Here is a 144,179-nt window from a genome sequence, read left to right as displayed (position 1 = left end):
CATGCAAAGGCTTGGGCTTCAGGGCCTCCTGACCCTTTGGGCCCCTGGGCCCGGTAGGCCCGTGCAGTGATCCATCCCTGGCGGAGAGGTCTCCCACTCCCAGCTCCTCCAGCACTGAAGACACTGTCTCCTACAGAACGCAACTTGCTCCTCTATGGAAAACGTGCCCATCTACAGGTGCTGCTTTGGAAAGCAGCAGACTGTCCTGATCCACCGGCTGTGGATATTACCGCGTTTGGATGGAGTAAGAAGACAGGTATGAAGAAAGGAGAGGAACTCGCCCACCCTAGATTCAAGTCATGTTGCTCCTCCTGATTTGTTAGATGTTATTAGCTGTAACTGCACAGCTGGGTTAAAACTGTGTATACATGTATCTGGAAAGTGCAGCTGCAGGCCTGGCCTGTACTAATTATTGTTTCTGCAAAGGCAGTGATGTTACATGTTGCAATATATTAACACAGCAAAAAGAGCAGAAGGACAGGGATGAAGAATCTGGAGAAGAATCTGGAGAGAGGCTAGTTCTTCCCTTTGTTATTCAATTGTGAGTCACAGCAGAGGGCCAGTGAATAGCTATTTTCAAAATCATTGTGGAATTCAGAAATAACTTGGGGATCCAAATTATTCCTGAACACTAAACTTTTTTATCCTCCAAAAATTCGTCTAAATTGCCCCCAAAAACTCAGCAATATCAGCTTAATGAGAGTAAGAACGTGACCAAACCATGTTTAAATAGTGATTTTGAGCATCAGCATCTCCAGTAACCCCTAAAAACATACTAACATTGTCCATTTTGCCCAAGCAGCTCCTATAATATGATCAATATAGGCAATTATGCTAATTTATGCTAATTAGCTGAATTACACAAATTGCCCAACATATAAAAATTAGCATCCGGCAGTTTCTGCATGCTGGGGACCCATACTATATATTTCTATCATAAAACTTTGGTGTACTCAACATTTCCGGGTTCACCTTTCTGTCAATTGGACTAACCCTCTGGGCACCCCAAACGTGATGGGCTGTCCAGGTGTTTCCCCAAGGATTTGGCCGTGGATAAATTGGGAGGTGTTACTAGACACCTATAGGAACACATAGTAAAAAAAGCTATTGGTAATAAAAAAAAAATTGCAGATTGGCAAAAAAAAAGCCTAACTTTCCCTAACTATAGGCCTACTAACTGCCTAAAATAACATTTCTCTCTGATCATAGGCTCAAAATCATATTTCTAATGAGGAGACACAGCACTCAAAAAACCCTCCATAGAAATGCATGGGGTTAGTTTGTAACGCCAATAGGCTATGGCAGTTGTCTCCACATATCCCACCCCTTCCGCGGCAAAACGTTGACATGAATACATTGTGCCAATCATGTGGTGTGTTAGTATCGTGCCAATCATGTGTTGTGATCTCACCTCTGGAACAAGGATGGTGTCGTGAAGCCTTGCACACGCCTTGCCCAAAAAGCGTTGCAATATGGCCACTGAGTGGAGGGACTTGCCTAAAAGAACTTTGATATAGGCCCTACCACTGCGAAACGCAATGTAGCCTATCAAATTTACCTTAAATTACTCCTGAGAACATACAAAAAACACATAATTTATATTAAGTGGTCCTTAATTTGTAAAACAGTGCTTTCATTTGATCTTAAATGGCATTTTAAGCTGCATGTGATCCCTTAATCTACATTTAAGGTGTCAAGTTATGAACGTGAACATGCACTGTTCTGTTATCCAAAGTCTTGTAACCGGAGGGTTGCCGGTTCGAACCCCAACCAGTAGGAATGGCTGAAGTGCCCTTGAGCAAGGCACTTAACCCCTCACTGCTCCCTGAGCACCGCTGTAGCAGCCAGCTCACTGCGTCAGGATGAGTGTGTGCTTCACTTCACTGTGTGCTGAGTGTGTTTCACTAATTCACGGATTGGGATAAATGCAGAGACCAAATCAGTGGCGATTCTGAACATTTTTAACAAGGGTGGCACTAGTGAGGCACTGATTAATTCAAGGGTGGCATGAGGCAAAACATCCAGATAAACAGAAACAGGCTCAAGATGTGAAATTAGCACAAATACATTAGGGAAACCAGACACAAACACCATACTTATAAATTGAAAGGACAAAAAAAACAAATACCTTACTCTTACATAAAATTTCTTTGTATTTGAATAAAATGTAATACAAACATATTAAAGTTAATTATCTAAGTTGTCTGTCACTGGGCTATGTTGTGCTAAAACAAATTCCATCATGGGGACATTCAAATATAATTCATGATGAAGATAAAAAAAAAATTAGCACAAATACATTAGGGAAACCAGACACAAACACCATACTTATAAATTGAAAGGACAAAAAAAACAAATACCTTACTCTTACATAAAATTTCTTTGTATTTGAATAAAATGTAATACAAACATATTAAAGTTAATTATCTAAGTTGTCTGTCACTGGGCTAACTTTAAAGTTCTCAAGAAACTTGAGGTTGGTATGAAGGAGTGTATTGTGGATGTGAGCAAACATTGTTCACGTTGCACATGGTGCAACTTCTTGCAGGGTAACCACATAACCGGTTCCATGGTTCCTTGAGGCTTGAGGGAGTGTATTGTGTGTGTGTGAGCAACCGACAAGTTACTCATTTTGCACTGGATCATCTTGCATTGAATCTCAATATTATGATTACAACAAGTCTGGGCAAATTATTAAAACCAGTTATGGAACAGTGTGCCTTCCACAGCACACCTACCCCCCTCCCCCACCACCCCCCAACATTCTAAATCAATTTTAAGCACCATATTGTTATGTATGATAAATATTATACACCATTTGAAAGCTTTGACTCTTGGGAATCCAAAAATGACAACTTTTTTCATGTACAATCTGTATAGTGCTTTACATTCTCAGATTAATCTTATTATGTCTCAATAAGACATAACCCCCCTCCGCTTTTGGTGTTACCCTGATCTCTGGCTGTAGTGTAGCTGCAGCACAATAAGTAGATGCAACATATTGGGTACTGAAATATTCACAAGAATCCATAGAAATTGAATCTTCATGTTGTATTATCCAATATTAGTTGTACATATGTCTATCTTATACACACTCATTGAACCAACAAAGTAAATGCAAAAATAGAGACTTTTTTGTAATTATTCCATATTTTGTGTAGTCAGTCTGTATGTCAGGTGTTCTGATATAATCTCAATACAGTAGTCATTTGAGACCAGGATTATGCTTCTACACCAAGAGGTTGCCACACAGTAATCCTTTTATTGTCAGTATGCATTTTGGGTACCCAAAAGTCCTATGGGGAGTTTCCAGGGCATTTTACAAAATGCATGAGCATACCTTGGCAAATAATGGTCCAAAGCAGTCATTTTTACAGTAAATGAAAATGCACTGTTCTGTTATCCGAAGTCTTCTTATTATTATTATTACAGTGCATGAAAATGCACTGTACTGTTATTCCAAGGCTTTTGAAAATGCACTCTACTGTTCTTCCTAGGCTTCTTCTTATTAGAGTGCATGAAAATGCACTCTACTGTTCTTCCTAGGCTTCTTCTTCTTATTACAGTGCATGAAAATGCACTGTACTGTTATTCCAAGGCATTTTATTATTATAGTGCATGAAAATGCACTATACTGTTCTTCCAAAATGTCTTATTATAGTGCATGAAAATGCACTGTACTGTTCTTCCTAGGCTTCTTATTACAGTGCATGAAAATGCACTGTACTGTTATTTCAAGGCATTGTATTATTATTACAGTGCATGAAAATGCACTGTACTGTTATTCCAAGGCATTTTATTATTATTACAGTGCATGAAAATGCACTGTACTGTTCTTCCTAGGCTTCTTATTCTTCTTCTTATTGTTACAGTGCATGAAAATGCACTGTACTGTTCTTCCTAGGCATTTTATTACAGTGCATGAAAATGCACTGTACTGTTCTTCCTGTACTGTTATGAAAATGGCTGTTTTTAGGCAGTGCATGAAAATGCACTGTACTGTTATTCCAAGGCATTTTATTATTACTGTTCTTCCTAGGCTTTATTCTTCTTCTTATTGTTACAGTGCATGAAAATGCACTGTACTGTTATTCCAAGGCATTTTATTATTACAGCGCATGAAAATGCACTGTACTGTTCTTCCAAGGCATTTTCTTCTTCTTCTTCTTCTTCTTCTTCTTCTAACGCAGTTAATGCAGCTTCAACCGTTTAACGTAGAAACTTCATTCAAACTATGTTACGTAGGTCTTACTTAGGACATGTGGGCTATGTATTTTTCATCTTTGTAACTTTTATACTTTTTAAACTATTAATTAAAAACTAGTCAAAATTTCCCCATAGACTTAACATGGGCTGATGACATCACAATAGAGCCGTTAAGCAATTAGAATCCTATGGCAGGTGTTCGGGCCACCTGCATCAACTGCCAGTCTCAGGCTTTAAGCATACAAACTGGCCCTATTAAGACTACACATCCTGTTCAACTACTTCCTCTGCCAAAAACTGTTTCAAAATAAAAGTCCTCACTACAATATTTCACTGTTAAACAATTTAACCCTTTAAACTACTGAACTTTTTAACTGTTTAGCCATTGTAACTGTTACTTGTCATCAACTATGACTCCTACCCACTGTAGCTAGTTAGCTAAGTTAGCTAAGTCACATGGTTAGCATGCTAGCATGTTAGCATGCTAGTTAGCATTTTTAGCAAAACTGCTTAAAATGATTAGCTAAGTTAGCTAAGTCACATGGTTAGCATAGTTAGCATGCTAGCAAGTTAACATGCTAGTTAGCATTTTAAGCAAAACTGCTTAAAATGATTAGCTAAGTTAGCTAAGTCACATGGTTAGCATAGTTAGCATGTTAGCATGCTAATTAGCATTTTTAGCAAAACTGCTTAAAATGATTAGCTAAGTCACTAAGTAACATGGTTAAGATAGTTAAGTTAGTGAAGCATAGTTAAGATAACTGCTAAAAATGATTAACTAAGTTAGCTAAGTAACATGGTTAGCATAGTTAGCATGTTAGTTAGCATAACTCCTAAAAATAATTAGCTAAGTCACATGGTTAGCATACTTCAAGCATTTTAACATTGTGCCAAGATGCTAGTTAGCATAGTAACTTGGTTAACATTATTATCTTTGTTAACATAGTTAGCATAACTACTAGCAAACATTAGAGCCATTTCAAGTGTCAGTTATCGTCAACTATCTACCTAAATAATTTAACCATTTAAACTATCCACTTTTTAACCGTTCAATCATTCCAACTATATTAAACCTTATCTACCAAGAAAATCATTTACCTATATAAACTATCCACCTATTTAACTGTTCAGTCATGACAACTATATTAAACCTCATCTACCTAGCAACCAATATAGTTTGTTTTTACTCTGTATGATATTTGACATCATATTTTTTGCATTTTCATGCACTATATTTCCTTCAGGAAATGCTTTTCTAGTTACAGTGCATGAAAATGCACTGTACTGTTCTTCCTAGGCTTCTTATTACAGTGCATGAAAATGCACTGTACTGTTATTCCAAGGCATTTTATTATTACAGTGCATGAAAATGCACTGTACTGTTATTCCAAGGCATTTTATTATTATTATTATTATTACAGTGCATGAAAATGCACTGTACTGTTATTCCAAGGCATTTTATTACAGTACATGAAAAGCATTTTATTACAGTGCATGAAAATGCACTGTACTGTTATTCCAAGGCATTTTATTATTATTATTACAGTGCATGAAAATGCACTGTACTGTTATTCCATAGCATTTTATTACAGTGCATGAAAATGCACTGTACTGTTATTCCAAGGCTTTTTCTTCTTCTTCTTATTCTTCTTCTTCTAACGCAGTTAATGCAGCTTAAAACCGCTTAACGAGAAACTTCATTCAAACTATGTTATGTAGGTCTTACTTAGACATGTGGGCTTTGTATTTTTTCAACTTTGTAACTTTCATACTTTTTAAACTATTAATTAAAAACTAGTCAAAATTTCCCCATAGACTTAACATGGGCTGATGACATCACAATAGAGCCAAGTTAAGCAATTAGAATCCTATGGCAGGTGTTCGGGCCACCTGGACCAACTGCCAGTCTCAGGCTTTAAGCATACAAACTGGCCCTATTAAGACTACACATCCTGTTCAACTGCTTCCTCTGCCAAAAACTGTTTCCAAAATAAAAGTCCTCACTACAATATTTCACTGTTAAACAATTTAACCCTTTAAACTACTGAACTTTTTAACTGTTCAGCCATTGTAACTGTTACTTGTCATCAACTATGACTCCTACCCACTGTAGCTAGTTAGCTAAGTTAGCTAAGTCACATGGTTAACATAGTTAGATGTTAAGATGCTAGTTAGCATTTTTAACAAAACTGCTAAAAATGATTAGCTAAGTTAGCTAAGTAACATGGTTAAGATAGTTAGATGCTAACATCTTTAGTTAAAGATTTTTAGCAAAACTGCTTAAAATGATTAGCTAAGTCACATGGTTAAGATAGTTAGCATGTTAACATGTTAACATGCTTAGTTAGCATTTTAGCAAAACTGCTTTAAAAATGATTAGCTAAGTAAGCTAAATAACATGGTTAAGATAGTTAAGATAATTAAGATGTTAACATGCTAGTTAGCATAACTGCTAAAAATAATTAGCTAAGTTACTAAGTCACATGGTTAAGATACTTAAGATTTTAACATTGTTAGCATGCTAGTTAGCATAGTAACTTGGTTAACATTATTATCTTTGTTAATATAGTTAGCATAACTGCTAGCAAACATTAGAGCCATTCCAAGTGTCAGTTATCGCCAACTATCTACCTAAATAATTTAACCATTTAAACTATCCACTTATTTAACCGCTCAATCATTCCAACTATATTAAACCTTATCTACCAAGTAAATTATTTTACCCATATAAACTATCCACCTATTTAACTGTTGAGTCATTCCAACTATATTAAACCTCATCTACCTAGCAACCAATATAGTTTGTTTTACTCTGTATGATATTTGACATCATATTTTTGCATTTTCATGCACTGTATTTCCTTCAGGAAATGCTTTTCTAGTTATTATTGTTATTATTCTAACGCAGCTAATGCAGCTTCAACCGCGTTTAACGTAGAAACGCCATTCAAACATTGACGCCGTAGGTCTTCCCATGTTGGCTTTGTATTTTTCATCTTTGTAACTTTTATACTTTTAAACTATTAATTAAAAACTATCAAAATTTCCCCATTGACTTAACATTGCCCTTGATGACATCACAGCAATTAGAATCCTATGGCAGGTGTTCAGGCCACCTGGACCAACTGCCAGTCTCAGGCTTTAAGCATACAAACTGGCCCTATTAAGACTACAAATCCTGTTCAACTGCTTCCTCTGCCAAAAACTGTTTCCAAAATAAAAGTCCTCACTATAATATTTTACTGTTAAACAATTTAACCCTTTAAACTACTGAACTTTTTAACTGTTCAGCCATTGTAACTGTTACTTGTCATCAACTATGACTCCTACCCACTGTAGCTAGTTAGCTGTTAGCTAAGTCACATGGTTAAGATAGTTAAGATGCTACCATGTTAAGATACTACAAGATTTTTAGCAAAACTGCTTAAAATATTTAGCTAAGTTAGCTAAGTCAATGGTTAAGATAGTTAGCATGCTAACATGCTAGTTAGCATTTTTAGAAAACTGCTAAAAATGATTAGCTAAGTTAGCTATAACATGGTTAAGATAGTTAAAATGCTAGACGTGAAGATGCTAAGATGTTAAGATGTTAGTTAAGATTTTAGCAAAACTACTAAAAAAATGATTAGCTAAGAACATGGTTAAGATAGTTAAGATGTTAAGCATCTTAGTTAGCATTTTTAGCAAAACTGCTAAAAAATGATTAGCTAAGTTAGCTAAAGTAACTTGGTTAAGATAGTTAGCATGCTAAGATGTTAGCATGCTAGTTAGCATTTTTAAGAAAACTATTTAAAATGATAAGCTAAGTTAGCTAAGTAACATGGTTAAGATAGATAGCATGCTAAAGACGTTAAGACGTTAGTTAGCATTTTTAGCAAAACTACTTAAAACGATAAGTTAAGTTAGCTAAGTCACATGGTTAAGATAGTTAACATGCTAACATGCTAGCCAAGATTTTTAGCAAAACTGCTTAAAATGATTAGCTAAGTCAGCTAAGTAACATGGTTATTATAGTTAGCATGTTATCATAGTTAAAGATGTACAAGATAGCATAAAGATAACTGCTCAAAATGATTAACTGTTAGCTAAGTAACATGGTTAAGATAGTTAACATGTTAGTTAGCATAACTGCTAAAAATGATTAGCTGTCACATGGTTAGCATACTTAACATTTTAACATTGTTAGCATGCTAGTTAGCATAGTAACTTGGTTAACATTATTATCTTTGTTAACATAGTTAGCATAACTGCTATTAAACATTAGAGCCATTCCAACTGTCAGTTATCACAACTATCTACCTAAATAATTTAACCATTTAAACTATCCACCTATTTAACTGTTCAGTCATTCCAACTATATTAAACCTCATCTACTTAGCAACCAATATAGTTTGTTTTACTCTATATGATATTTTACATCATATTTTTGCATTTTCATGCACTGTATTTCCTTCAGGGAAATGCTTTTCCTAGTTACAGTGCATGAAAATGCACTGTACTGTTCTTCCTAGGTTTCTATTACAGTGCATGAAAATGCACTGTACTGTTCTTCCTAGGCCCTACCACTGTAGCTAGTTAGCATGGTTAACATGGTTAGCATGCTAGCATGTTAAGATTCAGTTAGCATTTTTAGCAAAACTGCTAAAAATGATTAGCTAAGTTAGCTAGTAACGGTTAGCATTGCTCACAAGTGTTCAGATGCTAGTTAAGATTTCTAGAAAACTGCTAAAAATGATTTGCTAAGTTAGCTAAGTAATGGTTAGCACAGTTAGCATGCTAGCATGTTAGCATGCTAGTTAGCATTTTAAGCAAAACTGCTAAAAATGATTAGCTAAGTTAGCTAATCACATGGTTAGCCAAGATGTTAGCGTGTTAGCATGCTAATTAGCATTTTTAGCAAAACTGCTTAAAATGATTAAAGTCAGCTAAGTAACATGGTTAACATAGTTAGCATGTTAGTTCATAGTTGCATAACTGCTAAAAATGATTAACTAAGTTAGCATAACATGGTTAGCATAGTTAGCATGTTAGTTAGCATAACTCCTAAAAATAATTAGCTAAGTCACATGGTTAGCATACTTAGCATTTTAACATTGTTAGCATGCTAGTTAGCATAGTAACTTGGTTAACATTATTATCTTTGTTAACATAGTTAGCATAACTGCTAGCAAACATTAGAGCCATTTAAGTGTCCGTCAACTATCTACCTAAATAATTTAACCATTTAAACTATCCACTTTTTTTAACCGTTCAATCATTCCAACTATATTAAACCTTATCTACCAAGAAAATCATTTACCTATATAAACTATCCACCTATTTAACTGTTCAGTCATGACAACTATATTAAACCTCATCTACCTAGCAACCAATATAGTTTGTTTTTACTCTGTATGATATTTGACATCATATTTTTTGCATTTTCATGCACTATATTTCCTTCAGGAAATGCTTTTCTAGTTACAGTGCATGAAAATGCACTGTACTGTTCTTCCTAGGCTTCTTATTACAGTGCATGAAAATGCACTGTACTATTATTCAAGGCATTTTATTATTACAGTGCATGAAAATGCACTGTACTGTTATTCAAGGCATTTTATTATTATTATTATTATTACAGTGCATGAAAATGCACTGTACTGTTATTCCAAGGCATTTTATTACAGTACATGAAAAGCATTTTATTACAGTGCATGAAAATGCACTGTACTGTTATTCCAAGGCATTTTATTATTATTATTACAGTGCATGAAAATGCACTGTACTGTTATTCCATAGCATTTTATTACAGTGCATGAAAATGCACTGTACTGTTATTCCAAGGCTTTTTCTTCTTCTTCTTATTCTTCTTCTTCTAACGCAGTTAATGCAGCTTAAACCGTTTAACGTAGAAACTTCATTCAAACTATGTTACGTAGGTCTTACTTAGGACATGTGGGCTTTGTATTTTTCAACTTTGTAACTTTCATACTTTTTAAACTATTAATTAAAAACTAGTCAAAATTTCCCCATAGACTTAACATGGGCTGATGACATCACAATAGAGCCGTTAAGCAATTAGAATCCTATGGCAGGTGTTCGGGCCACCTGGACCAACTGCCAGTCTCAGGCTTTAAGCATACAAACTGGCCCTATTAAGACTACACATCCTGTTCAACTGCTTCCTCTGCCAAAAACTGTTTCAAAATAAAAGTCCTCACTACAATATTTCACTGTTAAACAATTTAACCCTTTAAACTACTGAACTTTTTAACTGTTCAGCCATTGTAACTGTTACTTGTCATCAACTATGACTCCTACCCACTGTAGCTAGTTAGCTAAGTTAGCTAAGTCACATGGTTAACATAGTTAGCATGTTAGCATGCTAGTTAGCATTTTTAACAAAACTGCTAAAAATGATTAGCTAAGTTAGCTAAGTAACATGGTTAGCATAGTTAGCATGCATGCTAGTTAGCATTTTTAGCAAAACTGCTTAAAATGATTAGCTAAGTCACATGGTTAGCATAGTTAGCATGTTAACATGTTAACATGCTAGTTAGCATTTTTAGCAAAACTGCTTAAAATGATTAGCTAAGTCAGCTAAGTAACATGGTTAGCATAGTTAGCATAATTAGCATGTTAACATGCTAGTTAGCATAACTGCTAAAAATAATTAGCTAAGTTAGCTAAGTCACATGGTTAAGATACTTAAGATTTTAACATTGTTAGCATGCTAGTTAGCATAGTAACTTGGTTAACATTATTATCTTTGTTAATATAGTTAGCATAACTGCTAGCAAACATTAGAGCCATTCCAAGTGTCAGTTATCGTCAACTATCTACCTAAATAATTTAACCATTTAAACTATCCACTTATTTAACCGTTCAATCATTCCAACTATATTAAACCTTATCTACCAAGTAAATTATTTACCTATATAAACTATCCACCTATTTAACTGTTGAGTCATTCCAACTATATTAAACCTCATCTACCTAGCAACCAATATAGTTTGTTTTTACTCTGTATGATATTTGACATCATATTTTTTGCATTTTCATGCACTGTATTTCCTTCAGGAAATGCTTTTCTAGTTATTATTGTTATTATTCTAACGCAGCTAATGCAGCTTCAACCGTTTAACGTAGAAACGTCATTCAAACATTGACGCGTAGGTCTTCCCATGTTGGCTTTGTATTTTTCATCTTTGTAACTTTTATACTTTTTAAACTATTAATTAAAAACTATCAAAATTTCCCCATTGACTTAACATTGCCCTTGATGACATCACAGCAATTAGAATCCTATGGCAGGTGTTCAGGCCACCTGGACCAACTGCCAGTCTCAGGCTTTAAGCATACAAACTGGCCCTATTAAGACTACAAATCCTGTTCAACTGCTTCCTCTGCCAAAAACTGTTTCAAAATAAAAGTCCTCACTATAATATTTTACTGTTAAACAATTTAACCCTTTAAACTACTGAACTTTTTAACTGTTCAGCCATTGTAACTGTTACTTGTCATCAACTATGACTCCTACCCACTGTAGCTAGTTAGCTAAGTTAGCTAAGTCACATGGTTAGCATAGTTAGCATGCTACCATGTTAGCATACTAGTTAGCATTTTTAGCAAAACTGCTTAAAATATTTAGCTAAGTTAGCTAAGTCACGTGGTTAGCATAGTTAGCATGCTAACATGCTAGTTAGCATTTTTAGCAAAACTGCTAAAAATGATTAGCTAAGTTAGCTAAGTAACATGGTTAGCATAGTTAAAATGCTAGCATGTAAGCATGCTAGCATGTTAGCATGCTAGTTAGCATTTTTAGCAAAACTACTAAAAATGATTAGCTAAGTAACATGGTTAGCATAGTTAGCATGTTAGCATGCTAGTTAGCATTTTTAGCAAAACTGCTAAAAATGATTAGCTAAGTTAGCTAAGTAACGTGGTTAGCATAGTTAGCATGCTAGTATGTTAGCATGCTAGTTAGCATTTTTAGCAAAACTATTTAAAATGATAAGCTAAGTTAGCTAAGTAACATGGTTAGCATAGATAGCATGCTAGCATGTTAGCATGTTAGTTAGCATTTTTAGCAAAACTACTTAAAATGATAAGCTAAGTTAGCTAAGTCACATGGTTAGCATAGTTAACATGCTAACATGCTAGTTAGCATTTTTAGCAAAACTGCTTAAAATGATTAGCTAAGTCAGCTAAGTAACATGGTTATTATAGTTAGCATGTTATCATAGTTAGCATGTTAGTTAGCATAGTTAGCATAACTGCTCAAAATGATTAACTAAGTTAGCTAAGTAACATGGTTAGCATAGTTAACATGTTAGTTAGCATAACTGCTAAAAATGATTAGCTAAGTCACATGGTTAGCATACTTAACATTTTAACATTGTTAGCATGCTAGTTAGCATAGTAACTTGGTTAACATTATTATCTTTGTTAACATAGTTAGCATAACTGCTATTAAACATTAGAGCCATTCCAACTGTCAGTTATCGTCAACTATCTACCTAAATAATTTAACCATTTAAACTATCCACCTATTTAACTGTTCAGTCATTCCAACTATATTAAACCTCATCTACTTAGCAACCAATATAGTTTGTTTTTACTCTATATGATATTTTACATCATATTTTTGCATTTTCATGCACTGTATTTCCTTCAGGAAATGCTTTTCTAGTTACAGTGCATGAAAATGCACTGTACTGTTCTTCCTAGGCTTCTTCTTATTACAGTGCATGAAAATGCACTGTACTGTTCTTCCTAGGCTCCTACCTACTGTAGCTAGTTAGCATGGTTAACATAGTTAGCATGCTAGCATGTTAGCATGCTAGTTAGCATTTTTTAGCAAAACTGCTAAAAATGATTAGCTAAGTTAGCTAAGTAACGTGGTTAGCATGCTAGCGTGTTTGCATGCTAGTTAGCATTTCTAGCAAAACTGCTAAAAATGATTTGCTAAGTTAGCTAAGTAACGTGGTTAGCACAGTTAGCATGCTAGCGTGTTAGCATGCTAGTTAGCATTTTTAGCAAAACTGCTAAAAATGATTAGCTAAGTTAGCTAAGTAACGTGGTTAGCACAGTTAGCATGCTAGCGTGTTAGCATGCTAATTAGCATTTTTAGCAAAAAAAACTTGGTTAACATTATTATCTTTGATAACATAGTAGCATAACTGCTAGCAAACATTAGGGCCATTCCAACTGTTAGTTATCGTCAATTATCTACCTAAATAATTTAACTATTTCAATTATCCACCTATTTAACCGTTCAATCATTCCAACTATATTAAACCTTATCTACCAAGCAAATCATTTAACTATATAAACTATCCACCTATTTAACTGTTCAGTCATTCCAACTATATTAAACCTCATCTACCTAGTTCAGTCATTCCAACTATATTAAACATCATCTACCTAGCAAATAGTTTAACCTTTTAAACTATCCACCTTTTTAACTGTTTTAACTATCTACATATAACTTTTAAACTTTCAACATTCATTAAACTATCTGTCTATTAAACTATCTGTCTATTAACAACTGTTAAACTATCTACATTCAACTTTTAAACTGTCTACGTCCAAACTATCAACTTTTTATTAAGCTATGCTATGTCTGTCCTAGCTTCATTTTCATGCACTTGTAATTCCCTGGAATTACATTCTCTAGTTACAGTGCATGAAAATGTTCTTCCTAGGCTTCTTCTTATTCTTCTTCTTCTAACGCGTTTAATGCAGCTTCAACCGTTTAACGTAGAAACTTCATTCAAACTATGTTACGTAGGTCTTACTTAGGACATGGGTGCTATGTATTTTTCAGCTTTGTAACTTTTATACTTTTTAAACTATTAATTAAAAACTGTTCAAAATTTCCCCATAGACTTAACATGGGCTGATGACATCACAATAGAGCCGTTAAGCAATTAGAATCCTATGGCAGGTGTTCAGGCCACCTGGACCAACTGCCAGTGTCAGGCTTTAAGCATACAAACTGGCCCTATTAAGACTACACATCCTGTTCAACTGCTTCCTCTGCCAAAAACTGTTTCAAAATAAAAGTCCTCACTACAATATTTCACTGTTAAACAATTTAACCCTTTAAACTACTGAACTCTTTAACTGTTCAGCCATTGTAACTGTTACTGGTCATCAACTATGACTCCTACCCACTGTAGCTAGTTAGCATGGTTAGCATAGTATGTTAGCATTGCTAACATTGTTAGCATTTTTAGCAAAACTGCTAAAAATGATTAGCTAAGTAACATGGTTAGCATAGTTAGCATGCTAGCATGCTAGTTAGCATTTTTAGCAAAACTGCCTAAACGATTAGCTAAGTTAGCTAAGTAACATGGTTAGCATAGTTAACATGTTATCATGCTAGTTAGCATTTTTAGCAAAACTGTTCAGTTATTTGAACTATATTAAACCTCATCATGTTGGTTGCCAATTAGCACATCATCTGTTTTAACAATATATTTCACACCATATGTTTTGCATTTTCATGCACTGGTAATTCCCTGGAATTGCGTTTTCTAGTTCTTCTTCTAACGCTTTTTGTGCGTTTAATACAGCTTCAACCGTTTATCTTAGAAACTTCATTCAAACTGTGTTGCGTAGGTCTTACTTATGTGACTTCAGCTATGTATTTTTCAACTTTGTAACTTTTATACTTTTTAAACTATTAATTAAAAACTACTAAAATTTCCCCATTGACTTAACATTAGATTATGACATCACAATAGAGCAATTAGAATCTTATGCCAGGTGTTCAGGCCACCTGGAGCCACTGGGTGTGTTCGAAACGGAAGACAGCTGCCTGCTACCTCCCTCCCTACATAGAGAGCTGTCGCACTAGACTTGACTTGTCAGATATCTTAACAGACAGTTGGTTTCGAACTCTCTATTTAGATAGCGACAATGTGTGGTGTCATCACGTCAACGTTGTCATGTGTGGTGTCATCACGTCAACGTTACGTCTGTACCTAAACATTCTATACTCCGCTCGAAGATCTTTGGGTCCCTACCGTCAGACGTCCCGTCATTTTCCGACTGTCACCACCACTTTTTGTGTACCGGTACCGTCAGTATGGAGACTACCGTGACTGCCTTGGTCCTTCACCAGCTAATGGAGTTGGAAGAAGAGGAAACCCTCTGCAGACGAGCCCACCAGAGACGTCTCAAGATGCTAGCTGCGTATTGGCATCTGGCGAATATCGAGGTGAGCCCAGCGGCAACTTAAGCCAGAACATTAATGTGAACTCCTGAGGTAAAATAGCAGCTAGGAACAGACCCAGTGGCTAACGTTACCTAGTAGGTCAAATATATAGGCTATAGTCCTATGTAATTATCGACATTAACAGTATATGAGCGTCTTTGCTAACGATACGCTAGATTTACGCCGTATGGCTATACTATAAACTGTTAATTGTGATGTTTCTGTAGGCTACTGCTTATTGAAGTCAATACTTGGTCGCTTTTAGCCAGAAAGCTCACTGATAAGTATACCACAAACATAGGCTACACTTAATCAGTAAAAAAAACGCAATAGAGGTATGTATAAAACACATTGGTGAAATGATGCAGTGATAGATAGTGATACAGTTACAGATTCAACTGAAGATAACAGACATGTTCACCATAATGGCTAGATACAGAAACAGATAGTAATGCACAAAGCACAACGTTGACTAAAGACATTTATTGACATCGATAAACATCGTTTACATCATTGATTTCATGCCATATTGTTTGCAGAGTCTCACGGTTTATGCCCAGATGAACCGGGCCGTGCCTATCCTCAGGCTCTTCTTTGATGAGGAGAAAGAAACCAGGCCAGACTTTAGGCTGAACAGGGCCTCCATCACAGGTCTGCTGGTGTTGCTGCAGCAGGAGCGTCATCATGGATGGGGTCCAGTGATTGAAGTCCTGGTGTTCTTGTTTTGGTTGGCCAGCGGGTCATACTATCGTATTGTATCCCGGGCATTCGATATACCTAAGTCTACGGTGCACAATGTTGTGCACCGTGTCTATGGACTATCGTGGCAGTGATGCCACGGGTTATCAGGGTGCCATCCACTGCAGAGGAGCTACAGGAAGTATCTAACGGCTTTGCTAGGTTGGCTGAGCATGTGGTGTTCCGTGAAGGCCATGGGAGCCATCGATGGCTGCCATATCCATTATCAAGGCCCCAGGAGAACCTCATGCACAGTGCTACAGAAACCGCAAGCTATTCACATCCTATCAGTTGCAGGCAGTTTGTGATCATGCCGGTCGCTTCATTGATGTTTTTATTGGTTTCCCAGGTTCTGTCCATGACGCCAGGGTCCTGAGGAACAGCCCTCTATACCGGGCCGGCGCCATATATCCACCCGGCGGTGCGTTCTTGTTGGGTGATGGAGGCTACCCTGTCTGGAGCAGCCCATTGGTCTCCTCACACCATACAAGAACCCTGTTAGGGGAGTGACAAGGCAGAGGTTGGTACTCCATAAAGTATGTGATTTCAATTGGAATGTCAAACATTGCAATTATTCAAACATCAATTTATTTTAACCACTTACCTACAGGTATAATAGGCATCACTCCAGTGGTCGTTCGATAATAGAGCGGGTATTTGGCATGATGAAGACTCGGTGGCGGGTCATCTTCTTGCATGCCTTGGAGGTGGATGTCTCATTTGACCCAGACGTCATTGTTGCATGCACAGTGCTGCACAACATATGTCTGCGCAATGATGATGTCTTGCCATTGGATGACCTGGACCCTGACGAGCCTGGATGTGAAGCTGAGACTGCCAGTGGGATGGCCCTGCGAAACAGAATAGCAGAGGAGTTGAACGTACACTAATTTATTTGTGTGGCTGTGTAGTCTTCTCCCTCTTGCAATAATTGCAGCTCATGTTGTGCCGTGAAGGTTGGCCTTTACGGATCCTTGGCACATACCTTATTACATTATATTTGTAATCACTGTTACTGAAATCAGTTTACACTGTTTAATAACCTGTTGTTCATGTTGTTACAGGAACATCGAAAGAAGCCTGGGTTACTTTCCAGTTATAGTTACTTGTTTAAGCAGATTACTATTCTACTGTTAATATTTTTTAATTAACTTCTTATCCAGTGAATAGTTGTAATCAGAAATCAGTTCTTGCTGTTGATGTTTGATGCTTTCATTAACACATTTACTCCAGTTATACTTCTAATCACTGTTAATGAAATCAGTTCACACTGTTGAATAACCTATTGTTCATGTTGTTACAGGAACATCGAGAGGGTTACTTTTAAATAGCATGACCAAGGAGGGTGGTCGCTGCCTAAGCCTGGGCCCTCCCGAGGTTTCTCCCTGTGTGGGAGTTTTCCCTCGCCACTGAAATTGGTGTAGAGATTTGGCTTTCTTAGGCAGCTTTAAAAAAAACTAGATTTTAGAATCTAGAAATAGATAGATAATAATCCAATAAAGGGTTTTAAACTTATATAAACTCTGTTGTTGTGTCATGTTATTTGTAAAAAATACACTTTACAGTAAATATCATGTTGAAATCCCTCTTGCCTAGCTTAACTTAATTCACTTGAAGATTGTTATACCTATAGCTCTCAAAAGTGACAAAATACAGTATGCCTAATAAAAAATTTTTTTTTATTTGTCTGCCATTCTCTCCAACACCGCTAACAGACGGGCAAAGCGCTCGTCGGCTGCCCTCTGCCTCTCCTTCTCCATTTGCTCCTCTCTCTCAAATTGCTCCCTCAAGAAAGCAGCAAAGCTGCTTCTTTTCTGGCCCCTGGCCTCTCCCTGCAGTTCTCTCTCTGCTGGGGGGGGCACAGCACCTGACGAGCATGGCTCTGCTTCCCTGGATGAGATCGGGGACATGGAGGCACGGATCACTGGTGGGGAGATAGAGTGCCTCTGCCCCAGAATCTCATCCATGGCACAGAACCATGGCCACGAGGCTGCTGTGTCCTCCCCAGCATCTGTCCCTGTTCCTGTTGGGGGGTTTTTCATTTCCTACAGATAAATGAGTATGTAATTAGCAATAGAAGAATGGACAACAGTTTTCTAACTACCAGTAACATAATTTACTGTAACCTGTAACAGAATCACAGATGGCCGTGTAGTAGTCTTAACTAATTTGAAATCATTTTATCCTACACTTTTATTTTACTTAATGATCTATTGGTTCATAAATTAGCCTACATTGAAACAAACATTTTACTGTTGGGACAATGGTCTGGTCATACCTTGTATTTTTTTTTAAGGTTGTCCCACTTTTTACGGGCCTGTTGTGGGGTCACCTTCTCCTCCAGGCCAACAGACCTGAGGACCTGTCTACACAAACAGTAAATTGAATCAGAGCTAAATACTATACTCACTTGTTTTTAAAGCATCCCTCTAACAGTTAACTAAAACTTACTTCCAGCCATCCATGGCACTGTTCCTCTGGCCTGTGAAGAGCCGATCTGCCTCCCCCCTTGCCTGGATGAACCTGGCAGTGTCATCGGATGTCCCTACGGGGAAATAACCGTCAAACACTTTAGTTAATTATTTTCTCACTACAAGATAGCTTGATGGTCTTAATCAGGTAACTATTTTGTTTGTCGAGCCTAGGCAGCGGTGGCAGCAACCTGTTGATGCTAACGTGATGTGAGAAATTATGTTAAAGTAAAGAGTGGTTTGCCTACTCTTATTATCGTAACGTTAATCAACAAGTTTACTGTTTACTACTAGATTGAGCTAGCAGCTTTGGATTCAGATTATCATATCTGGAAACGAGTTAGCTCAATTGTGAATTCAAACATTGGCATCGTGAAACTGCCAAAGATCAAACGTTAACGTTAACTCGAAGTTCTATTAATGTTACTGTGTTGCTTCCACGGACATTGTTACCGTTGCGGTTACGTTAATTCCTGTTATAATGTTAGCTAGCTGGCTAACAATTGTAAAATTCGCATGTATAACCAACTTTGCTGGATACAATAGCGATATTTTCTGATAGTATCTTGTGTATTTCTCGGTAACTTTATAGAGATAGAAGTGAAAACACACACACACACACACACACACACACACACACACATATCTGACTTTCTCCAACTTTTGCACACTTTTTATTTATTATTTTTGATTTCTCCTCCATCTACCCATGTCCTTGATTGCCTAGCCTTTCTGCCCCATCCCCAACACACACACTTACATCATCACTGTCATCACTTCACATACATACAGCACACTGCTTGCTACAGTAAGCTTCCTCTACATACTTGCTGCACACTGCCCCCCCCCACATACACAGCACATTGTCTTCAGGATCTTCTCCAACACACATCCTCTACATACTTACAGCACACTGCCCCCACCTACCCACACACACACTACACACACACACACAGTCACTGCTCCCTCCCCTCCTCCCCACACACACACATCTTCACTGTCATCACTCACATACATTACATACAGTACTCTGCTTGCAATAGTCCCTGCCCCCCTACATACACAACATGTCATCAGGAAGCTTCTCCAACACACATCCCCAACATACTTACAGCACACTGCCCCCAATACACAGCACATTGTCTCATGAGGAAGCTTCTCCAACACACATATTGCACACTGCCCTCTCCCCACATACACAGCACACTATCCCATCTCCCCTGTCATCCCCCAACACACACACCAAGACCCTGGCAGTTGGGTTAGCCCCTTGAGCCGTGGATCTGCCCAAGGTTTCTTCCTTGGTAAGGGAGTTTTTCCTTGCCCCTGTTGCTCTTGGGTGCTCCTTGTTGGTGCCCCCCACCCAATCCCAATCCTCCCCCACCTTTTTATGCAGCCCTTGCCACTTAATCTACTAAACCCCTCTTCTACTGCACTTTTTACCCCCCCCCCCCCCCTTGTATCCTTGTATCCTTGTGATAAAATGTAAGAAAAGTCCAAAAAAATACTTACATTTGTACACAAAGTCGGACTTCTCGACCTGGTCAGCCATCTTTATTCTTTTAATTTGACACAGCCGGCCGCGGAGGATTATGGGTAGTAGGGAGCATGAAGTGAGCATCGATGCTGACTTCAAAAATGACCGTTATTTATGAAATCTAAGATATCTTAGAAGGCAGCAAAATTATTTTTTTCGGTTTGGAACCGCACTCGCTGCCTCGCTCCCCAGTTAGATATCTTAAAAGGTAGCAGTTTTACCCGTTTCGAACGCACCCACTGTCTCAGGCTTTAAGCATACAATATGGCTGTATTAAGACTGCAGATCCTGTTTAACTGCTTCCTGTGCCCACAACTGTTTCAAAATAAAAGTCCCTTTAAACTATCCAACTTTTTAACTGTTATCAACTGTTCAACTGTTACTGTAACTGTTTGTCAACTATGACTCCCATCAACTGTATCCCCTGCCTTCAACTGTTTCAAAATAAAAGTCCTCACTAGCTAGTTAGTTAGTTAGCATCATTAAGATTTTAAGATAGTTAAGATTTTAGCAAAACTGCTAAAAATGATTAGCTAAGTTAGCTGAGTCACATGGTTAGCATAGTTAGTATGTTAACATTGTTAGCATAGTTAGCATTTTTAGTAAAACTGCTACAAATGATTAGCTAAGTTAGCTAAGTAATGTGATTAGCATAGTTAGCATTTTAGCATAACTGCTAAAAATGATTAGCCAAGTTAGCTAAGTCACATGGTTAGCATAGTAGCATGTTAGCATTTTTTTCAAAACTGCTAGAAAACATGAGCTAAGTTAACTAAGTAACTTGATCAAAATAATTAGTTTTGTTAACATAACTGCTAGCAAACATTAGAGCCATTCCAACTATGAGTTATCGTCAACTATCTATCTATATACAGCCTTTAAACTATTTGTCTACCAACACGCATTAAACTATCAGTATGTCAACAACCTTTAAACTATCTACATATAACTTTTAAACTTTCAACATTCATTAAACTATCTGTCTATTAAACTATCTGTCTATTAACAACTGTTAAACTATCTACATTCAACTTTTAAACTGTCTACGTCTAAACTATCAACTTTTTATTAAGCTATGCTATGTCTGTCCTAGCTTCATTTTCATGCACTCGTAATTCCCTGGAATTACATTTTCTAGTTATTATTATTCTTCCCATCAAATTTCTGCGTCTAATTCAGCTTCAACCGTTTAACGTAGAAACTTCGTTCAAACTTTGTAACGTAGGTCTTGAAAAGGACACTTGAGGAATGTATTTTTAACTTTTGTAAACTTTATACTTTTTGAGATATTAACAAAAACAGTTTATTTTTTCCCCATAGACTTTGCATTAGCACTATGACATCACAATGGACTAATTAACTTGATTTGCACCTGTATCAACTTCCAGCTGCTCAACTAGGACCCATCAAAGGGCCAGTTAAACTGATTGCACCTGTACTGTATCAACTGCTTTCTGCTTAACTAGGCCAACTCTCGCTGTGTCTCTCCATTCTACAAGGATATAAGGCACATTCCATCCAACTTTCTATCCATTCATCCTCTTCAAACCATTCACTCATCCACCCATTAAACTATCCATCAACATCCATTAAACAATCTGCCTATCAACATCCATTCAACTTTCTATCTATCAACATCCATTACACTATCTACATTCAACTTTTAAACTATATACTCTGTCTCAGGCTTTAAGCATACAATATGGCTCTCTTAAGACTACTATTTCCTCTGCCCACAACTGTTTAAAAATAAATGTCCTCACTACAATAATTCACTCTTAAATAATTTAACTGTTTAAACTACTCAACTATTTAACTGTTCAGCCATTTCAACTGTCAGTTCAGCCATGACCACTATCACCATTGCACTACCACCATGACACTCATTCACACAGAGCACCTTAGAGCACCTTACCATACCTTACTATGCACAGAGAATCACAGGCTCAGTCCCTGCCTCAGTCATTGCAAGCGCCTCTGATTTATTAATCACCACTATGTGGATACTGTTTTTAGAATTGATTTAGATTAAGTGTTAGTATAATATGTAATTATGTTATTGGTATTTTAGTATATTTTTATATATTGTATTAAGTCTTAGTATAATTTGTATTTTAGTATATTTAGCATATTCTTTATCTTCTACTGTCCTTACTGCTTAGTTGTGTTTTTATATTATATACTTTAATTACTCTTCTGCTGTTAAAGAATGTGTTTGTGTTGTATGTATGCTGCTGAGACCTTGAATTTCCCCTGGGGATCAATAAAGTATCTATCTATCTATCTATCTATTTCAGCTGTCAACTATGATAGGCTAGTGACAAATGGTCAGAAAGGGCTTTAGTTTTTGAGATACCCCTACCGGAGGTAGAACTAAACCCAACAATGTTTTTCCTCATCTCTAAGGTCTCCCATATATGAAATGGATTCTTAGCTAAAAATATTTTACTGCTAAGATTGTTAAATTAACAGATATTGTTATACACCCCAAAACCAAAAAAAGAACTAAAATATAGCCTGTCCGTATTGGAGTTAAGGCATATAAATTAGTGCAGATCAATCACACAAGCTCTGAGAGCTTTGAAACTTGGCATGTTCATAGTCAGGAAGTTGCTTTACCTACTAGAAAAGACTGGATGTGAATATCTTGATGTATGGAATGAATATAGACATGTAAAATAAGCGGAACACCTAAAATAAGCGGAAATGCAAAAAATGAATATCTATGCAGAATGTTTTCATTTACTTTGTAGCTGCTTTACCAGGGATTATCATAGCAACACATATGATGGCTTATGGGAAAGGTGGGGTTGTACTGAATCCAACAATACCAAATATGTAAATATAGTATGACGAATCAGGGTGTTCTGTCACTTAATGTATGAGGTGTCCAAAATGAAAGAAAACGGAACACTGGCAAAATACAGTCTCCAAGTCCAAATCACATTATCAGTGGTGAGAAGAATGTTGATAAATTCATTGTTACTGCAAGGCAAGTGCTGATCTATATTTACATTTAATAATGATACATTTCATATGTCCCAGTATTACACAATTCATATGAAACACAGATCCAATTGAATCAGGTTAACATTGGAATGGAACACCTTTATTAAAAGATTTATATTTACTTGAATTTTGTTTTGGTCAAGTCATTACTGAATAATGGAAAATAATATTGTTAGCTTTTGTCTGTCCAGACCAGCAGTGGACAGTAGAGCCTATAGTACACTGCTTACTTCACCCCTAAGTAGCTAAACAGTTAGTTGTAGAAACTACTTTCCCTAGCTTAGAAAGTACTTAGCCCTCTGACCAATGTTTCATGTGTAATTCAACTTGATTTGCATTTCGATGAAAATTCTGAAATGTATATAATTTTCCTTTTCACTAGTCTTTTGAATTGTGGAGAATGTCTTACAGGCATTGGATCCAAAGCTTTGTATCATTTGTGGGAAAAATTTTGAAAAGGGCAAGAAAAAAGATCCCTATGTCCAAAACCCCACAGTAGAAGGCCTCCAACGCATACTTACCCTTGCTCAGCAGAGAGAGAGATGGTGATGTCCATAAAACTCTGGCTCCATATACAGATGATATTTCCTCCAAAATCAAAGTTGCATGTCATGTATCATGTAGAGTGAACTACTGCAGTAAGACAAAAATCAGTGAGCAGCAGCAAGTTGCAAATGTTGAGAGTGAGAGCACATCTGCACCAAGAAGGCTGAGTATCAAATACTGAGAGATTGTTTCATTTGTGGGAAGGCCATCTCTTGATCAGAATCTCTGACAGCCGACTGGTACAGGGGCAATGTAAATTATAGGCCAAGTATACTTGTGTATACAAGGAATTTGGTCTCTGCATTTATCCCATCCATGAATTAGTGAACACACAGAGCACACAGTGAACACAATTAGGTGAAGCACACACTAACCCAGAGCAGTGAGCAGCCTTATTACAGTGGCGCTCGGGGAGCAGTGAGGGGTTAGGTGCCTTGCTCAAGGGCACCATGGATGTGGGTATGGGATAACAGTGCTCAACCACTTCCCCCGCCTTGTTCCCTTCTGGGTCGGGGATCGAACCGGTAACTCTTCGGTTACAAGCCCGAACCCCTAACCAGTAGGCCACGGCTGTCCCCAGTACCAGAGACAAGGTCCTTCGGGCAGCTTCTGAAAGGCTTGATGAAGATGTACATTCAAATTCTTTCATGCCCAGATCTCTTTGCATATGATGCCAAATACCATAAAATGTGCCTTGCAGACTACATCTCTAAACGAAATATAACAGCAGCCATAGAAAAGAATAAAAAAAGCAGACCAATGTCTATAACAAAGCGTTTATTAAGCTCACTGAAGACATTGATAAAACAGTATTGTCCAAAGATATAAAAGTGAGATCTCAATTCTTTGACTGATAGCTATGAAAACATACTAATGACCATTGCTGAGCAAGAAGGTGTGTCTATAGTTCAACACAAGAAATATAGATCCTGGAAACTAAAGGAAAAGCTGATACAGCATTACAAAGACAGGCTTGCATTTGTTCCCCATCCAAGACAGTCAGATCTGATCTGCTCAGATAGTATGACCATATTGTGCACTGAGGGAAGCTGCTAAACTCACAAAAATAACAGTAGACTGAGACTACGCTTCCACAGACAAGTCAGAGTCTTTCCGAAATCCAAATATTACACAGGGCTGCAGACATATTGAGGAAAAGCATGGATCAGGTAGAGCATGACAGTGAGTAACATGTCAGCAGTGACTGTCTATTACTGTATGTTTCCAATGCAGCAATTACAGTATGTACCCAACATCCTGTATGACTTTGTGAACTGGTGTGTTGATTAACATGCCCACAGAAATTACCAAACATGTGGTGATGACCCAGCTTCAAAGGAGAATCTGTGTGTTAATTTGTCATGATCTCATTGAACAGAGCTGTCACATCCATACGCCAATCACACTGGGACTTCCCATTTTGATACATCATGAGTTTGGTGGTAAGACATCAATGAGCTCAGTGCAATGGGACACTGTGTTTCCTATACAGAAGTTAGGCACTTTTCACATCTGTTGCAGCAGACCAGATATCAAGGACAGAGAGTGGTGTCTACATCCCAACTGGCCCCACTGGAGTTGCTGAACATGGAATTTGTGATGCAGCCATCAGCAACTTTGACCAAAATGAAGACACCCTGGATGTGAAGCGTAAAAGAATGTACCTGTAAATGTACCTGTAAAGTTTATCTCCATCCATTCATATCAATCGTGTTTAAGGTGGTGAGGGACCTCTGAACCTGAGGGAACCTGTGCTAGGCATTTATCTGCTGTGGAGACTTGGCCTCTTCGGAACACAACAGACGTCATAGCATGAGTTGTACTCTTCCCATCCAGGGTGTCTTCTTTTTGGTAAAAGTTGTCGATGGCTGCATCAACAATTCCATGTTCAGCAACTCAAGTGAGAACAGTTGGGATGTAGACACCACTGTCCTTGATCTATATTTCTGTTGACACACCTTGTTGCTCAGCAATGGTCTTTAGTATGTTCTCATAGCTATCAGTCAAGGAGTTGAGTCCTCACTTTCATACCTTTGGACAATGCTGTTTTATCAATGTCTTCAGTGAGCTTAATAAAGGCTTTGTTACAGACATTGGTCTGCTTTTTTCATTCTTTTCTATGGCTTCTGCTATATTTCATTTAGAGATGTAGTGTGCAAGGCATTTTATGGTATTTGGTATCATGCAAAAAGATCTGGGCATAAAAGAATTCGAAGATGTACATCTACAAGCCTTTCAGAAGCTGCACGAAGGACCTTGTCTCTGGTACGTGCGACTGTTCCAGTTGAAATTGCTGTCAGAGGTTCTGGTTTAGAGCTGGCCTTCCCACAAATGAAACAATCTCTCTGCATTTGAAATTATGTTGTATCAGCGCTACTCAGCCTTCTTGGTGCAGATGTGTTATCACTCTCAACATTTGCAACTTGCTGCTGCTCACTGATTTTTGTCTTACTGCAGTAGTTCGCTATACATGATACATGATATGAAACTTTGATTTTGGAGAAAATATCATCTGTATATGGAGCCAGAGTTTTATGGACATCACCATCTCTCTCTCTCTCTGCTGAGCAAGGGTAAGTATGCGTTGGAGGCCTTCTACTGTGGGGTTTTGGACATGGGGATCTTTTTTCTTGCCCTTTTAAAAATGTTTCCCACAAGCTTTGGATCCAATTCAAGAGACTAGTGAAAAGGAAAAATGTCAGAATTCTTATTGAAATGCAAATCAAGTTGAATTACACATGCAACATTAGTCAGAGGGCTAAGTACTTTCTTAGCTAGGGAAAGTAGTTTCTACAACTAACTGTTTAGCTACTTAGGGGTAAAGTAAGCAGTGTAGGCTCTACTGTCCACTGCTGGTCTGGACAGACAAAAGCTAACAATATTATTTTCCATTATTCAGTAATGACTTGACCAAAACAAAATTCAAGTGAATGTAAATATTTTAACCTGATTCAAGTGGATCTGTGTTTCTGTCATGAGCCCTCTCACTCCACCGGGTTACCACCTTAATTGGTTTCCACTATCTTCCACTCTGCTCACCACTCTCTCTACTCAGCCTAACTAGCTCCACCTGTCCCTGCTCTGCTCTGCTCTAATTACTCTGCCAGCTGCGCTGCATTACCCACTAACCTCTCCCAGTATTTAAAGCCCTGTCTTTCAGCTCTCCTTTGTCAGATCGTCTGCAAAGCTCACACCTGAACCTGTTTGCTCAAGGCTTCTGGCTCACTCTTGTTTTGTGACCCTGGACCTGCCTGAATCTTGGATACTCTTCTGCCCCAGAGAACCAGACCTGCTTTTTCTGCCGTAACGACTCCTGACTACTCTTCGATCCCCGCAACTCTGACCAGCCTTCTGCCTTGCTACTACGAATTTGGATCTCCCTTGAACTGTACTTCTGCCTTGTTTCATCCGCCCCTGTTGTGTCTGTGTTCCCCCCAGGACTTCGGACCACCCACCACCGTCGTCATAGGGACGACGCTGCCACTGGGGGCACACAGACCCAGCGCATTGGACGGAATCCCGGTTATTCCCAGTAACCCCTGGAGCCTTCACTCACTCCCTACTTCCCTTTTCCCTTAAGTTTAATAAACTTTCTGGTGTGACGCAATTGTGGTCCTCTGGTCGTCTGTCTGAACCGTGACAGTTTCAAATGAAATGTATCATTATTAAATGTAAATATAGATCAGCACTTGCCTTGCAGTAACAATGAATTTATCAACATTCTTCTCACTGTGATGAATAATGATAATGTGATTTGGACTTTAGACTGTATTTTGCTAGTGTTCTGTTTTCTTTCATTTTGGACACCTCATACATTGAATGACAGAACACCCTAACTTGTCATACTATATTTACATATTTGGTATTGTTGGATTCAGTACAACCCCACCTTTCCCATAAGCCATCATATGTGTTTCTATGATAATCCCTGGTAAAGCAGCTACAAAGTAAATGAAAACATTCTGCATAGATATCCATTTTTTGCATGTCCGCTTATTTTAGGTGTATGTTTACATGTCTCTATTCATTCCATACATCAAGATATTCACATCCAGTGTAGGTAAAGCAACTTCCTGACTATAAACATGCCAAGTTTCAAAGCTCTCAGAGCTTGTGTGATTGATCTGCACTAGTTTATATGCCTTAACTCCCATACGGACAGGCTATATTTTAGTCCTTTTTTGGTTTTGGGGTGTATAACAATATCTGTTAATTTAACAATCTTAGCAGTAAAATATTTTTAGCTGAGAATCCATTTCATATATGGGAGACCTTAGAGATAAGGAAAAACATTGTTGGGTCATTCCACGTCAGTTCAACCAGGGCCCACGCACTTCTGAAAAATTACCAGGTGTACCTATGTTACCCAGGAGACACACTGTAAAATTACTCTTATGTAAGATCAATACTTTCCAAGATACAGCCAGTTTTATGGGGGTGTCGATTTTGCTCGGCCTCTTTTTTTTGTCAAAGTTCACAAGCCCACAGCGCAAGAACTAAACCATGTAGGAGGCTCAAATTGTGCATGCTGGTACATAAATAGGAATAGTATGTAGCAAAATCGTCACGTTTGGTCTGTATAATCCTGCATGGTCATAGCGGTCCCTCAAAGTTGATACAAATTGTATTGGAGTTTTTGGCTGGGCTCTGTTTAAGCCTTCAGAAGACATATTTTTACTCAACATAGGCTCTTGATTTATTTTTCTTACTGAGATAAGTAGAAATACTCTCACAAAAAACAATGAACAGAAAATAAATCCCTTCAGGGTCTGAACAGCAGACCTCACAAGTCTGAAAAATCATTTTGGTTATCATTTTCAGAGCACCCAAACACCTTGTGGGAATATACAAAGACTTTTTAAATAGGTTTTTCTTTATTCTCCATGATCCCTTCTTTTTGAAAACACCAATTTGACTTGTCTTATGCAAATCTTTCTTTTTTATTTTCCACCCTGAACATGGGCAAAATGCCCCATTGACATCAATATGTTCTGAGCCAGCATGCCATCATTTCATGTAATAGTACTAGCATTGATTTTTAAAGAATTAAAATATAAAAAGTGGATTATAAAAATTTGTATATTTCGACATGTATCTCACCACAGCAAGCTCATAGCTCTACATGCATTTCATGTGTGTGTAGGGCAGACTGTCCTGAATCGGGCAATATAATTACCATGTTGGTGGGATACTCTGGGGCTGAGCAATTTACAGAAATATGTGGTGTGTGATTTACGGAAATAATATTTTTTTTATTTAGTGATGAAAAATGACCTTTCTGCGCCTATCTGTGACACGAACTGATCTGACTTGACCCAAGTTTGCGTGTTAGCATGTGTGGTGTATGCACTCATAATGATTCTCAACTTTTTACTGCATTGCCATGAACAAAGTAAAGGCAAAAAAGGTGTTTCTTTCTTGAACAAATTGGGATGCAATGTGAGCCTTGAATTGGATGCCATGCAGGAATTTGCTAGGATCTCAAAACCGGATTATGAACATGCTTTGCCATAGAGAAACACACGATAGCGTTGGATTATAAACATGCTTTGCCACAAAAACAGACAAAAACGTGGGCTAAGTCCAGCTACATTAAGTTATTATTTTGCTGTCACTTCGTCTGTTTTATAACCCAGAAGGATGTACTTGGTATCAAATGATAGCTCTGTGTCTCCTCTTTCATCTGATATGCTTGCCATATCTATGCGATTACGGGTTCACGAGTAATTCAAACGAGAGTAATGGGTGCGTGAGTGAATGCAGAGAAGTATACACTGTAAATATGATGCAATTTAATTTCATGATTTTTATAAATGTTCATACTTGATCGTACAGACAAGTGCGTAGTCTCTTTGGAAAGCCCCACTTCTTCTCTGTCATGCAATAAAAGTCATCTCGCTGCGATAAACAGTCGCGGAGCAATGTAACAGAGAAGAAAGGGTGTGTTTTTTGACGCACTTTACGTCAATCAGGTTCTAAGGGTTAATGACCTAGCAAATGTCGGCGACTTAAGTGTGGGATTAAATAAATAGGCACTGGCAGATGCAATAGGTAAATAGATATCTTTGCGTGTTAGCACAAGCAGTAGCCTGTAGGCCAATAAAGGCAAGCGTGTTTGCCACTTACATTTCTGACGTCTGACACTTCAAATTCAATTCAATCAAGAAAGGTCCCGCCTTAGACCATGTTAATGGCCAATCGTAGACTAGGATTTGGGGGTGGCACCTGGGGTGGCCAATCGAATCTCAATGGTGGCCTGTGCCACCCGGAGCCACCCCTCTGGCTCCACCCTGGACCAAATTTTCCTCACGGGAGCAAAAGAGTGTATATACTTTGTAACTTTGGTGGAGTGTATATAACTTTGTAACATAGGTCTTTTAAAGGACTCGTGTGCTATGTATATTCATCTTTGTAACTTTTATACTTTTTAAACTATTAATAATCTATCCCCATAGATTTAACATTGGTGATTATGACGTGGCGTATCACAATCGTATTTTTAGTATGACAATCGTATGACGTGGCGTATCACATTGTGGTGTATCACAATACGGCCATTAAGCAATTAGAATCCTGTGCCAGGTGGCCAGTCTCAGGCTTTAAGCATACAATATGGCTCTCTTAAGACTACATTGTCACGTTTTCAGAGATGGACTCAGGTTCAGATATGACAAACACCCAGAATTGACAGAGCTTCCACAGTCCTGAGAGTAATCCACAGGGAACACACTGGACCAATCTTCAACAAAAAGCAGTCTTCAGAAAAAGCACAAAAAACAGTTCAGAAAAAACTTGGCGGCAAAAGTATAAAATCTTCAGGCAGAGAACACAGTCGATGAAACATCAGGCAGAGGTCAAAACTAGGCAGGCAAAAACACAGTCAGGCAGGCAGGTCGCACTCGAGAACTGCTACGAGAAGACGGAACGTTCTGACAGGGAGGCAGACTGGTAATGGGGATTTTAAAGCCAGCTGAAATTGCAATCAGATGCAGGCTGATTGACGCTGACTGGTAGGCAGATCAGAGACACCAGTGGAAGCAGGTGAGAACCAGGAGCAAACAGAGGAAGGGCGGAGACTCAGACCGACAGCAGTGGTACACAACAGCTCCTGCAGAGGGGGACAAATAGACAAAAAACTAGGAGGACAAACCACAAACAGAGAGTCTGACAGTACCCCTCCCCTTACGAACGCCACCCGGCATTCCAGAAGGTGCCCCTAGGTGGTGTCGTCGGAAATCAGAAATGAGAGTAGGGATGTCCTTAGCAGCAACCCAGCATCTCTCCTCAGGACCATAACCCAGCCAGTCGACGAGGTATTGGAAACCCCTCCCGCGACGACGCGCCTTCAACATAGGGGGGGGTTGGTATCCAAAACAGCATTTAAAAGGAGACATGCCAATGGAAGAGACAGGCAAAGAGTTATGGGCATATTCAACCCAAGGGAGCAGTTGACACCAAGAGGAAGGGTTTTGAGACACCATGCAGCGAAAAGACGTCTCCAGAGACTGATTAGCACGCTCCGCTTTTCCATTTGCCTGAGGGTGGAACCCAGATGTTAAACAGACAGAGATACCAAGCAGTTTGCGAAAAGCCCTCCAGAACCTTGAGGTAAACTGAGGGCCTCGGTCAGACACAACACTGATTGGGAGACCATGCAGCCTGAAAACATGGGTTATAAAAAGCTGTGCGGTCTCAGAGGCAGAGGGTAGCTTGGGAAAGGGCACAAAATGAACTGACTTGGAGAACCTATCCACAATGGTGAGTATAACAGTGTTACCCTTGGAAACCGGCAGGCCGGTCACAAAATCCACACTAAGATGTGACCAGGGTCTCTGGGGAATGGGCAGGGACTGGAGCAACCTGGCAGGAGGCTTGTTGGACAACTTATTCTGAGCACAGGTGGGGCAAGCAGCCACAAACTTCTGAACGTCGACCCTCATAGTTGGCCACCAGAAGCATTGCCTTAAGTAGGTGAGTGTCCTCTGAACTCCTTGATGGCAGGTGAGCTTAGAAGTATGGCCCCATTGGAGGACCTGAGGACGAACCAGAGCAGGCACAAATAAACAGTCCTGAGGGACATTATTAGGGACAGGATGCCCGTCTTGGGCTTGCTGAACTATGGACTCTTATGTCCCACAAGGTGGCAGCAATCAAACACTCTCTGGGAAGGATTAGATTAGGTTCAGACTTAGCTTCAGGTGGTGAAAACTGCCTTAAAAGAGCATCCGGCTTGCCATTTCTTGACCCTGGGCGATAGGACAGAGTGAAATTAAAACGTGAAAAGAAAATAACCCAGCGTGCCTGGCGGGAGTTGAGCCTCCCTGCTGTGTGGAGATATTCCAAATTCTTATGATCCGTAAGAACCAAAAATGGAGCCTCTGTCCCCTCCAACCAATGCCTCCATTCCTCTAATGCCATCTTAACAGCGAGGAGCTCACGATTCCCGACATCGTAGTTCCGCTCTGTAGGAGAAAGGCGGTGAGGAAAAAAAAGCACAGGGATGGAGCTTGTTGTCTTTCTGAGAGCGTTGCGAGAGAATTGCCCCAACACCAGTTTCAGAGGCATCTACCTCAACCACAAACTGCCGACAAGGATCTGGAAGAACAAGGATGGGGAAGGATGTAAACCGGGCCTTGAGGTTCTGAAAGGCCTTTTCAGCTGCTGGAGTCCATCTGAAGGGAATCAAGGTTGAGGTCAAACTGGTAAGTGGGGCAGCCAGTGTGCTAAAGTCACGAATAAATCTGTGGTAAAAATTGGCAAAACCGATAAAACACTGAAGCTCTCGCCGGGAAGTAGGGGTAGTCCAATCTGCCACTGCTTTAACTTTTGCTGGATCCATCTCAATACGGCCTGCAGACAAAACAAAGCCTAAGAAAGAAACAGTGGAGAGGTGGAACTCACATTTCTCTGCTTTAACGAATAACTGGTTCTCCAGAAGGCGCTGTAGGACTCTGCGGACATGATGGGAATGCTCCTGGGCAGTCTTTGAAAAGATCAGAATGTCTTTCAGGTAAACAAAAACAAATTGATTGATTATATCTCTGAGTACATCGTTAACGAGGCATTGAAAAACAGCTGGAGCGTTAGTTAAATCGAAAGGAAGTATCAAATACTCATAGTGGCCACTAGGAGTATTAAATGCGGTCTTCCACGCGGTCCTCCACTCCCTTGATCCGGACCAGGTGGTAGGCATTCCGTAAATCCAGCTTGGAAAAAATCGTGGCTCCCTGCAACAGCTCAAATGCAGAAGACATTAGTGGAAGAGGATAATGATTCTTAACAGTAATGCTGTTCAGACCCCTGTAGTCAATGCATGGTCGAAGGGAACCATCCTTCTTGCCCACAAAGAAAAACCCTGCTCCTGCAGGTGAAGAAGAAGGGCGGATTATGCCATTAGCCAGGGACTCACTGATATACTTGTCCATGGCCTCCCTCTCTGGACCCGACAAAGAGTACAAACGTCCCCTGGGTGGTGCTGTTCCTGGCAACAATTCAATGGAACAATCATAAGGTCTGTGAGGAGGTAGGGAAATGGCACGGGACTTGCTAAACACAGTCTTCAAATCCATGTACTTAGGCGGAACAGCCGATAGATCAGGGAACTCCTCCATTACAGGGGGTGCTGCAGAAACCGGACAATGGGCAGAAGACAGACAATGTGCATGGCAAAAGGGGCTCCACCCCATAATAGCATTCAGGCTCCAGTCAATGTGAGGGTTGTGTTTGACCAACCATGGATGACCCAAAACAATAGGAATTTGAGGCGAACAGATTAAATGTAAGGCAATCTCTTCATGGTGGTTACCTGAGAGGCGTAGTCTGACAGGGGCTGTGAGGTGAATGACTCTGGTGATCACCTGGCCGTTGAGTGCATTGGCTTCAAGAGGTCTCTGGAGGGGAATGGTGGTTATTCCAATCTGATTAGCAAGAGACAGATCAATAAAACTTTCATCAGCCCCTGAGTCAATTAACACACTGACCGTGAATGATTTGCCCTTCCAAACCAGGGTGGCATGAAGGAGAGTGCGGAGGGTTGAAGCTTGCTGCTGTGAAGTGGTGCTCACCAGTACCCTCCGGACTACTGGTGAGCATTGCCTTTTACCGGACGGGAAGCGAGGTAATAGCCAACTTGGCCACAGTATAGGCAGGCGTTGGCGGAGATCCTGCGTTGTCTCTCCTCCTTTGACACCCGTGTTCGATCCACTTGCATGGGTTCTGGCAAAGGTAAAGCAGACACTGAAGACACGCCAGACGGAGGACTGGGACCGAAATTGAGTCGTCCGGATCTTCCCTGACCTCAGGGCGATTACCTTGGCAAAGATGGAGAATCTCCCTGGCCACTCCTCTACCAACAACAGACTGATCGAAGACACGCTTCATCTCTTCGGTAAAACGATCCACATTGAAGCAGACTGGAGACTGGGAATCCCACACAGCCGTTCCCCATTCACATGCTCTGCCCACTAGTAGGGTTATAATGTAGGCAATCCTAGAACGATCACTGGGAAAGGTTAGAGGTTGTAACTCAAAAATTTATCAGCATTGAGACAGGAAGGATCGGCATGTACCGGGCTCACCAGCATAATGTTCAGGAGGAGGAAGCCTGGGCTCCCGAGGAGCTGAGTGTGGAGAAGGAGTCACTGAATGGTCAGAAAGCTGGTTGTCAGGGGATTGCAGCTGTTGAAATTGCCTGCTAAGTCTATCCACGCTAGTAGTTAGCGTCTGGAGGGTTTGGCTTACCCATTGGATCTCTTGGTGGTGTTGACCGATCATGGACCCTTGCTTCTCAACAGCCAAGCGAATCAGAGTCATATCTGATGAGTCCATAGTGGTCAGAACGTTATGTCATGTTTTCAGAGATGGGACTCAGGGACTCAGGATGGGGTTCAGATATGACAAACACCCAGAATTGACTCCGAGGAGGTTTATTAACAGACAAAAAACAGAGCTTCCACAGTCCTGAGAGTAATCCACAGGGAACACACTGAACCAATCTTCAACAGAAAGCAGTCTTCAGAAAAAACACAAAAAACAGTTCAGAAAAAAACTTGGCGGCAAAAGTACAAAATCTTCAGGCAGAGAACACAGTCGATGAAACATCAGGCAGTGGTCAAAACCAGGCAGACAAAAACTCAGTCAGGCAGGCAGGTCGCACTCGAGAACTGCTACGAGAAGACGGAACGTTCTGACAGGGAGGCAGACTGGTAATGGGGATTTTAAAGCCAGCTGAAATCAATCACATGCAGGCTGATTGACGCTGATTGGTAGGCAGATCAGACACCAGTGGAAGCAGGTGAGAACCAGGAGCAGACAGAGGAAGGGCGGAGACTCAGACCGACAGCAGTGGTACACAACAGCTCCTGCAGAGGGGGACAAATAGACAAAACACTAGGAGGACAAACCACAAACAGAGAGTCTGACATACATATCCTGTTTAACTATTTCCTCTGCCCAAAAGTCCTCACTACAATAATTCACTGTTAAACAATTTAACCATTTAAACTTTAACTGTTCTTAACTGCAACTTTTTAACTTAATAAGAAGATAACAGTAGAGTGCATTTTCATGCACTCTAATAATCTGACCCCATCTAACATGGAATTTTAGAATATTGCATTGTTGAGGAACATTCTTTTACTTTCAAAGAGTTACTACATTTCTCAGGCTTATTTCAGACTGGTTTGTTGCAAAATTGGTGTTTTGGTTTGCATTTTTTTTGCCCTTTGAATTCATGGAAATGGTTGTTGAGTCTTTAAATAGAGCCAGTGTGTTTTTGCATGTAAGTGTTCCACAATGTTAAAGCTGTACAAACACAAGCATTATTAAGCCTAAAGTGTTTTTGGTGTTTAATCTGATTTAGAGGTCACTGAATCATATACAGCATATCACACTAAAGTATGTTTTTTTCCAAGACTTAATAATTGACCTCTTGCCCGGGGGTTGACTGAGAGACTGTCTGTCCAATCAGAGGGGCCTGTATGATGCCTCTTTACTTTGCACAATTTTGGCTAAAACAGTAATCAGACAGCACTGTATGTTTATATAAGTGAATGAAGGAAAATTGTAAAGGCAAAGTTGAAGATGGACATTATAATGTCCAAATTCGACAGAAGGGTGCAGATAACTGCAGCTAGCCTCCAAAGAGGTGATTCTATTGTTGTGACAACTGGCAACAATAGAATTAATATTTAACAATGCATGCCTAATAGTGCCAAAGTCATAAAATAGCAAAAACTACAGTATACATATTCTAAAAGCATATGCCCTGTACATGAAATATAGGGACAACTTATGTCCCATCTTCCTCCATACCAGGCATAATACATACTCCTCTATTCTGTATAGGTGAATCAAGTGAACAGCGGATACATTTTGGCCTGCACTATTAAGGGAAACAAATTAAACACCATAAATTATATATTTTCTAAAAGCATATAACCTTTAGATGTTATATAACACCAATTAGGACATGACCCATCTTCGTCCATGCAATGCACAATACATTGCCCTCTATTCTGTATAGGTGAATCTAGTGTAAAGTGGATACATTTTGACATGTACTGTCTATGGAAAACAGATTAAACACCCTATATGTTTTCTGAAAGCATATCACTTGTAGATGAGATATAACACCAGTTAAGACATGTCTTATCTTCCTCCATGGCATGGACAATACATTGCCATCTATTCTGTATAGAGGGTTGAACTGTGGTCAACTTGGTAGGTGGAGGTTTAATATAGTTGGAATGGCTGAACAGTTAAATAGGTTATAGTTTAAATGGTTTAACAGTGAATTATTGTAGTGAGGACTTTTATTTTGAAACAGTTGTGGGCAGAGGAAACAGTTGAACAGATTGTACAACACCTGGAACAACATTCTAATTGTATCAACCAACATAGCAACCAACCTGATTACCCTATCAACAGCCTCGCAAACATGTAAAATACCCAAGCAACAGCCTAGCAACTACTTCCACAGTTACAACCTAGCAACCAATATAGCAACCAATGAGAGTAACCTAGCAACAAGTATAGCAACCACCATAACTACCCTAGCAACATCCTAGCAACCATGTTAAATACCTTAGCAACAGCCTAGCAACCATGTCAAATACCCTAGCAACAGCCTAGCAACTAAGACTAGCTAAGACTAAGACTAGCTAAGACTAATTTACTAAGGTAAGGTTCTCGGCCCTACCAACATGCTGGTTTATTAGCTGACCCATCACTAGCCCGGCAGTCATCATTGCTACAATTAAAATTGCTGTAGATCATATCTATAAAAAGCTCCGAAAACTCAGAATCTGTAACCAAGACATACAATTCTGTAAACAAGAGCACTGTTACCTATGCTAAGATCTTATAAAAGTGTTTTACAAAGATCACATTTCAAATGTGTAAGCATTTAAAGGGAAACTTTGCAGGATTTCTCTCTCTGCTGGAGAAATTGTGCATTATGCTATTTCAAACTGTGGGAAAAGGTGACGATAAAGCACATGGATTTGTTTACAAGCTAGCGAACGGTTAGCATAAGTTTGGCAGAACTATGTGGATGTTACAAGGTAAGAAACACGATTTAAAACGAGTTTCTTGTTTCTCACTTCTCTTTCCGGGATGGTAGTCTCAATGTTGCAAGGTTGGTTTTCCGCCTGGGGACGCTAGGCGCAGCGGGGAAAGTCAGCATTTTTCACCGGAACAGGTCATTTAACCATCCAAATGATTTCTAAACGGGTTTATTACGTTGAAATAGTTGCCAAGTTCCTCTTTAACTTTGTATTTTACACAAGGTTCTTCTCATTTTTGATTCTCTCAGTTTCGATCTCAGCTCAAAGATTCTCAATTGAGTTTAGGCATGAATTTGACAGCAGAAGAGCAGAAGCACTAGTGTATGAGGCAGGCACGGCACCAGGATTCCAGTTTTAGATGGGCCAGGGCCCAGTTCCCCGAAAGCATCTTAAGCCTAAGAGCGTCGTAAAGTCCCTCTTTCGAACGTCTTAAGATTTGCCGACTGTTTCCCGAAACCATCGTAGCTTAAAGCTGCCGCGGAAAACACTCCAGATCACGAGTGCTCCAGAGTACTTCAATTACCGGCTAAGAGCGTCTTAACAGTACTTCTCACTGAGGTCACCAACAGGACATACAGAGGAATTACAACTTAGAATACATAATCCAACGTATACGTTCCCATTCTTTATTGTGTTTACCTGTGATGAATCAGATTTTAGCGTGCAAAATAGCCTACATTTAATGGTCATAATAATGTGATGAAAAGCGGACAAAAATGCAATCAAGTTATTAAACGAGACGTTGCCAGAATAGTTTGACATTATCTTTGCTAAGTGAAGGCTATATTTTATTAGGCCTATGAGGTAAAAAGCAGAGAAAGCAACATGTGGTTTAGTCTGTGCATCAAAATCTAAGCCTAGGCCTACACATTTCCTCACTTTCTTACTCGACTTCTTTCTTATCTTCAAACGTGTTCTTAAGTGACACCGCGAAAAATTATTGCATGGTGCAACAATCTAATCTTAAAATAATTAAAATGATTTATGTCTGTGTGTGGTATATAACCTACTTGGGATGCTTACATGCAGATGTCAAAGTATTTCCATTTTCGTATTGATGTGAATTAATGTGTAGATCCAAAGTTTAAATGGTAGGCCTATAGCTGTGACGTGCAGTCACCTGACATCACCGTCAAATTAGAGTACATTTCAGAACTATTAACGTGGACAGCTCCCCTTAAGAGCATCTTAGGAGCAGTGCACGCGCGTTCACACTAAGAGCATGTTCGGGAAACAGTCAGAAAAACCAAATGAACGATCGTAAGATGAATCGTAGAAAACCCTCTTAAGAGCGTGTCTCCGTCGTTATCGGGAAACTGGGCCCAGACCAATTGTGGGTGGGCCTTAAAAAAACTTTATCAAATCACTGTTTAACCTAATAAAAATGACAATGACTAAAAATATACTGTTATATTATTTGTTCTTACATAATAGAGATTTGAATAGCTTGATGCTCTTTAAATAGTTTGTTGCATCGTAAAAAGGACGGACGTACCTATCCTCGATCACTGTCCTTGGTTCTGACCAAATAAGAGCGCTTTGGAATCTCCATTACGCACCACACCTGCTGGCTGTGCTTTAGCGCATCTCTCGAATAGACCTAAGGCCTGTAGGCTGTAAAAGTGGGAATCTAATATTTCCCCCAAACATAGTTTAGTTCTGCTTGTATAACATGAGGTCGAATATTTCATTTGTTTTAGGTTTTCAACATTACAGATCAATCACACTGCCCGACAATTTCAATCAATATGCAGGGCAGTTGAAAACATTCGTTGCTTAGCCCATAGAGTCTAAACGGTTTTCATAATTCCCATTTTGCCCGACTTGCTGCTCACTTTTCATAAATTAATCCACTGACTCAAGCCTTATTTGCACCACATGTATTGAATATTATGGACAATAATATTTTGACAATTAGAGGATGTAATGACATTTAGCTATCTTGACATTTTCTGTTTGCTATTAGAAACGAACTGTGGCTAGCACTTTTAAGATGTGTAAGAAACAACACAACACGGAGCTATTAGCAATGGTGGCACATTTATTGTTTGTCTGAATTAGACACAAGTTTGAATGTTTGTCAACCGATAGCTACCGATTCGCGTTCATCTCGTCCTCTCGTTCCAGCTTCTGAAGGTCCGGTGGCAAAGGAGGGCCGACTGGATCGCATGGACTGTTTATTGTTTCCGGGCGGTATTGGACCGTTCCATTAGGTTAATTGATTGTGGGGGTATTTCGAGACGGAACTGATCAAGCCGCATCAACGATTAGTCTTTCCACATGTAACCAAGTTTATTATTTAACAATGTATTTAGCTCATTCTGCTAGTGACAAATGATATATTTATGCTTGTGGCCCAGGGTCTGTCTTGTCTATTGTGTGTTAATTGATTGTTTAGTGTTTACCTGTCTATGTTAAATGGTGCTGGCCACCAGGTATATGTTCCCCTCTGTCTTGTCTTATCTGGCATATGTGATGTGTAGGCTACTGTGAGTACGATGACTGTTACGATGCTGCTGTATTTTGATTAGAAGCTAAAGTAGATCTTTCATACTGGTTCAATCTCGCAAGATTAGATGCTAAAGCAGATTTTTCATACTGGTTCAATATCGCAATTTTGGAAGATTATTAACATTTTGCTGTGCATTTTTCTATGGACTCTTCTGCTTGGTTGTTCGAGCCAAGCCGAATAATAAATTACTGTCCATCTTCACTACTGTCTCTGCTTCTTTGGCCACACCCACATTTGTTAATGGTAACTTCCGCTCGGTTCCATTACAACTGGTGGCAGCGGTGGGATGGCCATTAGAGGACAGTAGATTATACCCCCCTGGTGGACATCGCTATGGCACCAAAGGAAAAGGGTACTCAGCACGAGGCGGGGGCTGCCGTAGGAGAAGAGACTAGTAGCGAGGAAACCGAATTGGCTAGTGTGGCCGAGGATGCCTCCCTGCGGGATCTGCAGGACCTCATCCGCACCCACCTGGCGCAGCAGCAGGCCCGGGAAGGATGTATGAAGGAGGCATCACAACAGTGGAGGGCGATACAGCATCAATTCAGTCTTCAGGGGAGGTGCATGAGAGGACCACCCCGGACCTTGGAGATGCCCAACCCAGCTCCGAGCAATGTCCCAGACGTCTTTGTGTCAGCTCGTTGCAACGCCCGGCCCTGGATGTATGCCAGATGGAAGAGGACCAGAGTCCAACAGACCCCACCATCAACCACGTTCCGGGGGAGAAGAACATCACTCCTCTCCCACCTGCCGATGTGAGACCAGAGGTGGGGGGGTGTGTGATGGTCTAGCTACGACCGCACATGACTGGTGAACTGTCAGCACTCGTCCTCTACACATCAGCTGATATTTGTACACACAACACGTACACTCGTACATGGGCCATTGCTATGTGGCTAGCACTTTTAAGATGTGTAAGAAACAACACAGAGCTATTAGCAATGGTGGCACATTTATTGTTTGTCTGAATTGGACACAAGTTTGAATGTTTGTCAACCGATAGCTACCGATTCGCGTTCATCGCGTCCTCTCGTTCCAGCTTCTGAAGGTCCGGTGGCAAAGGAGGGCTGACTGGATCGCATGGACTGTTTATTGTTTCCAGCCGGTATTGGACCGTTCCATTAGGTTAATTGATTGTGGGGGTATTTCGAGACAGAACTGATCAAGCCGCATCGACGATTAGTCTTTCCACATGTAACCAAGTTTATTATTTAACAATGTATTTAGCTCATTCTGCTAGTGACAAATGATATATTTATGCTTGTGGCCCAGGGTCTGTCTTGTCTATTGTGTGTTAATTGATTGTTTAGTGTTTACCTGTCTATGTTAAATGGTGCTGGCCACCAGGTATATGTTCCCCTCTGTCTAGTCTGATGTTAGTCTTGTCTTATCTAGCATATATGATGTGTAGGCTACTGTGAGTACGATAACTGTTACAATGCTGCTGTATTTTGATTAGAAGCTAAAGCAGATCTTTCATACTGGTTCAATCTCGCAAGATTAGATGCTAAAGCAGATTTTTCATACTGGTTCAATATCGCAATTTTGGAAGATTATTAACATTTTTCTGTGCATTTTTCTATGGACTCTTCTGCTTGGTTGTTCGAGCCAAGCCGAATAATAAATTACTGTACATCTTCACTACTGTCTCTGCTTCTTTGGCCACACCCACATTTGTTAATGGTAACTTCCGCTCGGTTCCATTACAGAAGGTAACCTTCATGTTAAACCTGCTGCATGAAGAAGAGTGACTTCACCCGTGTCCGCTTGTTTGTTAAATAGTCCATCTCATCTCAAAGTTTCAATGCGCGATCGGAATAATGGTTTCATATTTGTTAACTGTACAAAATACATTCGGGCTGAAGCCCTGGCAAAATCAGCTGGCGACTACCCCTCGGGCACAGAACTTGTTCATTGACAACGTCATCTGTCATGTAAAACATGCTCCAAGAGAGCTCATAAAGATCAATCACACCCATTAGGCCCTTTAATGCAAATCGGATCAATGATCACAATATCAACAACGTTTGCTGCATTGCAAAAAAAAGCATTTCAGAAGCTATTATTAAGCCATAGAGATGTGCTACATGTAGGTGTTATGGATCTCAGCTCTCCATCTCCTGGTTGCAGCGATACAACGAGACAGTTTGTGCACGTTTAAGGTACCTAAACAACGACTGTTGCAGCACTGTCCTTTACTGGAAATTATTTTCACACTTTCAGATCACTTGGAGCTAGCCTAGCATACCGACAAGCTAGATCCGATCCAGAACCTCACGTATCTGCTGAACTTGCACAGAAACATCAGCTTTTTAAAATAGTTTTGAAAATTAAACATTTAGACTATTTTAGCACAGATTATGAGATTATTTTAATTTAATAATTATTGACAAAATTAAAATATATTAAGTTTTTTTTATTTATTTTTTTTAAGAAAAGTTTTCTTAAAACCCGTAGCGCCGTGCCTGGTATGAGGCCTTCCAAGATGGGAAACGTATGGTAGAGGGTTGTATGATGGACAACTATGTCAAGGTCAAGGTCACAGTAGTCTTTATTATATTTGAGGGGCTATTGTTGTACAGCTATCACTACAACAATACTTTCACCAAAAACAAAGCTCACAGAACACCCAATCCACAGGCAACCCGGAAACATACAGAAACATATAAAAATACATAATTACACAAACGTTCTCATGAGGGGACATAGCAGTGGGAACAAATACATTTTTAAATCTATCTATACATCTGGCATCTATATATCTGTGCCCCAGGTTCTGTCATTGAGTTTTGTACTTGTTTGGGGCAGCTGTGGCCTACTGGTTAGCGCTTCGGACTTGTAACCGGAGGGTTGCCGGTTCGAACATGGCATGGCTGAAGTGCCCTTGAGCAAGGCACCTAACCCCTCACTGCTCCCCGAGTGCCGCTATTGCAGACAGCTCACTGCGCTGGGATTAGTGCGTGCTTCACCTCACTGTGTGTTCACTGTGTGCTGAGTGTGTTTCACTAATTCACGGATTGGGATAAATGCAGAGACCAAATTTCCCTCATGGGATCAAAAGAGTATATATACTTATACTTATACTGTTTTTACTGCACAATCTAACAACACCCTCCAGTCTGTTTCAGCTTTCTGCAGTAAGTGACCCAAACCAGTAAATTAAGGGTTAAAGGGCACTTTAAGCGTTGTAACACGGTATCTAAGCTAAAACTTTTTTGGCCCATACAGCAAACATCACCTCACCATCCGCTAGCTGCCTGTGCCCTGTATACATTGTAAAAAAACGCGGTCTCTGTTGACAGCCCAGGCTCAAAAAAATGCAACAAAACAACCTTGTCCAACCTGGACAATAAAAACATAACAAACTGTTCCAGCCAATCACCGACGAGATGCACGTTTAGGAGAGTTTCAATTGAGGGAGGGGCAGGGAGTAGCGAGCTAGCTCTATATTTTGTTTGAATATCAACAGAAAGTGACGTTTCCCAACATTGCTTAGAGCGCCTTTAAAACAGATATCCTGGCTGACACCAAACCTATTCTCAGTTGAGAATTGCATGGGACAATTTCAGTTCAGTTTTTCCCGGGTTTCTTCTGTATTACAAGGTCATCTCCCGGCGCCCTCCCGTTTTATTTCTCCTGGGAAAAATCCCGTGAGTTGCATGACCAAACTTAATTTTAAAATCACTGATCTATTCATCTAAATTAGAAAGCGGGTGCACACTGCACCGCCACAGAGTCTCACAAGCAAGCGGTCTAGTTGAATAACCTAATTCACAACTATCTGATTGTTAGAGAAGAAATTTGGTGATTAACACATCACATAATTATTGAGTGTTGTTGATACACAATAGGAAACTTGTGTCCTCGGAACATAATCTGCCGGCAGCTTTGGAGTTTTGGAGGTGGTGGATACATAACTGGCCTGCGTATCTGCATTTCGGTCGTTGCTTTTACCTTACCGAAACAGTGTTGTAAAGAGTGTATAAAACATGTGTAATAGGCAAACACTGATTCTGTGCAAACACTAAGACCCACTATCATCCTATTTTTAAAAAAGACCTACCAGTGGGCATTGAAAGAAAGTGGAATAGAGCATTACAGTATGTACAAAATTCCAATGTGGTTTGATTTTCTGCATTTCTCACTAGTGAGTCACTTGGACACTAAAAGTATGATTCTACGTAATGAGTCTGTATATCTGTATTGTCCCTGTGTATATCTGTGTGTGACTATTATTACTTTGCAGTGTTTCACTGTTCTGCATGGCTACGTTAGTAGCTATCTGCTCTGGATTGCCAGGTTGTCACTAATCAGAGTATGATTCAGTGTAGTCCACGTGAGATGGGATGACCAACGCCTCCTGTTGTGTTCGTGGTCAAATGTGACCGATTAACAATTCTTTTCGCTCAAAAATAATGTTAACTTATTCTGACTACCATGAGGCTCCTTTGCTTTGGGCATCTGAACACACAAAACAAATTTTGACAATTTTTATAACAATTTGAGTGTTTTATTTAACTTTAGAACACCCATGTGTATTTCCGGTCAAAAATGACAGGCCATTAGAAATGAATGGGTGAGAAAATAGTCAGTGTATAAAATTGGGTCCAGGCACAAATTTATTGATCAGATGGACTGTATATGTGCTTCTGTACATTAACACACACACCCTCACTCCCTCCTCTTTGCTTATATGCCAGCCCCCACTGGAACCTTTCCCCAAAATAATCTTCCCCTTTCTGACTTGCATGAGCTCAGATCAGTGAGGCCTGCAGGCCATAAATAGCAAATGGAAGTGCAAAACTGGTTATATCCAAGTTGATGCAAAGGTCTATCACAACATTAGATGATAATATGTGTGCTACTATGGATTTATAACAAGTTATAATGTAGCAGCCATTTTTGACTGGGAACACAAAACTAGTAAACATAAAACGAACACAACAGGAGGGCTAGTTTGAGCAGTTGATGGATTTTTAGGTGAAGTCATGCTGTCTCTCTCTTGATGTGCATCATTGTAAATAAAACCCTGTTCTTGATTTTTAATACCATTGGTCGGACTGGGTCTTCATTCATCTGTGGTATCAAAATTACCATCAGCATGCAATTTGGCAACAGGGTTTCTAAAGGAAAAGGCATGTTTTTTGTACAGCCACTGCACTAGTGCCTTATAATTACAGTACCTCTTCACCAATACATAAGATGTTAGGACTTATAAATGCCCATTCCTCCTCCTCCTCCTAGCAGCAATGTATTTATTCACTAATGTAGATCAACATGATGAAAGTGCTGCTGATAAACAAACTGTGAGGATATAGATAAGAGAAGAGATGCTAATATAATTCATACAAAAGGACCATAGTGTTACTTGCCCAAGTTCGATGGTGATAATAACACATGCCATGACCATCTGGGTCTGTATCCAGCTTAAACATCTGTATACCTTCCTTATCCATGGTGAGGTTAGCCTTGGACTCAAGTGATTATGAAGTTGATAATCAGCCTTCACACTGACTGCCCAGAAAAAAAAGCCTTTCACCTGACCTGGATGAAGACCATGCCAGAGGGCTGAAAAACCAAATGTTAATCCCAAGGGGAAAGTCTGGCATCTCTGGTAAATAAGCCTTCGCAACCATGCAGCAGTTGTGCCATTCCATCGGCGGGTAAACTCAGACAATCGGCATGATGTCTCTGTGGTCCATAGTTCCCCATCTGATAGACTATTCCAGCACTGGAAACCAGTCAGGTGGTTACCACAGAAACCAAGACCAATGGCATTATTCAGACATTCACTTAGGGCCCAGTGAGAATAGTAGGTTATCTTCAAAACCAATGACAGACTCCACATCCAAAGTAGACCACTAAAGAAATTCAGATTTACTGAACTAGCTTTGAGAAAAAATATTAGTACGTATTTAATGACTTCTAAGATGAAAACCCATAAAAGTCTCATAGAAACTCTGTGTAGAGGAGAGGGTGGAGGATTTTGTTGAATGTTCTGCACAAAAGACATAAAATGGCCATATGGACAGAGAGGACCACCAAGCAAACAAACAAATGAGAGAGTGTAGCACGTGTAAGGGAGGAGGTGAGAAGCGTAGATCCTTCCTTTGAATCTGGGGTAAAGAATCACTTTTCCCTCTTCAAGATCCATGGAAACAGAAGTCACTCGTTGGGTAAGCAGCATCAAGGAGGACAACATCAGTAGAAATCTAAAGTGAAAAAATATTATCAAGATCTAATGTCATGATGTTTTCCCATAATTAATAAGGCAGTGAATGCACACACTCAGTGAATGCTTCTTCATATTTATATTTTATATAGATTCATAATTTTGTCCCACCCCTGGTGAATAGTTAGCTACAGTACAGTAACATTGAGTAAAGATTCTGAACATACAGTATTGTGAATTGTCATACAGCAATACTGCTGATTTATTTCAAAACTTTGATCAAATCGCTTTCAGAAGGCTAGATGTCACAATAGTAACGCTATAATAAACCTTTGGTGAATGTAACATCACCCTCTAATAATTAGTAATAATCTAATAATTTCACTGCATTTATAGGCTACCTGTATAATGTATGTGACAAATAAACATTTGATTTGATTTGATTTGATTTAATATAGCCTTCATGGAAAATGTCAATTCAACTAGTGTAACATCAAGTTCGATGTGAGGTTGTTCAACAATCTTCTAGCAAGACCTGGAAAACATACTGACCAGTGATCATTTGAGCATACTGTTAAATAAATTTGACATATTTTCAGTGTGAAATGCCGAAGTTTGAACCGCTTTATTTACGCATTGGTTCTAAACTTCGGTTGGATACAGAAAGCAGCCACATAGCTTAATAGTTCACGCTGAAACCTAATAATTTAATTTAAATGTTACTAAAACGATTATTAAATGTGTAGGCAACTCCTTTGCCACTGGTGTTGACTGTCTTGCCATGTCTTGAATGAAACGTCATAAATGTATTGAATCTTCGGCAGTTGATTAGGCCACAAAGCTACACCTGATGTACACTCTATTTCGGGGGGAAAGAAGGGTGGGTTTGTCGTCAGAATTTGAATGAGCCCACCAAATGGGACAGCACTAGTCACACCACTATGATGCAACCTGTCTACAAATCTAGACTTATAGCCATGCAGCAGAGACTTTCTAATGAGGAGACACAGCACTGAAAAAATCCTCCATAGAAATGCATGGGGTTAGTTTGTAACGCCAATATGGCAGTTGTCTACACATATCCCACCCCTTCCACGGCAAAACGTCGACATGTGAATACATTGAGCCAATCATGTGGTGTGTTGTGAATACACTAAACCAATCATGTGTTGGGTTGTGAATACATTGAGCCAATCATGTGGTGTGAACTCGCCGCTAGAGCAAGGTTGGTGTCGTGAAGCCTTGTGCACGTTTATTTCTGCCAAAATAGATGCCCAATAAGTGTTGCAATATGGCCGCCGAGTAGAGGGACTTGCCTAAAAGAACTTCATGCAGTCCCTGAAACGGAACACAGTGACTGAGTGAGCTTGTAGAAACTGGTTGTCATTGCTGAAGTCTTTTATTTTCATTTTTGGTCAGCTGATAAAAAGGTTGATGTCACTATGAGATTTTCATCTTGTTTATGTTTGTCATTGTCAATTAATAATAAGTAATACTAATAATAAGTATTTCTGTATATTGGCACTAATATTATACACATCTTTAGTTTATTTTTACTTGATTTTAGTGTTTATTTCTGCACATCATTATGTTCACTGTATATGCACTGGAGGTATTTGATTATCTCTGCATCACATTGGCAATATGTTTTTCTGTTTTGCTTAAAACATATTTATGTGGGTGATATTGGAAGAGATTGTATATGTACTGAGAGGAATCCCCTTCGCCACTGATACCAATTTTAGAATTTAATTAAATATTGATCATACCTAGGATCTGCAGGTTCTTCTTGCCAGTGAAGCCTGAAAAGTAGGAGCATATGCCAAAAGGATTGCCATAACATTTGAACTATAAAAATCCTCCGGTGTATTTTTTGTGAGTCCACAGAATAAATCAGCAATGTAGACATTATCACAGAAACAAACAGGACAGCACTATACCAGCCCATGCTTATAACAGCAAGTGAAAAACCTCCAACACCCAGGTAGATGTACCTGAAAAGAGAGGTGATATAAAGTTTAACTATGGGAACATCATAGGAACAAGAACTCTTCTTTACCAAAAAGTGTATTAAAATATTATACGTGTTCAACAAGACCATAAGAAATTGTTTTGCCACATTGAGGACTATGAGGATCAATTTTCTGTATTTCAGAAAATATTTAAGGTTTAGACTAGCTAATTACTCCAGGGGGTGTGTTGCTTAACTTTCTATATCCCAAATGCACCCAACATAAGTATTTTTTGGAGGTTAAGAGGTTGAACAATTTTGTCACTTGAACTGGACACAATGTAAACAGAAAACAGCAGCAAAGTTTAACAATTTTTTTTTATCATTAATCAAACTGACACACCGGAGAAACACTGGTCATTAACAGAATGAAAATCAGCAGCAGACAGCAGAAACAACTTTGAGTCCAACCACAATGAAAGTGCTATTTCTGGAGGACACTCACAGGGGGATGTAATTTTACACTTTACTCCTTACGATACAAGTGTTCATAGGCGTAAAGGTGCTGTACTACTTAAGTTTTTAGCATCAAACATTTCAATTCCGGGTAGATTTATTAATTTTTACAATTGGTATACTAAAATTCTGAGGAACCCTGGAGGCTTCAACAAGGTTCATTTATGTGTATATTGATAGAATGTGCGCTCGTTTTACTAAATTGTGTGCTCATTTCACAAAATCGTGTGCTCATTTTACTAAATCATGCTCTCATTTTAGTAGATTGTGCACTCAATTTACTAGTACGCTCATTTGACAATTTAGTGAAATGAGCACACTATTTACTAAAATGATCGGACTATTTACTTAAATTAATGCCTCCCCACACACACACACACACCACACAAAGTAACGCGCTACTACTGAAAATTTGGTAACAAAACGTAGTTCCTTTTTCAATTCGGTGCAACGTTACTTTTCCCAGGGACAGATTTGACAGCGACACTGCTTTCTCAGCTGCGCGCTTGCGCAACGCTAACTTTTGAGGGATGGAGGTATTCCCATTACTTCAAACTCGTTGAGGAATTTGAATAATAATAATAATAATAATAAGCTTTATTTGTATAGCACCTTTCATACACAGCATGCAGCTTAAAGTGCTTTACATTTGGAGCATGTACTGTAACACAACAATAACAGAAAAGAGTCAGTCATTATCAGTCATTCCTCTTCGTTGCTGTGGTCGTTTATGATCCAATCAGCAATCAGAAATATAGATAAGAGATGAGAGAGATCATCTCCATCTCCATGAGAGATGAGGAAGATGGTGGACTTGAGATGAAGATGGCGGACTTGAGAGAGTAGCAGCGCACAGCTTACACCCCCAGCTTGCAGCTCTTTAAATGTTTGATCCATTTACTTCCGTTTATTTCCCGACAATTAAACAATGATGTCTGAACATATTTAGCCAATTAAGAAAAGTCTTTGAGATTTGAGACGCTCACCTGCACAAGATTTGAGACGCTCACCTGCATAATCAGATTCATCTGCAATGACCGCGTCTCAGTCAAAAGAAATGGGCAAATTACAATAATGCAAGAAGAATTGGACTCAAACAAAAAACTCTCAACAGAGGTAACTAACATATCTCGGCAAATTGAGAAAATCGACGTCCTTACGGGCAAAGTAGATCAGATGGCTCAAACAGTTGCCTCGTTTGACCAAAAATATGAGGTAAGCGTGCGCTTTATTTGAAATGCAGCATATGTGTGTTGTTTAATAACTTTCAAACAGTAGAGGCTGTTCCTAAAACATAGCCAAAGGACGTATTCTTGCTTTAGTATAGGCCTACATTTTAGGCTTATTCTCAAATTCAGATTGTGTTAGGGGACGAGATTATTAGCCAATTTCAATCGGACAATTTGACCGGAGAGATTTAATTTTGTCGGACATTTTATTTTTTTTCCGGCCAATGTTCTGGCAAGTACCGGGCAACGGATACCCTGATAGACATTATAATCATTATGATACATTTTACATTTACGTTGCGTTTACATCTTTTTAAGGTATGTTAAAGTGAGGAGACCTGCTTCTGGACATGGGGTTTTCCAGGCACCGATTATATATCATTTCGAATGAAAACAATTCATGAGGCAACATGAATTCATGTTTTGTTACCCTTGTCCTGATTAAGATTTTGAGTAGTTTTTTCAAATTAATATTGTGCATATTTTTACCCCAAAACCTTGTTTTAACTGGCGGACATGTTTTGTCCCAGATCTTAAGAATCACTGGCCTAACGTTACTGCAGTAAAAACCAAGCATATCAGATAAACATTCTAAGGTTTATTTCGGCTTTAAGAAGAAATTGGAATTATATTTAATGTGAAAATCATCTTATCATGATTACACAAACCACAAAGCTGAAACCATAAGCATTGTCGTTGTAAGAAGTGAAGGGAATCAAGTCAAGTAACGCATTTGTGTCTTGTAGCAAGACACTGCGCCATCTGGTGGACAAACTATGAAACGCCAATCCTGGAAATGCAGCCTAAATTAAGGATCAATATTCGATTTTCCTTGACTGAATGAAAAAATATTTATTGACCGTTATAAATGCCGAAACGGATAGTTTGGAAAATGCCTAACATCAGCCAATAATAGCGGCCCTCCGATAAATCAGTCGGGCTCTAGCATCCACCGACGGAAACATAAATTGGCGCCTATGGATGGAGAATAGAGTAGGATATAGAGACAAATTGACTAGCTTGATTTATTTTTGCTGAGAGAATGTGCAGGACTGAACGACGGCAATTTTGACATCATTAATTGATATCACATCGTTGTGCAGTCAGAGCATTATTTTGCTCCACCAACTCACCAGATATCGCATTATTTTGCTTTTCAGTGCATTATTTTGCTCGACCAACTCACCAGATCAGTTACAGTCTGAGTTGACTGCTTTTTCAGACAGCTGCAGGCAGAACTGCCTCGACCTAAACATCACCAAAACAAAAGAACTAATAATAGACTTCCGCAAAGCCCCCTCCACCATCCCTACTCTGACTGTCAATAACCAGCCCATAGAGAGGGTTGACTCATACAGATACCTCAGGACAATAATTGACCATAAACTCAACTTTAAAACAAATACTGAATTCATCCACTCCAAGTGCAACGTCTCTTCTTCCTCTGTAAACTCTGCAAACTCCAGGTCCACCAATGCGTTCTGACAGCATTCTACAAATGCTTCATTGAATCCACTATCACCTTCAATATCACTTCCTAGTTTGGAGAACTGTCCAACATCTACAGAAACCCACTAAACAGAATCATCAAACTGTGCAGCAAAATAATTGGACAACAGCAGGAAGTTGTATACAATAAAAGGACTGAACAAAAAGCAACACAAATCACCCTGGACATCACACACACTCTACACAGCCAGTACTGCCTCCTACCCTTAGACCCGTAGAGCTCCTACGTTTCAAACAGAGCCCTGTCAAGCTTTGTTCCCACATCCATACGACTTTTTTTTTTTTTTTTTTGGGGGCTTATTTAGTCATTTGTGATTGTGTTTTAGTAAATCATGCACATGTTTTATGTTTTACTAAATAGTGCACACATTTTACTAAATTGTGCTTTCATTTATGAGTGCACAATTTAGTAAAACAAGCACACAATTTCTTAAATTGAGCATGAGTAAAATGACACCACAATTTAGTACAATGAGCACACATTCTTCTTGCACCTTCTGGACTCCATATTACTTTTAAGCCCCGTCTTCCAAAGAAGCTTTAACCTTTGAGATTTAAACAATACATTTGTGCAAAACACATACAAAAATGCTTACTAAAAAATGTAAAAAAATATTATTACTGAATTGCAGATACATTAAATGCTATCTATTCTATCTAGTACAAACAAACTTGACTATTAGAATCGAAGCTACTTGTCCCTTTTGAGTATTTTGCTATAGAACTGGTGATGCTGAAGGCATGAGTTCAAAGAACGCTGCAGGTCATCACAGCTAATATTATCTGTGATAACCAATAGCTTGCATTGCTTTTATACCTAAACTACACAATGTACCCGACAACCAGCTATATAATGTATGTAGGTATAAGGCATGTGCCCCTAGAAGGGGAACTTAGATAGTGCTTTTAACTAAATATAACTGAACTGATCTTTGGACTTTGTGCCCTTGTATTCTGAAAGCACTGTAAAGAAGTTGTCTAACTTCACTTGATTAGGTAACATTGCATTGCCTGTGAATGCTTATGGGCTTGTTTCATTGTAAATAAAGAACATTTCTGAAGGTTTTTCCTCTTTTGTATATTTTTGTTGAATCACAACTGAATTCATGTGCATTTGTATACAATTCATGTGTTTGTAGGTTCCAAAAAAGATACACAAGTTGTGGTTTCCTAATAAAACCAAATACATTTATAGTTTAAAAAAGAAGTGAGCGAAATATTTATAGCTATTTGACCACATTAAAGAGAACTTACTTTTCACCGGTGACCGTTCACTCTGCTTCAATAACATTCAAGAAATAGAATATTTCATCCCTCTTTAGTGTCCTCCTGGAACAACACTTCTATTGTATTTTGAATACACTTAAAGTTTTAAACTTAAAGATTAAATTTGCTGACCGTTTGTTCAATTGGTTACATGTTATGAATTTACATGACATTTATAAATTTGAAGAATGCAGCGTCATTTTGATCTCACTCTATTGGAAAAATAGAGTCTTGTCCTCAAAACTCTGCACGTATTACCTCAGAAAATAGCAGACACAAACCTTTGAATCAAGGATAGGTATCCCTTTGTTGCCAAGCAATAAAATATTAAAGCAAAGGGAATTGAGATGATTTGGTATATCAACTGTGCACTTCCACTAAAATCCCAAATTGATACCATGATAGTCTTTGTGCCTTAACAAGACATACAAGCTTTTAAATGGTGAAAAATGAGGGAAACACATTTTTATAGGTCAAGCCCAGTATCTTCACAGCATTTTACATCCATCTGTCACCACAGAAAAACATCTGCCATCTGGTATCTACATTCATGATAGGAACCCATTAAGATACCTCAGGTGCTCAGAAAAAAAGATATGTGTTTGTGCATGTGTCCTTGTACTGTTAATGGTTTATTTTAAAAGGTTAGCATTATCTCATAGTGAAAATGTACCAAAAATGCAGTAAAAACATACTAAACCTACTTTATTGGCCCCTATCTTAACTGTTTCTTTATGGTGTGAAAACCTTTGTTTTTGTTTTCAGTGTAGGGCTACTAAACCTAAATCATTCCTTTCCTGATAAAACAAAATTGTGAAATGTCATCAAAATCACTGCTGACAATATTTTTCAACAAACTTTGTCCACAACCTTTTTGTTGATAATTTTGGGTCTTTCAAGAGGAAAGACGTATCTGTTTAGTTTACACTTAATTAATTAAGGTGTATGAGTTGGTTTGTATATGTATGGTATTGTTTATTTTCATTATTGATCGTTGATATTGCATTGACATTATTGTTATTATTGCTATATTCCTTCATGAAGTCATACCAACTTTTTAAAACTCTTTACGGTTAATTTTTAACTTAATTTTTAATTATATTGTTTTAGTCGCTTTGGATAAACTAAAAGCAAAGACATCTCCAGATGTAAACGTTGCCAATATGTTGCATAGCCTACTCAATTGTCAGTAAACACAAAGTGGGCCTACATGACTCAACTCAATGAGTCAATTGTCATTTGTCTGGATGCCTGGATGTTCAGGAAGAGGTTATAACAGCAGCATGGCAATACATGGTGTCACTCTATGACAGGGGTGACTTTGGTGGTACTCTGCATGCGAGCCCATCTCTTTGTGAGCATCAAAGGAGACATGCGTTGCCTTTCATCAACAGAAGATGCCTTCCTATTACACCTTCCCTGAGCCCTGTATCAGTTGGCTGTGTGTAAGCGGGCACACATGGTTCAGCCAACCTACCCAGCTGCCACTGATTTTGGGAGAAAACTTGTCAATGGCAAATTGGTGGCAACCATGATGCTGAAAGAGGCAAAACCTTCGGAAGTCAAACATAGCAAATACTGCTGCTGCAAGAAAAGCATGTGTTCCCAAGGATGCTCCTGTGCAAGAGCCAATGTGAAGTGTGGCATTGCATGCCTCTGCACCGGGGACCCCAACAGATGTTGACCTTGCGCTTTAAGACAGGGACACGTAAGTAGGCCTGTGTCTGTGTGTGTGTGTGTGTGTGTGTGTGTTTGTGTGTGTGTGTGTGTGTGTGTGTGTGTGTGTGTGTGTGTGTGTGTGTGTGTGTGTGTGTGTGTGTGTGTGTGTGTGTGTGTGTGTGTGTGTGTGTGTGTGTGTGTGTGTGTGTGTGTGTGTGTGTGTGTGTGTGTGTGTGTGTGTGTGTGTAAGGGTGAAGGTCTGTCCCTGTCCCCAGAGCAGTATCTGCAGTGTGCCACCCTCCTAATTATCCCACCTCACAGGGACCTGCACCTAGTTAATTAAGTTATGTTAAATATTGTTTTTCCGTAAAAGTTGTAATAGTCATCTGAGACAATAATGAAAGTCATTTTGCTGTATTATATTTCTTGTATGACACATTTCCATTGGGAGAACAAGGTTATGTTGAAATTAAAAGACGCTTATGACACTTAATAATGTGGACATTAAAACCATGTTAAATATCCAGCATGTCTTTCGGAATTTTGAGAGTAGCCTAAAATTCTATTGAGGTTCTGAGCCTGTTGATCGCCAACTAGCAGTGAAATCATCACAGATCCAATGATTTTAGTTGAATTTTTAGCTTTTTTTCAGTGGAACGAGTATACTGTTTGGTGAAAAGAATGGTAGGCCTATATTGACTGAAGTCATAACTTGGTGGAATAGTTGATTGCCAATGAAGTAAAGATGAAAATATTGGAAAAAAGTGAGAAAATGCCTACATTTTGGCATTAAATTAATGCAAAATCATGTAGAAATGTATTTTAAGAGTTATTTTTTTCAGTGGATGTTGTCAGCACATGTGTTCTGTGTATCTGAATGCTGTATTATGAATGCAGTGATTATGCAGGAGGTCGTGTTTGTTTATCTTTATGTTTATATTTAAATGTATTAGCAGACACATTGTCCAAAACTACGTACATTATATTTTAATCAAGGACCAAACAAAACACACCAGAAAGGTAGCTCACCCCTCCTGTCAGTACTGTACAGAGAAACCCCATACAGGGAATAGGGTTTGTTTGGGGGACATGCTGCCCCCAATTTGTTCCTTTCCAGTTTTCAGAGCCTTGACTGCCAACCAGGTTTTTTACACTGTATTCACGGAATGGCCAGCTACCGGTTGTGAGGAGATGATTGCTGAATGTGACAAAAAATTGTATGAGCTTAATTTGCATACAATCGCTGACTGCACTTTTAATAAATAGATGGCTTGGGGTTTGCACTAACGGAAGCCAGCTAGCTTAGCTGTGCTTGTGGAACGTTGGTAGACCTCACTCCCCGACGCCTCAAGAGTGCTGCTGGCATGCGAGCCAGTAGCCTGGGCTATTGGCTCAATTGTTAGCGCGCTCGCCTCCCGATCCGAGGTGCTGCTGTTCGCGGGTTCGAGTCCGGGCGTGTGCAGGGCTGAATTGTGCAGGTTCAACACAACGCAGGTTACATACACACTGATAGTCTTTACCATATACACCACATTGCTGGGCCCAAATATCCACTTACATGGCTTCTCATATCACTGTTACGCAGTGTGTGTGTGTGTGTGTCACAATGTGTATTATATTGATGTACAGGTTGTGATCTATCTTTTTGTTTTGTTGATGTTTTTACTGTTGGATTTGAATTGTGCCCTGCCTAGGGACTGTAGATGTAAATTAGCCTAAGGTTAACTCTGGTACATTGCATCAAATGGCAAAATGCATGTCAAAAATTGTACCTAACAAATAAAATGAATGAATGAATGAATGAATGAATGAATGAATGAATGAATGAATACATGAATGAATAAATAAATAAATAAATAAATAAATAAATACAACGAACTTCACACCACAACATCAACATCATAGGTGACTGCTTAACTCTTGCTCTCATCAGGGCTGCCAGAAACGGGTGTCATGATTGATGACCAGCAGCACATCTGGTTTTCAATCAACTAAAAAGGGCACTGTTACACCTGCCGTAGTTAAAAGTTTAGGGGACATACAGAGACACAACCCATCAACTCCTCTCCACCCACCTCCCCCACTCCTCCCTTTGTTATCCAGGAGGCAGAGGTGTGCAAACTTTTAAAAAAACAAGGCCAGGAAAGCAGCAGGACCAGATCAGCTTTCCCCAGCTGTTTTAAGAAACTGTGCAGATCAACTGGCACCTGTCTTCACTGACATTTTCAACACCTCTCTGCAGCAGTGTGTAGTTCCACAGTGTTTTAAAGCCTCTACCATCATTCTGGTCCCGAAGACAACAAAAACAACTGGGCTTTACGACTTCAGGCCTGTTGCCCTCACTTCAGTGGCTATGAAGGTGTTTGAACGTGTGATACTCTGCCATCTGCAAACCTCACTTCAGTGGCTATGAAGGTGTTTGAACGTGTGCCACTCTCCCATCTGCAAACCTCACTTCAGTGGCTATGAAGGTGTTTGAACGTGTGATACTCTGCCATCTGCAAACCTCACTTCAGTGGCTATGAAGGTGTTTGAACGTGTGCTACTCTCCCATCTGCAAACCTCACTTCAGTGGCTATGAAGGTGTTTGAACGTGTGCTACTCTCCCATCTGAACGTGTGATAGGCTACTCTCCCATCTGAACGTGTGATAGGCTACTCTCCCATCTGCAAACCTCACTTCAGTGGCTATGAAGGTGTTTGAACGTGTGCTACTCTCCCATCTGAACGTGTGATAGGCTAATCTCCCATCTGAACGTGTGATAGGCTGCTCTCCCATCTGAACGTGTGATAGGCTACTCTCCCATCTGAACGTGTGCTACTCTCCCATCTGCAAACCACAGCATCACCGCTGATGGATCCCTACCAGTTTGCTTACCAGTCTAACAGATCTGTGGAAGATGCAATCAACCTAGGAGTTCACTCTATACTGCAACACCTGGAGTCAAGCAACACCTATGCACGCATGATGTTCATTGACTCTGCCTTTAACACCATTGATCCACTCATCCTTTTCTCTAAGTTACAAGCCATGAACATCAACTCAGCTCTGTGTCACTGGATACTGGACTTCCTGAGGAATAGAATTCAATCAGTCAAGGTTAACAATACAACATCATGCCCTCTGACCCTCAACACTGGAGCGCCACAAGGCTGTGTGTTATCTCCTCTTCTGTTCTCCATCTACACTAATGACATGAGATCTCACCATCACTCTGTCAAAGTATTGAAGTATGCAGATATGACACCACCATCATAGGCCTCATTAGTGACAAGAATGAGTCCCAGTACCACAAGGAGGTGAAATGGGCTATGGACTGGTGTACTGAAAACAAGCTCCATCTTAACGCCTCAAAAACTAAAGAAATGGTCGTGGACATGAGAAGGTGGCCTTGTCTATTATATGTGAACGGCCTCTAACCTTGACTGACTCCATGGTACATTAACACCACCCACCTTATCAAAAAGGCAAATCAGAGACTTTATTTCCTAAGACAACTGAAAAAGTTTCATGTCAACAAAACCCCTTTGGTGCTCTTCTACAAAGCCATCATTGAAAGCATCATCTCATCTTCAATCACCGTCTGGTATGGGATCTCTGACAGTCGCACCAAGAGAAAATTAGAGAGAGATGTCACCAAAGCCTCCAACATCACTGGTTGTAACCTTCCATCAGTCCACTCTCTGTATAGTATGCTTAACACAGCTTGAACCGAACAACCAAGATCATCAGGGATGCCTCACATCCGAGCCATGATCTCTTCCAACTTCTAGATAGATAGATAGATAGATAGATACTTTATTGATTCCCAGGGGAAATTCAAGGTCTCAGCAGCATACATACAAGACAAACACATTCTTTAACAGCAGAAGACTAATTAAAGTATATAATATAAAAACACAACTAAGCAGTAAGGACAGTAGAAGATAAAGAATATGCTAAATATACTAAAATACAAATTATACTAACACTTAATACAATATATAAAAATATACTAAAATACAAATAACAAAATTACAAATTATACTAACACTTAATCTAAATCAATTCTAAAAACAGTATCCACATAGTGGTGATTAATAAATCAGAGGCGCTTGCAATGACTGAGGCAGGGACTGAGCCTGTGAATAGTAAGGTATCTCTGTGCATAGTAAGGTATGGTAAGGTGCTCTAAGGTGCTCTGTGTGAATGAGTGTCATGGTGGTAGTGCAATGGTGATAGTGGTCATGGTGATAGTGCAAATGAGTAAGTCAACAGTGCAACAATGCATAAATAAAGTAAAGGAAAGTCTATATATCTATATATTTAACTATTTAAGAAAATGTATAAGTGTGGCCACAGTTCGGCTGTGGCATGGAGGGGGGGGTTATGCATATGTGCTAATGTGCTAATATAGCATGCAAACAGTGAGGCATAAAGACAGTGGTACAAGTGGCTAGTGGACAGACAGTACCAAACATGGGAGGGATGAAGAGGCAGACAGACTATGCAGAGAAGTCTATCTCTCCTCTTCCCTTAAGTGAGGCATTGAACAGTTCAATGGCCCTGGGGACAAATGACTTTCTCAGTCTGTCAGTTGTGCAAGGCAGTGAACGAAGTCTCCAGCTGATCAGGCTCTTCTGTTTAACAATAGTGCTGTGGAGTGGGTGACACTCATTGTCCAAGATGTTGATCAGTTTGTTCAGGGTCCTTTTGTCAGATAGTGAAGTGATACACTCCAGTTCGGCTCCCACTACAGAGCCAGCTTTCCTTACCAGCCTGTCAATTCGCCCCACATCCTTCTTCCTTGTGCTTCCACCCCAGCATACTACTGCATAGAAGAGGGGCTGGCAACAACAGACTGGTAGAACATCCTGAGGAGCTTACTGCACACATTGAAGGACCGCAGCCTCCTCAGGAAGTACAGCCTGCTCTGCCCTTTCTTGTAGAGTGCATCAGTGTTGGCTGACCAGTCCAGTTTATTGTCCAGGTGGAGACCCAGATACTTGTAGGTGCTAACCACCTCCACATTGACCCCATCAATGTGAACTGGTAGCAGAGTGGGCTTAGACCTGCGGAAATCCACCACCATCTCCTTCGTCTTTGAAGTGTTAAGTTGAAGATGATTGAGTTTGCACCATTGCACAAAGTCCTCCACCAGGCTCCTGTACTCCTCCTCCTGCCCGTTCCTGATACACCCCACAATTGCAGTATCATCAGAAAACTTCTGCATGTGGCATGACTCGGTGTTGTAGCAGAAGTCAGATGTGTACAGGGTGAACAGGACTGGAGAGAGCACAGTTCCCTGTGGCGCTCCGGTGCTGCAGATCACAGTGTCAGAGAGACAGTTCTTCAGTCTGACGAACTGTGGTCGCTCGGTCAGGTAATCTGTAATCCAGGTTACCAGGTTACCCTCAATCAGGTTCTGCCCTCTGGAAGACGCTACTACCCTTTTGAGATTTGCAACTCTATTTATTACTCTATTTATTTTATTTTATCCCCTCCCACTATTAACCCCCCCACCCCCCACCAGACTGAGCTACAAAAAATACCACCAACATTGTTGTGTGGCAATTAAAGTTTCTATTCTATTCTATTCTATTAGTTAAAAAGGTAAACACTAAAACCAGGAAATGGTCAAACGACCCAGTGTTTTATTAGATTTCCAAAATAAAAGCTCTGGGAGTCCTCGAAACCCCACAGCAACACACTAACCAACAGATAGAAAAATAAACACCCACCAATCTCGGGCGCACATTAGCCAGGTGCCTGCAACTACTCACACAGATTTTTACAGTCCACAACTACACTTTTCAAGTCACACAACCAAATGACCGCCAGTCTGCTGCTCGGCCCAAAGAGGTCCTCTGTACCTAGCTGAGGGTTTATTTAAAGGTGGCCCAATTAACCCGGTCAGGAGCCCTCACCTCCAGGCAATCAGGAGTAGGCAGAACCTGGACACAAAAGAGAACAGAACAGCAGATCATCCAAACCCGCTACAGCTGTCACAGGCACACATTACCCCACTTTTCATTGAGCTTCACTGGCTTCAAATTCAAGTCATTCAATAGCCTACACAATGATTGCTGGGTCTGCTACCACTGATTATAAAGGCTTATGTTACCCTTCATCCACTTCGTTCCTCCACACATGGCAATCCAGACTATTTTCATTAGTTGGTGGAATAATCTACCAAGTGCTACCTGAGCAGGGGCATTCCTCTCTATCTTCAAGAAGCTCTTGAAGATCCGATTCTTCCAAGAGTAATAATAAAAATAATAATAAGTTATCATCCTTGTACTTCCTTACCTCCTACTTCTTCTACCACTACCTCCCTTGACTACACTTTGACTAGTACTGCACTATCATTCTTCTTATACAGTTGCCTGACGAGCCAGACCCACATCAAGATCTAGAGTCTGGTAACTTATCATTGGCAGTGCTCAATCCGAGGGACGGGATAAACGGTTGTCTTTCAAATTTCCTCTGCACGCAATAGGATAGCTACAACTCATGAGTCCCGTGCATTTTTCCACCAGCAGAGCTAGTTGGCTAGTTGATCAAACTTTTGGCAATTTAAAAAAAGCTTAACTCGAGTCGCTATTCAAAGATCGCTGTTCACCAGCAGCAGCATCGATCTTCTTTGTTTTCAAGTAGCAGGAAATTCACACTCTATACATGATGTGATTGGCCTGATAGAAGTTTCATTTTTCCAGCTCGCAAGCCAACGGAGAGTTGCTAGACTACCCACTAGGGTGCGTCTAGATTTCTAGGCTACTTATACAGTGCAACCGAAAAGTCCATTTTGTCAAAGTAGCTCTCGGAGGAAAAAAGGTTTGCACTATAGAAAGAACTATTTCTTAAGAATTAATTTCATTGCTCTAATGCAAAAATATTTTTGCTCAATGGAAAGACAAGCATGTGTCAATAACAGTTAATCAACATTGAGTTGACAATATAAGTAAATATAATAAGAAAGCCTAAAAACTGATGTCATGATATAGTGGCCTATCCATGACCACAAAGAAACATCCCAAAAATGCTTTTGTCCAGCCTGTCACCATCCAATCGAAATATGTGGATATAAACTAGCTGACTATATTGTCCTTGCCTCATTTCCAACAAAAGAGTGTCCTGACCTCTGTATCATACTACTCCCCACAGATTGCTCATTTGTAGGAACTGGGACACAATTTGTGTAGCCTACCACATGTAACCACCCCTAATTCAGCACCATATCTTAATCCTATTGTCAGATGTCACACAGTTGTACTGAAACACAAACACAAGTCAGACTCAAAAGTATCAGAATTTGATCAGTTGATCAATATTTTAGAGTGAGATAATATCTTAGCATTTGTATAAGTATATATACTTTTTTGATCCCGTGAGGGAAATTTGGTCTCTGCATTTAACCCAATCGGTGAATTAGTGAAACACAAACAGCACACAGTGAACACACAGTGAGGTGAAGCACACACTAATCCCGGTGCAGTGAGCTGCCTGCTTCAACGGCGGGGCTCGGGGAGCAGTGAGGGGTTAGGTGCCTTGCTCAAGGGCACTTCAGCCGCAGCCCACTGGTCGGGGCTCAAACCGGCAACCCTCCAGTTACAAGTCCAGAGTGCTAACCAGTGGGCCACGGCTGCATTTACAGCATTTGCTGCTGTTAGGCCTGAATCATGTCTGCCATCATATAATTTGTGCTTGTTGTGCATGATCAACATTGCCTATGTAGATAAATGAGACATTCAGAAGCTGAAGATGAACAACTGAACTTTACTTGATATAATAAAGAACAACGAGAATACGCCTAGCCTATATAAAGTTCATAGCAGGCCTAACTGTTTTTACCTAATTAAAATCCAAGATTATCACATTTTCTGATGTCTAACTTTTATTGTTATCTTTTCTCTTTATCCTCACGCTGAACAGTGGCAAAAATGCAAATGCCTCCAAATCATCCAGCCTAATGCCTGCCACAGTCGTGACTCCGCTCTCACTGGTGCCATATTGCTTGATCATGTCAGATGTCATAACATCATTTATAAATATATCTAGGCTAAATCTATTTTTTTTTTTTAAATAACGTGCACATGATTTTGGGCAGGATAGCTTCTAAGTCCCATAATAAGGAGGCTCGTGAGTTTCCTCACAAGACAGATGTAGGCTGGTGAGATAATTAAAGTCATGGCCTTTTGATAACGTTGCGAACTCAAGACCCATGACGCCGAAAGAATAAAACTGGTTGACGACTAGAATAGAGTCTTCTCCTGCAGATTGCCGAACAATACAGCTATCTTTCGGGACGTTGACAAACCGTGCACAAAGACCAAACGCAAAACCCGCGTGGATAGAATAGCCTAGTCTTCGCGTCATAGTGCTGTAACTTATCGATTGGTTCGCCATTGTGTAATGAGGAGGCGTATAAAGTGGAGTCACTTAGAAGAGTGCACAAGTTATCAGGAGTGCGGCTGTAGGATAGTTCGTCTGAACTCTACTTGAAACAACTTTTGGTAGACAGCAAATTGTTTCAAAATGCAGTGCTGTGCAAAATACTGGGGATTTCTCGTCTCCAGGTCAGTCAATCGCCTCGCGCGCTCAACAAATCGTCAACAGTTTGAAAGACTGCTTATTCGGAACCACCAAGTTTTTGAACCTATTTGCGGATTACGGACATCTGTGGTTTTCCAGTCGAGAAAAATTGAGAGAATTTTGCCAAGGCATGACGACTTTGCTGAGAGACATATAGGACCAGGTGAAAAGGGAAAAAAGGAGATGCTGAGTAGTATTGGGCTTGAGGTAGGCAAAATCTGACTGATTAAGCATACCTGTAAACTAAAACACATTTTAAATAGTTCATGTTGATGTGTTCTTTTGACGTTGTCTATTCTATTATTAGGTCTATTATTAGATTGGGGCCAAAATAATCTCCAAGCCTACACAATTGTCATCTGCAAGGTGCTCCAGGCTGGCTATAGGCTAACAGGGAAATTCATGTTTTGTAATGTTGTGATTGCAGTCCATTGAGGAGTTGATAGAAAAGACCCTTCCAGCGTCTATCCGCTTGCAGAGAGCTATGAAAATGGATGACCCCATCTGTAAGTTTGTCTATCTTTCTGCTGCAATAGGAGCACGTGTTAATGTTGTGCATTCCTTATTTGTGTAAGGTGTTCGGCATACATGAACGCTTGGCTCCTGAATGTGAAGCTAATGGTACACGATCCAGCTTTACGCACATGCAGATTCAATTTGAGAATGAAAAGTAGCCTAGGTTGCGTGATTGGTTGTTTCTTAAATATGGTAGGCTACACTATTTGTGTGAAATAGGTTTAACGTTCATCATATCAAGCTATTAATAATCAGCTGTATAATCCCTCAACAACTATGTGCACGATGGGTTATGTCAGAGATTCATTGTGCGAGGATTGCGCTGTAAATTTCCTTTGAACATATTTGGAGTTGTTTTTGAGAAAGTCCGCTTTCAGCACCAATCTCTTGCCGGGAACGGAACTTGCCAATAGGATGACTGAGAGTGTAAAGTTCAGCCTTGAGTTCCCGTCTCAAGGCCAGTTTAATCTGGTTGGGACATTGCCTACGCCTTTAGCATTAACAGTGCAACTTTGCATACTAAGATATTGGAGCTATTGTTCTTATGATTTAAGCGTAAATCGGAAGAGCCCCGATGTCACTTTTGGAACAATAAAATGCACTGCGTTGGCAATACTAATAATAAATCATCACTATAATCACCACCATCATCATCATCATCATCATCATAGCAATAGCCTAATAGAAACAACAATAATGGTTATAATAGCCTAACTTATGTCAGCTTGATAAATCTAATGGCGAAAACACTAGTTAATTTATCTTGGCAAGACTACTCATTCATTTGAATGTCCCAAATACTCTTATGGATCTTGCGACGATAATGATTTAAAACGCGCTTACTTGAAGCTGCCCACTTATTTAGCCATTCGCAACCATGCACTTAGCCTACTAGTGGAATGAAATTGAATTGTGTAGGCTATAGAATATTGTATGTTGTGATTAGTAGTTAGATAATCAGTGAGTTTATAGCATGCATATAGATAACCCTTAATTAAGCTCAAAGAGATGCGTAAGCAAGAGTTTATCTCTGTTGGTCTATCTGAACTAGATAGCGCTGCCTTTTCTGGCTGACTGTACAGCTCTGAATCGCTGATGTAGTCATGCAGAAAGCCAAACTGTGACTACAAATGGGAGGCCATGCTGAAATGTGCTTGCTTAGCCTTCTTGAGTGGAGCTGGCAAAGATGGCAGTTGTTCCGTGCTATAAAAAACACATTCGGCAGATTTTTCTGCCTAATAATCTAGCCCTTTTCACGCAGTCAGTACAAAATGCTTTACAAAAATGAAAAAGTGACCAATACAATATTTACATCAAAAAGACAATGTTAAACTATGTACACAAACAATATGGAATAAGAGTATGCTAAACCTTAATAGAATATATAGGCCTATGATGAATGAAACGGATAAAATGACATGAAGGAAAATAAATCAGGTAGGCTACAGGGGGAAATCCTTACCTAAAAAGCTTTTTTGTAAAAGTGTTTGAAAGCTAGATTTCAAAGCAGATATTGATGGAGATTATTTAATATAGGCTAATGTGGGGTGGGGTCCTTTGTAAGTTATTTATAGAATAATAACATTCTAAAACTCAGTGGCCAAAAATGGTGTAAAGTGTTCCTTTTCTCTGTGTCCTTTAATGTAACATTGATCTGATTTTGGAAATGTTCCTAAGTTGATTATAATTGTACTGGACAAGATTTTAAAGTCTGAGTCTAACATTATCTCTACATTACTGGAAGCAAGTTTGGTATTCGGGGCTAAATTACCAAGAAATGAACAAGAAAGTATAACAACTTTTTCAGGGTCAATGAAAAGGTCTTCTGTTTTGTCTTAATTTGTCTGAGTTGTATAGTCCATGGGCATTGTAATGATTAATATAAGAATTGCCCAGATGAGGACGTAATACCTGATGATTTGTAGGCTTTCAGACATTTAGAAGCCTGTTAAGTGGGTCATGTCAATCATAATCTTATTGTCTTATCTTATTCTACTTTAATAATGGTATATGACCTTTGTGGCTTTCTGTGCAGATTGCGTTCTCTAAAGTGATTTATTTTCTTCTAACACAAGTTCATACTGGTTCCTTTTCATTTTGTGTAACAGAATATTAGTTGCAACCTCCACTTTGAATTATGTAGGCAGGGTAGTAATTTCAATTAGGTCATTTGAAAGGTATTGTCAACATGATTTAAGATTTAGCCATATTTGTATTTTCTTTTTGTATTCTCAGAGTGAATAGTTTCCACTGTAAAATGAAATGTCCTTCAAGGGTATTTGCTCTAACAGCAATATTACAGGTGCATTTTTATGTTCCATGCAGAACTCCATTTGATGTAACTTTTATTACACTGTACTCGACAGGTGAAAATGAAATTCTTGAGTCTCTTCAGAAGATTGCATCCAAGAACAAGTTATGGAGGTCTTATATTGGCATGGGCTATTATAATTGCGCCGTACCACCAGTGATTCAGAGAAATCTGCTGGAAAACTCAGGATGGTTGGTGCCTAATAATTTATCATGTCATTTTCCTGTTATGATATTATGCTGTAGTTTACTGATGTGCATAGCAGACATATGGTTCATGTAGCTGAATATTGATTGTGAATGGAGGAAGAAATCATGGATGTATTAATAGACCTGAGCGCGTCAGGAAGTACCCCATTCCTTTCGATGGCTGATGCTGGGCTAGCCACTTAAGCCAAAACTCTACTGAATTGGCTGCAGACATATTTAAAAACGGCATCCCATGGGTGTTTAATTCTTGTTACATTTTCATTAATAAGCCAGTTAGGTGCTGCATTACAGTTAGCCACAAATGATGTCATCCATGTGGAGTGCCAGCTCATGAGAACAACCACCAATCCACTTAGACAACATACTTTTGTGTTTGCTAGCACTTTAAAGTTGTCTAATAATAAACTACTACAATGTTGCCTTGAAAGGGAAGAGACAATGGCATATTTATAGTTTGTCACACTAACGTGGTAATAACATTTAAGCTTTCCTTCCAATGAATAGACTTGCATAATAAAACGCTGTATCCTCCATTTTAATGAATTTTCATGAATCGCTTTTTAAAATGGGTTTCCAAGTGATTTCGGTGGAACTGTAATCGGGTTATTGTTATTTGAAAACAACAGGACTGCAACAAAATACAGAGATATAGCGTTTTCGAACCAAACTCTTCACATATAACATAGTTGGGTAATGTTAAAGCTGTCACCGCAGTAGGGCAGTGCAAACACCTACACCAGCCCTGTACAGCCAATGGCTGCTTCTATAGTTTTTTGTAGTTTAAGTTTCATTATTGATTTCAATGTTTACTTGACATTACCTGAAAATTATAACTTCACATTTTGTTGGTAGGTCATCTTTGCAATGTTTTATATCAAAACCCCTAAAAAAGCAAGGAACATCCGCACACTACCCCCCCCACACACACACACACACACACACACACACACACACACACACCATAGGCAACGCCTCGAGTCTCACGCTCCTCATCAGACCAAATCTTTTGCAGTGTTACTTTTTTATCCAGCATCTTTTGGATGTGCGCATGTTATATTGGTTTGGATTTATATCGAAACCCCTACTCATGGCACCTTTTAGACATTGCTGGTATTAAATATCAAGGTGTTATTACTTGTCTTTACTGTTATTGAGTCACATAATACACAACAGTATCAAAGGCCAGGATGTTCCTATGTAGTGTTGGAAAAAGAAATGTGAATTTTCATGAAAGTAGAGCTTTCCGTAGCCTAGTTGTCTTAACAATATTGTGTCTTTACACTTCTAGTATGACTAAGAGTTGTCCATGACCAGTTATCAAGTTTTTTTTTTAATCCTTCAACAGATGGATTAATTAAATTGATTAAGACTCCATATAATGTGTGCTGCTTGTTGCATATCTGTGGTCTTTATTTTTTTTTCATTTGGTAGTCTGGAACAGTGGTATACCACCATTAGCTTGCCATTCTGAGACTTCAAATCATGACCAACTCTCAGTGGACATTTTGGAGATTTCAGTTTTTGTCCTTTGTCTTGAAGGGTGACTCAGTACACACCCTACCAGCCAGAGGTTGCGCAAGGGCGCCTAGAAAGCTTACTGAACTACCAGACCATGGTGTGTGACCTAACTGGATTAGCGGTAGCTAATGCCTCTCTCCTAGATGAGGGTACAGCTGCTGCAGAGGCCATGCAGCTCTGTCACAGGTCAGTAGACAAAAGTGATATTTTCTGCAGTTGTGATTGGGCTCAAGTTTAATGCACAGGTCTGATATGCTATTGTGTCCGCCCACTAGACAAAATAAAAGGAGGACTTTCTATATTGACCCACGCTGCCACCCACAGACTATTGCAGTTGTTCAGACTCGAGCAAAGTAAGTTGTTGAGGGCTTCAAAGTTTCAGATTAAGGTCACTGTTATGTAACTGCTCTTCATTAACTTCAATTTTTCATATGGAACATACTAGTTACATAGGTGTGAATACTGTACTGAAACTACCCCATGAGATGGACTTCAGTGGGAAGGATGTGAGCGGTGTTCTCTTCCAGTACCCAGACACAGAGGGCCGTGTTGAAGACTTCACTGCTTTAGTTGATCGAGCGCATAAGGGTGGAGTAAGTGCGGCATGTTTAAAGAGTTTCTAAGCAAATGCTTTGATGCTGTACTTGTAGCCATTTTTCAGTTTTTGGACACTTACTATATAAAAAGTCTTGATAATGTTCTTCATATGTGACTCAATGTGCAGTATGAGTTGTACTGCTCAATTGTAAATATGTCATTTTTAAATCTCTTAAGGCCCTGGCATGTTGTGCCACAGATCTATTAGCCCTCTGTGTTCTGCGACCACCTGGGGAATTTGGGGTGGATGTGGCCCTGGGAAGTGCTCAGCGGTTTGGAGTCCCTCTTTGTTATGGTGGGCCTCATGCAGCCTTTTTCTCGGTCAAAGAAAACCTTGTTCGCATGATGCCTGGCAGGATGGTGGGCGTGACGAGGTGGGAACACTTCAAATTGTCTGTTGTAATCATCTATGGCAAATCACTGTCCAATATGTCAGTCAGTATTGTGATTCTGCATGAAACATGAAATTACTCTTAAAAATCGTTGTATTTTTCTACAAGATACAACATGATTGTATTTTGCCATCTAGCTATCTCTTGCACTCAAGCATATTTCACAGGAATAGATCAACTTTATTTACTCTAACATGCCTCAAATTCAGATCTGGAATTCAATGTCGAGTGCATTGTAGATTTAACGTTGCATGCTGGCATATAACTTTTTAGATGTTTTGTTGGTTGCTTTAAACAGAAGATGATTAAATAATTGTAATATAGTTTACCAGTTACAGTATGTTACAATACCCTATACTTCAATGGTTATTGAAAGTATATATGGATCCCCCATAGCCAATGGATCTAGGGATATGTAGTGAGTACAGCTCACTACCCAGCACCACCTCCTTGCTAGCATGTCCACTTCCTTTGTCCATGGTGGCAGATTCTGAGTCCAGTACAAGAATGTGCTTCTCAACAAGTTTCCTAGTGTGAATTTATTAATTATGTGAAACTAGTGTTTGATTGTGTTGAAACAGTCGAAAGCAGTGAATGGTGAAATGCTTTTTGGCGTACCTGACCAACCGAACAGTGTGCATTTTAATACATAGAAGAGGAGACATCCGAGCCTTGCAGACATAGATAGATACAGTAGATGGATAGATAGACACTTTTATTCATCCCCAGGGGAATTTCAGATGTCCAGCAGCAGTGTGTTGTCTACCAACAAGCATTCTTGGTGTAATACTCATAAAAACCCTGATGACAACAATAAAATAGTCACAAAACAAGCTACTATCATTAGTAGTAAATAATTAATGCTCTTCAAACAGGTCTGTTGTGTAGTCTTATGGCGGCCGGAACAAATGACGAACAGACACAGGATAAATATGTATTTAGTAAAATGGTATTGTCTGTTGGATTTTTGACAATTGATATTGAACCACAGGATATTGTGGGTTTAGTGAGAAATGCCCGCATGCACCATTTACAATACTGACCAAATTATTTCTAATTTTGATCCTTTTCAGAGATGCTGCTGGTAAGGAAGTCTATCGTTTGGCTCTGCAGACCAGAGAACAGCATATTCGGAGAGACAAGGCAACTAGTAACATCTGTACAGCTCAGGTGGGTCAATCAATAATGCAATTTACTGTTTCCAGTACAATGTTTTTATTTTTAATGAGATCCAATTTTATATATTCTCAGGCTCTTCTTGCTAACATGGCTGCTATGTTTGCTGTGTACCATGGACCGCAAGGTCTGCGGCACATTGCTGAGAGGACTCACAATGCTACCTTGATCCTGTCTGAAGGTATGCTGGCTATTAAATGATTAAATGATAAAAGCCGACTTGACTTAACTGGTATCTAATGGTACATTATGGTACAATTGACATTATTTTCACAGCTTACTTGTAAATTCTTTGTTGTTTAAGGGCTAAAGCGTGCAGGTCACAAACTACAGCATGAAATGTTCTTCGACACCTTAAAAATCCACTGTAGTGTGGCCGCCAAAGACATCTTGGAAAGAGCAGTTCAGCGCGAGATCAATTTACGAGTTTACAGTGAAGAAGTGGTGAGCCAGCATTTTCACCAAAAATGTTACATTAGCCGTTATTTGTGTTTTAAAGCAACACCAAAGTTTTTTTGTACCTTTAAAATAATGTTTCCAAAATCGTTTCAGTGGTTAATCAACTCGTAACAGGGTGAACGGCACTTCTGCATTCGCTTCGCGGCCCTCTATCGGCTATAACTGTACTATGTAAGTTTGCCAGATCAGGGAGCGGATCTGTAGTTCGATGGAATGAGACCTAAGAAACTACAAATTTGACTTGCATCTGATGTCGCAATACATCGTACTTTCATAAAATGCAACATATTCTGCCTTGTCTGACATCGTTATTTGCAAAGCCAGTGCTGGATAAACAAATAGAGTGCGTGCAACAGAGGAAAAGTTCTTTGGTGTTGCTTTAACATGTTTTATTGTAAGATTTCACTTCTTAGTCATTTTCTATACACCATAGCTTGGAGTTTCCCTGGATGAGACGGTGACTGAAAGGGATTTGGATGATCTTCTTTGGGTGTTTGGCTGTGAATCTTCAGCTGTATGTTTTAAATGCCTTAATTACACATTTTACAACAGACACAAATTACAACATAAATAAATTACAACAGAATTTAACACAGAGAATCATGGTTTAACTTTTCTTGCCCAAGGAACTCATTGCTGAGAAAATGAGTGGACTAATGAAGGGACTTCTGGGAAGTCCTTTCAAGAGGACCAGCAAGTACCTCAACCATCTTGTGTTTAACAGGTTTGAAAGAAATGTCATACAGTAAAAATGTCACAGCTACGAATTAAGTTTGTAGAGTGTTAAATTTAGACTGGATTGACCTTGAAAACATTATGATAAATTAAATGAAGACAAAAACAAAATTCATGTCAGTTCTAAATGAAATGAGTAGATAATAGTTTGTCATCCATGAACATGTACATTACACAAAGTGAAAGTGGCATAAAGACGAGATGGGGAATGTCTGCCTGTTGGCACCAGGGAACGCTGATTATAAACGGAATTGCTGATAAATGTGTTCTTTATTTTACAGTTACCACTCTGAGACCAATATTGTGAGATATATGAAGCGTCTAGAGAACAAAGACATTTCTCTTGTGCATAGTATGATTCCACTTGTGAGTGGGTACATAAATTATATTTATATGCATTTATTTTTAGGTTAACTGATTTTTGTCAATGAAAACATTTTTTCCATTCTATTTCATTATAGGGGTCTTGTACAATGAAATTGAACAGCTCATCAGAACTGATGGTGAGGAGTTTTTTTTTTTTTTTTTTTTCTTTCTACATCTTGTACATAATGATGTGATTTCAAAAACATTATTACATTACATTAAGTTTACCTCATGTTTATGTTTACCTCATTTATTGCCTAATATCAATAGCCAATCACTTGGAGAGAATTTGCAAATATCCACCCGTTTGTACCACTGAACCAAGCTGAAGGTTATCAACAGCTGTTCCGTCAGCTGGAGAAAGATCTTTGTGAGATTACTGGCTATGACAAGATCTCATTTCAACCCAACAGGCAAGGCCTTGATTTGTGCGATGATTAAGTATCGGCTGGCATTATATCATATTGCATAATTCTTTTAGTATGCCCTCACTAAGGGTGTGTTCGAAACGGGTAAAGTTGCTGCCTTTTAAGATATCTAACTGGGGAGCAAGGCAGCAAGTGCGGTTCGAAACCGAAAAAACAAATTCTGCTGCCTTTTAAGATATCTTAGAATTCCCAAATAACGGTCATTTTTGAAGGCAGCATCGATGCACACTTCATGCTGCCTCCTACCCATAATCCCTTGCGGCAACGTCTGAAACAGCTGTGAAAGGTAAACAAACATGGCGGATGACATCGGTAATGGCTGCTGAATCTGTTTAAAATGTCATTTGTGTGATCTTATTTTGCTTAGATTTGCAGATTACAGATTAGAAATAAACAATTCACTATCTGATTATGCCATTGTTGTAACCATTAATAGCGTCTGGTCTGATATATCTGCCGGCCGTAAAACTAATTTATACCGTTAGCCTGCTAGCTTACGTAAGCTAATTTAGTTTAACGTCAGGCCTTTGCTAACGTCATACCGTAGTGTTAACCAAAGATTCTAGAGTGCTACGCTCATTTTTAAAAGACGCATTTAATCCAAATTCATGTCTAGTGAGACAGCTCTCTATGTAGGGAGGGAGGCAGTAGGCAGCTGTCTCCCGTTTGGAACACACCCTAAATGTATAGAAACAGTGTGTCGATAGTTTCTTAACAACATTGGTGTACTTTTTCCTGACCTTTGTACTAATCTTTGTACTTAGGGATAGGCTGAGTCTTCATCCTGATTTCTATATGTACTGTTTTGTAGTGGTGCTCAAGGAGAATATGCTGGCCTTGCTGCCATCAAAGCCTATCTAAATTCCAAAGGGGAGTCACATAGGACGGTAAGTAGTCCATCAGTCCAGGCTGTTTTTCTACCCTTTGTCCAATGGTAAAAGCAACAACATGAATAGCCCAGGATATTGGCTATTTATTGGAAAATTTATATCTCAATTTCTGTAGGAGTAGAACTGCTAGATTTAAGGCTTTGGGCTACAGTATGCTCTCTGCTCCGTACCCACTGGCCACCATTATACTTTCAGATGGAGAACTACAGAACAGTAGCAGTAGTTGTAACAAAGCAAGGGAAAGTCACACCTTTGGCCATGGGACAACAAAGCAGCTCAAATCCATGGGTGCTAACATCTGTAAAGAGAATTCTGTCAATGCCCTATGAACTAATAACAGTGAGGGTGATTTAGCAACAATGTCAATGAAGTTTGAGTTTGGACCATACCAATACAAAATGTACAAAATCTTAATCATACTGGAGAAGAAATTTGTTTTAAAGTCAAAGTTCTTACACTTACCCTTATTCTATTAGTATTCTGTAAATTAAAAACTGTGTCTTGGCACTAAACTGATTGAAAATGTATTTGAAGTGCCCATATTGAGCAATACAGAGCTACCATGCATTAAATTAATTTGTTAGTGGAAATCAGGGATGTGCACAATTCAAAATTGAATTGAGAATGACTCACTTAAATTCTGTTCAATTCTCATGATTTGTATCAAAGGAAGTAGCTTGAACTACTTATACACATGAAATTCCATTAACAGGAAATGTTTTCACCTAGCAATGAATGTTAAAAGCTCTATTCATAGAACAAATAATTAAGTTTGATTTACTGTAACCTTCATTTTGTGGAACATGATTGAACAAGACTCCAGTTCCCAGAATGCTCTACTTCAACCAAGTGTACAAAATGGTTGCCAAACAATTTGAGGTGGACATTTGTTTGAAAGCTTATTTTCTACACAGTTTGGTGGTCTAAGCTGGACTTTGTTTATAGATTTAACACATTCTTTTGTGTGAGTGCAATTTCTTTGAATTGCCATGAAGTTAATTACTCTTCCTGTCATTCCAAATTCAACTTTATTCAGTTTTGACACACACACATAAATCCTTCAGCATCTTAACATGCTCATTCACTAGGTGCAACACCCAACCAGTTCCGTGTACACAGGTACACTACTAAAATGATAGCTGCTACAAATGAATGAGCTGGCTAAAGAGCCTTCTGTGCATAAATCGAATTCTGAGAATAAACAAAAAAATTATACAAGGACAAGACAGATTGACTTTGGAATCATAGACAAGCAGGTATTTCATAATAACACTGGTACTATGAACTGAAATGGTAATAAATGTATACATTCTTTTACAGTTACCAGTTACCACTTAGGCACCAATAATGTGCTCTAGACATACAGTTGTGTAGGAAAAAGTGAATGAAGTGCAAAATCTTTATAATAGTTTTTATAACCATGTTTTAATTTTAATGGAAACATTCCACATTCAATTCCTACGGAGCCCCTAAGGGGACATGAGCAGAATGAAAGTTTCATGTGCGCACGTGAAAGTTTTATGCGAAAAGGTTTTGCGTGCGCATGAAACTTTCATGTGCTCACCTAAAACTTTCATGTGCGCACATGAAAGTTTCACGTGAGCACATGAAACTAAACTTTCGATTTTTTTTTTTTTTGCTCATGTCCCCTTAGGGGCTCTGTAAATTCCAAATCAAGATATTAACAAATTATTTATCAAGTCCACATTTTTCTTTGCTTCCTGAAAGTTAATTTGTTAATCATTTGATTTTTAATTGAATGTGGAAGGTTTCCATTACATTTGAAATATTGAAATAATAACTAATTCTTAAGATGTTGCACTTTATTAACTTAAGGGGAACTATGCAGTTTTTTAGCTTAATTTACCTTAACTTAACAGCTTTGGAGTCATTGTAATGGCCATATTACTTTTTCTGGGTTGAATGGTATATAATCATATCATATAATTATATCTGGGTTATCTGCATAATTACTAGTAGCTAAACATATTTAGTCATTTGAATACTTCATATTGATTTTTAAACTATTACTTAGGCATATCTTTAATGTGATGTGTAGGTCTAATTTAGTGCACATTGGTTGGTGATGTGTATGTCGTCTATTCACAGCAGTAGACCTGCATCACTGTATAAAACATTACCAAAATATGTAACATGACCTATCTAGGCTAGGCCTATATTTAACAAATACAGTAAAACTTCAAATAATAGCCCATGCTTTTATTTACCAAAATTGCTGAACTGCACCAGCTTGTATTTGAGACGGGCTTCTATAATGAGAAAGAAATTGAATTCCTTTCACACACAACTTTTCCTCTGCTATTCATTATTTCAAACCCACTGAATGCTTTCCCATAACCTATTACTAGGCTATCCAGTGATGGGCTACAATTGCGGATCATTCATTTAGTGTTGATGTTCATTGAGTGTTAGAGATAACAGACATAACACGGAGAGCCAGGACTGATGAAAAAGAACGTGTGTGAACCTTTTTGTTTTGTTGCCAGCGTAATAAATCCGTAGCCTAGGGTATAGGCTTAGCATCGGCCTATCCTTGTCATAACAAGATGCAATATTTTGTTTAATATGCAAATTTGAAAACAAAATGGGATGAATTTAACGATGTAGGATAGCATAGGCCTAGTCCATATATAAAAAAAAAATTTTGAACAATTTGGACCTCTGGTAGTCTTAATGCCATCTAATCAGAACTTTAACATGCACGATCTGCACCATAGAACTGGTTTAAATAGACTATCTGGCTGGTTTTAGGAGATAAAGTATAACCTGAAAATAAAAACAGACCAGGCCTCTATTTTTTATTTATCCAAACCTGTAACCACACCAGGCATGTAGACAGGCTTCTATTTGGGACTCAGCTTTAATTTAAAGTTTTACGGTATGTAACAAACACAATGTAACAATACTTACAGATATCTGAACGCACACAATGGAAACATTGGAACGTTTATAACTTTGATAAAGTCGTTATAAATCAGAATATGCTGTGTGACATGTAAACGGTAATATGAACGTAGCAACATATATTATACTAACATATATTAATTCGTACATATATACATTTTTAAAAATACGTTGTCATATAAGATGAAGTAATTCAGTTTTGAAATCAACCTGCAAGTTGCTCTTCAAGAGGATAAGCGACAGATTAATCAACTATGAAAATGGATCATTAGTTGCGGCCCCAGTCCTTTTGGTCAGCTGATTTTTGATGTTGTTCTCAGGTATGCCTGATCCCTAAATCAGCCCATGGTACTAATCCTGCAAGTGCCCAGATGGCTGGTATGAAGGTTCAGGTGGTAGAGGTGGATAAAGATGGAAGCATTGATGTGGCTCACTTGAAGGCCATGGTAAGATATCCAAAGTTCCTTTTCAAATTGTGACTATAATGGAAATATGATATGAGTGTAAGTTATTGTACAATATAAAACACAAGTGTTTTAGTAGTAAAAGTTAGTATAACCACGCAACAGTGTTTTGATCAGACTTCAGTAGTGGTGAGTAGACAAGGCACCCTCATTCAAGTTGGATGAATGGCATCTACAGTGCCTATAAAAAGTATTCGGTTACACTTTACTTGACAGTAGCAACATAAGAGTGACATGACACTGTCATAAACATTAATGACATAACTCTTCTGTCATTAAGTGACATTTGTTTTTGTCGTAACAAGTTAGGGCTAGGATTAGGGTTAGGGTTCATGTGTCATGACAGTGTCATATGTTCATGACGGTGTCATGTCACTCTTATGTCGTTACTGTCAAGTAAAGTGTTACCAAATATCCATCCCTTGGATCTTCTCCCATTTTATTGCTTTTATAAATTAAATCATGGTCAATATAATTTGGATTTTGTTGACAAGAATTTACACAAAAAACTCAACTGTCAAAGTGAAAACATATCTACAAAGTAATGTTGATTAATAGAAGTGATTGCATAAATATTCATTCCCTTCAAGTCAGTATTTAGTAGATGCACCTTTGGCCACAATCACAGCACTGAGTCTGTCTGGATCTCAGTTAGGCTTGCACATCTGGATACTGCAATTTTACTCCATTTTTCTTTGCTGCTCCACCATGCGGGCATACTATTCAGATGTTTGGCCTGTGTTTTTGTAGTTAACTAGGTCAACGTCTAAGAAAACAGTGTTATTGCAAAAAGGGAAATGGTAACATAAAACCTTACCCAACATATCTTCAGTTTAGCTTTTATCAGATACAGTGAAAGCTTAGTACTCATCATAGGTGATAGAAGCCATTTATGTAACCATAGAATAGCGTAGATAATGGTACCTACATACTTCAGTGACTACATTAGCATCTAATAAAAACATTTTATTATGTAAAATTGATATCTACTATACAAATGTTCTGTCTTTTTTCTGAGCTGTACATATTTGACTTGATGGGCTATGAGTAAAGCAACAAACTTTTGTGTTATGGGTAGAGATTCTTGCGTTCTGTTTGTGTAAAACTTTGATTAGGTGAGGCTGTAGCCAACAATGATTAAACCTTGCTATAACCAACAACATTGCTTGCAGCTAGGGGAATGTCGGCCCTAATTTCCCCTCATCAATCCCCACAATACCCATAATGACAAGCAAGCAGAAATGCATTTCTTAGAAAAGGGAAAAACTGAAATCACAAGGATGTAAGAATTTACATTTACTTCGTACTTATAGTAAGAGTCAAGTCTATTTGGGTATGACTCAACAAGATTGACACACCTAGATTTGGGGAGCTTTGGACCATGTTTGCAATAATGAAAAAATCACTTACTGATTCATAAGCTTTGGCTTTGCATGACCTACGATTTACTCTTAATCTACAAGTTGGTATTTGACAAAAGCATTGCGAAAGTCGCATAGTGATTATGAGCAGTGAGCAGTTGCCTGGTCCCAACCGCTGAAAAACACCCCCACAGCATGATGCTGAGAGATATGCATAGGCATCTCTGCTACATTTCAAGTCTCAAAGCAAAGAGAATTCTCGTCAATGTCATTTTATTTACTATACATTAAAATGTACACTTTAATAATAATAATAATAATAATAATAATAATATGGAATCCACTATCTTGATTCTTCTTCGTCTTCTTGAGTTGGACAACAGTAAGTTTTTCAGATTTTCTTTCTCATTTTTCCCCCCCATAGACTTGAATGGCTGTGATGTCATAATGGCCTAAAGCCAGCTGCACTCGTTAAGCTCCCAGAGTAGTTCCCGGGCTAATTGGAACACTGGCACAGGTGTCACCTGTGAATCAAACTGTCTCGGCTTCTAATGCATACAATCTGGTGCGCTCTAAAACTACACATCCTGTTTAAAGGTGCCATGTGTAATGTCCGCCAAAAAATCAATTCATACTCCACATTCCATAAAAGATGGGGGCAGTATACCTCCAGAAAGCGAGTTGGTCTACCCTAGAGTAATAACCAAGACACGTGTATTGCATTTTGGCTGGCGGTTATGTTGCCCGCATACCGCCTCCCATGGCCGAAACTGGTATTATGACACCTGTCGGGCTGTGGCTAGTAATTTAGCATGCTAATTCAGGTTGATATCTCTGCAGCACTATACCTTGTCATTTTTTTAATGACATCATCGGCCTTATTTCTTATTCTTTTGATGCGTGTAGCTCATTTTTTTTGGATATTTTTACCTCAATTCTTACACATGGCACCTTTTAAGTGTTTCCCTTGTGTCAATAAAAGTCACAGCCATATCTCATGCTTTGTGCATTATATCTCCAGAACGGTTTGACGCATATGCTTAAAATTTGGTACAAGTGTTTGTATGGACTCAAAGATGAAGTGAGTTGATGTTGGAGGTCAAAGGTCAAGTCAATGAACACTCTAAGTGCGATATCTCAAGAATGCCTTGACATACATGCCTGAAATTTGGTATGAGTATTTGTATGGATTCAAAGATGAAGTGAATTGATGTTGGAGGTCAAATGGCAAGGTCAAAAACATCTTGAATGTTATATCTCAAGAACGCCTTGAGACACAAGGTCTTTTGGTACGAGGGTTTGTATGAACTCAAAGATTAAGTGATTTAATGTTTTTATTTTTCCAGGAATTTCCCCACCAACATTAAGCCAGCAGCTTTCCATCCACTATTGTAATTCCTCTGGCATTACATTCTAGTTAATATATTTATTTTCCCTTAGGTGGACAAACACAAGTCTAAATTAGCTGCCATGATGATCACATATCCTTCCACTAATGGTGTGTTTGAAGAGAATGTCAGGGAAGTGTGTGAGCTCATTCACCAGAATGGTGGCCAGGTGTATTTGGATGGTGCGAACATGAATGCTCAGGTAAGGTACTTTACTTCTAGTTTATCAGAAAAAAATATCCTTTAACTTGAAAACACTAAGCATTTTCTGAATATGTGAAAATATCTTGTACACTCTGTTGTTCAGGTAGGTTTATGCCGCCCTGGGGATTATGGATCCGATGTGTCTCATCTCAACCTTCATAAAACCTTCTGTATTCCTCACGGTGGTGGAGGCCCAGGAATGGGACCTATTGGAGTGTCAGTGAATTACCATTCTTCTTTCCGATGTTCAAGTCTAAGTTTTAAGTTTAAGTATTCCTTAAATATGGGCTTTGGTGTATATTGATTTCTTTAGTATGACTTCCACAGGAAGGAACATCTGGCACCTTTTCTACCCAGTCACCCTGTGGTGCCTATGACATCAGGTGATACTGTAAGCTCTTTGGGGACAATAAGTGCTGCTCCATGGGGTTCGAGTGCCATCTTGCCAATATCATGGGCATATATAAAGGTAAACATGTAGTAATTTTTTTTTTTTATTATATCACAATAATAACATTGTTACTAACAATGTAATTCTGAAACCCTTAATACATTTGTTTACACCTAGATGTAGCCAAAATGTGGTCATAGACTACAGAGAATGTACTGTTCTTTTCTATTAGATGATGGGTGCCAGAGGTCTGATGCATGCTACAGAGGTGGCCATTCTTAATGCTAACTACATGGCAAAGAGATTAGAAAGCCATTACAAGGTGCTGTTCAGAGGATTAAGAGGTAAACCAGATGCTCTACCGTAACCCATTTTATGAAGTGTGGAACAGAAAATGTTTTGTCCTGTTCGCAAAAATACTGACACTTTTCTTTTACGTTCTTCAACTTCTTTTAGGGTTTGTTGCTCATGAATTCATTTTGGATGTTCGACCATTCAAAAAGACTGCAAATATTGAGGCTGTGGATGTGGCGAAAAGACTGCAAGATTATGGTATGAACACTGCGTACCATGGTTTGCTGTTCAATTCTCAAGTTGCTGCCATGCATTTCTGCAGACATTGAAACATTCAGCCAACTGTCCTTCACTCCCAGTACACTGACTTTTGCCCTCTGAACAGTGATAAGATATAAAGTAGACTTTGATACAGTTTTTAACCCTGTGAGCTCTATGTAAAACCTAGAATCTGACAGAGAATAAGTGCTGTTTTTAAAATGGACTAGGCCAAGATGGGCAAGGAAATCAATAGATTCATCAATCAAGAATCAATAAATTGAAACTAGAAAATGTAATTCCGAGGAATTACCAGTGCATGAAAATGCAAGTCATAGTTGATGACTACTGACAGTTTGAATGGCTGACCAGTTAAACAGTTGGATAGTTTAAATTTGTAAATGATTTAATAGTGAATTAATAGATGTGCATCAGTAGACAATTTAATGGATGTTGATAGACAGATAGTTTAATGGGTGAAGTGAAGAAAAGAAGTGAGGAAGAGAAAAGTAAGCTATTTAGTTCAATGGAGAGAGAATAGGTTCCATTGAAGTTGCTGCAGTCAGTGAGATAGCACAGGTGCAGTTGATTGCATTCTATGTCGTTATAGCCCTTGGAATGTGCCTTATATCCTTGTAGAATGGAGAGACACAGGCTACGTTTACACGACATTTCACCCTCTCCGTTTTCAAAAATAACATTGTGCACACCTGTCAGTTTTCAGAAAAGTTTTCCTTTACACTAACCCGGGTATATGCCTTCAAGAGCATGCCAAACCTGTCGGTGGCAGTGTAAGGAGAAGCTCAATCCCACGTTAGCCAATCAGAATCCCGAAAATACCAACAACAGCAATGAATCACTTCCTCTTTCTGTTCTGAAATGACTAAAAATCTCCGCCTCGTCACATAAGTCTCTGTTTGTACCTCTTTAGACGCAAACGAACAAACAGAGTTTTTCCAAAAAAAAACGATCAGCTCGGAGTTTGCGGGGGGATAAAACCTCCGTTTGCGTCTAAATGACAGGGTCAAACGCAGAAAAACATCACCGGTTGCATCGTTTTCATTGTCGTCTAAACAGGGCCACAGAGGGAGTTGGCCTAGCTGAGCAGAAAGCAGTTGATACAGGTGTCAGTTTAATTGGCTCTGTGAGGGGGCCTAGTTGAGCAGCTGTCAGTTGGTACAGGTTTTAATCAGTTTGATAAGCCCATTGTGATGTCATAGTGCCAATGCGAAGTCTATGGGGAAAAATAAGCTTGATTTACGTTAATATCTCAAAGTATAAAGTTTGCATTTCTCGAGTGTCCTTTTCAAGACCTACGTTACAAGGTTTGAATGAAGTTTCTAAGTTAAACGGTTGAAGCTGAATTAGACGCAGAAATTTGGTGGGAAGAATAACTAGAAAATGTAATTTCGAGGAAATTACCTGTGCATGAAAATGCAAAACATATATAATGCAAACAAACTTTTGTTTGGTATGGGCAGAGGAAACGGTTAGCGAGGGGCAGAGGAAACAATTGGTGGGAGTCATAGTTGATGACAACTGACAGTTGAAATGGCTGAACAGTTAAATAGTTGAGTAGTTTAAATAGTTAAATTGGTTAATAGTGAATTATAGTAGTGAGGACTTTTATTTTGAAACCGTTGTGGGCAGAGAAAACAGTTGAAAAGGATCTGTAGTGTTAAGAGAGCCAGATTGTGTGAATGGTTTGAAGAAGATGGATGCATAGAAAGTTGGATGGAATGTGCCTTTATATCCTTGTAGAATGGAGAGGCACAGAGAGAGTTGGCCTAGTTGAGCATAACGTAGTTGATACAGGTGCAATCAGTTAAATTGGCTCTTTGAGGGGGCCTAGTTGAGCAGCTGGCAGTTGAGTGCAAATCAATTTAATTAGCCCTTTGTGATGTCATAGTGCCAATGCAAAGTCTATGGGGAAAAATAAGCTTGTTTTTTGTAAATATCTCAAAGTATAAAGTTTACAAAAGTGAAATACATTGCCCAAGTGTCCTTTTCAACACCTACGTTACAGAGTTTGAACGAAGTTTCTACGTTAAATGGTTAAAGCTGAATTCAATTGGTTAGAAGAAGAAGAAAAAGAAGACTTTGGATAACAGAACATTTTCATGCACTAATTAAATCACTACTAAGGCCAGCCTTAACCAATTTGACTCAAAGTACTAGTAATAACGTATAATAAGTACTAGTAATAACGTACTAGTAATAACGTATAATAAGTACTAGTAATAACGTATATTCGGGTGATTCCAGTTTTGCGGTGGCATTTTGGCTTCATAACTTCATAATTAAAAAATATTTTAATTAACAAACACTTATCAATAATATAGCCTAACAGGGTGGAACTTCCTCAAGCAGGCGTGATGCATAAAACACTAAAACTAAAGGTGAGAGTTGGAGCTTGCCCAGAGACTTTCTAATGAAGAGACACAGCACTTAAATAATCTCCCATAAATGTATGGGATTAGTTTGTAACGCAAACATGGCAGTCTACACATCGTCTTCACATATTTCGCCCCTTCTACCGCCAAAAGTTATGTGATGTGAATACATCGTGCCAATCATGTGTTGTAATCTCGCAGCTGGAGTGAGGTTGGTGTTGTGAAGCCTTCCACACACACACAGTTCTGCCAGAAATATATGCCCGATAAGTGCCTAAAATGCGTCGCAATATGGCCAATAGGGACTTGCCTTATAGGACTTTGGCTTACCTCAGTTTTCAAGCTGAATTTCAGTAGGTCATTTAAAGACCGTCAGACAAGTCCAGGAAGTGACATCAAATCCAGAAGTAATTACAAACTTGTTTTCTTTTACAGTTTATGGAAAAAGTAGTCACATTAGGTAGAAGCTTTTTATTATTATTCATAGTTCACAATTATTTATTAAATAATCAATTGCGCCTGACCACGTGATTTTCCAGTCAACTGGGAGTAGCTCGAAAAGACGTGACTCACACATAGGGACTTAAGGCAGATATTGCACAGAATTTTGGTTAATGGTTTAAATGTCTCTCCTATTCGTGAACATGATGACTGACGGAGTAAATTATTATGATGTTTTATAAACCATTGTGGCCATACATTTGACAATCCCTCATTATATCACATAAATTAAGTGTTTTCTGTAGGCTAGGCTACTGTGTGACATTGGTTTACACTAGGCTACAGCAAAAATTTAACAAGTAGACTATCAACACCGTTTTCAGTACCACTGTTGCAGAAATCACATACAAGACTGGAATCACTCATTCACATTGAAGTAGAATTTGTTTTCTCCACAAACCAAATCAACAACCAAATAATTTTAATTTTAGTATTAAAAGTGGCACCTAAGCCTGGGACTGCTTAGAGAGGTAGAATTCCTTTCAACAGCTTCTAAGACCTATTCACAAACAATTGGAAAAGCTGTTTCATCATGCCAGGTCACAATGTTTAAACCAAATTAAATTGATTTAGCCTGACTTAAAGCAACACATTTTTCTTTTTTTCCCCTCTACCATAACATTATCACCTTGCTTTGTTGTTTAATCTCAATAAATAGTGAGATTAGAATTCTGCTTAAACATACGATAATTAAATTATAGTGTCTTTGTTTGTCCACAGGTTTTCATGCTCCTACTATGTCATGGCCTGTAGCTGGCACTCTGATGATTGAACCCACAGAGTCTGAGGATAAGGCAGAGATGGACCGGTTCTGTGATGCCTTAATGGCCATAAGACAGGAAATAGCAGACATTGAAGAGGGCAGAATGGACTCTCGAATCAACCCACTCAAGGTCAAACCAGCCTAGCATTTTGTAACAATGTGGCACAAAGGGTTTACAGCATTTTTTTCATCCCTAGATTGTATACAAAGCTTTCTTTTTAGACAACTTCTAGATATTTCTGCTGCTCAAAACACTTCACAAACACATTTTCACATTTGAAATGTTCTTTTTGTAAACATCACACCTTATATCTACTATTCAGATGGCGCCACATTCCCTAGCATGTATAGCATCATCCACATGGGACAGACCCTATTCCAGAGAGTATGCTGCTTTCCCTATGGTAAGTCTTATCGTGGATCATGTTACCCCTCAGCTTATTCTATTGCTATTGCGATTAATATGCATTGTCTCAGTCACATGAAATCAGTCACCTCGACTGACAAACGCCTATATTTTTTTTTACAGCCATTTGTGAGACCTGAAACGAAATTTTGGCCAACAATTTCAAGGATTGATGACATCTATGGTGACCAGCATTTAGTCTGCACCTGCCCACCAATGGACACATATGAATCCCCTTATGAGGAAAGGGCTTCATCCTAGAGTCATTTGGGATCACACACCCACACATTCCTTTCAAATATATTTTTTATAAGTGTGTTGTGCAGTCTCCATGTTCTACTTTTGATAAAGAGAACTTGATTTAAAAAAATAACTTAACTTTTAAGTTTTACTCTGCATGTATATATGATGAATGGTTCTCAACCCTTCCCCTGAAGTCAAAAATGACTACCGTAAAACTTCAAATAAAAGCTGAGTTCCAAATAGACAGTCTCTTTTACACGCCTGGTGTGGCTACAGGTTTGGATAAATAAAGGCCAGTCTCAAATAAAATACAGTAAAGCGATTTTGGAATGTAAAATCCCAGGCTATTATTTGAAGTTATACGGGAATATACATTTCACATACTCATTCACATAGCTTATATCTTTTTATAAGTTTTTTTAGCCTAATCTCAAGTAATTTAGCTTCCTTCAAGTACAACCTGTAAAAATAAATAAGAAATCTGACAAAATGATGGAGAAATTGTCCTACCTCTGTCCTTTTGAGATTTATTCCTATAAAGAATCCCTCTCTATAAACGTAAGCTTATTTAAGCTACTTGAACATCTTTTCCCCACTTATTCCATTGAAGTTCCTGAAATTTATGGAATGTTTTTGTGACTAAATGAAATAAATAAATGAAATATGAAAAATACATAAAAGATTAAAATAAATACTATATATTGACATTGACATTCCATATCGGAGGCCGGAATTTCCAAATATCCGATGTGGCATGAAGGCCCTATTAGTCCAGTGTGGTTCACAGGTAGCCAGTCGACACTCATAGCTGTCAACATTGAGCATTGAAAATAAGGGAGATTTCCTGGGTTTCTAATCCAAAATTAGGGTTGGGCACCGAAACACGGTTCTAATATGGCACGCACACGGTAGTAACTGCATCGAATAACAACGTGGATTTCGGTGCCTCGTTTCAGTGCTTAAATAGCGTTTTTTTTTTTTTTTACGAGGCATCATTGCATGTCATGCGCCATCTCTAACATCTTGCTCTGACAGCAACACATCCAGATACAGTTAGCTAACATAAACACTGGATGTATAAACCAGAGGGGTGCACACATTGGCGAGTAGACAGTGTTTGACGGCTTGCGTGAGCCAAAGTAGCTTACTTTAAAGCGATATCGCGAGCTCCTGTCCAAATCTAGCAGTGGGCCTAACTACACACAAGCAAAAGGCTATGAAACAACATCAGCAGTAGCCTTTACGTTACACAATATCCTTGCTAATGCGCTAACTGACATTTTAAATGTTATCAGCAAAGTTGTAAGGGGAAAACTTTATTTCACGGTGTGTTCTAAACAACATAATGACATGATATTAATCTTTCATGTGCATGAGGCCCATATAGCATCACAATGAATATGAATATCATGTTAAAAGTTAGCTGGCAAAAACATAAATTTGTAGGTTACATACCTGATGTCACTGAGCTGTTAAAGAGGCTACGAAACCATCTCCGTACATTATCGCTAATTAAACTCAGCTGACTGGTGTTAGCGCATAGCCATAGTTGCTGTTAAAATGCCTACTAGGCTAGCGCTGGGAATCTAAACACTTCAACACCGACATGTAGCCGAACACACGGAATTAACTGGAAAGTGAGTCCCTGTTAGATTTAGCTTGCTTGCAAATGCTGTTGTCCATGACCTCGCAGTTCTATGGCAAGCGGTTTTTACATACCGCCTACACTGGGTAAACTTGAAAGCAGAGCTTACCATTGTGTGTGCATGCATGGCAAGCTGTTTTAACATTTCAATGTATTATTCGTAGGAGCGATGAGATATTGATAGTAAATTGAATATAACAGTTCAATTTCATGTTCAAATTTGTCTTATCAATAAAAAAAGCAATTCATGCTTTAGACCATTTTATTTAAAACATTTTTAAAACAAAGTTTTAAAGTGATTTAGCACTGGTATCAGATAAAACCCAAATGATGCCCAACCCTATCCAAAATAAGGGGAAAATGTCAACATTCGTCCCCCAACGTTGGAAGGGTTGCAGTACTAGTCTTTCACATTTGCAAGCTCGTGCATTGGTCAGCTAATAATGTAGCCAACAAAGTAGGCCTACTTTATTCACGCCTAACAACAGCCTATATTAATTTGGTTAACTTTATACAGCCCTAAAAAGGCTAACGTTCTGTAACCGATGCCCCTGTGCACTGTCATTCTCTCTCCTGCGTAAATAAAATTTGTGCGTTCCAAGTAGCCTAGTACGTAATTCTTCTTAATAAAGTTGAAGAAATGCATTTCATTATTTTAGAGAAAAATATAAATAGCCTGTCATGCAGTTTATGGATATAAATAGCCTGTCATGCAGTTTATGGGCTACAGTGCAGAGTTGGGAAGTCATGGTAGGCCAATTTGGAGTGAATATACAAACGGGGAATTTTTCTCTACTAGCCGAGTAGCCTGATGGTAGTACACACAGTGAGTACGACCGTACACTATGAAGGTGACACTGAATCGTGCACTCACGACAACCACGTCATCTTAAATAGGCTCACTCTAAGGTCGCCTTCAAGCAAGCAAAACGATGCTTTGAAAACATCTGTTTTGCTAGAAGGGCAAGGGGGCAACAGGACAATTGCGAGGCATAGTGAGGGTAAACACAAAACACAATAAGTTTTTCCCCTGAAGTATGACCCTTAAGGCTTAATTTCTCCTTAGGTAGGGGGTTTATTTAAGGGTGTTGCACAGAATACCTTAAATTGTTTCTTTAGATAAGAAAACATGTTAAGGGATACTGCATTGAAAGGGATTTACCGTCACGAAAATTCTATTGAGATTGTTTAACAGCTGTAACTAGCTGGCTAGTAGGTGATGTTAGTTAGCAACCCACCGAACACAGTTAAGTTTAATGTTCTTATCATTCATCTCACCTTAAGAATATTCGCTGAAATTATCCAGGTAGCAAGTAAAGCATGTTATAGACATGCACTGAGCAATACTAGCTGGCTAGTTAGAAATTATCCTGACTGTCATCAGTGAACCAAAACAAACTTTTGTGTTGATGTTTTGCCTAGCGAACCGAACCGAAGCTCATGGCAGGCTAACAAGACATCCACATCCACATGAAGTTAACGTTAGTTTTCTGGTTTCTGATAGGCCTATTTGACAGAGTAAGCATATTAGCAGGGAGGTTTTATTTTAAATTGTATAATTTTCAAAAAAGTATAATTATTGCAAGTTGCACTACTTTTTGTATTGGTTTCATACAAAATGTTTGCACAGTAAAAGTTCTGTATTTTGACTGCAATTGTCTTTGCATTCTGATTAGATTCTTCATTAGAATCATGAGTGGCTCTTTGTAAACAGCATCATTTTCTGGGGCCATGCAAAACTGCATTACCACTAGTCAGTGTGGAGTTATTCTACATCATGAGAGTAAAATAGGCCATCCTTACTCAATGTACTGCAGCAATTCCTCTCCCAACTTGTAGAAAATGCTGTGAACATCTGATTATTTATGGAAAAAAAATACCGTCATATATCGTGAAACCGTAAGAATTTTGAAAAATACCATGATATACATTTTTGGTCATACCGCCCAGCACTATTGTTATTCCACGGGCTTCTTCTGACTTATTTTTATTACAGTGCATGAAAATGCACTGTTCTGTTATCCGAAGTCTTCTTCTTCTTCTTCTTCTTCCCACCAAATTTCTGCGTCTAATTCAGCTTCAACCGTTTAACGTAGAAACTTCGTTCAAACTTTGTAACATAGGTCTTGAAAAGGAGACTTGAGGAATGTATTTTTCACTTTTGTAAACTTTATACTTTTTGAGATATTAATAAAAAACAAGCTTATTTTTCCCCATAGACTTTGTATGGGGACTATGACATCATAATGGGCTAATTAACTTGATTTGCACCTGTATCAACTTCCAGCTGCTCAACTAGGTCCCATCAAAAAGCTAGTTAACCCTTAAAGGTGTAGGTTTTTGAACATTCTAAGTTCCGCAACAATTGAAGGTTCTAAAATTCTATGTTGAATTCAATGAACCCAGATATTCTTTAGAATGTTAATTTCCCAACATTACGGTACTCCTTTAAGGGTTAAACTGATTGCACCTGTATCAACTGCTTTCTGCTCAATTAGGCCAACTCTCTCTGTGTATCTCCATTCTACAAGGATATAAGGCACATTCCATCCAACTTTCTATCCATTCATCCTCTTCAAACCATTCACTCTTCTACCCATTAGTAGATCCTGTTCAACTATTTCCTCTGCCCACAACTATTTCAAAATAAATGTCCTCACTATAATAATTCACTATTAAATAATTTAACTATTTAAACTACTCAACTATTTAACTGTTCAGCCATTTCAACTGTCAGTTGTTATCAACTATGACTTCTGCCAACTGTTATCAAATAAAAGTTTGTTTTGCATTTTGTTAATATACAGTATGTTTATATTTCCATGCACTGGTAATTTCCTCGAAATTACATTTTCTAGTTTAATTTTTTTTATTTATTTCACTTTTTATTTATTTATGGCAACTTTTATTTATTTATTTATTTAATTTTGTCCCAAAAAAACAACCCCGAAAAAATTCTCCTGCAATTTTAGAAAATGGTGAAAGTAGAACAAACTCCTATGGGGGCACTTCACCCAAATCTCAAGAAACTTGGTGTACATCCTTTCCAGACCATACGGACAAAAACTACTTGAGGCTGTGACCCATAATACCTCCACATCTTGTTGAAAATGTCCAAATGTATTTTTTTAATGCACATCATTTTTTTTGCAATTCTGTCCTCTGCTTGGACCCCAATGATTACCAAAATGATTTTCCAAATGGGTTATTTTTCTTTTGTTATCTTCACTGTTTAAAGTTTTGTAAGAGAAGTGTGTATTTTTACTAGGATTTTAACCTTTCACTTAAAACATGTCTACTATTATTCCTGCATAGTTGATCTCATATAGTCATCATTCTTGACAAGAATTATGCTGAAACCATAACTATAAGGGCCTGAATCCACCAAACACGTTTTTTGCGCTGACGGCGGCTATTTTCTATACAAATCCTATGAAGTTCAGCTTTCACAGCACTCAGCGCCCTTGGCGGAAAAAAGCCCTCGGCGCCGACAGTTTTTTTTTACGGCACTCTGAGTGCATTTAGAACGGCGCTGGGCTCGTCAATGTCACTTCTCTCTTGCTAGCCAATTGAAATCAAGGAAGGGGCGGGACCTACACTGTAAACAATGTTGGTGGCAGAGGAAAACTCAATCAGCCAAGTCCTGGGGCCTGTTGCACAAAAGCAGAATTAAGACATCCGGGATAAGTTACTAAGCTGCGCTCAATGAATCCAAAACAAGAGCGTATAGGCTTAACTGGTTGCACAACGAGCAAGCCAGGATGAGCAGACACGGATTCATCAAGCCAGGTGAAACCTATCCTGGATAAGTGCGCGCTCACGGCTCCCTCAAATAGACCCCGCCACTGATCACAGATTCACTGATTCACCATGGCAACTAGAGCGGCTTTATTGCTTCTTCTACGGTGTGAATTAGGTAGATAGCCTTCTCACAACAGCAACAACTCTGTTAAGGAGAATATTGCAACTAGTTCTGCGACCACCACGCGTGAAATGGTTAGGCACTCCCGTGACGTCACGTTGTCGCATGACAGGTCAGGAATGGCGAGTATGTGAGTTAATTAATGATCACAAACGTTTAAATAATGACAGTGGGTCTAGGTATATGTGATAACAATGTGTAGTGGGCAGTGGAATAACTATTGGTTTCCATTTGTGGTGACTGCTGACTGAGATAAGGGATGAGATTAAATAGATCCTGGAACTTAGCCTGGTCTGGAGCAGGCTAGCTCCACAGAATAAATTGCCATGGTGATTTATACCATAACATATCCTGCTGCCCCCTATCCCGCTTTTGTGCAGCTGGATCACGGATAAATTGAGCCAGGATAACCAAGATATCCCGGCTTAATCCCTTATCCTAATTTTGTGCAATAGGCCCCTATACCGCATTTCAGAATGTTTGTAAACAATCGGCTCCAAGATCCTTCCGGGTGGCAGAACGCAAGAGGCTTCCACTGACCTTACATAGTTAAAACATTGTTGTTGATCAAAGTTGAAACAATAACGAAAACGTGTTGTGTTTGGGGTTGTGCCGCCAGATATACAGCAAAAAGTGTAGGGTTTTTATCGAGGTCCTTCAGAAAGAAAAAAAAATATCCAGCGGAACCTGTGGGTGAAGTTTAAAGCTAGTGGACGAGTAGCCACTTCTTACATCTGTATCCGATCCAAGCAACAAAAACCCGATCATAGCCTTTTTATTTAGATAGCAGGGAAATACACCATCTAACAGATTGTGTCAAACAGCAACAGTCACTAAAATAACCACTTAATGGCAGGCTGAGGTTCATTCAACACGATAGTGCCCCTCACCTTGGTCACAAAGATGAAGGCCTTAGGACTGAACACCACCCTGTGTCACTGGATATTTGACTTCCTCACCAACCATTCACAAGTGGTTAGAGTGGGGGGTCTGACATCTGACTCATTAACCATCAGCACTGGTGCTCCCCAAGGCTGTGTTTTGAGTCCACTGCTGTACAACATCTACACACATGAATGCAAAGCCAACAGTAGTCATACCTCCATCATCAAGTTTGCAGATGACACAGTGATCTTGGGCCTGATTAGTAACAACAATGAACAGCTCTACTTGGATCAGGTTGATGAGATGGCACAGTGGTGTCAATCTAACAGCTTGACACTGAATATCAATAAAACCAAGGAAATGGTAGTGGATTACAGAAGGAAGCAGCAGAACTGCAGTTACACCCCACTAATGATCAGCGGGCAACCTGTAGAGAGAGTCACAAGTTTTAAATACCTTGGTGTTCACATTACTGAAGACTTAACATGGACTGTTAACACTCAATATGTTCTGAAGAAGTCCAGACAATGACTACTTCCTTCGTCAGCTAAGGAAATTCAAAGTTTCTACATCCATCATGAAGGCCTTCTACACTTCAGCGGTTGAGAGTGTTCTAACTGGTAGCATCATCACCTGGTATGGGAACTCCACAGTTAGAGATTGTAGTACTCTGCAGAGAGTAGTGCGCTCAGCTGAACATACTATAAGAACTCAACTCCCTGCTCTACAAGATATCTATTCCAGAAGAGTACTCCTAAGAGCCCAAAAGATTCTGAAGGACTCTTCTCATCCTAACAATGGATTATTCCTACCGCTGAAATCAAGAAGACGCCTGTGTAGTCACAAAGCCAGAACTGAGAGACTCAGGAGAAGTTTTTATCCCCAGGCCATCCGAACTCTGAACTCACACTATACTGACTTTGCACACATTCACTCCTCAGCACTCTCAAACATTTCCCAACTCTGAATTCACACTATACTGAATTTGCACTCATTCACTCCTCAGCACTCATGACCCCCCACACACACACACACACACACACACACACACACACCTACATGACTTTTAGCACTTTTACATTCCTCTCCCTATGCTACAGACCTTTTATTTATTTTCTTATTTCATCACACATACACACACACACATCTGACTTTCTCCAACTTTTGCACATCTCCATATAACTTTTTATTTATTATTTTTGATTTCTCCTCCATCTATCTACCCATGTCCTTGATTGCCTAGCCTTTTCTGCCCCCACACACACACACCCCCACACACACACACACACCTACATGACTTTTAGCACTTTTACATTCCTCTCCCTATGCTACAGACCTTTTATTTATTTTCTTATTTCATCACATACACACACACATCTGACTTTCTCCAACTTTTGCACATCTCCATATAACTTTTTATTTATTATTTTTGATTTCTCCTCCATCTATCTAACCATGTCCTTGATTGCCTAGCCTTTCTGCACACTGCCCTCTCCCCACATACACAGCACACTATCCCATCTCCCCTGTCATCCCCCCAACACACACACCAAGACCCCTGGCAGTTGGGTTAGCCCCTTGAGCCGTGGATCTGCCCAAGGTTTCTTCCTTGGTAAGGGAGTTTTTCCTTGCCCTTGTTGCTCCCCCCCCCCCCCCCCCCTTTCTTATGCAGCCCTTGCCACTTAATCTACTAAACCCCTCTTCTACTGCCCCATAAATGCTCAAATAGACATAATTTCACTTCATTTCTTACTTGTAACATTACTTGCATTACTTACTAGTAACTATATGCATGTAACAATAAACGTCCTTGTATCCTTGTATTTACACATTAGGCTATAGTAGGCTAGCCCTAGGCCTTGCCATCTCCTTAGGGCCGTTTGCACAAAGCACCTTAAATTTTGTCCCTTTAGTATCAACCACGGAGATTGTTTGTTTGCTAATTTGTGCTTGCTTTTCTGAGGATGCAGATGTTGGTCATACAGGACTGTCCAAAATAATAGCAGTGTGCACATATTGTTGATAAAATCAGATAGTGAATGACGCATTACAAATCTGAGTAGGCCTATAACTAACTTTGACAAGTTTGACGGATGACAGCCAAACATGGCAGTGACAATTAATTTCACGATGTTAGCTATAGTTATTAATGCACTACTGTAGGCCTATCAATAGTATGTTAGCAATGAATAACTCAACTGATAGGCTACGTTCAACGGACATAGTTGTTGCTTGCTGCCGTAGTCTGCAACCCAAGCTTATGATATATCTTACCTTAATAATTTTCGGTGACATTTATCCATTCATCAGTAAAGCCATATATAGACATGAATTGAACAATACTAGCTAGCTAGTTAGATATTATCCTGACTGTCATCAGGACACCAAAATAAACCTTTTTTTTTTACGTTTTGCCTGGCGAACCGAACCTCATGTGGTTAGCTGCTAAGGTCGTTTGTACAACGGAATTTCTTAGATAAGAAAAGGAGAAAACCTTAAATACTTGAGGGAAAATGATAAGAAAACCAAAGTAGAATACTTAAATGTGTTTGTGCAGCCGATTTTATTTTAAGGGGGCCTTAAATCAGATTTTACGGGAACCGGTCAGTTTTACGGCCAGTTCATTTTACGGCCAGTCTCTCATGTTAACTATGTCTAAATTTCCTCCATGTTTTTGAATTAACTTACCTGTTGAAATGTAGCCTATTAGGCCTAGGCCTAGGCCGACGGTGGGTCGGTGGGTTCCCCAAGCAATTTACCTCACGTAGCATTTTCATCATTCGCCTTTGATTTCGACTGACACTTCACTTCGTTCAAACTATGGTAGAGTGGACGCATGCATGGAGACACGTATGACTCATTGCATATTAATAAGACTTCCCATAACCGTATGAATATGAATGAGAAGTCCCGTAGCACCCCGCAAGACGAAAATCATTTATTCAAGCAATTTACTCTGTTTTCTTGATCGCTCTGCCCTGGTCAAATGACATGGAAGGGTTTGTTTACTAGTAGTGCCAATGGAGAATGCTTCAGCTTTTGCCACCCGGAAGAATGTATATTGTTATTGTGACGTCATGGTAAATTCTCGTATTGTGACTAATATTAAACCACTGCTGCAAACTGAACGCAAATTACAAAGCCTAGAAGGATGACCTATTCTATTCATATTTAGCGAGTTAAGTCCTAAACGATTGCTGCCATTTCAGTTAGCTAGTTAGTTAGCATTAGACAACGTTTCAAAAAGATGTGCTGGCAGAAGATTTTGGTAACATAGCAACAATAAACACTTGACCGAAGCGCTCTGAAAATGAGGTTGAGGGCGCTGTCGCCGGAAACAAAAAAAACGCGATTGGTGGACACAGGCCCCAAAGCTTTGAAATAAACAGTGGACACATTTTTGTTGAAACAGCTTTATCAGTGAATTCAGCTGAATGAATACCACTTTGATACACATCATGGCGATTCCTCCTTTTCCTTTTGTCTAAAATGTTAAATTGCTTTTGAGACTCTAAATGATACTCATACATCACATAAGCTTAATTGTATTTGTAATATTAATGGACAAGTTTAATTTTCTATTGATCCATTCTCTTGTTTCTTCATTAAATTGGAAAAAACTATTCCAAAAAACAAAATAAGCCCAATATTTCTATTAGAAGCAAATTTTTTCCAACAGTCTTCTGACTTATTAATGTCCAGTGAGGAGATCTGTGTGATGAAACAACACAATCAATTCAGAGACATTTCCCATGATGGAACAAGTAACTCAAAAAATAGAGCACAATCAGTCAGAAAAAGGACTAATGATTGAACAAATGATATCACTGCTAAGCAAAGCTTTGATTTCTTATATTTCATGACATGACCTCTACTAGACTTGTAAAGAGTAGAACTGTTGTCAGGTGGAAGTCACTGAATTGACTTTGTCGATTCTCAGCACTGTGTTCCTAGTTATATTTCCATTAGCCATTAAAAGCTTAAGCTACCTGTGACGACAATGGTTTACTTATTCAACTCACCTGATGGGTCAAATGAATGGCAGTGGTTGAGACTGCTGCATAATAAGGTAGAGTCTGCTGAGCATTAAGCCCAGCAAGAATGAGGCCTCCCAACATGGCCACAGAAAAGCCAGAAAGCCATGGTTTAGTCTGCTCTCCAAACCTCAGAGCTGTCGACTTGATACCCACTCTAACATCATCTTCTTTATCCTGATGAATACAACAAACATGTAAGTACCTTATTGCCTAGAGAATTTCTGAGCCCTTACGGAAAAATCTCAGTATTACCTGGTGAGCATAAATGGTGTCATAGATCAGTGTCCACATCACACCTGAAAAATAGAGCGGCAAACAGATGGACCAATCACATGATCCCATCACTGCTGACCATCCCAGCAATGCCCCCCAATTGAAGGTAAGACCTGAAAAAAAAAAACTTGGTGATGGATGAGTACCACACTTGTAATACATAATTTCTGGAATATAATTAGGATGATTTCCTACCCAGCATGAGTTGTGGCCAATATGTTATACGCTTCATGAAGGGGTATGTGACAACTAACATCAGTGAAGCAGCTCCAAGGATTACACTATAGAAAAAAATACACTTGATTTGTCTGAAATATCTGCAAGTAAGGTATATCAACAGTATTCTACTTTAAGATGGCACACAAGTCATGTGATATGTGATGTCACCTGTAATAGTTCAAGCACAGGAGGACACAGAGGGCTAGGCTGAGCTGAGCTCCCAAAAACCCCAGAGCCTGTAACCGTGAGATTTCACCTGAAGCAATGGGTCGGGTAGCAGTTCTAACTACCTACAAAAGAGTTTGTAATGAAACACAGATCATTCATCTACAAATACAAAATAACACATCTCTTTCTGTTATATGGTAACAGTGTGCCCCACACACACCCCTTCAGTCAGTGCACTTGGCTTTGTTGAACAACCAGGACATCCTTAACAAGAAAGATGTTTACAAAAAAGATCTGTTTGCTTTACTTCTGAAACAATTTGGTAAGAGTTTGCTCCAATTAAAGTTTAACTTCACTTCTGGTTATGTCCCTGGATTTCGTAAAACAGAAAGTTTGAATATGGGCATCAATGGAATCTTTTCCAGATGGACCTGCAGGGCAAATTCAAATGTGTTAACAGACTCATCTGGGTTTACCCAGGCTATAGGATGGCTACAACAGCTTCCACTCTCCTGGGAAGACTTTCCACAAGATTGGAGTGTACCTGGGATTTTTTGCCCACTCAAGAAGAGCATTTGAGAGGTAAGGTGCTAATGTCGGACTAGAAGGCCTAGCTCACAATCTCTGTTAGTTAATCCCAAAACTGTTTAATAGGGTTGAGGTCAGGGTTCTGTGTGAGTTAGTCAAGTTCTTCCACACCAAACTCACCCAATCATAGACCTTGTTTTGTGCACCCTATGTAATGGGTCTGAATGAAAGACATTAATGGTATACTATGAAGTTTAAGGTATTTTTGGTGACTCTAGAGCTCCCCCTAGAGTCGTGATATATTTATATTTTACTTTGCCGTTGTAAATAGCCAACATCTCATGGCTTGTTCCCCCTGTACACAATGAAAATGCTTTTGTTATGGAGGTGAAGGATTAACAACAGGCAAAAGCTCCAAAGAGTTATATTTACTGACAAGGTAATGTTTCACGATTCTTGCGAGATGTCTCCAGGTCGGCAATTCTTGAAGTTGCATTACTGGTTCTCTTGGTAGCGCCCCACTACAGCCCCACTAAGTTCATTTACCATCAAATTGGCCTTGTAGAGACATGCAGTAAATAGTTCCAATATGTGGAGTGGAGTAAAACTACTAGGCCTACTCTGTATGTCGCTGCTTGTTGACATCTTATCATGTATGATCACTAAACTTTAATTATTTTTAATGTCACAATCAGTTAACTCCATTCAACTGCACTTGTGGTTCAGCTGTGGGCATGCAATTTTGTTGTAGAGTGAGCAGGGACAGGCGGTGATGAGCGCTGTTTACGTAATGAAGTGACATCTTAGTAAATTCTTTTTCTTAGTGCTTTCTTTGTACATCCAGCCCGGAGTGTTGGCCTTTGCTAGCGTCTTCAAACTTCAAACTCAGCTGGGTGACGTTGTTTTTAGTGTGGCGCACGAGTCCATTTGACCAGCATAATCGGCATGTCTCAAACTGACCGGCCGGTCGCTGTTCATGGCCGATCACATGAAAATCGGCCAATTCTCGTCACCAGCCGATCAACTGGTGGATCCCTACAACGTACCTATCAGTAAAGGTCATTCATCTAGCCAGGCTTTTTTATCAAGGATTGTCCAACTCTATTACTATCAATGCCATAAGCTATAATATGTCTACATGTTTTGGGCATGATCAAAAGAGTAAAAGTCTGTAGTGAGAAGATGTTTACCTTTTTGTCATAGTCTTTATCCCACATATCGTTGATAGTGCAGCCAGCCCCTCTCATTAACAAGGACCCAGTTCCAAACAGGGCTAGCATGCTTATGTCTGGAAGGCAGCCTGGATCTGCAGCCAGCCCTATGCTCCATGTGCAGGGCAAGAAGAGTAACCACGTTCCTGTGGCACAACAGAAACAGCCAGTCATTAATAATGTAATTTCTATGTTACAGCATGCATTTCAAGGATTGTTCTCTATTCCTCTCTGCTCCTGGATGGATGGATGGATGGGTGGATGGATATATAGATACTTTATTGATCCCCAAAGGCATGAACATATAGCCAGTAAGAAAAAAGAAGTGTACAATGTCTTAGCTAAAAGGATCTGTGAAATCTGTGTTCTTGATTAAAAAACAAACAGCTAATCAATCAAAGCACATTTCTTCTTTATTGCTTATGTGCCTGATGATTAATTCACAATCTTGCACCGCCTACATCTCAGGTTTTGGAACAAGAACTTGGACCGGGCCAGTTTCCTGTGCATGGGTTAAGCCTAGTCCTAGATTAAACATGTTCCCCCCCACTCTAGGCCTATCTCTTTGAAGTATTTTCCATCCAGGACTAGGCTTAATCCATGTATCTTGGCTAAGGAAAAGTGCCTTCAGATAATCAACATTCTCAGTCAAGCAGCAGGTAAGTGAAACTCCCACCCAAATCACAGAATGCACAAGTTTGATTAGTTTAATAACAACACTTTTGGCTCCAGACAAATCAATTGTACGTTTCTAAATTGACGTCACAAAAATATGGTATGCTGGGATTGTTTCATGTGGAATGAAGGCAATACGAATGATGAACTCAGCATCACTATAAAAAGCTGACCTAGTGCAGCAATAGAGCGCCCCCAGTGCTCCTGCCATGCAAAGTCCCTCTCTGGACACATATCCAGCCACATCTGCTATGCAGTTTCACTCTCCTCCACCATATCAATACGGCGACTTTTCATTTTAAACTTCATGTTGGAAAAGAAGAAAAGATCGCAAGACTACTGGGAGCGATGTATAACTGCACAAGTTGAATAACTCACCTGACTTACCGCCTGACCGTGCATTAATTAATATTAAAGTTAGAAAACACAATACATAAATCAATAAAAGATACCAAATAAATATAATCAAGTAAGCATGTATATGTAATAAAAGTGTACACGTGTCTGGTTCACTCACCAATGGGTTTGTCAAGCCGCATTAAACGAAGGTATGGTTGTACAGATGCAGGAGCTGAGTTCACAATAGCCGCAGCAGACATACTGAACTGTCTTTTACCAAGAGTCCTCTGCTCTATTCCACACAGAGAACGAATACATGCACCGTGACCATGTATGTCATTCTGTTTATGACATGATACTCGTAGGGGAGGAATGAAAAGGCTTGTGTCCTTGTTTTTGTGATTTGAAGTTGGGTATATGCATGTGTAGAAGGCTCTGTAAGGCATCGTCCATCTGCAGTATGATAGGGGCTTTAGGATGGCCATCATACTATAAGTGTAGATCTTCTCATTCACATCTACAAATGGACAGAAACATTGAATAAGCATGTCCTTTAAAATGCAAATCAAGCATGTCAGCAATAGTTGAAAACAATTTGGTGCAAAGCCCCAAGCCTTGTAAGGGTCTTGAAGTGTGAGGCAAAATTCATAGTGCCACGTGGTGGTCTGTACCATCAGTATTGCATCGCAGTTTCATACCAGAAGCGTTACTGATGCTGCGACTGTTAAAACATCTTTTACTGTCTCTTTTGGCTGGAAACACTTCCAACATGCTTTCCTCTTGCATGTAAAATAGGCGCAATTCCTATTTCTAGCTGCCACACGGTTGCAGCACAGCTTGAGCAATGCGTGTGACGCAGGCAGTGTGGGCAGTGTACAAGCTCTGACCTGTTAACATGGGCGCCAAAATGAAAACAGGCAGTTAACACACCTCCCATGCACTCAGCTGAACGTGCTTCCAACACGCTTGCCTTGCCTCTTCTACAGTATTTCTAGTTGGCACGTGGCTGCAGCACAGCTCAAGCCACACCTGAGACGTGCGTGTCACGCAGGCAGTGTGCAAGGTCCAACGGCCGATCACGCCAATCACATTGGTGTATCTGATATAGGCGGGCCAAAGACGAGCTAAACAGATGACAGTCGTAGTGTTATCTAATTGCGTTAAAGTCCAGGGTCTGGAATCTCCAGGCTATCTGCAGGTAGGCCTACTTTAAAAATTCTTTCACACAAACTCGCGTCACAGACGTACGGCACAGGCTACTTGGAGGGGCAAACATTTTTTGCTTATTTGACCATAAGTTAACTTCGAAACAGGCATTTTACTTTGGATAGACAATAGCAATAGGCCTACATCATAGGAGTGATTAACGTCAAAAAATCTAGACTGGAGTACCTCAACATTTGACACCTCCGATATGTTTAGTGATCTAAAAACATATCAGCCCGTTATAGCCCGTTATGGTTACCAAATTGATATTAAGGAGCCAGAAGTGAACACGCATGGATGGCTATAAAAACTGTGCCTTCATTATAGAACTAAACACGAGAAAATACTTTTATAACCCTTGAGCCAGCTCCTTACTATGTGATTTCAATGGCAATGCAGCGTTTGTTTGCACCTCCAACAGCATGCCGTACCTGGGGCCTGTACTACGAAGTGGGGTTTCTGGCTTATCTGGGTAACTTGATCACGTGTGGCGTAACTTCCCGATTAACCCGTACTACGAAAGGTGGATAGGTTTTAACCGAGGTATGCTGCCATGGCAATTTACACTGCATCTCAAACCTGCTCCGACCAGGTTATGTTCTTGGTTAACCCGAGGTTTCCGTTAACCACACCCTTTATAAGTACCACCCCTCCACTAACAATTTCTCCCGAGACATGTCGGCGTACCTGGATGATCCATACGACATTGGGCGCCAAATCGTGAGGGACTCTCTCTTCGCAGGGCGAGGGGTTTTAGAGACCGCCAGATAATATATATAGCCTACCCGGACGATATTCTCTATGAAGATATAGATTGTCAGCCGAGGGAATTCGTTATCTTTGTCAGATGATCTAGGAAGACGTCTCATAGCAATGCCCGATGACGTGGACATTCATGTATTCAATCGGTGATGCAAAGAATACTGTATGTCCGAAAATAAATCGGACATAGGCCTACAGTATGCTGAACATCTGAGCAAGAATAGCCTAAAATAAATCGGACATAGCCTACAGTAGGCCTAATAAATAAAAATCACCATTTTAACAAACTTGTTGAATTGAATGTCATATTACTGTACCCTGCACATAAAAAGGCTACACATTTCCACAGCACCAGAATCCGACCGAATGCCTCCCTCAACCCCTCCATAATCGGCCTTCCACTATTATTTTGCGATGGCCAACTCCTCTGCTACTGTAAAACACTCTGGTGCCTTTCCTCCTACAGTAGTGTTCGAAGACACCTGTTTCTTGTTAGCTGTAAAACAGAGGCCAAGTGAAGGCTATAAGCTAGGCAGGCCTACATGATTTCATAATTAAGAAATATTAATGCAAGCTATAACTAGGCCTATATAAACCTACTATTCTGAATAATGTTTTTGTGTTTCATTTTCACCTGCTGCCATGTGCGTTTGGCAATGGTGTTGCATCTGAAATGTTCACAGGATTAGGCATACACTAAATCAGTCAATGGGGGCTACTTAAACATTCAATTATCCTTATTACTGTAATCTATATGCCCACTTCTGAATTGCATTCCTCATCCGTAAAATAAGGTGATCACGTCATCATTGAAAGTGGTGACTTGCGCTGCAACCCGCCCCTTTTATGTGAACGCGCACAAACCCCAATTAGGTTAACCCCGGCTCAACAAATCAACTTCATAATCAGCGTCGTAGTACCGATTAACACCACTTAAGATAACCAGGTTTTGTCAACCCTGGTTTAACAAAGTAACCCTGGGTTATGGGTAGGTTAAGCTCCCTTCGTAGTACAGGCCCCTGGTTGCTTCCCAAAAACGCCCACAAATACCCGTATGTGTGAAAGAATAAGATGATAGAGAAAAATCATTCCAGATAAGCATTCAATAATTATTTTTTTTTTTTTTTGGGGGTCAATGATGTAGTGAGTCCTCAGCGTAGGGTTAGCTTCTAGGTTGTAGCCTAGGTCTACTTGACAGCGATAAACTTGAACAAACAAAAAACCTTCAGAGCAAAGACCTCTTTTCTAGACACCATCACGGGTCACTCTCATTCACATAACTTAATGTAACGTTAACGTTTGGGTCTCCAACTTGGACCAGAAAAGAGGTGCGTTCAAATTCGGCAAACATTGGCGAACGTTTGCGGCAAACATGTTTACTGTGAACAGTTAAATTTGAACGATTTGGTGTCAACCAAGGACTTTGCTTAGACTCTCCCCATATCAATAATCTTCGGTAAACTCACCACGTATATACAATGTAGCCACTGACTGTATAAAAAGAATGTAGCCTAGCCTATCTCAGGCCCGTAGACTGGCTCTGTTGTCACTGATGTATGTGAACGCTTCTTCTTCTTCTTCTTTTTTTATATGGCGGTTGGCAACCAGCTTTTTGGTGCATTACCGCCACCATCTGGACTGGAGTGTGGATCAAATGGTCATCCTACACTTTCCTAAATTCTTTTAAATAACCCAGTTACCTTCAAAAAAGAAAACAAAAAGGAAAAACAAATTTCACCTGATTCTCTTCGCGGTATATCATTCAAATTTAATGTCATCTGGATTTTCACCAAGTTGTGAGATAAATCTTTGTCTGGCTTGATGGTACTCAGGACAAAACATAATTACATGCTCTATGGTCTCTTGACTATTACAATATTCACACATTCCATCAACATGCTTTTTCATGGTAACTAATGTTCTGTTTAATCCTGTATGTCCTAGCCTCATTCTGGACACCACATCTTCTTCTTGCTTGCTTCTGCATGTATTCCTGCTCCTCCCCACCTTTCCTTGAATACTATGCAGGTGTCTTCCAGACTGTTCGTTATCCCATACAAATTGCCATTTTTCATTTATTTTAGCTTTGATTATACTTTTGACTTCAGCTTTGCTGTATTTAATATTCAACTCTATATCAGACTTCCCTGCTGCTTTCTTTGCACATTTATCTGCTAATTCATTACCTCCTACACCTATATGAGCTGGTACCCATATAAATGTAGTACTAATACCAGACTTAAGCAGATTGTTGGCTAATTGCATTACTTCATATACTATGTCCTGTCTAGACTCAGAGTGACAGCGTTTTAAGGCTTATTAAAGCTGAGCTAGAGTCTGACGCTTAATCACAGCTTGCTTAGGTCTATTGCTCTCTACCCACAATAAGGCCATCCATATTCCTATAATTTCTGCTGTGTATACAGCTAAATCATCATTGATTCTCTTTCCAGATTCAATGTTTAATTGAGGGATAACATAAGCAACTCCCATTTTCTTATCAGTCTGCTTAGATGCATCAGTATATAAAATGACTGCTTCTTTATATTTGCTTTCGCAATGTAACTCTGGACCCTGTAATGATCCACTTCAACATCCTTCTTTTCCTCTAATAAGCCCAAGTCTACTGGAACCTCTGACATCAGCCAAGGAGGAACAACAGGATATGCCACTGTAGGGCTTATTTCAAGAGCACTGATTCCCATATTTATTACCTTTTGTTTTATTGTCCAACCAAAACTTTTAATAAGGTAACTCTCTCTCTTGACACTGCCATAAGACTGATTGACTCATGTGTTTTCACTATGACCCCTTAGATTTGTCCAATACACAAGAGACAGCTGGTCTCTTCTAAGATAGAGAGGCATCTCTCCCATCTCTACCTGGGACGGCTGCCACTGGCGTGGTCTTAATTGCCCCACAGCATAGCTTCAAACCTTGGTTCTGAATTACATCTAGTTTCTTAAGTGATGTTTTTAGCAGCAGACCCATACACTACACACCCATAGTCAAATACAGATCTCATCAGCCCTGTATAAATGGCTTTTAAAGCAGGTCTACTTGCTCCCCATTCTACTCCACGCAGACACCTCATCACATTCAACACTTTCTTGCATTTCTCAATATTTTTTGTATATGCATTGTCCAAGTTAATGCTTGTCAAACCACATTCCTAAATATTTGAAGAATTCCACTCTTTCTAAATCTGCCCCAGATAATTTGATTTTAACATCTTCATTTATTTTCTTCCTAGAGAAGAATAAAGTCTTTGTTTTATCTATTGAGATCCTAAACCCCCATTGAAGGGCCCATTCTTGGACTCTGTTCACTGCCTGTTGCATCTTACCCACCACAAAATCTATATTTCTTCTTTTTTTTTCCACATTGCTCCATCATCTGCAAACAATGCCACCCCAACTGAATTTTGTATGTCTTTAAAAATATCATCAATCATTATTGAAAATAATAGTGGACTAACAATACTTCCTTGTGGGACACCATTTTCCACACTGTATTGCTCACTTAATTCTCCATTTATTTTAATTTGAATTGTTCTATTAGACAAAAACCCTTTAATCCATTGGAACATCCGTCCCTTTATTCCCAATATTTTAACCTTTATCAGTATACCTTCTTTCCACAACATATCATATGCCTTCTCAATGTCAAAAAAACACTGCCACTACATTTTCTTTGTTCACTTGAGCCTTCCTTATTGTATCTTCAAGGCATACAATGGGATCCATGGTGCCTCTACCTTTCCTGAATCCACTTTGATAATGACTCATTAATCCTTTCGTTTCAACCCAATATGTAAGCCTGTCATTAATCATCCTTTCCATAGTTTTTCCCATCTGGGATGTTAATGCAATAGGTCTATAGTTAATTGCTATTTTAGGATCTTTCCCAGGTTTCCTAATAGGAATAATTATAGACTCCTTCCATGTTCTAGGAATACAGCAATCTATCCATACTTTATTATATAGACTTAACAAAACTTCCTTCCCCTTATCACTTAAGTTCTCCAACATGGAATAGCAGATTTTATCCATCCCTGAGATGACTTACCTAATTTACTTAATGCCTTATTGAGTTCAGATTTAAGTAAATAACACATCCAATACCCCTTCTTCCAGCTATCCTCAATGTCAAACACATTATGATATTTTTCAATTGTAACTTCTCTACCTCTTTTTTCTTCTTGATTTAAATTCCTGAGTTGTGCACCTTGGCTAATGTTTTAGCCATAACCTCTGCTTTTTCCTTATTATTGGTGATCGTTCTTTGCCCCTCAACCAACACTGGGTATCCATATTCCCTTCCATTTTTTTAATCATATTCCAAACTCTCTCCACTGGAGTAGTTCGACCAATAGAGTCACAGAACTTTTTTCCAATGATGTTTTTTAGCTTGTCTTATTGTTTTTCCTAACTATTGCCTGAGATCTTTTATATTGAACTAAATTCTGAAAATTATGTGTTCTTTTTTAACTCTTTAAACGCTCTATTTCTACCTTTAATTGCTTCCTTACATTCTGTAGACCACCATGGCACTATTTTAGTTAACGCCTTAGGCTTAGTTTTTGGGATTGATACTCCTGCTGCAACAATTATTCCACTGCCAATTTCATTACACAATTTCTCAATATCCTGATTTTTATCAATAGATAGTAACAATTCATCACTTACCCCTCTATACTTACCCCAATCTGCTTTTCCTAAAATCCATCTCTCTTCTCTTATGTCATGTTCATTTCTTAATTCCACTCCTATCTGAATTCTAATAGGATAATGATCACTTCCTACTGTGCTTTCCCCTAACTACCTCCCAGTCACATCTATCTGCAATGGTTTTGTGACAATAGTTAGATCTATTGCTGACTCTGTACCCCTTGCCACATCTATTCTAGTCCCAGATCCATCATTCAAACATACTAACTCTTTTCTCTTCCATAAATTCTTGACTACATTTCCATTCCCATCATCCCTCTCTCCCCATAATGTACTATGTGCATTAAAATCCCCACACCAGATAATTCTCCTGTCAAATCCTTCCAAATATCCTCCAGTTGCCTTATCTCCACTTGTCTACATGGGTTATAAAAGTTTATAATTGTCACATTATCTTCATTTGTCCATACTTCTGTAGCAATGTTTTTTCCAAGTCAATCCCCCCTCTTTACCTCTCTATACTGAAGTCCCCTTTGTATAAAAATTACAACTCCTCCTCCTTTTACCTATTTCCCTATCCCTTCTTATAGAGTCATACCCCTTTATTACAAAAATCCAACCTAGGCACTAGCCAGGTTTCTTGTATACAAATAATATTAGGTTTCTCTTGTAAATTTTCAACATATTTTTTGAATTCTTGGCGTTTGCAATTAAACTCCTAGCATTCCACTGAAGTATAATTAAAACCATTATACAGGCCCACTCCATGACTGTGATTGTTGTGTTTCATCATTAAGAATATCTCTTACTCTTTCCCAAGGCATTCCCTTTGCATCCAGGTATTTTTCAGCTGACTTTACAATTATTTTAATTCTTTCAGTTCTACTAGTGGTCTGTGCTGAGCAAATGATTATCTCAGCCATGAAGAGCACAAAATCACCTTTACTCACAATCAACGTATCTTCTTTTAGTTGATCACACTTTACACATTCCTTTACATCTTTAGTCCCATCCTTTATTGTTTCTACCGGTACACCTACACCTCTTGGGACTTTCTTAGTTGCCTCTGCATAGGAAACCCTTGGACTACTTTAATTCGCTGTACCTCCTGCATTCTTTTGTTAGCCTCACAACCTCCATATGCTGCACTATGTTCTCCTCCACAGTTGCAACATTTTAGTTTTGCCCCTTCTTCACACTTTCCATATTCATGTTCACCACTACATTTGCTACATCTTTGTTTGCCCTTGCATATCGCCGCTACATGCCCATATCTTTGACATTTTAAAACACCGCAGTGGTGGAGGAATGTAAACCTTGACATCATAGCTCATGTAACCAATCAAGACTTTTCCTGGGAGTTTAGCTTCGTCAAAAGTTAACAGTACTGATAGACTGTCACATATAACTCCATTCCTTCTTGTTTTAAGTCGCTTTGCTTTGTTTTACTTTAACATTTTGTATTCCTTCTTTCACTGAATCCACTGACTCACTTAGAGGAATCCCAGAGATCACACCCCTAACAAAGTTTTTGTCATATGCCATTGAACACTTCACTCGCTGTCCATTTAGTTTATTTGTCTTTATTGCTTTCTGTTGTTGTTCATCACTTTTACATATTACCAGTAAAGAACCATTCCTCAATTGTTTAGCGCTCCTTACCTCCCCAATGTCTTTATGCAGACTTTTGGTTAGTTGGATTGGACTCCACTCGTTAAAAGTAGTCCCCTCTTGTAACAATTTGATAAACACCTTGAACTCATCTTCACTCCTTTTCACCGTTTTTATTTCTTTATCAATGTCACTATAATCTGATTCGTCTCTATCTTTAGTTTTCCGTTTCCTATTGATTACTTTCCACTCATCCAAACTCCCGCGTCCAACATCCATCTCCCCATCCTCACTTCCTGATCCGTCATTTCCTGACCTCTGACCATTCACAGTCCAGTTGTTGCCAACCGCCTGTAGCTCACGCTCAACAGACAATCGTCTACGCTCCTTTCCTCCAGTTGCCGCCATTCCATCCTCCACCCGTTGGTGACAATCGCCCAACAAGATACTGATAACTCCATGTGAACGCTTCTTCTTCTTCTTCCGGTTTTTAGGGCGGTTGGCAACTAACTTTAATGGTGCATTACCGCCACCAACTGGACTGGAGTGTGGTACTGGAGTCTAACCAGAGAGGGTTAAAGCGTAATCAAGGATCTTTGGTCTAACCTTTCCTAATAGGATTCAAACAAATAAAAACAAACAAAACAAAACAAAACAAAAAGATAATACTAAATTCTTTTAATTAGTCCTGTATTCCTCAGGAAGCCAATTACATAGTTTACACACATTTCCCCTGTGTTTCTTTGCAGAATCTCTTCTAAGTTTAGCCTCAGCTGTTCTCCTTGTAATTGTGAGACTAGTCTTTGTCTTTCTTCCTGATATTTATTACAGTGTAAAATAACATGCTCTATAGTCTCTGGACTACCACAGAATTCACAGTTGCCATCAGCATGCTTCTTCATTATTAACAAAGTTTTATTTAGACGTGTGTGTCCATACCTCATTCTAGAAAATACATCCTCCTCCTCCTTGCTTCTATTCGTATTTCTGCTCTTTCCCACTTTATTCTGAATAACATAGAACCGTCTTCCAGTCTGCCCACTGTCCCATAATGTTTGCCATTTACCCTTAACTATGTTTTTGACCATACTTTTAATTTTTGTTTTGCTGTAGTTTACTTCAACATCTATATTAGAATGTCTAGCTGCTTGCTTAGCACTTTTATCTGCTAACTCATTTCCTATAACTTCTATATGAGCTGGTACTCATACCAGAGTTGTAGCAATTCCTGACTTTACTAGATTATTTTCAACTTTCAGTATATCACATACAATGTCCTGCCTTGACTTTGACTGAAATGTTTTAATACTGATCAAAGCTGAGCTGGAATCTGAAGCAATTACTGCCTTCCTTGGCCTATTGACCTCCACCCAATGCAAAGCCAGCCACACAGGAATCAATTCAGCTGTGTAAACTGCTAAATCATCACTGATTCTTTTTCCAACTTTAATGTTTAATTTTGGAATGACATATGCAACATCCATTCTTTTATCAGTTAATTTAGATGCATCTGTATATATAGTTATATCCTCACTATACCTCTCCATTAAATAGCTCTGTACCCTGTATTTGTCCATGTCATTATTTTGTTTTTCTTCCAATAATCCCAAATCAGTGGACACCTCCCTAGAAACCCATGGTGGAGTATCTGGGAAAGGTACAGTGGGACTTATTTTTAGTTCATTAAACCCCATTTCATTTCGGATGTTCTACCAGTCTGTTGTTGCCAGCGTCCTCTTCTATGCAGTAGTATGCTGGGGTGGAAGCACAAGGAAGAAGGATGTGGGGCGAATTGACAGGCTGGTAAGGAAAGCTGGCTCTGTAGTGGGAGCTGAACTGGAGTGTATCACTTCACTATCTGATAAAAGGACCCTGAACAAACTGATCAACATCTTGGACAATGAGTGTCACCCACTCCACAGCACTATTGTTAAACAGAAGAGCCTGATCAGCTGGAGACTTCGCTCACTGCCTTGTACAACTGACAGACTGAGAAAGTCATTTGTCCCCAGGGCCATTGAACTGTTCAATGCCTCACTTAAGGGAAGAGGAGAGATAGACTTCTCTGCATAGTCTGTCTGCCTCTTCATCCCCTCCATGTTTGGTACTGTCTGTCCACTAGCCACTTGTACCACTGTCTTTATGCCTCACTGTTTGCGTGCTATATTAGCACATTAGCACATATGCATAGCCCCCTCCATGCCACAGCCGAACTGTGGCCACACTTATACATTTTCTTAAATAGTTAAATATATAGATATATAGACTTTACTTTACTTTATTTCTGCATTGTTGCACTGTTGACTTACTCATTTGCACTATCACCATGACCACTATCACCATTGGACTACCACCATGACACTCATTCACACAGAGCACCTTAGAGCACCTTACCATACCTTACTATGCACAGAGAATCACAGGCTCAGTCCCTGCCTCAGTCATTGCAAGCGCCTCTGATTTATTAATCACCACTATGTGGATACTGTTTTTAGAATTGATTTAGATTAAGTGTTAGTATAATTTGTAATTTTGTTATTTCTATTTTAGTATATTTTTATATATTGTATTAAGTGTTAGTATAATTTGTATTTTAGTATATTTAGCATATTCTTTATCTTCTACTGTCCTTACTGCTTAGTTGTGTTTTTATATTATATACTTTAATTAGTCTTCTGCTGTTAAAGAATGTGTTTGTCTTGTATGTATGCTGCTGAGACCTTTAATTTCCCCTGGGGATCAATAAAGTATCTATCTATCTATCTATCTATCTATCTATTTACTTTATCATTGATGACCCAACCAAAACTTCTGATTTGAGCGTTTCCACGCTCTTGGCATTGCTTCAATACCGACTGACTCATATGACCTTCATTATGACCTCTCAAGTTTGCCCAATACACAAGGGTCAGCTGATCTCTTCTAAGGTGAAGAGGCATTTCTCCCATCTCCACCTGGATAGCTGTTACTGGCGTGGTTTTGACAGCACCACAGCATAACCTTAACGCCTGATTCTGGATCACATCCAACTTATTCAGCCAAGTTTTGGCTGCAGAGCCATATATTATGCAACCATAGTCAAATACAGACCTGATCAATCCTGTATAAATTGTTCTTAGAGCAGGTCTACTTGCTCCCCACTCCACTCCGCATAGACACCTCATTACATTTAATACCTTCTTACATTTATCAATTTTTTTTGAATATGCACTGCCCATGTTAATCTTTGATCTAACATATGCCCAAGTATTTAAAGAAATCAACCCTTTCTAACTCATTATTGGATAACTTCACTTTTATTTCCTTAGCCAATTTCTTTCTAGAGAAAAACATTGTTTTGGTCTTATCCATAGAGTGGTGAAGTCCCACCCCTTCTACTTCCGGTCCATGGGACCTATCTTTCAAAAAATTATGAACGGGAGTTAATGGAGAGATAACAATTCTTTTTTGGTCCAGTTTGAATTGTGCCACAAATTTCACATATGATGTGTGTGAATTTAAAAGATAATTTTTCACGTCAAGAAAGTACTGTTGTTCGATAGACTTCAAAAGTTATGTTGGTTTTGTGCGAATCCACTCAGTGGACTACATCTCTCGTCTCGAACGATGTACGTCACCAACGTAATGAAACGATAAGAGCTGTTATGCTAGTTAACGGTTGCATCTTGCTGCCTGCTATGTCACTTAACAGTATGTAATGTACAGGCTATGGACGAATACAACTTACCTGATGTGTTTAATCCTCTGACTCATGGTATTTTCTTCGGCAAGGAAAGCCCAATTAAGACCTGTTGCTGGTATGCTGATACAATCTAGTGTGGCTGTGAATGAGCTAACGTCACTAGCGCGACTATCATGATCATTTATCATGATAGAAAACAAAAAAGGACTGATAATACTCCCTTGCGGGATACCATTTTCTACCTGATAGCTCTCACTTGTCACCCCATTTATCCTCACCATTATTGTTCTTTCTGACAAAAATTCCTTAATCCATGTGAATACTCTCCCTTTTATTCCCATATGATTTAACTTAATCAAAATTCCTTCCTCCACATCATGTCGTATGCTTTCTCAATATCACAAAAGACAGCTACCACTGACTCCTTATTTACTTGAGCTCGTCTTATTACATCCTCCAAGAATACTAAAGGATCCATAGTACCTCTTCCTCTTCCAAAACCACTCTGATAATTATGTATCAATCCTTTAGACTAAACTATATATATAAGTCTATCATTCATAATTCTTTCCATTGTTTTCCCCATTTGAGATGTAAGTGCTATTGGCCTGTAGTTGTTAGGAATCTTTGGAGCTTTCCCAGGTTTTTTAATAGGGATAACTATAGATTATTTCCATGCTCTTGGAATAATTCCCTCTGTCCATACCTTATTATATAGAAACAATAACACTTCCTTTCCTTTGTCAGTTAAGTTTTCCAACATAGCATAACAAATCCCATCACCCCCTGGTGAAGACTTACCTAACTTTCTCAGAGCATTATTGAGCTCAGTTAATGTGATTAATTCATCCAACACCCCTCCTATCACACCTTCATTCTCAAAATCATGTTTATATTTTTCCATTGTTTCTGCTCTTGCTCTCTTTTCCTGTTGGCTAAGATTTTCATTACTATGTACCTTACTCAGGACCTTTGCAATTATCTCTGATTTGCCAATGTTACTAGTAATTGCATTTTGACCATCATTTAACACAGGATATCAATATTCTTTTCCACTCCCTTTCATTGCATTGCATGGAAATGCAATGGACTATTATCGCTGTTCTTCTTCTTATTCTTCTTCCGACCAACTTTGACGTTCAAAGGCTCTAAAACCACTGAACCGTTTGACATCATTCAAACACTCCTACAAAGGTCTTGTAACGGAGATTTGTCCAATGTATTTTTCACATTTGTGAACTTTATACTTTTTGAGATATTTACGATAAAAGAGCAATAAATTCCCATTGACTTAACATTGACCGCCGTGGCGGCAACTTCTAGCATTATGACGTGACCTCCAGCTGAAAGCAATCAACAGTTGAACGTGAGCTACCGCTGGCCCTGGAGCTGTGAATCTTCTGAACGTCTTCGCCTGCTGTGCCTTGGTCACTTTATTTGCTCGTAAAACTCTTCTTCAGAGGCACATTTCTCTAATTACAGACAAGGTAAGTGTTCCGGTTTTTGGTATTTGAGTCATTTATGTCGTCAAACATTATGTAACGTTAGCGTGTATGAAATGATGGGTCACAAATAACAAAACTAACGTTATAACGTTAGGTAACGTTAACGTTAGTAAAATAGTTGACGTTAGCACCTTGCTACGTTGATATGTATTATGTAAGGAAACCCACTGTTAATCAACGTTAATATGTCGTCAACTTTACAGTGACCGATTAGCTGTAGGTTTCGATAGCTAACGACAATCAAACGTAATGCACTAACGATACATTTGTTCATTAGGCCTACCTACCAGGAGCGTTGTTTTAACTAGAATGTTAACGTAAACCAGAGAAGTAGGCCTACAGATACTAGGCTCTGGTTCTATTCAACATCAGGTCACTTTCCACAGGTGTATAGAATCAAGCACCTAGAATAGATTATGAATGCAGACTTCGTGGTGCTTGATTATAGCCTAGGGCTAGGCTGTGTGAAGGGACCTGATGAAACAAAGGGGGCAGGTGAATTCCCGGAAGTAGAAGAATCGACGTAGGCTGGAGGGACCACCTCTCTGCTAACTCCCATAGAAGCCCATTCATTCTAGGATTTTTTTGAAATACCATAACTTCATATAACATATATCCTGTGCCGATATTGTAGCTTCTGTGTAATCCACATAAACACTACAAAGGCAAAACAGACTCCACTACCTCGTCCGTAACGTTGGTTACCCGTAAGAAGAATGGTTAGCTTGTTCGGGTTGGAGGGAAGCTAGCTTTGACGTAATCTCTCTTCGCGCCTTTAGGGAGATAACCGTATTGTTTGGATAAGAAGCTCAGTCCACCTTACTGTCTATGACGGTAACTCATAAGCAAAACCTAGCATACACTAACCGCATGTTAAGGTAAAGCATTACACAGAGGCAACCTAATAATAATAAAAAGTAAACCTAATTTTTTTAAAACGGCACTAATCATTACAGAGGTTTTCGATGGATTGACCGTGAGGGTCGGAAAAGTGGAAAGAAGATTAGCTTCAAGGCTATAACTTTTTGTTTTGTTGACTTTTTTGAAGATCATGTATGGTAGCTTCAACATTAACACGACTTGGTGAGGATGATATTAATAATAGTACATAAATAAATGTTTAACTTTGATGACTTTGAAGGCGAAGGAAGTGTGAGAAGAATTTCTGTGTATCTATCATATGAGTTACAAGATTCAGTTCGATGGCTAACGCCACGGTTAAGTGTGAGTCTGCGCAGTACTGGGGGGACCAACTGAAAAATCGTTCTATTTGACTCAGTGCCCTCCCATTGAAAACGACGGAGTCTGTTCGTCCATTTCTTTTACTGTCTATGGATGAAACCCATCATGGGTTTCATTCATGGCATGAATAACGTTAGCTAACGTTACTCGTTGATGGTCATAACGTTATAGCTTCTACCGTTCACATTTTAGTTAAAGTTAACAAATATATGCTCCTGTTTTTATTTTAACAAATGTTTAACGTTGTACACCGCTTGTTTGTGTATCAAATAGGCCAGGCTACGTTGCATTCTACACTCCTGATTCTTACGTAGCCTAAGTAAACACTATCACGGTATGCTATAGTTTGTCTATTGATGGGTTTCATCAGGTCCCTTTCAACAGACAATCAAGCACCTAGATTATGAATGCATTGGTGCTTTATTAATACTCCTGTGGAAAGGGACCGTGTGAAAGCCATGAATAGGCTACTGCTAGGAAATGGACAATACGACTAAAGTCTTGTTAAAACACAACAGAAGTTGAGCTATAATGTTTGTGTTGTCAACATAGGTTACAATGTTTACCTGGCCTACTCATTTCTGCATTGTTCTGGTCTATAAATTAAAGTGTAGCCTGGCACGTGAATCAAACTTTCCAGTTGTAGTACATTGTAATCTGTAGTAGTGCTGGGCGGTATACCGGTTCACACCGTATGGTGTATATTTTCGTTATGATATGAATTTTTAATATACCGCCATACCGGTATATTTGATTACACAACGTTTGGAACGCTGTGTAATCGATCTTTGAAGTGTGCCGACAGTGTTTCAGACGGGACTTTTTTCACACGCACTCATGGTGCCACTGCGAGGCATAGTGAGGGGAAACACAAAACACAATAAGTTTTTCCCCTGAAGTATGACCCTTAAGGCTTAATTTCTCTTTAGGTGAGGGATTTATTTAAGGGTTTTGCACAGGATACCTTAAATTGTTTCTTTAGTTAAGGAAAAATGTTAAGGGATACTGCATTGAAAGGGATTTACCAAAGATCCTTGATTACTAGCTCCGCTTTAACCCTTTCTGGATTTACCGTAACGAAAATTCTATTGAGATTGTTCAACAACTAGCTGGCTAGTAGGTGATGTCGTTAGTTAGCAACCCACCGAACACAGTTAAGTTTAATGTTCTTATCATTCATCTCACCTTAAGAATATTCGCTGAAATTATCCAGGTAGCAAGTAAAGCATGTTATAGACATGCACTGAGCAATACTAGCTGGCTAGTTAGAAATGATCCTGACTGTCATCAGTGCACCAAAACGAACTTTTTTGTTAATGTTTTGCCTAGCGAACCGAACCGAAGCTCATGGCAGGCTAACAAGACATCCACATGAAGTTAACGTTAGCCTCAGTGTTGCCAGATGCCAGCAAGGTTTTCCAACCCAAAACCTCGTCAAAAACCGCGAGAATGCACAAAAAAACGCCCAAATTTGCTTTTGCTTGTTTCTCATTTAAACACATTGAAATCATTAACAAGCTTTAAAATGACCCATTTTTCGACTTGCCTATCCAATTTCAGAAACAATATTCAATCAAATGAACGCAAAAGTAGGCTACATGGACGTCAGACTATTATTCTATAAGCTTATGTTACGGAAAATAATGCAATAGGCTAAACATAGACTATTAATCTGTCTGTTTTGTGTCAATTCACCCCTTGCAAGTGACATCACGTTTTGTTCGCGCCACAGCAAAATAGCCTAGTGGACGGCAAGAACACGAATCAAATCAATGGGTTGTAAATGGGACATGTCGCACAGCTAGGAGATTATAGTGAGATTTAACCGTAATGCCCTTCCACGACTGTTGGCTTATTGTTTGGAATACAACAACATCCCATGTTCTTGCATAGATATATTTTGGTTTGTTTTCTTTGTGTTTCGGGAGTATTTCAACCACAATTGCATGCTTATCTCCTCAGTGTATAAAGCACAGCAGCGGTTGCTATAGCAACCATAGACTCTGAACAGGACGGCAGATAGCACTTAGGCAAAGTCTTTGGCAAGATTTGAATGTAAACAGATAATACCGTTCAAGTTTTTTTAAAATTTCCTATTTCTTTCAATTCTTTAACTTAAGACATGTAAGAAGTAAGTTTATTCGCTGGGCAACGTACAAACTGACGAGTTACATTAGCCCTAGCTCTATGAGCTACGATACACGTTAGCTAGAATAGCTAGCTTCTAAGTGTGGCAGCTAGTTATTATTTAATGTTCTGATATGACATTCTTAACGTTTTGACTATGTTACAACTGATAAAAGCAAGACAAATAAAGTAACCAAATCGCTTTGCAATATTTTAGTCCAGAAATACTTATGGGTGTTTACCATTTACCATAATGTTAATTACAGTAGCCTAACGTAACGTTATCTCCCCTTGCTGTTACCACCAGTTTTAATAACTTTACATTTGCGATCATGACCCATTTCATCTAACAACATCACTGGCATCTTCTTTGACTATCAGACCCCAAACAGCAATACATTGAACTACAAAGATGTTATAGTAATGGTGTTCAGTTCATCATAATCTTTATGACATAATGTAATTTGCCGTCCGTCTCCCATCGTTTTGCCGTCCAGCATGGAGCCATCACGTGACTTAAGTCATGTGTCTGCAAGGGGTGAATAGACGCTTGGAACAAAAGCATTCAGTAGGCTAGCCTAACATAAAAACATTGAGTGGATATATGAACATACAAAATAGCCTAATGCACAACATTTCAATTATTATGACCGCCGCGCAGCGAAGCAGCGGTCATATAGGTTTAGTCAGATTTATTTTTTATTTTTATTTTTCGCATGCCCAAATTTCCGTCAATGATTCCCGGGACACTGAAAGACCGGGGTACACGAAACTTGGTGGGCATGTAACCCCACATGGATAGCATGGAACCATCGTTTTCATTTTGATCTGTAGCCCCCCGCTGGACTGGACCCTAAAAGGAGGGTAGGGCAGACACAGTTTTCTGTGAATATCTCGAAAACCGTAGGGTTAAGGAGGACCATTTTTTTTTTTGTATGTTGATCTCAAGGGGCCATGTCAACCCATTCCATAACCACTCATTTCATGTATAGCGCCACCTAGTTAAACACAAAAAAGTAAAAATGAGGTGTTGTAATTGAAGGTATCTGTGACCTAACATAGTCAAAACTGCACGAAATTGGAAGTATAGGATCATTATGACACCCTCTGTATGCATGCCAAGTTTTGTGGAATTCCGTTCATGGGGGGCCACACAATAAATTAATTTATGTTACTATACACCTGGAGGTGGCCGGAGGTGGCCGGAGACAGTTTTCTGTGAATATCTCGAGAACCGTAGGGCCTAGGAGGTCCACCTTTTTTATGTATGTTGGTCTTAAGGGGCATGTCAACCCATCCCATTACCACTTATTTCATGTATAGCCACCTAGTTAAAAATTAAAAGCAAAAAATTAGGTGTTTTCATCACAATATCTCTGGCTGACAAGGTCAAAACTGCACGAAATTAAAAGTGTAGGATCATTATGACACCCTCCGAATGCATGCCAAGTTTTGTGTACGTGAGACGCTGGCACAATGCTTCAAGTGCTTTGCGCAGCGACGTCTAAATCCATTGTGCTACAGGAGCTCTGATTAACGTGGTGCTCGGTGTTCTATCCATTATGACAGTCTAGGTGTTCTATCCATTAGGACAGTCTCGTGACACTGGCCGTAGTGTGTGTAGGCCAAAAGCCGTCCTTGTAAAAAATGATTTGTATTTATCTGGCTGTTGCAATTGATATCAGTGGTTAATATGAGTGCCCTCAGTAAACAGCGCAACAGACAGCAAACAGTTAGAAACAGTCACGCAATTGGCTTCTTAAGAGATCGCACGCACGCACGCACGCACGTTCTCGCGATCTTCCGATCCGCGATTGCACTGACTAGGCTACGGTAAAATTAACGGGAGACCGCGGTGGTCACGTCATGAAGCAGGATTTGAACCTGCGACGCTGGCACAATGCTTCAAGTGCTTTGCACAGCGACGTCAAATCCATTGTGCTACAGGAGCTCTGATTAACGTAGTGCTCGGTGTTCTGTCCATTATGACAGTCTCGGTGTTCTATCCATTATGACAGTCTAGTGACGCTGGTCAGAGGGTGTAGGCCAAAGGCCGTCCTTGTAAAAAAATGATTTGTATTTCTCTGGCTGTTGCAATTGATATCAGTGGTTAATATGAGTGCCCTCAGTAAACAGCGCAACAGACAGCAAACAGTTAGAAACAGTCACGCAATTGGCTTTTAAGAGATCGCGACGCTAGCACGACGACGCGACGACGCGACTTCCGATCTTCCCGACCGCGATTGCACTGACTAGGCTACGGTAAAATTAACGGGAGACCGCGGTGGTCACGTCATGAAGCAGGATTTGAACCTGCGACGCTGGCACAATGCTTCAAGTGCTTTGCACAGCGACGTCTAATCCATTGTGCTACGGGAGCTCTGATTTTTTGGTGCTCGGTGTTCTATCCATTATGACAGTCTCGTAACGCTGGCCGTAGTGTGTGTAGGCCCAAGGCCGTCCATGTAAAAAATGATTTGTATTTCTCTGGCTGTTGCAATTGATATCAGTGGTTAATATGAGTGCCCTCAGTAAACAGCGCAACAGACAGCAAACAGTTAGAAACAGTCACGCAATTGGCTTCTTAAGAGATCGCGACGCGACAAAGACGCGCGCGACGCTCGGCGATCTTCCGATCCACGATTGCACTGACTAGGCTACGTAAAATTAACGGAGACCGCTGTGGTCACGCCATGAAGCAGGATTTGAACTCCGCGACGGTGGTAACAATGCTTCAAGTGCTTTGCACAGCGACGTCAAATCCATTGTGCTACGGGAGCTCTGATTAACGTGGTGCTCGGTGTTCTGTCCATTATGACAGTCTCGGTGTTCTATCCATTATGACAGTCTAGTGACGCTGGTCAGAGTGTGTAGGCCAAAGGCCTTCCTTGTAAAAAATTATTTGTATTTCTCTGGCTGTTGCAATTGATATCAGTGGTTAATATGAGTGCCCCTCAGTAAACAGCGCAACAGACAGCAAACAGTTAGAAACAGTCACGCAATTGGCTTCTTAAGAGATCGCGACGCGCACGCGACGCGACGACGCGACGCTTCGACGACGTTCGCGATCTTCCGATCCGCTGATTGTAACTGATTAGGCTACGGTAAAATTAACGGGAGACCGCGGTGGTCACGTCATGAAGCAGGATTTGAACCTGCGACGCTGGCACAATGCTTCAAGTGCTTTGCACAGCGACGTCTAATCCATTGTGCTACGGGAGCTCTGATTTTTTGGTGCTCGGTGTTCTATCCATTATGACAGTCTCGTGACGCTGGCCGTAGTGTGTGTAGGCCAAAGGCCTTCCTTGTAAAAAATGATTTGTATTTCTCTGGCTGTTGCAATTGATATCAGTGGTTAATATGAGTGCCCTCAGTAAACAGCGCAACAGACAGCAAACAGTTAGAAACAGTCATGCAATTGGCTTCTTAAGAGATCGCACGCACGCACGCATGCACGCACGTTCTCGCGATCTTCCGATCCGCGATTGCACTGATTAGGCTACGGTAAAATTAATGGGAGACAGCGGTGGTCACGTCATGAAGCAGGATTTGAACCTGCAACGCTGGCACAATGCATCAAGTGCTTTGCACAGTGACGTCTAATCCATTGTGCTACGGGAGCTCTGATTAAAGTAGTGCTCGGTGTTCTATCCATTATGACAGTCTCGGTGTTCTATCCATTAATGACAGTCTAGTGACGCTGGCCGTAGTGTGTGTAGGCCAAAGGCCTTCCTTGTAAAAAATGATTTGTATTTCTCTGGCTGTTGCAATTGATATCAGTGGTTAATATGAGTGCCCTCAGTAAACAGCGCAAAAGACAGCAAACAGTTTGAAACAGTCACGCAATTGGCTTCTTAAGAGATCGCACGCACGCACGCACGCACGCACGCACGTTCTCGCGATCTTCCGATCCGCAATTGCACTGATTAGGCTACGGTAAAATTAATGGGAGACAGCAGTGGTCACGTCATGAAGCAGGATTTGAACCTGCGACGCTGGCACAATGCTTCAAGTGCTTTGCACAGCGACGTCTAATCCATTGTGCTACGGGAGCTCTGATTAACTTGGTGCTCGGTGTTCTATCCATTATGACAGTCTCGGTGTTCTATCCATTAATGACAGTCTAGTGACGCTGGCCGTAGTGTGTCTAGGCCAAAGGCCTTCCTCGTAAAAAATGATTTGTATTTCTCTGGCTGTTGCAATTGATATCAGTGGTTAATATGAGTGCCCTCAGTAAACAGCGCAAAAGACAGCAAACAGTTAGAAACAGTCACTCAATTGGCTTCTTAAGAGATCGGACGCACGCACGCACGCACGCACGTTCTCGCGATCTTCCGATCCGCGATTGCCCTGATTAGGCTACGGTAAAATTAATGGGAGACAGCGGTGGTCACGTCATGAAGCAGGATTTGAACCTGCGACGCTGGCACAATGCATCAAGTGCTTTGCACAGCGACGTCTAATCCATTGTGCTACGGGAGCTCTGATTAACTTGGTGCTCGGTGTTCTATCCATTATGACAGTCTCGTGACGCTGGCCGTAGTGTGTGTAGGCCAAAGGCCTTCCTTGTAAAAAATTATTTGTATTTCTCTGGCTGTTGCAATTGATATCAGTGGTTAATATGAGTGCCCTCAGTAAACAGCGCAACAGACAGCAAACAGTTAGAAACAGTCATGCAATTGGCTTCTTAAGAGATCGCACGCACGCACGCATGCACGCACGTTCTCGCGATCTTCCGATCCGCGATTGCACTGATTAGGCTACGGTAAAATTAATGGGAGACAGCGGTGGTCACGTCATGAAGCAGGATTTGAACCTGCAACGCTGGCACAATGCATCAAGTGCTTTGCACAGTGACGTCTAATCCATTGTGCTACGGGAGCTCTGATTAAAGTAGTGCTCGGTGTTCTATCCATTATGACAGTCTCGGTGTTCTATCCATTATGACAGTCTCGTGACGCTGGCCGTAGTGTGTGTAGGCCAAAGGCCTTCCTTGTAAAAAATGATTTGTATTTCTCTGGCTGTTGCAATTGATATCAGTGGTTAATATGAGTGCCCTCAGTAAACAGCGAAACAGACAGCAAACAGTTAGAAACAGTCACGCTAATTGGCTTCTTAAGAGATCGACGACGCGACGCGACGCGACGCGCATCGTTCTCGCGATCTTCCGATCCGCGATTGCACTGATTAGGCTACGGTAAAATTAATGGGAGACAGCGGTGGTCACGTCATGAAGCAGGATTTGAACCTGCGACGCTGGCACAATGCTTCAAGTGCTTTGCACAGCGACGTCTAATCCATTGTGCTACGGGAGCTCTGATTAACTTGGTGCTCGGTGTTCTATCCATTATGACAGTCTCGGTGTTCTATCCATTAATGACAGTCTAGTGACGCTGGCCGTAGTGTGTCTAGGCCAAAGGCCTTCCTCGTAAAAAATGATTTGTATTTCTCTGGCTGTTGCAATTGATATCAGTGGTTAATATGAGTGCCCTCAGTAAACAGCGCAAAAGACAGCAAACAGTTAGAAACAGTCACTCAATTGGCTTCTTAAGAGATCGGACGCACGCACGCACGTTCTCGCGATCTTCCGATCCGCGATTGCCCTGATTAGGCTACGGTAAAATTAATGGGAGACAGCGGTGGTCACGCCATGAAGCAGGATTTGAACCACGCGACGCTGGCACAATGCATCAAGTGCTTTGCAGAGCGACGTCTAATCCATTGTGCTATGGGAGCTAAGATTAACGTAGTGCTCGGTGTTCTATCCATTATGACAGTCTCGGTGTTCTATCCATTAATGACAGTCTAGTGACGCTGGCCGTAGTGTGTGTAGGCCAAAGGCCTTCCTTGTAAAAAATGATTTGTATTTCTCTGGCTGTTGCAATTGATATCAGTGGTTAATATGAGTGCACTCAGTAAACAGCGCAACAGACAGCAAACAGTTAGAAACAGTCACGCAATTGGCTTTTAAGAGATCGACGACGACGATGACGCGACGCGACGCTCTCGATCTTCCGATCCGCGATTGCCCTGATTAGGCTACGGTAAAATTAATGGGAGACAGCGGTGGTCACGTCATGAAGCAGGATTTGAACCGCGACGCTGGCACAATGCATCAAGTGCTTTGCACAGCGGCGTCTAATCCATTGTGCTACGGGAGCTCTGATTAACTTGGTGCTCGGTGTTCTATCCATTATGACAGTCTCGTGACGCTGGCCGTAGTGTGTGTAGGCCAAAGGCCTTCCTTGTAAAAAATTATTTGTATTTCTCTGGCTGTTGCAATTGATATCAGTGGTTAATATGAGTGCCCTCAGTAAACAGCGCAACAGACAGCAAACAGTTAGAAACAGTCATGCAATTGGCTTCTTAAGAGATCGCACGCACGCACGCATGGACGCACGCTCGCGATCTTCCGATCCGCGATTGCACTGATTAGGCTACGGTAAAATTAATGGGAGACAGCGGTGGTCACGTCATGAAGCAGGATTTGAACCTGCAACGCTGGCACAATGCATCAAGTGCTTTGCACAGTGACGTCTAATCCATTGTGCTACGGGAGCTCTGATTAACATAGTGCTCGGTGTTCTATCCATTATGACAGTCTCGGTGTTCTATCCATTAATGACAGTCTAGTGACGCTGGCCGTAGTGTGTGTAGGCCAAAGGCCTTCCTTGTAAAAAATGTTTTGTATTTCTCTGGCTGTTGCAATTGATATCAGTGGTTAATATGAGTGCCCTCAGTAAACAGCGCAACAGACAGCAAACAGTTAGAAACAGTCACGCAATTGGCTTCTTAAGAGATCGCACGCACGCACGCACGCACGCACGCACGTTCTCGCGATCTTCCGATCCGCGATTGCACTGATTAGGCTACGGTAAAATTAATGGGAGACAGCGGTGGTCAGGTCATGAAGCAGGATTTGAACCTGCGACGCTAGCACAATGCTTCAAGTGCTTTGCACAGCGACGTCTAATCCATTGTGCTACGGGAGCTCTGATTAACGTAGTGCTCGGTGTTCTATCCATTATGACAGTCTCGTGACGCTGGCCGTAGTGTGTGTAGGCCAAAGGCCTTCCTTGTAAAAAATGATTTGTATTTCTCTGGCTGTTGCAATTGATATCAGTGGCTAATATGAGTGCCCTCAGTAAACAGATTGCTGACTAGGCTACGGTAAGATTAACGGAAGACCGCGGTGGTCACGTCATCATCTTTTCAGCACCAGTAGGCTACTTTCTGTGCAGCCGCACACACACACTCAGGCATGCCAAACAAGCATACACAAAAGTTTCAAGAGTGGGGGATGGAGTAAAATATGGAGACAAATTGAAGTGTGATTTATTTTCGCGGAACGGATGTGCGAACAGACTGAGCGGCGGTCATATTTTGTACCGCTATGCGGTACATCTAGTTCTACATCATGACAGTAAAATAGACCGTCCTTAGTCAGTGTACTGCAGCAATTCCTCTCTCAACCTGTAGAAAATGCTGGGAACATTTGATTATGCATGGGGGAAAAAATACCGTAAAAAAAAACGTAAGAATTTTGAAAAATACCGTGATATACATTTTTGGTCATACCGCCCAGCACTAATCTGTAGGAAAAAATGTGGCTGACAGACCTAGCAAGCTGTTTAAGTTATAGCAGTTGGTTATCAAGATACTTAGTATCAGAATGATCTGTCCTATGATTATCAACACCAACAACAGACCCTTTGCCTGCAAAGTTTTCTAATCACCTATACTAAAACTGAAAACAATAAAACACAGAATTCTGCTTTGTTTGCAATTTAATATTATAGGCTAGTATTTAACTACCAGTAGCTTGATGGTGCAACAATTGTATTGTAGGCCTACTCTACCTTTTTTTTTTTTATTGTCCTAGAATTGTTGAGAGAATTGTTTAAAAAGCTTAAACTGTTTACCATGTTAGTCATTAGGTTATAATGTGTCAGCCTAATGTAATGTAACAGCTTCACTTAAATACCTTAGTTGTATTGGACAATTGTACAATTGCAGACATTCCTTGTTTTGGTATAACTGTTAAACTTGTTTGCTTTTGACTTTTAGGTTCCAGACCAGACCAGACCAGTGGTGATGACCGTGTATGACATTACGTGTGTGCCTGTCTGTGTGCACACCTGTCAACCATACATCTCTGACAATGTTGCTAGCAACATACCTACTGACATACATTCTTACAAACATGTGACCATATCTCAACATATCTGCACATACCATTTAACCATACTGAGACTTATCTGAGATCTACACTGAGACATTCTGAGAAATATATTGTTGTGTGAGGACTATACAAACTAACTATATGGAACATGTATACCTGTGAATCATATTTGTCAACCATTCATACCTTTAACCATACCTGTGCTGTAACATCTGTGAAACATAGCTGTTAGACCTCTCTTTTTAGACCTGAGCTGTGCTGTGTGAAAAAAAATATTCTAACCTAAGTTCTGTCTAAAAATGATCATCTGAAGGGCTGACTCTTTATTCTTCAGTGTATATATCACCATCAAATTTGACCTAATACCATTAACTGAGGCCTCTAGCTGTTGCTGCCAGTTCAGAGTTACCACTGATAAATAGATCTGTCTTAGGATAATATGATTGGCATTATCAAGTTCTGTATATATACACACAACTGTGATTTTTACTTCAAGCTTACATTGGTAAGTGTTCATTAGTGTATTCTGAGTATCATGCTGCTGTATTAAAACAAAGAATGTTGATCAATATTGAATTGACAATTTATTTTTACTGACTGTCATATACTCTAAGCTAACATCTAACCAAGTAAGTGGTTTTCAAGAATACTGTAAGACTATGTAATCTGAATAATCATACTGTAAGTAGCCTAATATAATGTTATACACAGCAGCTTTTTTGCATTTACATGCAATGGTAATTCCCTGGAATTGCATTTTCTAGTTTTCTTTATCATTCCCCAAACTCTCTCCACTGGAGTAGTTCTTCCTATAGAGTCACAAAACCTTCTCCAGCAACCATTCGTAGCCTCCCTTATAGTTTTCCTTACAACTGCTTGAGATTTCTTAAATTTAATTAGGTTTTGGAAATTATTTGTTCTTTTCAAAACTCTGAAAGCTTTGTTCCTATCTTTAATTGCTTTTTTGCATTCATTAGACCACCACGGCACTATTTTACTTAAATTCTTGGGTTTAGATTTAGGAATAGCCAAACTTGCAGCACTAATTATGCCAGCACTAATATCTTTGCATAAACTTTCTATATCTTTATTCATATCTACTACTGACATCATCTCATCACTAAACTCTCTAAATTTGTCCCAATCTGCTTTTTCTAATATCCATCTCTCATTTTTGACTTCATGCTCAATTGCAACTTCCATTCCTACTTGAATTTTAACAGGGAAGTGGTCACTACCTAGTGTTATCCTTCAATACCTCCCAATCACATTTGTCTGCTAATGACATTGTAGCTAATGTGAGGTCTATTGCTGATTCTGTTCCCCTAGCAATATCCAGTCTAGTCCCTGATCCATCATTCAGACAAACTAATCCTTCCTCATCCATAAATTCTAAAATCACTTCCCCATTGACATCATTCATATCCCCCCACAAAGTACTTTGTGCATTAAAATCACCACACCACATCACTCTCCCCTTTGTATCCTTCCAAATGTCTGCCAATTGGCTTAATTCTAATTGCCTACATGGATTATAGAAATGTATTATCTCTATATTGCATTCATTTGACCAGACCTCTATTATTGTATATTCTAGATCCTTCCCTCTTTTAATTTCCCTTTATACAACAATAGGGAGGGAAAGTGAAAACCAGCGCCCCAAGTGGTTGCGTTCCTATCGAAGAGCAGCTCCAATGTTAAGTCCCATAGACCTATTTTTAAAAAAATACTGTGAAGCCAAATCAGCGATCTTATCCACCAAAAATATTTTTCAGTGTCTATACAGTAATAATCTTCTAACTGTGAAAATGTCAGACCATATTTTGCCTTATTTAAAACAATCGAAATTGCTCCTTTTGTTTCATAAACGAACTACAAAAAAGCCACGTGACTTTACCCTTCGACGTTACTCACGGTAGCATGGTTTGTTTATTAGCCTGGTTAGCATTGCCACTTAACACTTACTGCCAGCTCTTCATGTGAGTAGAAGCACAACACCAGTTATCCAGACATAAAGGTTATCACCACGCGGTTTACATCACCTTCCATTATTACAAAAATATGTAAGTGTTAAGCAAATTGCTGTATTGATCAGTTAGAGATTAAGCGCCCAAACATGTGACGTCACATGCAACTGTAGTTTGTTATCACCATGTTACGACAAAAACTCAAAACAATTCAGCTGATCCTAAAAATAAGGTATGACCACTTGAAGCAATAGAGGTGACCCCAGTGCCTAACATATGGAAGGCATTACATTAAGATCCCAATGTGCATCGAGATATACTTTTTCTAAAAAAAAATCCCATCCACTCCGCTAAACTCTAGGAACGCAACCACTAGATGGCGATGAGATTACTTTCCCTCCCTATATTGGTTCTATGGAACTATTTATTTGTTTCTGATTGGCCGAGAGACGTTCCATGAGTTGGAATATCCCTGGACATTTCAACTCAGACTCAGCACAGCTAATAATAAATCACTCTGCGACACAATGTGAAGATTTGACACCCAGCTCTCCACTATTTCAAGCAATGGGTTACTCCTTAGCAAACCATAACGAAACAGTGCTTCACCACATCTGTGGATTAAGCCACACAGTCAACTCAATGTAAGTAAGATAAACGAGGATGTTAATTGTTCTCAGCATTGCCAGCATTGTGTATAATATGATTGTCACTTGGAGGAGACTTGTAGATAACGTTAGCATAATTAGCTAACCGCTGCTAACGTGCTAGCATCGTCACTTCAGGCTGTGCACAGTAGTTTAACATTTATTCACTATACATTAATAAAGTTGAGTGGTTCTGCAATGTAGATTATGTTTCCGTTTTTTTGCAGTACCATGTCCCTTACATGACATGGCCCAGTGTCCTTGTAACATGCATGCAGCAAACCTAGATATGAATGTGATTTCCACATTTCTTTCAAGAAGATATGTAAACCACAAAGACCCTTAAGGAGGGGTCTGGAATGTTGGTTACCTAGCAACCAAGACGCTGTCTATTGAAAAGGGAACTATTTTTTGATGCGTAAGAACGATGTCGAAATTAACATTTTTAAACAATAATGGGGTGTTTTCAGATTATTTAATTTGTGGTAGAATTGTTGTATAAAAGCAATATAGCACTCGTGATCGTGGGATTGGTCATGGATATTCCCACGGCTGTTGTTGCCTGGCCGAACAACACCCGTGGGTATATCCATGACCAACCCTACTCTCACTCGTGCTATATTGCTTAAATATTGAATACCTTTTTGAACAAAAGTTATTCCCCACCTTTTCCCACTTCTCTATCTCTCCTTATTGAGGTATATCCTTTAATAATAAAATCCAGTTTGGGAATCAACCAGCTTTCCTGTACACAAATAACATTAGGTTTTACATGCATATCATCAATATATTTTTTAAATTCCTGCCCATTCGCTATTAAGCTCCTCGCATTCCATTGCAGAACAATTAAGACCATTATGCATCCCCACCCCATGTCTGTGATTGTTGAACTTCATCATTAAGAATGTCTCTTACTTTTTCCCAAGGCATTCCCTTTACATCCAGGAATTTTTCGGCTGACTTAACAATTATTTTAATTCTTTCAGTTCTACTTTTGGTCTGTGCTGAACAATTAATTATCTCAGCCATGAAGAGCACAAAATCACCTTTACTCACAATCAATGTATCTTCTTTTAATTTATCACACTTTACACATTCCCTTACACCTTTAGACCCATCCTTCATTATTTCTACCGGTACACTTCTTGGGACTTTCTTAATTGCCTCTGCATACGAAACACCCTGGACTATTTTAACTCGCTGTACCTCCTGCATTCTTTTATTAGCCTCACATCCACCATATGCTGCGCTATGTTCTCCTCCCCAATTACAACACTTTAGTTTTGCCCCCTCTTCACACTTTCCATATTCATGTTCACCACTACATTGCTACATCTTTTATTTGCCCTTGCATATCGCCGCTACATGCCCATATCTTTGGCATTTAAAACAACGCAGTGGTGGAGGGATATGTAAACCTTGACATCATAGCTCATGTAACCCATAAAAGACTTTTCCTGGGAGTTTGTCTTCCTCAAAAGTTAACATTATTGATAGACTGTCACATATACTTCCATTCCATCTTGTTTTAAGTCGTTTTGCTTCCCTTATTTTAACATTGCTTATTCCTTCTTTCACTGAGTCCACTGACTCACTTAGAGGAATCCCTGAAATTACACCCCTAACAAACTTTTTGTCATACGCCAATGAACACTTCACTCGCTGTTCGTTTAGTTTATTTATCTTTATTGCTTTCTGTTGTTGCTCCTCATTTTTACATATTACCAGCAAAGAACCATTCCTCAATTTTTTAGCGCTCCTTACCTCCCCAATATCTTTACGTAGAGTTTTGGATAGTTGAGTTGGGCTCCACTCGTCAAATGTAGTTCCCTCTTGTAACAGTTTGATAAACACCTTGAACTCATCTTCACTCCTTTTCATCGTTTTTAGTTCTTTATCAATAGGCGTGTTCGACTTCGACTGAGTCTGACTTGTTCTGGCTTACTACGTAAACGTGATCTTCAGAGCCTAGCCGGGAGCTACAACAGAGGGCAGCTCATCTATGGCAAGCCGTTCAAGACAAAACGTCTGTCCAAATAACGCCTCCACGTGTAGATTTTTTACTTCTTCAGGAGTAAAAATAGGCGTCTGGCGTCAGGCGTCAAATTTTATTGTGCCACACGCCAAAAACTTTGCGTCTGGCGTCAGAAAAAAAAAAATGACGTCTGGGTGATTTGCTGCAATGCCAGAGCCTTTGTGCCAGAGTAGACACAGCATTGGCTGCTGGAAACAGGAAATGCAGCCGCTATAGTTGCAGCAGAAGAAACAAGATGCCAGAGCAATGTGCAGCATATTCCTGTTCAAATCAGTGGACCATCGCAAACAGGGCTCGGGGGATTACTTTTCACAAGTAAGATTTAACATTATCGTACTACTGGTTGTATTTTGTGAATGCAATATTACCAGAGAGTTGAAAAGGAGCAAGGATCTTTGTTATTGTATGTAAATCGTAGCCAGCTAGCTAGGCTACTTGCTAGGTGTTCAGGTGTTCACCCGGCTATGAACTGAGACTTGATGAGTCATATTCCATAACACTGACTTACATTACAACTGACACAAGAATGCTATTGTAGAAATGAATCAAATATTACTAATATAACATTGGAAGAATTTTACACAAGTTGCACAGACTGTAGCCTATTATCGGGCAGTTGCTACTTGTAGCTTAGCTAGTAATAAGTGTGTTGGTGGTAGCTTCACTATTTCCTGAATAAAGTAACTTTTCAATAGCTTAACTTCTTTATATGAAGTAGCTTGGCCAAACAAGCTACACTTTTGTCATGTGAAATTAGCACAATTTAAAGTAGCTTCCTATGTAGTGAACTAGCCTACTGCTGTGTTTGTGTTACTAAGCTTGCTACATTTGACTGGGGAGGTAGTTTTGTGTAGTGTTTTTCATGGCAGAGTAACTGATAGTTTCGCTCACTACAATTCAAAAGTAGCTTGCCCAACACTGTATTATTCACATGACTGATTCACAAAAATAAGATGCATCTCAAATCCCTTTTTATTCATTTATTTATTTTATATCTCCCCAGAACAACTGCCTTGCTCAAGGACTACCACAAATGAGCTGAACGGTCTCCTCACACCCCTGGAACTGAGGAAGTTGCAGCTCTACATTGCAGTACTGCAGGGCATCTGCTAGACTGTGACTGAATATTTGATTTATGAGCTCCACCTTCATCACCTTTTTGGTATGGCAACTGCTCTGCCCATGACCGGAAAGCACTGCAGAGGGTGTGAAAACTGCCCAACGCATCCCCGGTTCCTCACTCCCCTCCATTGAGGCCATCCAGGGCAAGCGATGCTTGCGTAAGGTGCGCAGCATCATCAAAGACTGTTCTCACCCCAACCAAAGACTGTTCATGTGAATAATAAAGTGTTGGGCAAGCTACTTGGGAATTGTAGTGAGCGAAACTATCAGTTACTCTGCCATGAAAAACACTACACAAAACTACCTCCCCAGTCAAATGTAGCAAGCTTAGTAACACAAACACAGCAGTAGGCTAGTTCACTACATAGGAAGCTACTTTAAATTGTGCTAATTTCACATGACAAAACTTCATATAAAGAAGTTAAGCTATTAAAAAGTTACTTTATTCAGGAAATAGTGAAGCTACCACCAACACACTTATTACTAGCTAAGTTACAAGTAGCAACTGCCCGATAATACAGTATAGGCTACAGTCTGTGCCACTTGTGTAAAATTCGCCGGCCAATGTTATACTAGTAATATTTGATTCATTTCTACAATAGCATTCTTGTGTCAGTTGTAATGTAAGTCAGTGTTATGGAATATGACTTATCAAGTCTCAGTTCATAGGGTGAACACCTAGCTGGCTACGATTTACATACAGTAATAACAAAGATCATTGCTCCTTTTCAACTCTCTGGTAATACTGCATTCACAAAATACAACCAATAGTACGATAATGTTAAATCTTACTTGTGAAAAGTAATCCCCCGAGCCCTGTTTGCAATGGTCCGCCGATTTGAGCAGGAATATGCTGCACATTGCTCTGGCATCTTGTTTTTTCTGCTGCAACTATAGCGGCTGCATTTCCTGTTTCCAGCAGCCAATGCTGTGTCTACTCTGGCACATAGGCTCTGACATTGCAGCAAATCACCCAGACGTAATTTTTTTACTTCTGACGTCAGACGAAAGTTTTTGCGCCGAGGCACTGCGTAAAATATGGCGTCTGGCGCTCAGACGTCTATTTTTTACTCCTGAAGAAGGAAAAAATCTGCGATGGAGGCGTCCTTTTGACAGACGTTATGTCTTGAACGGCTTGCCATACTCATCCCGGACAGAGGCTACAGTCTGCCTGACGTGACTCGCGGGAGACATCGCGGGAGATATCGCGGAATGTTGTTTGCAATAAACACAGCAGAACTTTCATTCTTACTCATTAAAATGAGCATGATGACTGACGAAATACATTCTTATGATGTAGTTTAAATAAACCACTGTTGTCATACAGTTAACAGGCCTGCATTGTAGCACATAAATTCAATATCAATCGTCATGAGGACATTCCTCCCAAATGGCCCTATCACGTCTTTGAACTGACGTCATGAGGGCGTGTTTCAGCTCGTGCAGCTCGTGGAAGGCAACTGCAAGAGGCTTGTTCGACTTCGGCTGAGTCTGACTTGGTCTGGCTTTCTACGTAAACGTGATCTTCAGAGGCTAGCCGGGAGGAGCTACAACAGAGGGCAGCTCATCCCGGACAGGCAGGCTACAGTCTGCCTGACGTGACTCGCGGGAGATATCGCGGAATTTTGTTTGCAATAAACACAGCAGAACTTTCATTCCTACTCATTAAAATGAGCATGATGACTGACGAAATAAATTCTTATGATGTCGTGTAAATAAACCACTGTTGTCATACAGTTAACAGGCCTGCATAGGAATGAAAGTTCTGCTGTGTTTATTGCAAACAAAATTCCGCGATGTCTCCCGCGAGTCACGTCAGGCAGACTGTAGCCTGCCTGTCCAGGATGAGCTGCCCTCTGTTGTGACACCATGTCACATGACCTTAAAATATCGCGGTTTTCAAAGGCCATTTTCAAATATGGCGCTGCATGGAGCATTTGGAACCAGCTCCATGCACGAAAATCCGTGTTGGGCACGAGCTCTCATGCGCGTACATGTTGGTGGGCGGGTACCTATCCGGCGGCTACAGCCAAACGTTATTCAGTGCGTATTTCTTGAGGAGCCTATGAGAAGACGTGCACATTATGGTTGTTTATCCATCATATGACAAATAAAGAAAATTGTATTGATCTTGTTTCGTTGTTGTTTGTCCCGAACAAACATAGCCTAAACATGATTAAAGACAATAAATTACACAACAGTGGCATAAAGACCTTGCCAGAGGCTGAAGCACTAGGCTACGACATTTAAACACAATTATTGCCGCGAGGCATTCCAGCCTACGAATTTAATAAAAAGTAAACCATGCATAATTTAAAAAAAAAAAAAAAAAATCAATTTAGGCTACTTCGCTATGCAATAAGGTTTCCATTAGAGCACAGCGCACGTTCAATGAATGAAGGAAAGGCCTTGTCTCGCAATAAACAGCTGGAAATTCCAACACTTTTTCAACTACACGAAACTTTAAAGTGATCATCAAATACCCTCTAGATTTAAATGCCCATCAGTCTCAACATTTAACTATATAATAAAAGTCAAAAAGTAAATTAAATCCCATACCAAAACCGAAAATCGTCTGCGTTTGATAGCCTGGTATGCCGCTCCAAACAAAACGTATGTCTCACAATAACGTACAATGTAAGAAATAAAGGTCTGCCTCGAATAAGCCTACCTCAAAAAAATACCTGTGCTTTGCGCAGCCTAAGTAAATAGCAGACCCGGACATAATTTAGGATTTCGGAAAGTATGCAATCATACGATGTTGGACGCTGGCTGGCAATGCTCTGGCCGTCTACTGTGCCTCTGACACCGCTGCCTCATTTGGATGGTAACTCCACAGGTGAGCCAAGATTGGATGTTGTGGATGCGTAAAGTAAACTGTTTTTTTTTGCTGAGTCGCAGACAACATTCTCTTTAACGGTTACTTTACCATCTGCGGTGTACAACTCAAAGTAAAGACACCACATTTTAGATGAGTTGGGGACGTAATTGTCCGCTCAGGCTGACCGTTCTGTGCGTTATCTTCAATAATATTGAATATCTTCAATATTATTTTCAAAACAGGGTGGCTATTGAGGGCTCTGGCTCCAGTCATTATTGTGGCTACTGGCTATTATTGGCTTGATTTGGTCATGGGCGCTAGAATACGTTTAGAGCACCCGGTATGAGATGGCAAACAATAAAATAAAAAACAAACTAATCATAGACTGTAAAAATGCGCTACACTTGGCACTAAAAACCGAATAGTTTATTTATAGTTTGACTATGGATATTTCACGTCATGTTCGAATGCATATTTGCAGCAGGACAGCAGGCAGACCGCTCTTAGTTAGAGCCGCTGTTATCCAATGAAATTAAGTTGCGCTTCAGGGCGACTCCACTCGGACTCCATGCGCGTTCCCGAGCAACTTTTTCTTCTTCTTGTTATGAGGCAAGGACTTTATGTGCATTATCGCCACCCTCTTACTGGATGACGACTCTCTTTTTACAGAATATCCAATAAAAATCGACGTTGGTCCATGCGTCATTTCCAGCTTTGTAACTTGACGCATGGTCAGAGCCGACTGGCGCTGGATCCGAACCCCAGTGTTCAAGATGGCGTTGACTATGAATTGGCCGGATTTACTAGCCTAGCCTCCACCATTCATTTGTATGGAGGGCAGGACTTAGTCACTCTCTCCAGTTATATATAATACCTCCATGCTGCAGACAGATCTTGCAGTTGCCTTCCACGAGCTGCACGAGCTGAAACACGCCCTCATGACGTCAGTTCAAAGTAGCTCCTCCCGGCTAGCCTCTGAAGATCACGTTTACGTAGAAAGCCAGACCAAGTCAGACTCAGCCGAAGTCGAACAAGCCTATTGGTCTACGCTCCTTTCCTCCAGATGCCGCCATAGAGCTCAGTTCCACTGCTGCCATCCGCCTTCTTCTTCTTCTTCTTCTTCTTCTTCTTCTTCTTCTTCTTCTTCTTCTTCCCTTTAATGGCAGATTACATCGTTTAATTGATGTATACCGCCACCTACTGTACAGGAGTGTGTAGAGTGATGCTATTGGAGGTTTTGGCTATTCAATCAGAAAGGTGTAAAAATAAATCTAGAGATAATAAATAATAACAAAACAGAAACCAACAAATAAACAACCAATCAAAACCAAACCAAAATTTAAATTCTTTTCATTAACTCAGTGTTTTTCAGGAAAACAAATAAGGCTCTAATTCTATCTACTTGCATTCCTTGTTCCCCAAGAATATCCTCTGTTCTCATCCAATTCTTGCCATGTTTGTCTCTGTTCTCTGTATCTTCCACATCTAAACAAAACATGCCCTACATCTTCCAGTGTTTGGCACTCTATGCATCCCATTCTTAATCTTGTGTACACTATTTCTTCTTTTCTATTTTGCATATTCATTCTTTTTCCTCCAATGTTTTTCTGATTGTTGTAATAGTGTCTTGTATAGCACTTGTTGGAGTTGTTTTAATAGCACCTATGGCCATTCTTAATGCTCTAAACTGAATTCTGTCCAACTTAGTTAACTTAGTTTTACATGCTGTGCTATATACTAGACTTCCATAATCTATAATTGACCTTATTAATGCTATGTAAATATCCATTAAAGATTGCTTATCTGCTCCCCAGTTATGTCCAGTAATCATCCTCATCAAGTTCAGGACTTTTTTACATTTGGGTTCGACATAATGCACATGATATTTCCATGTAAGTTTTTCATCCATCCAAACTCCTAAGTATTTAAATTTCACAACTCTTTTCAAAATTTGATTATACATAAATAACTGATGGTCCTCAGCCATTTTCTTTCTTGTAAAGTACATAACATTTGATTTTTCCATAGAAAATTTGAATCCCCAATCCACTCCCCATTGCTCTAATATTTGAATTTTCTTTTGCATAATTGTTGTTATATATGAAATATTTCTGCCTCTTTTCCATATTACCGCATCATCTGCATACAGTAATCCATCACTTCCTTTTCCTAGTTTGATAAATATATAATTAATCATTAAATTAAATAAGATGGGACTGATTACACTTCCTTGAGGAATTCCAGTCTCCACTGTAAATTCATCTGAATTTTCTGAGCCTACTCTGACTCTAAAAGTACGTTGGGAAAGGAAGTCCAGTATGAAATTATACATCTTCCCTCCAATTCCCATTCTATCCAGTTTGATCAATAGCCCTTCTCTCCACATAGTATCATATGCCTTTTCTATGTCTAAAAACACGGCCACCATTACCTCCTTCATAATCGTGTTTTCTCCACTTCATTACACAGCTTCACCAAAGCATCTGCCGTAGATCTACCCTTTCTAAATCCAGTTTGATAATCTTTAAGAACACATTTCTTTTCCAGAAAATAATTTAATCTTGCCACTATCAGTTTCTCCATTAACTTTCCTAAATGTGACGTCAGTGCTATAGGCCTGTAGTTCCCTGGATTGCTTGGCTCTTTTCCTGGCTTAGGGAAAGGAAGAATAATTGCCTTTTTCCATATCTTTGGTAATTTGCCCTTATTCCATATGTTATTGAACAATTCTAATACCTTAACAGGGCTCTACAGTGCGCCCATTTCACTCGCACATGCGAGTAAAAATGATGCCGTGCGAGTGCAAAAAAATATTTAGGCGCACTGGTGCGAATGACTTCTAACCATGTCAATGTTTGTCTACAAAATACACCGCAACATCGAGAAACAGTACTGGTGCAAACCATAGAATCACGTCGCGAATGCAGCATAAAACTACACCTCCCATCAACGTTAGCAGTTTCGCGTTGGGACTCGATAGTAGTAGTCGCTTCTATGAAATCCATGAGCGCGCAGAAAAAGCGGAAAGTTAGACTAGCCAGCCAAGATGAAAAGATTGAAGAAATTAGTTATTCTATCCACCGAATTCATCGGATATAGGAGGAACAGGATGAGATTCTGAGAATGCAGTGAGAGAAGGAAAGGTAACCTAACATGCCTTTTAGCCCAGTTGACTTATTGGCTGCAATATGCAAAATATAGCTGTAGCGAACAGGCACAAAAGTAGCTTCACGTAATACTCCCATTTTATTCAAAGGTAGAACGCTACAGGCTTCCACGCATGCTTGTTTGTTTACACCGAATACAAGCTTAAGTGCAAAACGAAAGTAGGCCTAACGTTTGGCTACTGCCCCCATCAATGCAGATATTTCAAATAAAAAATAAAAGTATAATATATATATATATCCTTGATTAGACTATGTTGGGTTTTGTGGAAGAGAAAATGGACTGTTTTAGTAGTAGTATTAGGCAGTATGCAGTCATATAGGTCACCATAGGCATATTTGGATTAGCTACAGGTGGATTCACAAATAAATAAATTAGCCTATATTTGGCAGGATACTTGATATACAGGCTAAATGCAAATATGGCAATGTATTATATTATTTTACATTAACAAAATGTAGGAAAATAGAACAGACTGAAAATAAAGTAGGCACTGATCTTTAAAATCCTGTTTCCTGTAGCCTAAATGTTGTCAGTCATTCTTAATATTCGCAATTGGTGCACTGGCATGTTTAACTGTTAGCTGCAGTATAATGTTAGATTATGTGTAAGTTAAGTACAGAACTGACTGTGCTCCCAAATTTTTGTCTGTGCTCCTAAATTTTTAGTGCTCCTGGAAAAAAATGTTAGTGTAGAGCCCTGCTTAACCAATAATCCATCAGGTAGTTTCCTAAACATAGCGTAACATAAATTATCAGGTCCTGGTGAGGAGTATCCAGTAGTATTTAAGGCCATTTTAAGTTCTGACATAGTAAATGACTCTTGTTTAGTATTTAATATATTTTTATTTTCCTTCAAAATTTCCTCTTTTCTCTTTTTGAACATTTCATCTAGGTGATTTCCTTTATGAATGTCAGCAAACTTTTCCCCCAACATATTTGCTTTATCAGCATCTGAAATAGCTTTATTTCTTCCATCATTTAACACTGGCATTTGCGATGGTTTATTCACCCCTTGCAGACACGTGACTTAAGTCACGTGATGGCTCCATGCTGGACGGCAAAACGATGGGAGACGGACGGCAAATTACATTATGTCATAAAGATTATGATGAACACCATTACTATAACATCTTTGTAGTTCAATGTATTGCTGTTTGGGGTCTGATAGGCAAAGATGCCAGTGATGTTGTTAGATGAAATGGGTCATGATCGCAAATGTAAAGTTATTAAAACTGGTGGTAACAGCAAGGGGAGATAACGTTACGTTAGGCTACTGTAATTAACATTATGGTAAATGGTAAACACCCATAAGTATTTCTGGACTAAAATATTGCAAAGCGATTTGGTTACTTTATTTGTCTTGCTTTTATCAGTTGTAACATAGTCAAAACGTTAAGAATGTCATATCAGAACATGAAATAATAACTAGCTGCCACACTTAGAAACTAGCTATTCTAGCTAATGTGTATCGTAGCTCATAGTGCTAGGGCTAATGTAACTCGTCAGTTTGTACGTTGCCCAGCGAACAAACTTACTTCTTACATGTCTTAAGTTAAAGAATTGAAAGAAATAGGAAATTAAAAAAAAACTTGAACGGTATTATCTGTTTACATTCAGATCTTGCCAAAGACTTTGCCTAAGTGCTATCTGCCGTCCTGTTCAGAGTCTATGGTTGCTATAGCAACCGCTGCTGTGCTTTATACACTGAGGAGATAAGCATGCAATTGTGGTTGAAATACTCCCGAAACACAAAGAAAACAAACCAAAATATATCTATGCAAGAACATGGGATGTTGTTGTATTCCAAACAATAAGCCAACAGTCATAGAAGGGCATTACTACGGTTAAATCTCACTATAATCTCCTAGCTGTGCGACATGTCCCATTACAACCCATTGATTTGATTCGTGTTCTTGCCGTCCACTAGGCTATTTTGCTGTGGCGCGAACAAAATGTGACGTCACTTGCAAGGGGTGAATACTTACCTGTCATTTTCTTCACCATCATCCGCATCTTATCCAAAGTTGTTTCTCTTCCAATTGTTGAATAAAATTGTCTCCATGCTTCTTTCTTGGTTTCTTTAATTACCTTCCTTGTTAGAGCTTTTTTCCTTTGATAATCTACAAGATTATCCATTGTTAAAGTGTTACGTAGTTTCTTAAATGCTTTATTTCGATCTGCTACTGCATCTGTACATTTATCATTCCACCATGGTATATTTCTTCTTTTGTTTTGGCTTTTACTAATTGGAATACTCTGACTTGCTGCACTTGCTTGCAAATAATGTTACTTACAGAATCATTCATTCTATCTATCGACTCTTCCAGGCCTAAAGATGGATTATTTATTTGATCATTACAACATTCCACATACTTAACCCAGTTGGCTTTCTGAAAGCACCATTTGTGGTTTATATAATTTTGCTGTATATATACATTTGTTTCTATCTTGCATAGAATTGGAAAGTGATCACTACCAATACTTGTATTTTGTTCCACTTCCCATTCACTAAATCTATTAGCTATTTTCCTATCCACTAAAGTTAAGTCTATACATGATGTCTCATTTTTATATATATTTATACGTGTACCAGTGCCATTGTTTAAACACACCAGCATTCTATCATTGATCATTTCTTCTATAATTTCTCCATTTGCATCTGTTATTTTGCTTCCCCATAATGTATTATGGGCATTGAAATCCCCACACCATATTTCTCTGACCTTTTCCCTTATAAATACTCTTCATTAAGTCATTTGATAGTTCTTTACATGGATTATAATAGTTGATAATTATCAAATTACCTCTATCCTCTTTATTAACTATTTCAGTTACAATACATTCATATCCTTCAGATACCTTTATTGGGCTGTATGATATTCCTTCTTTAACAAATGTCAAACACCCCCCTCCTCTATCTATCTCTCTATCATATCTTATACTATTGTATCCTTTTAAAACAAAGTCTAGTTGTGGCTTTAACCATGTTTCTTGGATGCATATAATATCAGGTTTAATTGGTAAATTTACATAACTTTTGAATTCCTGTCCATTTGCAATTAAACTTCGTGCAAAAAAACATAATCCATTTAACTAGTATGTATTCCATCATGATTAATATTTAACATTTCATGTACTTCATCAGCCTTTGCTATGATCCCCAAGTAATTATTACTGATTTTATTCTATCACTTTTCTTAACATGCTGTATAGTGACATTGACTATTGAACAAATGAATGCAACAAAATTGTTCTTGTTTACCAACATTGTATCTTCTGATATTTTAGCCTTATATTCATTAATATCTGAGATAGCAGTGTGTATAATTTCCTGCTGAGTTATTTCCCTGTCATGACCTCTGTTATTCTCTCTACCTCTGTCTGAAGTTTCAGCAGAGTCCCTTCTTCTGCTCTGTTCTGGTGTATGGGCAGGCCTCCGATTGATTCTATCATTATCATTCATTTTCTTAAGTGCTTCTGCATATGATACTTGATGTGTAACCTTATATTTCTGAATTTCTCTTGCCTCTTTTTGCTTTTCACATCCCCCATAAGCTGCACTATGCTGGCCTCCACAATTACAGCATTTTAATTCAGTTATTTCCCCACAGTTACCATATTCATGTTCCCCTCCACATTTAGCACATCTGATCTTACCTCTGCATTGTGCTGCTACATGTCCAAACCTTTGACATTTAAAGCATCTTAATGGGTGTGGGATGTATTCCCTCACTGGATAACTCATCCCCATTTGAACTTTAGTAGGCATTTCCACCCTAAAGTATAGCAAAATTGACAAACTCTCAACTTTCTCTTTTCCTTTAGTCAGCCTTTTTGCATCCATAAGCTCACCTCCTTTTAGACTATTTTTGATTTCTTCAATGGAAACAGATATCGGTATTCCTGTAATCACTCCTCTTGATTTTGATGTTGCACCTGGTATGTGTGATGTGATCTTGACCCCATTTAGTTTTTCTTTGCTTAGTACTTTTTTACGCTGTTCTTCAGATGCTGCAAATATAAGCAATCTACCATTTCCCATGAATCTGGCATGATTGATTTTGCCTATCTCTTTCTCAATTGCTTTCGTTACATGTATTGGGTGTAAATCAGGACCTCCATGTTGATCAAACACTACTACAACTTTAAATGTTTCACTTAATTGTTTATTAGCACTCTTCTTAACTCTGCTTTCTTCAATCTTACTCCGTTTAACAGTGTCTAACGACACCACGCTACTACTGGAATCCGACCTCAGTCTAACCTGCTTTCTCCTAACTTCTTCCCAGAACATCTCATTATCTTTATCCATAGTCAATGGATCTAAATCTTTGAGATCCTTCAAATAACCATCTGATTTAGCTGCCATCAGTCACTCTACATTCACTGTACAGTAAAGCTTTTTATTTACCAACTCCGAATGATACGAACGTGTCTTTCACCAACAGCAACCCGGAACCGGAAAATCCACCTTCTGCTCCCACTCTTGGATGTGGGTTCAGAAAGATCTCACTACCAGAGCCCGTCTACGGAGAGCCTTGCCACTCCGTATTAAGTCCCATTATACCGAATTTTGGATGCATTTCCACCAGAGTTCCACTGGGGGCGATCACCATGAGTGCAGAATGAATGGGAGTCAATGGAGCTAGACAGCTAAATTGGTCTCTTTCACCTGATTGTCATTGACAAATCTCAGATTTGATTGTAGTTTGTATAACTTCAACATGGATTATAGGTCAAAAGTTGAATGAACAAGTACTAATGTCCTTTTGATTTCTTTCAGGTTGGGTCGTTGTTGCGCATAACACGCTAGCATTGTGCTAATGAATGACGTCATTGACACATTTGAAAGGCTTTTTAGAAACAATTAAGTGACTTTAAAAAATATAATATTCAACCAAGTGTATTTTCTTTGCCTCCCCTTTCGAATACAATACTCAAATTACTTGAAAAAAAATTATATCCCAAGAAAAGTGGATTTTGAGGGGTACAGCTCCATAGACCTCCATGCATTCTGCACTCGTGGACGAGCGCCCTCATGTGGAACCACAGAAGGAACTGCAACCAGTTCAGAAACCGGAAGTTTTCCGAGAGTGGCAGTTCTCCCCTTATTAGACAATAGGCGTGTTCGACTTGGACTGAGTCTGACTTGGTCTGGCTTTCTACGTAAACGTGATCTTCAGAGGCTAGTCGGGAGGAGCTACAACAGAGGGCAGCTCATCCCGGACAGACAGGCTACAGTCTGCCTGGCGTGACTCCTCTGGGGAGACATCAGTGAGAGATATCAGCGGAATTTTGTTTGCAATAAATACAGCAGAAATTTCATTCTTACTCATTAAAATGAGCATGATGACTGACGAAATAAATTCTTATGATGTAGTTTAAATAAACCACTGTTGTCATACAGTTGACAGGCCTGCATTGTAGCACATAAATTCAATATCAAATGTTTCCCCTATATGTGTGTCTATCTATTTAGCCAACAGCAGAAAATAACAGAATATCCAAACGTTTTCAGTAGGCTAGCCTACCATTGTTGCAGAAATCACGTATAAGAAGGTATCCCTTCGATTTCTGTATTTTCGCATATTCCAACATAAGGAAGCAGCATGAGACTCCCGTCATAATCATCATGAGGACATTCCTCCCAAATGGCTCTATCACGTCTTTGAACTGACGTCATGAGGGCGTGTTTTAGCTCGTGCAGCTCGTGGAAGGCAACTGCAAGATCTGTCTGCAGACTCCCGCGATATTTTAAGGTCATGTGACATGGTGTCACGGTGGTAAGTCCCTCCCCGGCTGACAGAAGTCGGACAGAATTTCTAACCAGCAAGCATTGCGTCCATCCCAGTATGCATTGTGACCCAGCATGCATCACATCAAGTCAGATCTGCACAGATCTGCCTCAAGTCGAACACGCCTATTCTCTGTCACTACCGACCTCCTGAACGTTTCTTCTTCTCGCTCCGGTTTTTCTTCTTCTTCTGTAAACTTTGTTTGCAGTCTAAATGCGTTACCGCCATCTTCTGGATTGAGGTGTGATTTCATTAGTCATTAAAAAGTCAGCACATTTTTTTGTTGCTCTCAATAGTTCCTCTTTTTTTTCCAGTATATTATTAAAAGTAGACTAGCCTACATACTTACATTATTTACCTCGCCACGTAATGAACGTGTTCTGGACTTATGCTTCCTCTTGCCGACTCAGACCACTGTTCTTTTAAACTAACTTCCTGTTGAATAGCCTACGCATCTTCCTTTATCGTCCTTATCACATTTTCCTGCCACATCCATTTAAAACGTTTTTTCGAAGTACAGTGCAGTACCATATAATAATACAATATTTTCATGTCCAAAATATTGCATTTCTGTAGTAGGCCTAGGCCTAAAATGCACTAATGTAGTGCAATGCCGTTTTTGCATATATTGCATTAATAATTCATGCTGAAAATAATTCCTCCGAAACTGCAGTTTTGATAGGCTACTCAGTTTTGACACTTGAAGTAGTGCAGTTATTTTTGTAAGGAATATTGTTATTTTTATATTTAATTATTTGTTTGACACAGTAGGTTATTTTACAAAGGAACTTTCTCTCAAAAAGTATGTGTTGGAAATAACACATTGATGTGTTTAGGTAAGGACAACACAGTTTGTGTTGTTTCCAACACAAGTTGTGTTATTTTCAACACATATTGTGTAACAAATAACAAAAGCAATGTGTTGGAAACAGCATAAACTGTGTCCTTACCTAAATGTGTTATTTTCAACACAAGTTGTGTTATTTTCAACACATATTGTGTAACAAATAACAAAAGCAATGTGTTGCAAACAACACAAACTGTGTTGTCCTTACCTAAACACATCAATGTGTTATTTCCAACACATCCTTTTTCAGAACTTGAAATGCAACAACACTTTTGTTTCCTTCCATCCCCTAGTACCTGTGCTGGAACTTCACTTTTTGTTGGATCAGTTTAAAATTTTAGAAAAATAGATTTAGGCCCACATCACTTACAATCATGCTTAGGCCCACATACAGATTTTCACCCTGAATGCTTGACAATGGCATAGAGTCTGAACAAATAACTACTTTCCGAGAGCTTAACTTACTGCATTGATAAGTTAATAGCCATTATTTATACTGAAAAAATTAAAGAAGATCTCATGTCCTCTTTTTATTGAGATGTTGAAGACAGCTGCTCATGTTACCTGAGGTTGGCTCTTTTGATGGATCTACCTTTACGGTGTCATGACTAGATATTGTTGCATGTTTTGAAATACTTCTAGATTTATGTTCTTTGTTTCATCATATTCACTAGGGGCATGCAAAACCTGCTCTGCAGGTTAGTTGAGCCATTAACTCATTGAATGCCAAGCTGTTTTCGGGAGCTTTGTCCTAGAGTGCCAGCAATCTAGACCATTGTTGATGATTTTTGTACAGCCACAGCATATTCTGTATTATAGCTATGAACACATACAATAGCTCGATTAAAAGGTGAGAAGCTCTCGGTGGGTATTTCTACACGCCTCTGTTCCTGAGAAATCTCAAGCTAAACAATATAGTTTTCATCAAAATCGCTGTTTTTTTTCTAGAAATGGAGATATAACGTCTTTCATGAAATATGAAGTGTTGCCTGTTACTTACTTGGGTAATATTTCTGGGAAGTGATCAGCGAGACCTGGCGAGACTGCCACCTAGTGATAGACCCACGAAAATGGCCTGGTTTTGACCTGACGTGCATGTGTCACTGATTCGACCCAAAGCGACAACTGAGTTATGATAAAATGTCCAGATAAAATGTCCAGATTGTGCGTTTTCATGAGTTTCACGATCGTCATATATTTCATTTCCATTCATCACAGAGTTCCCAAAATCACATATAAGGTGTGTTAGAGTGTCTAGTTTCATAATTAAAAAAAAAAGCTAAAAACGTAATATTACGTTTTTGGCACTCAACGCATTTTGGCACTCAATGAGTTAAAAGCGATCAAAAGTTCAAAAAAACTGTGCTGAATGGCTGTATTGCAGGAGGGTGGGATGTATTTATGGATGCTGGAGAGCATACAGTAGTGTTTGCCCGTTTTCAGTTCCAAAACTCCCCTAATCCAGAAACTGGCATGGAAAAGCGCTGCCATCTTTTTCCATGGTCTCTTATGGGAGATATGCCACTCTGTTTTCTCTAGAGCTCTGGCAAGGAGGCCATTGACACCCATTTCCAATGCTCCAAAAACCCAGGCACAAATCAAAATTGCTAATTTGCATCGGGCGGGCTTTATATGATAACCGATAGAGCAATGCATACAAAACAACAAATGGCTGCGCTGACAGCAACAGGGTTAAACAGATATGGACTATGCATTTTCTTTGGAATTAAAGAGTAAAGAAAACAGAGGATGATACTCCCATAAGAGACTGTGGAAAAAGATTGCAGCTTTTCCAGTTTTTTGTTACCGTCTATGGGCAACACTACCTGCAATCAGAGACACCTGTCTGATTTCCAGTCATAGTCACATGTTTCTCCATTGGCCTCCAGTGATTGTTGCTCCCACTAATGGTGGCGCTATTAACATACGTTCTGGAGCCCAATATCTATAGATCGCAACAGTCCCGCCCACTGCCAATTCCGGAAGTAAGAATTCTCTTTCTCCATTGACAACTGGAGTATAAGCCATAACATTGTAACCGTCCATGGTAGACTTAAAACCAGCTACGACATGACTAAGCGATCATACGTGCTCATATAGATGCCAAAAGTTAATGGGGCATCAACCTTGTTTTGAGAAAAAAAAAATATTCATGAAAAGTTCTACACTACCCAAAATCCTAACGTGTAAAAGCCGGTAAAAGCAGAGCCTTTAATTGGTAGATCGCTGTTGACATGGAAATGTTTATGCCACTGTTCCCTGTCGCCTGTCATGTCATCACTCACTGGAATCATGGAGACCGAGGCTGTCAGAACCGATGCGTGGCCGTCTGATAAAAACTGTTGTGTTCTCATCTTTAAAATTTACTCAATGGAAACAATAGGAAGTTAGTCATCTTCTTGTGTGAGATTAAAATAGAAGCATGTTTTAAACTATCGTTAGGCTGCAAATGTTTGAAATGTGTAGGTTTAAAAAGGCTCATGGGATGAGTAGTTCCTTCACTCAAAAAATTAAAATATGTATGCAGTCTTGTACTCAGGGGTGTCGGCAACGTCATTAGTTTCTGACAGCGCTACTCGACCAGGGTTCGACCAAGGGAAAAAAGGTTCTGGGAGGGTGTTTGGCTCGGGGTCATGGTGCAAAGGACCCTAGGGTGAAATTACTCCGAACCATCGCTTTAACTTTTGAGGAAGACAAACTATGGAGTAAAACTTGTGTCACCTTAAACCGAATTTGAATATGAATTTGAATATGAATTTGAGCAATTGTATTGGAAAAACGAATTTGAATAGTATATGTTGAAACTGAATTCATTAGATTGGAACTGAATCCCAGCCAACTTGAAATTGAATATAATATTTTGAAATCGAACTCATTTGCTCTGATACATAAATTATCCTGACTGAAAATTTCGCTCTTGGAATTTTCACATTCAGTTCTCACAATTCAGTTTCAAAACGTGAAATTCAATTTCAGTCTACCGAGACAAAAAGGATACAAGGATACAAGGATACAAGGAAGTTTATTGTCACATGCATATA

General features: G+C 39.4%; 3 protein-coding genes and 1 long non-coding RNA gene across 5 annotated transcripts; 1 reads left to right on the top strand and 3 right to left on the bottom strand.

Moving 5' to 3' along the window:
* Positions 1-45,059: 45,059 nt before the first annotated feature.
* mboat4 (membrane bound O-acyltransferase domain containing 4) lies at positions 45,060-52,830 on the bottom strand. Its single transcript, XM_048243365.1, has 3 exons — positions 52,712-52,830; positions 47,729-47,953; positions 45,060-45,999 (listed from the first exon to the last, which is right to left on the bottom strand). Exons 1-3 carry the CDS (start codon positions 52,828-52,830, stop codon positions 45,060-45,062), a joined length of 1,284 nt encoding a protein of 427 aa, XP_048099322.1.
* Positions 52,831-62,502: 9,672 nt separating this feature from the next.
* On the top strand, positions 62,503-84,341 carry gldc (glycine dehydrogenase (decarboxylating)). The gene is made up of 25 exons (XM_048243628.1): positions 62,503-62,867; positions 63,088-63,166; positions 65,543-65,678; positions 67,236-67,400; positions 67,490-67,567; positions 67,660-67,807; positions 67,989-68,185; positions 69,277-69,373; positions 69,455-69,560; positions 69,684-69,823; positions 70,272-70,352; positions 70,465-70,562; positions 70,855-70,939; positions 71,035-71,076; positions 71,210-71,352; positions 72,179-72,254; positions 75,503-75,628; positions 78,448-78,597; positions 78,703-78,815; positions 78,927-79,068; positions 79,223-79,334; positions 79,447-79,542; positions 83,157-83,329; positions 83,523-83,603; positions 83,729-84,341. Exons 1-25 carry the CDS (start codon positions 62,604-62,606, stop codon positions 83,864-83,866), a joined length of 3,066 nt encoding a protein of 1,021 aa, XP_048099585.1. The 5' UTR covers positions 62,503-62,603; the 3' UTR covers positions 83,867-84,341.
* Positions 73,267-85,363, bottom strand: LOC125294688. Its single transcript, XR_007193550.1, has 2 exons — positions 85,304-85,363; positions 73,267-75,661 (listed from the first exon to the last, which is right to left on the bottom strand). It is a non-coding gene; the product is annotated as an uncharacterized LOC125294688 (long non-coding RNA).
* An 8,309-nt stretch (positions 85,364-93,672) lies between these two features.
* On the bottom strand, positions 93,673-106,477 carry coq2 (coenzyme Q2 4-hydroxybenzoate polyprenyltransferase). Of its 2 annotated transcripts, none has more exons than XM_048244224.1 (8): positions 106,051-106,477; positions 97,929-98,267; positions 96,716-96,882; positions 94,998-95,119; positions 94,806-94,891; positions 94,590-94,723; positions 94,323-94,511; positions 93,673-94,011 (listed from the first exon to the last, which is right to left on the bottom strand). In XM_048244224.1, exons 2-8 carry the CDS (start codon positions 98,236-98,238, stop codon positions 93,871-93,873), a joined length of 1,149 nt encoding a protein of 382 aa, XP_048100181.1. In that variant the 5' UTR covers positions 98,239-98,267; positions 106,051-106,477; the 3' UTR covers positions 93,673-93,870. The 2 variants fall into 2 exon arrangements, with proteins under 2 accessions (XP_048100181.1, XP_048100180.1); XM_048244223.1 differs by lacking the exon at positions 106,051-106,477 and adding an exon at positions 101,185-101,460 and having other exon boundaries at positions 93,678-94,011.
* Between the last annotated feature and the right edge of the window lie 37,702 nt (positions 106,478-144,179).

The sequence above is a fragment of the Alosa alosa genome, chromosome 5 (assembly GCF_017589495.1).
Source record: "Alosa alosa isolate M-15738 ecotype Scorff River chromosome 5, AALO_Geno_1.1, whole genome shotgun sequence".
Lineage (NCBI taxonomy): Eukaryota > Metazoa > Chordata > Actinopteri > Clupeiformes > Clupeidae > Alosa > Alosa alosa.
Note: the sequence above shows the minus strand (reverse complement) of the source record. Positions and strands in the feature narration are given on the sequence as shown.

Bases quoted from the DNA above. Each gene is read 5' to 3' on its own strand.
- coq2 (XM_048244224.1), bottom strand. From the start codon at position 98,238: ATGATGGCCATCCTAAAGCCCCTATCATACTGCAGATGGACGATGCCT. The intron at 96,883-97,928 runs GTGAGTGAACCA...GTTGTGCCACAG, and splicing joins GCGGCTTGACAAACCCATTG to GAACGTGGTTACTCTTCTTG. The intron at 94,512-94,589 runs GTAATACTGAGA...TGTATTCATCAG, and splicing joins ACACCATTTATGCTCACCAG to GATAAAGAAGATGATGTTAG.
- mboat4 (XM_048243365.1), bottom strand. From the start codon at position 52,830: ATGGTATCAATTTGGGATTTTAGTGGAAGTGCACAGTTGATATACCAA. The intron at 47,954-52,711 runs GTTTGTGTCTGC...CTCTCTTTTCAG, and splicing joins TACCTATCCTTGATTCAAAG to GTACATCTACCTGGGTGTTG. The intron at 46,000-47,728 runs GTATGATCAATA...TTTTCACTTTAG, and splicing joins GAAGAACCTGCAGATCCTAG to ATTTCTACTGATGTTGTCCT.
- gldc (XM_048243628.1), top strand. From the start codon at position 62,604: ATGCAGTGCTGTGCAAAATACTGGGGATTTCTCGTCTCCAGGTCAGTC. The intron at 79,543-83,156 runs GTATGAACACTG...GTTTGTCCACAG, and splicing joins GAAAAGACTGCAAGATTATG to GTTTTCATGCTCCTACTATG. The intron at 83,604-83,728 runs GTAAGTCTTATC...TTTTTTTTACAG, and splicing joins AGTATGCTGCTTTCCCTATG to CCATTTGTGAGACCTGAAAC.